This window comes from Ovis aries, chromosome 1 (assembly GCF_016772045.2).
Source record: "Ovis aries strain OAR_USU_Benz2616 breed Rambouillet chromosome 1, ARS-UI_Ramb_v3.0, whole genome shotgun sequence".
In the NCBI taxonomy this organism is placed as follows: Eukaryota; Metazoa; Chordata; class Mammalia; order Artiodactyla; family Bovidae; genus Ovis; species Ovis aries.
The window spans coordinates 215,639,499-215,754,877 of NC_056054.1; the positions used below are offsets into that span (position 1 = coordinate 215,639,499).

The following is a 115,379-nucleotide window of genomic DNA, read 5'->3' on the forward strand; positions in this document are numbered from 1 at the left end:
TATGAGGAATAACCTCCCACATTTTCTACAGACAATGGGAGAAGAGAAAAACTTCTGGGAAAGCAACTAAGACCAGGAATCCATCCAGTTGTTTAAAACTGCTGATCAAATCTGAACTGACAAACACTTTATTAATAGAAACCATTTTGATGTTAAAATATATTAAATGGAATCATAGACTAAAGATGTTCTGGGGAGAAATTCAAATGAGAAAAATTACTATTACCAAGTTGTTCTTTTTCCTAATACCCTTCCACAATGTTGCTGTCCCTAATCTCTGAGGCCAAAGCCGACCTAGTCTTCATTCATTCCTTTCTTTTATTTTCCTTCATTTTATAGGTGGTTAATATATAAGATTATATTCAGTAAGCTTGGAAATGATTTTAATCCCACCAATAACCCTTGTCTTTGATCAGTGGAGAAACAAGTTGATTAGCTCAGTTATAAATACACTTTCCAACAAAAACAAACGTGTCCCATTGCTTCTTTAGCAGGATTTTTTTGTTGTTGTTTCATAAAACATGTAGTTTCATAACATCCAACTTTTCAAAGTTTTACTGAGAAATAATTGACACACCTCATTGTATAAATTTAAGGCATACATGTGATGGTTTGATTTATATATACTATAAAATCATTATTATAATATGTTCTGTTAACAGAGACCTTATCATATAGATACCAAAAAAAGAAAGGGTTTAAAAAAAAAAGGAATCTCCACACTGTTCTCCATATGGAGAATAGTGTGGAAATTCCTTAAAAAATTGCAAATAGAACTGCCTTATGACCCAGCAATCCCACTGCTGGGCATACACACTAAGGAAACCAGAATTGAAAGAGACACATTACCCCAGTGTTCATTGCAGCACTGTTTATAATAGCCAGGACATGGAAACAACCTAGATGTCCATCAGCAGATGAATGGATAAGAAAGCTGTGGTACATATACACAATGGAGTATTACTTGGCCATTAAAAAGAATACATTTGAATCAGTTCTAATGAGGTGGATGAAACTGGAGCCTATTATACAGAGTGAAGTAATCCAGAAAGAAAAACACCAATACAGTATACTAACACATATATATGGAATTTAGAAAGATGGTAATGATAACCTTGTATGCGAGACAGCAAAAGAGACATAGATGTTTAGAATGGACTTTTGGACTCTGGGAGAGGGAGACGGTGGGATGATTTGGGAGAATGGCATTGAAACATGTATACTATCATGTAAGAAATGAATTGCCAGTGTATGTTCGATACAGGATACAGGATGCTTGGGGCTGGTGCACGGGGATGATCCAGAGAGACAATATGAGGTGGGAGGTGGGAGGGGGTTCAGGATGGGGAACTCATGTACATCCGTGGCTGATTCAAACAAACAAAAAAAAGGAACAAAAATCTTTCTCTGTAATGAGTGAGAACTCTTAGGATTCACTCTTTTAACTACTTTCCTATATGTCATACAGCAGAGTTAGCTCTAGTCATCAAGTTACACAACTTATATGCAGAGTACATCATGAGAAACGCTGGACTGGAAGAAACATAAGCTGAAATCAAGATTGCCGGGAGAAACATCAAGAACCTCAGATATGCAGATGACACCACCCTTAGGGAAGAAAGTGAAGAGGAGCTAAAAAGCCTCCTGATGAAAGTGAAAGTGGAGAGTGAAAAAGTTGGCCTAAAGCTCAACATTCAGAAAACGAAGATCATGGCATCCGGTCCCATCACTTCATGGGAAATAGATGGGGAAACAATGGATACAGTGTCAGACTTTATTTTTTTGGCCTCCAAAATCACTGCAGATGGTGACTACAGCTATAAAATTAAAAGACGCTTAGTCCTTGGAAGAAAAGTTATGACCAACCTAGATACTATATTCAAAAGCAGAGACATTACTTTGCCAACTAAGGTCCGTCTAGTCAAGGCTATGGTTTTCCTGTGGTCATGTATGGATGTGAGAGTTGGACTGTGAAGAAGGCTGAGCACCGAAGAATCGATGCTTTTGAAGTGTGGTGTTGGAGAAGACTCTTGAGAGTCCCTTGGACTGCAAGGAGATCCAACCAGTCCATTCTGAAGATCAGCCCTGGAATTTCTTTGGAAGGAATGATGCTAAAGCTGAAACTCCAGTACTTTGGCCACCTCATGCGAAGAGTTGACTCATTGGAAAAGACTCTGATGCTGGGAGGGATTGGGGGCAGGAGGAGAAGGGGACAACTGAGGATGAGATGGCTGGATGGCATCACTGACTGGATGGATGTGAGTCTGAGTGAACTCTGGGAGTTGGTGATGGACAGGGAGGCCTGGCGTGCTGCAATTCATGAGATCACACAAAATCGGACACGACTGAGCGACTGAACTGACTGAACTGACTGACTGACTGACTTATTTATAACTGCAAGTTAATGTTTTTTAACCACCTTCTCCCAATTCCCCCTCGCTATATCGTCCTCTTCTGGTAACCACAAATTTCATCTCATTCTCTATGAGCTTTTATTTATTTTTTTAAGATTCCACATATAAGTGAGTCATAGAGTACTTTTCTTTCTGTATATGACAATCAGTTTTAATTAAAATAGAAATTTACTAAAGTAGAGTAAATATAATGTGGATAAAATATAGATGTTTTATGTTGTTTTTAAAAGAAATGACATTTATGTGTTCATAAGGTCCTATCGCTTCATGGCAAATAGATGGGGAAACAGTGGAAACAGTGGCTGACTTTATTTTTCTGGGCTCCAAAATCACTGCAGATGATGATTGCAGCCATAAAATTAAAAGACACTTACTTCTTGGAAGGAAAGTTATGACCAACCTAGACAGCGTATTAAAAAGTAGAGACGTTACTTTACCAACAAAGGTCCGTCTAGTCAAGGACATTTGGACTATAAAGAGGGCTGAGCACAGAAGAATTGATGCTTTTGAACTGTGGTGTTGGAGAAGACTCTTGAGAGTTCCTTGGACTGCAAGGAGATCCAACCAGTCCATCCTAAAAGAGATCAGTCCTGGGTGTTCATTGGAAGGACTGATGTTGAAGCTGAAACTCCAACACTTTGGCCCTGATGCAAAGAGCTGACTCATTTGAAAAGACCCTGATGCTGGGAAAGATTGAGGGCAGGAGGAGAAGGGGATGACAGAGGTTGAGATGGTTGGATGATATCACTGACTTGATGGACATGGGTTTGGGTGAACTCCAGGAGTTGGTGATGGACAGCGAGGCCTGGTGTGCTGCAGCTCATGCGTTGCAAAGAGTCAGACATGACTGGGCGACTGAACTGAACTGAACTGAACTGAAACAAAATATAGTAATATCTGGTGTGTTTTACTCCTTGATACAATTTGTATAGAACATGATTTTCTTCTCCTGAGGATGTAGGGTAAGCATGACCATTTCTGTCTGCACCAAGGTGAGAATATTAATCTCCTCTGAACCGAGAAGGGACTTTGAGACTGAAAAATGAACAGGCCACTGCATAAGTGCAATTTTGGAGTTTATTATGAGTAACTTAGATGCAGGCAGGATGGAGCAGAAAACAATCCAGAGGTATTCACAGCTGCATCCATGTCTGTGAAAGAGATACATGGGTATTCCAAGGGACTGAAACTAAAGATAGACTCTGACGACCAGTGAGAGTCAGAAGCACCCCCGCCTCCAGCAGGGTGTCTCATAACCATTAATCATCTGCATCAGTTAAAGGTATTTTTCCAGATTTCATATCAAATGAAAGCAAGGGTAAAAGCTGATAGGCCACATCTCCAGCTGGGGAGATTCCCTGCAACTAGTCTAAAGCTCAGGCATGAAAAGAAAGAGGGAGAGGCAGGACATTGGGCCTCATGTGGGGCTAACAAAATGAGGTTGTCACTCATACATATCCCGGGAGCTAAAAAAGTGAAGTGAAAGTGAAAGTTACTCAGTCATGTCTGACTCATTACTCCATGGAATTCTCTAAGCCAGAATCCTAGAGTGGGTAGCCATTCCCGTCTCCAGGGGATCTTCCCAACCCAGGGATCGAACCCAGGTCTCCCGCATTGCAGGCAGATTCTTTACCAGCTGAGCCACAAGGAAAGCCCAGAAGTATTGGGGTGGGTAGCCTATCCCTTCTCCAAGGGATCTTCCTGACCCAGGAATCGAACCAGGATGTCCTGCATTGTAGGTGGATTCTTTACCAACTGAGCTATCAGGGAAGCCCCAGGGAGCTGAAAGGTCTATTTTAACCTATTCCTAGGTGTTCCAAAACACCTGATGTTTGTCAAAGATGTTTATCAATTACACTTCAGGGGAAACTTGACAGTCAACTTGCCCTGAATGGATCCAGTGTAACTGCAAGAGCAGTTCCTGTGCAGAGAAAACCTAGGTGTCTCCTCAAAGCCCCTTTGCTTTATTATCATGCTAAGAAATCTGATCAAAGTGCTTGTACTTTTCTAGGCACATTGAGTGCCTTGTGCAAGGGAGCCTGAGGGACCGTGATACCCTGGCTACTCATGGAAACCTCTGCCCTTTCCCTCAGCTTCTGATGATACACCTGCCTTTCACTGCTTAGAAACCACCACCCTCCTCTCCCACCCCCCACCCCCCACCCCCTACCCTACCCCCACCCCCCGCTTTCCTCCCTTCAGGGAGAAGATAGCTATAGAGCATGAGCTTTCCCTTCTTCATCCTTTATCAGTGAATAAAGTTTCTGCTCTGCATTGCTGAATCTAGTCTCATGTAACTGGTGGTAGCTACACCAGGGAAGGGAAGGGCCCAGCTGGGGTCTGCTTACTTGATCCAGGAGGATCAGGGACAGTCAGTACGATACAGTCACACACAGTCATTCCAGACAATGCATTCTTCAGTGATGGCGCAGTCTTGATGTTATCAAAAGAAATGTTTATTTCCCCCCATCTTTAGAGCTATTTTACTACTAATCCTAGAAACTGTTTGATTTTACAATCACTGTATTGCTTTCACTGAGAGATTAACCAAAACCCACTCTGTAAAGGACTCAGTCACACCTTATCATTTTGTTTACCTCAATTTTGCTGCAAAGGCTCCTGCTACTGTGACAAATAAGATTGCTAATGGCTGGAGTCACATTATGACTTTCCTGGGCCCCAGGTGCTTCTGCTTCCCCAGACTCCTTATTTTATATTAAAAAACATGGTTTATGACCATATTAATAAAAAGACAAATTATAAGCCAAGTGAATTCATTATTATCACATTCATATTTTTCCTTCCAATTCTAAAAGAAATTAAACCATTTTCCCAGGCCCTTCAAACTTGTGTGGTCCTTAGGTACTATGCCTGCTGTGGCTGGTAGCTAAGCCAGCCCTGCTAAAAGCCCTGAGTCCTTGTAAGTGCCAGGCATTGTGTTAACTCAGTTATATGCTTTGTCTTAACCTCCACACAACGCACATGACATAAATATTAGTGCTATTCCCACTTTATAGATGAGAAAACTACAGCCTAAAGAAGTCCCAGAAGGTACTTCCCTGGTGGCACAGTGGATTATTATCCTCCTGCCAATGCAGGGGACATGGTTTTGATCCCCGGTGTGGGAGAATTTCACATGCCATGGGGCAACTAAGCCCGTGTGCCACAACTGCTGGAGCCTGCATGCCTAGAGCCTGTGCTCTACAAGAGAGACATCACTGCAGTGAGAAACCTGAGTGCCACAACAAAGAGCAGCCCCCACTCACTGCAACCAGAGGAAGCCGCACAAAGCAAGGGAGGCTGAAGCCTGCCAAAAATTAACCAGACATTTTTTTTTTAAGTCCTAGAGTAAGTAACCTCAGGGCCCTGAATCAAACCCAGAGTCTCCTGTTTACAAACTCCGCGGTCTTTATCACTACATCTGATGACCATCCAGGATATGAAATTTCAATAGTTTACTAATGCAGGGAGTGACCTGCTTAGATCAACAGTGAGGCACCAAACAAGCAGTTTACTTCACTTCTGAGATCAAACTCTATACCATCTTCTTTACCAGCTATACAACCCTGCAATAACCAAACACAGACTAACTGCCAGTGATGCAGATATTGGATACAATTCATGTGCCATCAACCTGGCTTTTCAGACAGCAGAAGTCTTCCCTGAGAGACAAAACCTAGAGTGGCTGCATTTTATAATAATAATAGAACTGTTAGTATCTTACGAATAAATATGCTTCAGATAATCTAAATTGAATTCACTTTGGAAAACAAAGATGTTTTTAATGTGCAGCCATGGGATTCCAGACATTCCTCTTCCCATCCCCTCATAGAGGTCTTCACATCATTGCTTGCTGAGTGATTCTTGGTCAAGAAGAGGAACTGGTCCCTGTGCAGAGCTACCTGGTAGAAGACATCAGAGTGGAGTCCGTGAAAAAGAGAGGAAAAGAAACCTCCTGCGAAACAATAAATTGGCTGCCATAACCCAAAAGAAATAAGACCGTGATCTACTTCACTCAAGGGGCAAGCAAAATAACAGCCCTAGTCTCCATGGGTACTTCTGACAGACTGATTAACCTTGGTCCCCAACTGGACATAGTGACCTTCATTAGTTAGATAATGGAGGTGCAAACAGATTGAGCATCTTTATTTCCTGGCCAATTACACAGCCCTGTTTTCCTCAGTGTTCAGTAGAAGTGACCTAAAAGCCTTTGAGGCAGAGTCAACAGGTGTCTGGATATAACCATTCAAAATTTATTCTTCTTGCACATTTTGCTGTGGAGAAAATATCCTTCAGCTCAAGGCTACCATTTTACAGACAGGCAAAGATTGTTTACCCAGACTCTTGAATGCAGAGAGGAAGATCATTTTCTCATTGGTGTTTGCAGTAGAATTTCCTCTTTTAGACAATACTGGATGTAGTGGTGGGACTGAATGCCCTGGCCTTAGTGTTTTGAATATTGAGTTTCAAGACAGCTTTTTCGCTCTCCTCTTTCACCTTCATCAAGAGGCTGTTTAGTTCCTCTTTGCTTTCTGCTATAAGTGTACTGTCATCTGCATATCTGAGATTATTGATACTTCTCCCAGCAATCTTGATTCCATCTTGAGCCTCATCCAATCTGGCATTTCACATGATGTACTCTGCGCAGAGTGAATAGAGTGACAATATGATGTACTCCTTCCCCAATTTTGAACTAGTCTGTCGTTCTATGTCCAATTCTAACTGTTGCTTCTTGACCTGCCTACAGGTTTCTCAGGAGGCAGGTAAGGAGGTCTGGTAGTTCCATCTCTTCTAAGAATTTTCCACAGATTGTTGTGATCCACACAGTTAAAGGATTTAGCATATTCAATAAAGCAGAGGTAGATGTTTCTCTGGAACTTTCTTTCTTTTTCAGTGATCCAACAGATGTTGGCAGTTCCATCTCTGCTTCCTCTGCCTTTTCTAAATCCAGCTTGTACATCTGGAAGTTCTTGGTTTATGTATTGTTGAAGCCTAGCTTGAAGGATTTTGAGCATTGCCTTGCTAGCATGTGAAATGAGTGCAGTAGTGTAATAGTTTGAACATTCTTTAGCATTGCCCTTCTTAAACATTTATTTAGTGCCACCTTAATGCTGAGATCAATAGCAAAAGTCTCAGCCCTGAAGCAATCTCCCAGCCTGTCTGGCAGGTGTTCGAGGCTTGATTCTGCCTTCCCATGATAGAACAGAAAAGCGGCAGGAACTAACGTACTGAAAAGTGACACTGGCCCCAAAGCTCCTTTCCTACACTTCTATGCTTATCACCAACTTAGAAAACCTTCCTGGCCTTCGATTCTCCACCAGCTTTTCCTGGGATCCTGCCAGCTGTGGTATCTGGGACCTGGAATAGGCTGAACTGTCACAGGGGATGTGTTGTGGAAATTTCTCACCCTCTTTAGCACTGTTCCCTTTCCCTGACCGAACTTTCAGGCTTGCGCTCCAGGGCCAGGGCTGCCAACAAGGCACACGTCCTCCAGGAAGCCCTCTCAGCATCCACACATGCCCAACTCCCTTGCTGCACCAGTGCCACAGCATGGGGCTTCTGCCAGCCCTTTTGTCTCTTTCCCTTTCTCTCTTCATCCCTTCATATGAACAGGTGTTTCTTACTTACGAAGTGCTAAGAACTCATAGCACTGGAGACCAAAGACACTAGGATGGGTCTCTGACTGTGTAGGAGACAGTCTTGTGAAGGAATCCAACCTGTGATGAGTTTCGAATGCAGTGAAGTGTCACAGATTTCTTGAAAACTAAGAGGCAAAGAATGAAGCAAGGATTCTACATGTATGGGTAGGATAGAAAATTATTCCCATGGTAGTATGTAGGTTCTTTAAAAAAACAAAAAATAGAGCTGCCATATGATCCTGTAATCCTAATTCTGAGCACACCTCTGGAGAAAAACATGGTCCAAAAGGATACAAACACCTCAGTGTTCATTGCAGCACTGTTTACAATAAGCAAGACATGGAAGCAACCTAAATGTCCATCGACAGAGGAATGGATAAAGATGTGGTGTGTATACACATATACACACCACATCTTTATCGATTCCCTTTTCCAGTTCTCAACACAAACACACACACATACACACACACGCGCACACACGCACACAGAATGGCATATTCAGTCAGTCAATCAGTTCAGTCGCTTAGTCGGGTCCAACTTTGCGACCCCTTGAATTGCAGCATGCCAGGCCTCACTGTCCATCACCATCTCCCGGAGTTCACTCAGACTCATGTCCATCGAGTCCGTGATGCCATCCAGCCATCTCATCCTCTGTCGTCGCTTTTGCCTCCTGCCCCCAATCCCTCCCAGCATTGGAGTCTTCTCCAATGAGTCAACTCTTCGCATGAGGTGGCCAAAGTACTGGAGCTTCAGCTTTAGCATCATTCCTTCCAAAGAAATCCCAGGGTTGATCTCCTTCAGAATGGACTGGTTGGATCTCCTTGTAGTCCAAGGGACTCTCAAGAGTCTTCTCCAACACCGCACTTCAAAAGCATCAATTCTTTGGTGCTCAGCCTTCTTCACAGTCCAACTGTCACATCCATACATGACCACAGGAAAAACCATAGCCTTGACTAGACGAACCTTAGTCGGCAAGATAATGTCTCTGCTTTTGAATATAGTATCTAGGTTGGTCATAATTTTTCTTCCGAGGAGTAAGCGTCTTTTAATTTCATGGCAGCAGTCACCATCTGCAGTGATTTTGGAGCCCAAAAAAATAACGTCTGACACTGTTTCCACTGTTTCCCCATCTATTTCCCATGAAGTGATGGGACCAGATGCCATGATCTTCGTTTTCTGAATGTTGAGCTTTAAGCCAACTTTTTCACTCTCCTCTTTCACTTTCATCAAGAGGTTTTTTTAGCTCCTCTTCACTTTCTGCCATAAAGGTGGTGTCATCTGCATATCTGAGGTTATTGATATTTCTCCCAGCAATCTTGATTCCAGCTTGTGTTTCTTCCAGTCCAGTGTTTCTCATGATGCACTCTGCATATAAGTTAAATAAGCAGGGTGACAATATACAGCCTTGACATACTCCTTTTCCTATTTGGAACCAGTCTGTTGTTCCATGTCCAGTTCTAACTGTTGCTTCCTGACCTGCATACAGACTTCTCAAGAGGCAGGTCAGGTGGTCTGGTATTCCCATCTCTTTCAGAATTTTCCACAGTTTATTGTGATCCACACAGTCAAAGGCTTTGGAATAGTCAATAAAGCATAAATAGATGTTTTTCTGGAACTTTCTTGCTTTTTGATGATCCAGCAGATGTTAGCAATTTGATCTCTGGTTCCTCTGCCTTTTCTAAAACCAGCTTGAACATCAGGGAGTTCATGGTTCACGTATTGCTGAAGCCTGGCTTGGAGAATTTTGAGCATTACTTTACTAGCATGTGAGATGAGTGCAATTGTGCGGTAGTTTGAGCATTCTTTGACATTGCCTTTCTTTGGGATTGGAATGAAACCTGACCTTTTCCAGTCCTGTGGCCACTGCTGAGTTTTCCCAATTTGCTGGCATATTGAGTGCAGCACTTTCACGGCATTATCTTTCAGGATTTGAAATAGCTCCAGTGGAATTCCATCACCTCCCCTAGCTTTGTTCATAGTGATGCTTTCTAAGGCCCACTTGACTTCACATTCCAAGATGTCTGGCTCTAGATGAGTGATCACATCATCATGATTATCTGGGTCGTGAAGATATTTTTTGTACAGTTCTTCCGTGTATTCTTGCCACCTCTTCTTGATATCTTCTGCTTCTGTTAGGTCCATACCATTTCTGTCCTTTCTCGAGCCCATCTTTGCGTGAAATGTTCCCTCGGTATCTCTAATTTTCTTGAAGAGATCTCTAGTCTTTCCCATTCCGTTGTTTTCCTCTATTTCTTTGCATTGATCGCTGAAGAAGGCTTTTTTCATCTCTTCTTGCTATTCTTTGGAACTCTGCATTCAGATGCTTATGTCTTTTCTTTTCACCTCTCTTCTTTTCACAGCTATTTGTAAGGCCTCCCCAGACAGCCATTTTGCTTTTCTGCATTTCTTTTCCATGGGGATGGTCTTGATCCCTGTCTCCTGTACAGTGTCACGAACCTCATTCCATAATTCATCAGGCACTCTATCTATCAGATCTAGTCCCTTAAGTCTATTTCTCACTTCCACTGTATAATCATAAGGGATTTGATTTAGGTCATACCTGAATGGTAGTGGTTTTCCCTACTTTCTTCAATTTGAGTCTGAATTTGGTAATAAGGAGTTCATGATCTGAGCCACAGTCAGCTCCCGGTCTTGTTTTTGCTGACTGTATAGAGATTCTCCATCTTTGGCTGCAAAGAATAAAAGCAATCTGATTTTGGTGTTGACCATCTGGTGATGTCCATGTGTAGAGTCTTCTCTTATGTTGTTGGAAGAGAGTGTTTGTTATGACCAGTGCATTTTCTTGGCAAAACTCTATTAGTCTTTGCCCTGCTTCATTCTGCATTCCAAGGCCAAATTTGCCTGTTACTCCAGGTGTTTCTTGACTTCCTACTTTTGCATTCCAGTCCCCTATAATGAAAAGGACATCTTTTGGGGGTGTTAGTTCTAAAAGGTCTTGTAGGTCTTCATAAAACCGTTCAACTGCAGTTTCTTCAGCGTTACTGGTTGGGGCATAGACTTGGATAACTGTGATATTGAATGGTTTGCCTTGGAGATGAACAGAGATCATTCTGTCGTTTTTGAGACTGCATCCAAATACTGCATTTCAGGCTCTTTTGTTGACCATGATGGCTACTCCATTTCTTCTAAGGGATTCTTGCCCGCAGTAGTCGATATGATGGTCATCTGAGTTAAATTCACCCATTTCAGTCCATTTTAGTTCGCTGATTCCTAGAATGTCGACGTTCACCCTTGCCATCTCTTGTTTGACCACTTCCAATTTGCCTTGATTCATGGACCTGACATTCCAGGTTCCTATGCAATATTGCTCTTTACAGCATTGGACCTTGCTTCTATCACCAGTCACATCCACAACTGGGTATTGTTTTTGCTTTGGCTCCATCCCTTCATTCTTTCTGGAGTTATTTCTCCACTGATCTCCAGTAGCATATTGGGCACCTACTGACCTGGGGAGTTCCCCTTTTGGTATCCTATCATTTTGCCTTTTCATACTGTTCATGGGGTTCTCAAGGCAAGAATACTGAAGTGGCTTGCCATTCCCTTCTCCAGTGGACCACATTCTGTCATTCTGGTAAAAAGAATGAAATAATGCCATTTGCAGGGACATGGATGGACCTGGAGATTTTACTGAATGAAGTAAGTCAGACGGAGAAAGATAAATATCATATATTGCTTACATGGGAAATCTTAAAAAAATAGAAATGAACTTATTTACAAAACAGAAACAGACTCACAGACTTTAAGGGAACAAACTTGTGGTTGGTGGGGGAGGGATAGTTAGGGACTTTGGGATTGACATGTATACACTGCTGTATATAAAACAGATAACCAACAAGGACTTACTGTATAGCACAGGGGGCTCTTCTCAATTTTATGTGAAAATCTAAATGGGAAAAGAATTTGAAAAAGAACAGATACATGTATATGTATAACTCAATCACTTTTCTGTACACCTGAAAGCAACACAACATTGTTAATCACCTGTTGTCCAATAGAAAATAAAGAGTTAAAAACTGTTCCCCTGGGAGTTTACACTTGTATTGCCTTCTGCCTCCTCCCATCAAGTAAACTTCCTGGTCCTTGTTTATCACCCTCTTGGGGTTAAACTCACTGAACCTGTCAGTGTTCTGAGCTGCAGGGCTAAAGGCAGAAAGCCTGGAAGAAGGGGAGGAAGACGCTCATATATCTCATTTGCATCCTTGGGCCTACTCTGAATGCCACACAGCTGCTAGAACTAAAGCTTTCCAGAAGAGAAATTTCCATCAGGAAAGTTAACAGGCCTGCCCAGAGTACACACAGCTCCTTCTGAAAGGCATGACCAAACACACTGAGACATGGAGTATTTCCCGCCATATCAGTAGACAAAAGATGTCACAGTCATCAGCAACTGCAGCCACCATGGATGGTGAGGCATTGAGCCCTGAGGAAACTCAAGTAGTGAAAACACAGAATACTTGGCTCTTACAGCTAAGGTGCATACCAAAGGAATGATTTCAATGAGCCTAGACTCTTGCGTCTTCCCATACACAGAAAAGTACTAAATTCCTTAACTTGGGATACCTGGTTTTCTTTAATTAACAATCATCTTTTGATGTTCTAACTACCTACCCTTTGTTGTAAAACTTCTATATAACCTGGCTCCCAGCCCCCCTGCCCCTACTCACCTTCTCGGAGCAGTTTTCTCTGGGTTATTTGAGATGTTGTCTCCCAGGCTTGATGATGATGAAAGTCACTCAGTCATGTCTGACTCTTTGCGACCTCATGGACTATACAGTCTATGGGATTATCCAGGCCAGAATGCTGGAGTAGGTAGCCTTTCCCTTCGCCAGGGGATCTTTCCAACCCAGAGATCGAGCCCAAGTCTCCCACATAGCAGGTGGATTCTTTTCAAGCCAAGCCACAAGGGAAGCACTTCCCAGACTTGAAGTACTAAAAATTCCCACTCAGTAAAACATAACTCTCAACTTTAGGTTGTGAATATTTTTCATGTCCATAATGTCTAAACAGTCTTACAGGACTACTTACCTTCTTTTATCCTTCACGCTTACTGTGCTTGCTGCATGACAGGCCAATGAATCCAAGATGAGGTGTTGAGGCAAGGAATATTTATTCTTTTTTTTTAAAATTTAAATTTATTTATTTTAATTGGAGGCTAATTACTTTACAATATTGTATTGGTTTTGCCATACATCAATGTGAATCTGACACAGGTGTACACGTGTTCCCCATCCTGAACCCCCCTCCCACCTCCCTCCCTGTACCATCCCTCTCCCTCCCTGTACCATCCCTCTAGGTCAGCCCCAAGCATCCTGTATCCTGCATCAAACCTGGACTGCAATTAGTTTCTTATATGATATTACACATGTTTCAATGCCATTCTCCCAAATCATCCCACCCTCTCCCTCTCCCACAGAGTCCAAAAGACTGTTCTATACATCTGTGTCTCTTTTGCTCTCTCACATACAGGGTTATTGTTACCATCTCTCTGAATTCCATATATATGCATTAATGTACTATATCGGTGTTTTTCTTTCTGGATTACTTCACTCTGTATAATAGGTTCCAATTTCACCCACCTCATTAGAACTGATTCAAATGTATTCTTTTTAATGGCTAAGTAATACTCCATTGTGTATATGTACAACAACTTTCTTATCCATTCATCTGCCGATGGACATCTAGGTTGCTTCCATGTCCTGGCTATTATAAACAGTGCTGTGATGAGCATTGGGGTATGCATGTCTCTTTCAATACCGGTTTCCTCGGTGTATATGCCTAGCAGTGGGACTGCTGGGTCATAAGGCAGTTCTATTTCCAGTTTTTTAAGGAATCTTCACACTGTTCTCCATAGTGGCTGTATTAGTTTGCATTCCCACTAACAATGTAAGAGGGTTCCCTTTTCTCCACACCCTCTCTAGCATTTATTGCTTATAGACTTCTGGATAGCAGCCATTCTGACTGGTGAAATGGTACCTCATTGTGGTCTTGATTTGCTTTTCTCTGATAATGAGTGATGCTGAGCATCTTTTCATGTGTTTGTTAGCCATCTGTATGTCTTCTTTGGAGAAATGTCTGTTTAGTTCTTTGGCCCATTTTTTTTATTGGGTCATTTATTTTTCTGGAATTGAGCTGCAGGAGTTGCTTGTATATTTTTGAGATTAATTGTTTGTCAGTTGCTTCATTTGCTATTATTTTCTCCCATTCTGAAGCCTGTCTTTTCACCTTGCTTATAGTTTCCTTTGTTGTGCAGAAACTTTTAATTTTAATTAGGTCCCATTTGTTTATTTTTGCTTTTATTTCCAATATTCTGGGAGGTAGGTCATAGAGGATCCTGCTGTGATTTACATCAGAGAGTGTTTTGCCTATGTTCTCCTCTAGGAGTTTTATAGTTTCTGGTCTTACATTTAGGTCTTTAATCCATTTTGAGTTTATTTTTGTGTATGGTGTTAGAAAGTGTTCTAATTTCATTCTTTTACAAGTGGTTGACCAGTTTTCTCTGCACACTTGTTAAAGAAATTATCTTTTCTCCATTGTATATTCTTGCCTCCTTTGTCAAAGATAAGGTGTCCATAGGTGCGTGGATTTATCTCTGGGCTTTCTATTTTGTTCCATTGATCTATATTTCTGCCTTTGGGCCAGTACCATACTGTCTTGGTGACTGGGGCTTTGTAGTAGAGCCTGAAGTCAGGCAGGTTGATTCCTCCAGTTCCATTCTTCTTTCTCAAGATTGCTTTGGCTATTCGAGGTTTTTGTATTTCCATACAAATTGTGAAATTATTTGTTCTAGCTCTGTGAAAAATACCATTGGTAGCTTGATAGGTATTGCATTGAATCTGTAGATTGCTTTGGGTAGTATACTCATTTTCACTATATTGACTCTTCCAATCCATGAAAATGGTATATTTCTCCATCTATTAGTATCCTGTTTGATTTCTTTCACCAGTGTTTTATAGTTTTCTATATACAGGTCTTTAGTTTCTTTAGGTAGATATATTCCTAAGTATTTTATTCTTTTTGTTGCAATGGTGAATGGAATTGTTTCCTTAATTTCTCTTTCTGTTTTCTCATTTTTAGTGTATAGGAATGCTAGGGATTTCTGTGTGTTGATTTTATATCCTGCAACTTTACTATATTCATTGATTATCTCTAGTAATTTTCTGGTGGAGTCTTTAGGGTTTTCTAGGTAGAGGATCATGTCATCTGCAAACAGTGAGAGTTTTACTTCTTTTCCAATTTGGATTCCTTTTATTTCTTTTTCTGCTCTGATTGCTGTGGCCAAAACTTCCAGAACTATGTTGAATAGTAGTGGTAAAAGTGAGCACCCTTGTCTTGTTCCTGACTTTAGGGGAAATGCTTTCAGGAATAATTATTCTTAATATTAACTTTATTCTAAGAGCTGGCAGATCAAGAAGGCATCTTCCCTGGGTCTTGATGCTAGGTAATTTTATGGATCAGAGAAAGGGGAGGTGAGGAAAGAAAGTAGAAAGGCCATTTAATCTTGCAATATCTCTTAGAATGGCAAGCCTCAGGCAGGGGAATGTGTTGGTCTCTTCTTTCTTACAGTCATTCACAGCAAGCAGGGTCAGATTATCTCCCTGTGAGCTAAACCAAGGCACTTTTAGTTTAAAGGTCAGGCAGGGGGGCAGAATTCTCTGAGGCAGGCCATTGTGTATGATTATAATAACAAAAGTGGCAAAAAACCAAGGGTCAAAGTCAAAGAAACAGAACCAGCATGGAGTCAAAATTGACTCTTGCTTGTTACACAAGTCTGTGGCTCTTCTGCTCTGAAACGGGCAAAGAAGACAGCTGTAGCCTGAGCAGTAGGGGCATGGCAGGGTTCAACTGGCAGGAGTGGGGTCTAGGCTGGGGTCTGTACCTTGTATGGGTGGGGAAGGTGAGACATAGAACCACTTCCTCAGGTCCTGATAGTTTCACTTTCACATTGTTTCTGCTTTTATCCTGTAGGAGGTATTCCCTGGTAGCTCACTTGGTAAAGAATCTGCCTGCAGATCGAACCTGGGTTCAATCCCTGGGTCAGGAAGGTCCCTTGGAGAAAGAAATGGCAACCCACTCCAGTATACTTCCCTGGAAAATCCCATGGACAGAGGAACCTGGCAGAACAGTCTGTGGGGTTGCAAGAGTCAAACATGACTTAGCAACTAAACCACCTACCAAACCACTGCTTTTAACTCTTTAAACATATATTACTATTTAACAAGAACCATGTTTCTTTAAAATTAGTGTGAAGGGCTACTGTACATAAAATAGAAAACCAACTAGGTCCCTACTGTATAGCAGAGGAAAAGAATCTTAAAATATATATATGTAAATATATATACTTACATATATATGTAAGTAAAGTAAAGTCGCTCAGTTGTGTCCGACTCTTTGCGACCCCATGGACTGTAGCCTACCAGGCTCCTTCCTCCGTGGGATTCTCCAGGCAAGAGTACTGGAGTGGGTTGCCATTTAATAAATATAAATACTAACATATATATAAATACATATACTATATATTTATACCTATATATATGCCAACATAAATATATATACTAACATAAATATATATAGCCATTGTTGTTGTTTAGTTGCTCAGTCATGTCTGACTGTTTGTGACCCCATGGACTGCAGTATGCCAGGCTTCCCTGTCCTGTCATCATTTCCCAGAGCTTGCTCAAACTCATGTCTGTTGAGTCAGTGATGCCATCCAACCATCTCATCCTCTGTTGTCCCCTTCTCCTTCTGCCTCAATCTTTCTCAGGGTCTTTTCCAATGAGTTGGCTCTTTGCATCAGATGGCCAAAGTATTGGAGCTTCAGCTTCAGCATCAGTCCTTTCAATGAATAATGAATATTCAGAATTACTTTCCTTTAGGATTGATTGGTTTGATCTCCTTTTCTTCCAAGGGACTCTCAAGAGTCTTCTCCAACACCACAGTTCAAAAGCATAAATTTTTTGCTGCTCAGCCTTCTTTATGGTCCAACTCTCACATCCATACATGGCTACTGACTAGCTTTGACTGTATTGTCCTTTGTTGGCAAAGTGATGTCTCTGCTTTTTAATATGCTATCTAGGTTGGTCATAGCTTTTCTTGTAAGGAGCAAACATCAGTTATACATACAAGTATGAATAACTGAATCATTTTGTTGTATACCTGAAACTAACAACATTGTAAATCAATTGTTTAGTAAAAAGAAAATAAATATATTAAAAAATTAGTATGCAGAACCCACTCACCTTTCCAGAGACCCTTATGGATACATATTACCTTTTAGTGTCTCATGGGGACATTCCCGTGTGGTCCTTCCATGTCCTACATAGTCTGCTTATCCATTATCCACATGGGTGTTCTCTGTGTTCTACTAATATCTGCTGTGAACAATTCCATGTGCCTCTTCAGTGTCCAGTTGGACTGGTGTTTTCCTTTTGTCTCATCCAATTTTTGTAGCCATCCATTATCCCATGTGGATGTTCCCATGATCCTTCTAGTGTTGCATGTGGACGTATGAATACTCCTTCAGTAATGCAGAGTGCACTAGTGGACCCCAACATGAAAGCTGCAGGTCCTGGAGGGTTACAGAGTAGCAAGGGGTCCCTGGGTGCATATATGTACAGGGGAAAATTTGTGAATGGTTAAAAATGGCTCCTCTCTTTTAAAAAACTTTTTATTTTGTTTTGGGTTATGACCAATTATCAATGTTGTGATAGTTGCCGGTGAACAGTGAAAGGACTCAGTCATATGTATACATGCATCCATTCTCCCTCAGACTCCCCTCACGCCCATGCTGTTCCATAACTTTGAGCAAAGTTTCATGTGCCATACAGTAGGACTTTGTTGGTTATCCATTTTAAATAAAGCAGTGTGTACATTTTGATCCCCAATTCCCTAACTATCCCTTCCCCACATACTTCTCTCAGCAACCATAACTTCATTCTTTAAGTTTGCGACTCTGTTTCTGTTTTATAAGTAAGTTTATGTGTATCATGTCTTTTTAGATTCTACCTATAAGGGATGTCATATGATATTTGTCCTTCTCTGTCTTACTTCACTCAGTATGCCAATCTCTAGGTCTTTCCATGTTGCTGCAAATAGTATTATTTCATTCTTTTTAACGGTTGAATAATAGTTCATTATATATGTACCACATCTTTATCCATTCCTCTGTCAATGGACATTTAGGTGGCTTCCATGTGTTGACTATTGTAAACAGTGGTGGGATGAATATTGGGGTGCATCAGATCATCTTTTTCTCCAGATATATGCCCAGGAGTGGGATTACAGGGTCATATTATAGCTCTATTTTTAGTTTTTTAAGGAACCTCCATACTGTTCTCCTGGTGACTGTACCAATTTACATTCACTAATGTACATTCACTAATTTATACTCACTACACATGTACCAAAATTGTAGGAGGGTTCCCTTCTCTCCGCACCCTCTCTAGCATTTACTGTTTGTGGATTTTGTTGATGATAGCCATTAAAAATGACTCATCTTATTTAAAAAGCTTCTACCTCAGAGCTACCTAGTAAATCTGTGTTTTTTGTTTTTTGTTTTTACTTGGATTCCTAGAATTCTTTCTAAACCTACTGAATCTGAATTACTAGAAATGAACCCAGGAATTTTCAGTTTAAACATGTTCTCTGGTGCTATGGTCTGCATGTTTGTATGCCTCCCAAGTTCATATGTTGAAGTTTAGTACCTAATGCATTGGTACTAGCAGGTGGGCCTATGGGAGGCTATTAGGCAGAGTCCTCATGAATAAAATTAGCATTTTTATAAAAGAGGCTCAGATGAACTCTTTCCCAAAGAGGGGGCCACTTAGAGAGCCTCGTGTTAGGGCAATACTCAGCAATCATGGAGCTGGGGTCAGCCCTATGGCCCCAAACAGGCTGAGCCACCAGGTCTGCAACAGGAGCTTCAGGCACAGCCCCAGGCACAGAGCCCATGGGGCAGGACCACCCACAGCCACGAGATCCAGGCCACCCAGAGCCGTGGCAGTCTAAGCTCTGCCCTGGTGGAGCCAGAGAGTACTGGATTTTAATTGGTGTCTTAAAAAGGATGCTTTTGATGTAGAGTTTGAGTTGAGAACCACCAGTTGGCCCTACTGTCTTCTACTATCTCTCTTCACTATGAAATATCTTCTTTTCCTTCCTCACAAAATTCTGATCTTGTTCGTTTATCTATCCTTATTCTGCATGCTCTATGCAGTTCCTTTCCTCAGAGGAAGCTAATCCCACTCTTGACTGCAGGAGTTATATCTTATTGTTAATTAATGTTTATTGTTATAAGAACAATTTCAGACTCTTCCCTAACTGAAGAATTTCAGTTCATCCCTAAGAAGAACATGTGGCCAAAATAATGAACAACGCACACACACAAAGGTCAACATAAAAAGATGTTAAACATCATTAGTCATTAGGGAAGTGCAAAAGAAAACCATAATGGGACCTACTTCACATCCACTTGAGCAGCTAGAGTTGTAAAAATTGTTGATATCAAATGTAGGTGAGGATATGAAGTGACTAAAACTCGTACATTGCTTCTTAGAGTGAGAAATGCCTCAGCTAACTTGGACAGCTGCTGGCTGTTTCTTAAAAACTTAAATACATATGCTGTGATTAAAAATTATATTCTTAAGAACTTATCCGAGGAAAAGCTCTTGTGCAAAAAGTCTTATCTGAAAACATGCAAGGAAATCAGTCCTGGGTGTTCATTGGAAGGACTGATGTTGAAGCTGAAACTCCAATACTTTGGCCACCTGATGTGAAGAGCTGACTCATTTGAAAAGACCCTGATGTTGGGAAAGATTGAAGGCAGGAGGAGAAGGAGATGACAGAGGATGAGATGGTTAGATGGTATCACTGACTCGATGGACATGAGTTTGGGTAAACTCTGGGAGTTGGTGATGGACAGGGAGGCCTGGCATGCTGCAGTTCATGGGGTCACAGAGTCGGGCACAACTGAGCAACTGAACTGAATGAAAACATGAAAAGCACCTTTGTTCATAATTACACAAAACTGAAAACAATCCTAATGACCAACAACAAGAGAAAGGATAAGCAAATTATGGAAGACTACTCATCAACAAATGGGAACTACTAATATAGAAAAAACAGGATAAATCTTAAAAACTTTATATTAAGCGGAAAAAAAAAAAAAAACAAGCAAGAAAGAAATTTGCTTGGGTGAATGGGTGGAATTTAACTGGAAAGCTGTATAAAGGCACTTTCTGGAGCAATGAAAATATTCCATTGTTTTCAGTAGAGTTTATACAGATGTATGCAAGTCTTTCAAAACTTACCTAACTGAACATCTGGATCTGTGCATTTAATGCTAATTATACCGTACACACAAATACACACACACATAACACCTTCTGTTCGTTTTGCTGTCTCAAACAAGCCAGACAAAACGCATACTGTATGATTCAATTTATATTAAATACTAAGCTGAATATTAATGTGTGGTGATAGAATTCAGAAATATCTGCTATGGAGGTGGGGTAAAGAGTGACTGGAAAAGCATACAGAATCATTTTCTGGTCATGCTGATTGGAGTGATAGTTACAGTTTTATATGTCCAACTCATTGTCCTTTTTGTGTCAACCTGGCTGGGCTATAGTGCCCAGATATTTGGTCAAGCATTATTTTAGATGTTTCTGTCAAGGTGTTTGGGGGATTAAATTAACATTTAAATTGATGGATTTTGAGTAAAGCAGATGCCATCCATAATGTAGGTGGGCCTCATCCAATCAGTTGAAATAACTAATAGGGCAAAGACTGACCTCCCTAAGCAAGAAGGAGTTCTGCCAATTAATGGCCTTCAGATTCAAACCGCAACAACAGCTCTTTCCTGGGTCTCCAGCCTCCCAGCCTACCCTGCAGACTTTGGACTTCCAGATTCCCTCCATAATCACATGACCCAATTCCTTAAAAGAAATCTCTCAAAATGCACATTCTATTGGTTCTGTTTCTCGAGAGAATCCTGACTAAGAAAACTCTTATACTAAAAATCTGTACATTTTATTATATGTTAAATTTATTGTAATTGAAAAAAGATCAAAGAAGATACAGAGTGTGCAGGAAAAGATGGCATATAGCCTGCTGGCAAATTGAAAGTATAACAGAGTCATCAAAGTTCAGGTATATAAAAATGAAGTCTGGTGGCCATTGAGGATCTGGTCTCAGAGCTCTGCATCACTGAAACTTGAAATTTCTTTGAGCTGTACTAGACTCAAGAATGCCACCAGTCATCTTCAGAAAACCTGCCATCTACAACCTTCTGGTTTCAAGGTCTCCCCTTGTAACTGTTCAACCACTTCAAACTCCAACCAATCCTTACTTGAAAAGCACCCTTCTTGTCAGCTCCAATTATAATTCTTCTTTTGGGGTGCTGGGGGGACATGTGCATGGTGCTTTATTTATTTACTTCTGGCTCCACTGGGCCTTTGTTGCTACATGTAGCCTTTCTCTAGTTGTAGGGAGCTACTTTCTAGTTGCAGCGCACAGACTTCTCATTGTGATGACTTCTCTTGTTGTGGAATATAGGCTCTAGGCGCACAGGCTTCAGTAATTGGGACTTGCTGGCTCTAGGGCGCATTGCTGGCTCTACAGGATTCAGTAGCTGCAGCTCGCAGGTTTTAGAGCCCAGGATCAGTAGTTGTGGTGCACGGGCTTTGTTGCCCTGAAATGTGTGGAATCTTCCCTGACCAAGTGTTGAACCCGTGTTCCCTGCATTGACAGGCTGATTCTTATCCACTGTGACTACCAGGGAAGTCTTCCAATTATAATTCTTGATAAATAACATGTAATTAACTGCAACCTTACAGTTTTTGCCTTAATAAGCCTCCCCCACTTTTTAGTCCAATGGAACACTACTCAAGTTCTTCCTGAATCTGTGTCTCCCAGGCTGCAGGCCTAACAAGTCTCAAAGAAACTCTTTTTCGTTTCAATCAGTTCTCTGTGTCTGAAATTTTGATAAACAAGCCCAATCTCTTTGTTGTTCATTATATAACTATCTTTGTTCGTTTGAACTGCTATAGCAAAATGCCACACACTGGGTAGCTTATCAACAGCAGAAATTAACTGGTCACAGTTCTGGAGGTTGGGAAGTCCAAAATCAAGGCACCAACATGGTCACATTTGGTAAAGACCCTCTTCCTGACCCAGAGCTGGGAGCTTCTCTTCATGTCTTCACTTGGTAAAAAAGGGGCAAGGGAGCTATGTGGGGACTTCTTTGTTGTTGTTGTTTTGCCACTAAATCATGTCTGACTCTTTCAGACCCCATGGACTGTGGGATGCCAGGCTCCTCTGTCCATGTGATTTCCCAGGCAAGAATACTTGGGCGGGTTGTCATCTTCTGCTCCAGGGGATCTTCTGACCCAGGGATCGAACCTGCATCTCCTGCATTGGCAGGTGGATTCTTTACCACTGAGCCATCTGGGAAGCCTGGGGCCTTCTTTAGAAGAGCACTGATCCCATTCTTGAGGGCTCCATCTTCATGACCTGATCACCTCCCAACAACCCTATCTTCAAATAACATCATCCTTGGGGACTAGAATTTCAACATATAAAGTGGAAGGGAGAAAACATTCAAACCAAAGAACGAATTTCGAGGGGAGCCACCTTAGGATAAAACCAGACTGTTGAGGATGTGAGACGAGGACCTGAGTCTGAATGACGCTGTGGATTTCCAGGGCCAAGCGCTGGGGAAAACTGCCCTACGTCTAGACGTAGTGTTAGATTAGCTAGTAACTTCCATTGTTTGAAGTTAGGGTTTTTCTTTGCTTTGGCTTTCCAGCATGTCATCTCTTTCCTGTGTGAGAAATTCTCCGCTTTATGAGTAGCCCACTTCTCATCAGAGAAGCTGATGATGTCAGATATGCAATCACCTTCTCATTCTCCCTTGAGGTTAGGGTACAATATGAACCGCAGAGATGTACAAACTCACACATGAATCAGAATCAACTGGTGAATCATGGAGTTAAAGCAGAGGCTGGACATTTCTGTTCTGAGGGTTTTGGTCAGTGGCCACTGTGTTCAATTTCTTGTAACAGCAGTATCATTAGCATCTAGTGTGGGTGACGTCTGTGGTGTATGTATCCTGTGATGATAGCAGTTATAGTGCAACCAGAAAGACTGGCTAGATTTTGGTAATCCTGAGTCTGACATCTCCAAATCTGAGTTTTCAGCAAGCCCTGCTCCCACCAAGATTCTAGATATCTAATAGCCTTTTAATAAATTGCCTTTTCTGTTTCAATTTGTCTGGTTTGGTTTCAGTCACTTGACACTAAAGTGAAAGTCGCTCAGTCGTGTCTGACTCTTTGTGACCCTGCGGACTACACAGTCCATGGAATCCTCCAGGCCAGGATACTGGAGTGGGTAGCCTTTCCCTTCTCCAGGGGATCTTCCCAACCCAGGGATTGAACCCAGGTCTCCTGCATTGCAGGTGGATTCTTTACCAACTGAGCTATCAGGGCAGCCCCTTGCCACTAAAACCCTAACTGAAATTTTGTTGATGCTCTCTTAAGTGACATTCTCGATTAATTGAAGTTAAAAGTATTCTAAATGATGCCCAGTCCTATATTCTATTAGTTATCTATTGCTATGATGTGCTATGGCCAACAACTCAGTGGATTAAAGCAACATTTATTCTTGCTCATTTGTCTGTGGGTTGCCCAAGAGTCAACTGATTAGGCTGTGTTCATCTGACCTTAATTCTAAAAATGTAAATTGAGTCTAGCTCAGCTCCATACATCTCTCATTCTCCTTGGACTACCCAGGGCTTGTCATCTTATGGAAATGACAGTGGTCAAGATGGCAAGACCAACTGTGCAATTCTAATTCAAGCCATCCCATGTTAGGTCTACTAATATCCCAATGGTCCACAACCAAGCCCAACATCAATAAAGCAGAGAAATATAGTCTCTGCTGCTGCTAAGTCGCTTCAGTCTTGTCCAACTCTCTGCGACCCCATAGATGGCAACCCACCAGGCTCCCCCATCCCTGGGATTCTCCAGGCAAGAACATTGGAGTGGGTTGCCATTTCCTTCTCCAATTCATGAAAGGAAAAGTGAAAGTGAAGTCACTCAGTCATGTCTGACTCTTAGCGACCCCATGGACTGCAGCCTACAAGGCTCCTCCATCCATGGAATTTTCCAGGCAAGAGTACTGGTAGTCTCTACTGAACTGCAAAGCACATGGCAAAGGGTGTGACTAGAGACTGGAATAAAGAATTGGAAACAATAACAAAATCTACACCAACCTGCACCCCATTCTTATCCCTCAGTCAAATCAAAGTGTTAGCTAATGGCTGTGTGTGTGTGTGTGTGTGTGTGTATGTGCATACTAAGTCATTGCAGTCGTGTCCGACTCCTTGCGACCCTATGGACTGTTGCCCTCCAGACTCCTCTGCTAGCTAGTGATGGTGTAATAGTTTTTGGATTATAGCTATTGAAGTCTTGTCAGAAGAGATCTTAGAAATACTGTTTTCAGGTAAAGAAGTGAATCTCTATTATGTCTCCGTGATGAGGCAATGATAGAATCATAAAATGATCAGGTTGTTATGGATGTTAAAGGCCCCTGTTGACATATTTAAGATCATTTAGAAATCAAAGCAGAGTAACTATTGTTTGTGCATCTAAAATGGAGCTGGGTATTGTGGTGGATGTGGTTTCAGACACATGTCTGCATCACTGAGAATTTGAATTTTCTGAACAGTATCAAAGTCAAGGATACCACCAGCTATTTTAAAATAATATCTGCTAGCAGCTGCTCACCACCACACAGGACCCTCCCTCTGCTGCTTTTTAATCATTTGGAAAGCAAACCAGTCCTTGCTTAACAAGCACCTTACTTCTTGCCAGCTCTAATCATAACTTGGCAATTCATGTAATTGTGGGTTTTTACCTTTACAAACCTACTCCATTTTGTGGTCCAGCTGAACACAGTTCAAGTGCTTTCTGGGATTTGTGTTTCCAGGGCTGCTGATCTAACAATTCCCAAGTAAACACTTTAAATTTTGTGGTTTTTTTTTTTTTTTGCTTTTTGCCTCAACCAGTTCTCTTGGAATCCTTGATTAACACCCTTTAGTAAATCCTATTGCTTGATTGATAAGGAAACTAAAGCATTACAATATGAATGCCTTGGTCAAGGCTACATATCTTGAAAATAGCAGAACAATGAATATAATTGGCATATTATGGATGTATTTCAATACATCAATATAGCAATAGAATGCACATTGGTTGACTCCCAGATACATGCCTCTGCCCCTTGTCTATTTTACTAACATTATATTGGGGCAGAAAGTTTTCTATATTCCTCAAATCATTTCTTCCTTCCTCCATATCATGCCAGATAGAAGACTGGATATGTGTTTTGGACACCTCTGTCCAACTGCCCACACTCTACCACTCAAAGTCCTGCTGATCCAGGTTAGAAATCTTCTAGGATTCAAGATAGCTGAGGACCCCAACTGATATGGCAAAGTTCTGCCTAGCAAATCCTCTTCAGGAGCACAAGTGTTTGTGCTGTATTTACAAATGTGTTTGCAATTACAGCCCTTATAATAAAATCCTATGTGAGAGAGACATTTTTTGAAATCTTTACAGATCTTCACAGGACACTCCCAGTAACAACAGCTTCTGTTTTCCCTTTCTAATTAAAGGTGAATAGAGTCAACCCATTGCAAAATTTAGTGTGGGAAACAATTGACCTTTTAAGGAAATTCCCTGGATGGGCAGATAAGAAGTGAAAGTCACTCGGTCGTGTCCAACTCTTTGAGACCCCATGGACTATACAGTCCAGGGAATTCTCCAGGCCAGAATACAGGAGTGGGTAGCATTTCCTTTCTCCAGGGGATCTTCTCACATTGCAGGTGAGTTCTTTACCAGCTGAGCCACAAGGGAAGCCCAAGAATACTGGAGCGGGTAGCTATCCCTTCTTCAGTGTGTTTGAGGACAAGGGGAAGATTTTGCTGAGTTTAATCAGGGGAGGGTTACGATCTGATTCACATCCACTTCAGGGCTTGTCCAGTTCTTCCTGACATAGAAGAACAGGATTCCTCCTTCCCAGACCTATGAGGGTCCAGAGAGCTGTTGGCCTTGAACTTCACATTCACAGAGACACTCCAGTGGACAGTTCAATGTTCGTATAAACTTAGACATACAATCCATCAATTTTCAATCAATATTCTTCCATGTTAAAAGCATTAATTTACTAACACCATTTAAAATATACCATAATTTGTGAAACCCTATTTAGACTTTTCTTCATGTTTGAATACATTCAGAGCTTCAAAAGACAGAGAGGACTGAACCTTCCCTGACTCTTGCAACCCCTCTAAACATCCTACCCCTTACCTTCTCTCCTGATCTGACTGTACTTGACCTCTCATCCTTATTTTTCTCTTGTCCCCGGTATAGATGCTGACTTCCAGCACATTTAATATCACCCTGTTGGTATTTCCTGCCTTTAACATGTGTCATAACCATAATTCTTCTTCTGGTTTCTAGCAATGTTAAGACAGTTTCTCTTTGAAGTCTCACCTCTTTTCTTTGCTATCTCTTATCTCTTCTCACTTCTCTGCCTGGCTATGTCCTGAGCACTCTAGTTATCCCACTCATCTTTATTCTGTTTCAAAAAACTCATTCACTCTAGGACCTAAAGTTTGTAAGTATGTTTAAAAAGTATCAGATTCACATAACGTCTAAAACTTTTAGGTGGAAAAAATGCTACCTTGGCAATTCACCTGTGTCCAAAAGGAGCCTACATTTTAAAATCTGGTGTTTTGACAGGGGAAAAATTAAGATTTGAAAAATATTCTTTTAAATGTAGATAGTTGATTCATCCACAGCTAGAAGGCCAGGGTAGGAAGTGATGATTTGGGGGTGACTGAACTCAGGGCAGTGGCTGAGGTTCACCCTAGAGCAGGCATCCTAAACTCTAGGTTCCAAGGGGTCTATGCTTGCTGAAAATGCAGATTCCTAAGCCCACTGCCAGAAATGTTAATTCAGTGGATCTAGAATAGTCAGGAAATGCTGGACAAGATATAGGGACCCTATATATAGCCAGGTAATTGTATAACTCCTAATAGCCTGGATCATGGGCTAGATCCTGATTCTGAGTGTAATGGACTGTATGTCCTCGGGCAAGGCAGATGAACTTCCCTGTCCCCAGTTTCCTAGTCTGTAAAAGAAGCCTACTAGCCATGAGACACAGAATGTGAGGGGGATAATATTTTGGAAAATATCTGGTTTTCTCTTCTGCATTTCTGAGAATGTCAATTACTCCCTACCTCTCTGGATTGACCCAAGTGTGCTTGTCTATATCTACAATGTATCTATATTTATAAATCTAAAATCTCTGGTAAATCTAAAATTTCTGTTTATGTCAAAGCTCCTTTGTTGGAGGTGGAATGGGGGTGGGGATGGGGTGGTAGGGGAGGAGATTATTATTTGTTCCAGAAAGTGAATAAAACAAAGGAATTTATATTTAGACTCTGACATTTAAAATAAGATTATGTGGCAAGACAATAGCTCTGAGAGAGTATTTCTACTTTATCCACTCTCACCCTACTCTCTCCCCACACCTCACAGGGACATAAGAAAAATCAAGGATGGAAGTTTCAGTTATCAAAAGTTATATCGTTTAGAAACTAGCCCTTCTGCCTACAGCAGCTGGACCATGAAGCTTGGCGCCCTAAGGTAGAATGAGGCTATATGACAGGGGAAGTTAAAATCCCCCTTCTTTGGCTGAGGGGATGATAGAATGATAGAAAGAGGAGAGAGAACAAGAAGGACCTGGATGAGTGAGGAGATGGGACTGCATAAATGCTGAGGGCAGAGGAGGAGGTCTTCTCTTGTGTCCCCCTCAATACCTAATAACCTACTCCCCACAATTCCCAGTAATGGAGACAATAGATGAGGACCTGATTAATTAATCAATGTTGCCCAGGTAGCAATACTTTTCAACAGACTTCTTGATGATTTTAATGTGCATTTGGTCAAGAACCACTGGACTAAGAATTAAACAGAATGAACATGTATGTTCCCCCACCCTGCTTCTTCATAGGAAGCCCTCATGAGAATAAACTGATCAAACAGAGATAAAATAAAGAAGTTAGTTCTCAGAACACCTGAGCACAGTGCAGATTCATTTGTCACACAAACATACAAGTGGAAATACTCTATGATTATAAAGAACTCTCTTCTGGAAATTATTATTTTTTAAATTTTGTTTATTTAATTGAAGGATAATTGCTTTACAGAATTGTGTTGGTTTCTGCCACACATCAACATGAATCAGTGATAGATATACGTATGTCTCTTCCCTCTTGTAGCCAAGTTAAAGCCCAGAGTAGAAAAGTTCAGTTCAGTTCAGTTTAGTCACTTAGTCATGTCCGACTCTTTGCAACCCCATGAATCCACAGCACGCCAGGCCTCCCTGTCCATCACCATCTCCCGGAGTTCACTCAGACTCACATTCATCGAGTCAGTGATGCCATCCAGCCATCTCATCCTCTGTCGTCCGCTTCTCCTCCTGCCCCCAATCCCTCCCAGCATCAGAGTCTTTTCCAATGAGTCAACTCTTTGCATGAGGTGGCCAAAGTACTGGAATTTCAGCTTTAGCATCATTCCTTCCAAAGATAGCACTGTAGTTAAGACACTGATGCTCTAGACAGCATCACCTACTCGGTGAGTTTGAGCAAACCACTGGAGATAGTGGAGGACAGAGGAGCGTGGCGGTGTGCTACAGTCCATGGGGTCACAAAGAGTACGACACAGCTTAGTGAGTGAACAACAATAACAACAGTTAAGACTCCAGGAACCTGGGAAAGGAAACTAGATGAAGGTTTTAGCTAAAATGACTACAGAAGAGTTGCGTGTTCTCTCTCTAGTAGAATAAAGTGAATTTTCCCCCTAAATTAAAGTGAGATGAGCCAGTTCAACAAAAGCACTTTCTTTTTAACATTTTTTATTTATTTTAAAAGCCAAAAACATTTTGTATTGGGGTGTACATGGCAAATACTGTGCTACTCCAGTATTCCTGCCTGCCTGGAAAAATCCCATGGGCAGAGGAGCCTTGTGGGCCACAATCCATGAGTCGCAAGAGTTGGACACGACTTAGCGACTAAACAACCACATAGCCGATTAGCAATGTTGTGATAGTTTCTGGTGAACAGTGAAGGGACTCAGCCATACATATACACGTATCCATTCTCCCCCAAAACTCCTCCTATCCAAGCTGGCACATAACGTTGAGCAGACTTTCATGTGAAAATCACTTTCTTAAGTAGCTGATTTCTCTGGAGTCAGAATGAATGAGGTTAGAATCCTGGGTCCGCCCTTAGTGTGTGATGTTGGAAATTGTACCTAATTCCTCTCAAGTTCAGCATTTTAGTGATTAAAACAGGCCTTATTATGTGGTCTCCCTTCACAGGGTTGTGTGTTTAGGGCTAGGGTAGGAATTATTAATTATTCCTATAAATAATTATGAATTATTATTATTAGGGTAGGACTGTTATGAATCCCTTTAGCTAATAATTCTTAAAAGCAGAGCGACCTCAGCCATATGGTTTGCTGCTGCTTCTCCCGCTGCTAAGTCGCTTCAGTCGGGTCTGACGAATGCCCAGAGGTATATTTTAAAAAGCCACAGAGGGGATTCCTGTGCACATAGAAGATTGTTCTGGAGCAGGGGATCTCAGATTTCAGCGTGCATCAGCATTACCCAGAGGGCTTGCTGGGCCTGCTCCCAGAGTTTCTGGTTCAGGACGGCTGGGGTGGGGGGCCTGAGAACGTGCATTTCTGACAAACTCCCAGGTAGCTCCAATCCTGCTGGGGACCACACTTTGAGAGCTTAGTCAGCCAACTAGGCTGCTTAGAAGTTAGCCTAGTTAGACTATTGTGTCTAAGACTGAAGTGTTGTGTTTCTTCAAATCTTGCTCTTATTCTATTGGTAAATTTACACATTTTTAGAGTGAGTAGCTAATAGCTGGCTCTGAAACGCTAATAAAAGTTATATAAGATTAGTATTGATTATACCATCTACTCCATTTTACTTTCTGTTCCTAATATTAGCTTAACTATCTATTAAGATGTCAACAATTTATTCAGAGGGCCTCATAACAGAATAGTGGGTCACCTGGGGGAACTTTTTAAAAAATGCCTGGGTCTTACCTCTGGAACTTCTGATTCAAAGGATGTGGGGAGGGACCTAGGTACTGAGGTTTTTAAAACCTTCCAGATAAGAATCATAGAGTGTGTAGTAGTTGAAACGATTTGCTGATCCTGTTAGGCTGGGGCTTCCCAGGTGGCTCAGTGGTAAAGAATTTGCCTGCCAAGCAGGAGATGCAGGTTTGATACCTGGGTGGAGAAAATCCCGTGGAGGAGGAAATGGCAACCCATTCCAGTATTCTTGCCTGGAAAATCCCATGGATGGATGAGCTTGGCAGGCTATAGTCCATAGGGTGGCAAAGAATCAGACACAATTGAGTGACCTGTCACTCTGACTATGAATTGACACCCTCCCATGGCCTCTGGCAGTCTTGTTAGCAAGCTTGCCCACCAGGGCTGGAGCTGCCACCCAGTCTCTTATCCATGCCACATCCACAGCACAGGCTCTGCTCTTCACATAATGAAGGCTAGAGGTTGATTTTCACTGGGACAAGTAATGATTTGTCAATGGTGAATGTTAGAAATGGTATCTCTTTATTGGAATGAGTTGAAATTAAGTTACGTAAATGGGGTAACCTATTTTAGAAGTAGTCACCTTGCTCCACAAAGAAAGTATAAGAATATAGTGAAGCAACTAGGCTAGAGGTTAATATTCTTTCTTTAAAGTTCTGGATAATAAATCTTTTTGTGGACCAAAAGCAAATCAGTCTGCACCTCGGAGATGTGTTGTGTGTGGAGCAGCAGGAAGAAGTCATGAAAGCACCATGTACTGTCTCATCCAAACTACTCCATCCCTTCGTTTCTGTGTGATGCTCACTCCCACAATGCAGAACTGCCCTAAGCAATACACAAACAAATGAGCAAAGCTACTCAGGTTTTTATCATTCTCATGTTCACAAAAGTATATTCATCTTTTGATTTCTTTTCAACCATTAAAAAATGTAAAAGTTGGGCTTCCCTGACAGTCCAGTGGTTACGATTCCATGCTACCACTGCAAGGGGCACAGGTTCAATCCCTGGTCAGGGAACTAAGAGCCTACATGCCACAGATAAATAAATAAATAAAGTCAGGAAAAGAGCCCCCCATCCTGCCCCAAAATGTAAAGGTTAACAAGAAAAAAATTAAAATCATTCTAAACTTGGGGTCATACAGAAAGAAACAGTAGATCAGATTTGACCTGGAAGCAGTAGTTTGCCAGCCAATGCTCTAGACTAAAACCTTACAAACCCCATCTCCTGCATTGCAGGCAGATTCTTTACCGGCTGAAGCACCAGGGGAGCCGTTAAGGACATCTTAGGCTAAATTCCTGACTCTATCATCTATGTCTAGCTGTGAATTAAGATTCTGATTGCCTGGTGCCAACTAAAAAGATAACAGAATCCAGCCAATGAAATATAGTCACTGCTGCCTTCAACAAACCTTTCATGCAGGGTGAAAGTCTGTGAATCTGTAACTTTTAGAGGTCAGTTGTTCTCAACTTTGGTTGTCTGCTGGAATCATCAGAGGAGATTAAAACCCCCCATGCCTGAATCAATTACATCAGGACCCAGAAATCAGTATTTACATCTCCTCAGGTAGAGCTCACTTGGACAGCTCACTTGGGCAGTCCCCAGGTATTTCAGTGGCTGGACAAGCCTGAGAGCACTTTTATCAAGAGAGGGAAAGGACTGGGCTTCCTCAAACTGCAGAATAGGCAATATGGTTATTTCTGTTTGCTAATAAAGGTTTGTTTAGTAGTATCTTCATATGTAGGAGAAATTGGTCTGAGCCTTACTTTCATTATAAAAGGATGACGAGGTTTCTAGGGGAGTAGCTAACATGCACATACACCTGAAGTATAGCAAACAAAGCCATCAAAAGATGAAGAGGAGATGACCAACAGACTGGGAGAAAACATCCGCAAATGATGTGATCGAAAATGCAATGCTGTATTGTATATTTGAAAGCTGCCTGGAGTGTAGATCTCAAAAGTTCTATATGTGTGGTATGGATGTTAACTAGACTTATTGCAGTGATCATTTTGCAGTATTTCAAAAATTTCAACAAATATCGAATTGTCATGTTATATACCTAAAACAATTACCGTATCAATTATACCTGTATTAAAAAAATAAAATGAGCCAGATATTGCAGGTATGGAAACTTATGCATAAAAAAGGTTACGCATTTCCAGGAGAGGAGCTGGAAACCTAAGTTTACCTGATGGGACCACAGGCTGTTTACTCACTAGGGTCTGCCTTGTCAAGAATGGGGACTCAAGTCTAACACTCCTGCTTACCACACTGCCTAACTTTATGAAAGTATTGCAAGAGGCCCTAGCAACAAATCTGTTCCAATATTCTTTATTTATGAGCAGAAATACATCCAGAGAGGTAAAATGACTTTTCTAAAATGACCAAGAGAGTTTGTGTTAGAAAGGCCATGTGTTAGAAATGATACCTAGTGTCTTCAGACAGAACCTAGGCAAAGGGCCATTCATAGCCTGGATTTTCCAAGGTTCACGAAAAGAAAGAAAAATGTAGCAATCAAATTTTTTTTCCTTGGAACCAAAACATGGGGATTGAGGGGAAAGAAGAACTCCTTTTTAAAAATTTGTATATATGATATTTCAAGTTGGTGTTGGACAGGGAGGCGTGGTGTGCTGCGATTCATGGGGTCGCAAAGAGTCAGACACGACAGAGCAACTGAACTGAACTGAAGTATGTCTAAATGCATTAAAGGTGAGGTGGTGTTTTATACCCCCTACCATTTTTCCAGGGGACCCCAACTGATGGTCCACAGGCCGAACTCCTGGCAACAACTGTCCAGAGTTGAGAGGGAAGGACCCCTTTTTAGTTGATACATGCATGCTCAGTTCACCACAGCCCCTAGTGGTCCCCCATTTTTGTGTAACTCAACTTTAATTATCTGTGTGACCTTGGCAAAATCTTTTCCTCTCCCTATAGGCCAGAATCTTCATCCTTTGAACTGGGATGCAGGTATTGGTTATATTGTATTTTGTTGGTCACCTGCCTCCTCTCCCTAGAAGGTAAGCTCTAGGAGGGCAGGGATTGTAGTCTGCTGTTCAGTGATGTCTACCACAGCACCCATGCCTGCACTGTAATGGGTGTTAAACAAACATTTAAGGAGAGAATAAATAATCCTAAAAAAAAGAACTTAGGCAAAGGGGATAGAAAAACCTTATTTTTTTTTAATTAGAGTATTGTTGCTTTTCAATGTTGTATTCGTTTCTGCTGTACAGCAAAGTGGATCAGCTGTATGTGTATATATATATATATATATATATGTGTGTGTGTGTGTGTGTGTGTATATATATATATATATATCCCTCTTTTTGTATTTCCTTTCCATTTAGGTCACCACAGAGCATGGAGTAGAGTTCCCTGAGCTATGCAGTAGTTTCTTATTAGTTATCTAATTTATGTGAAAAGTGAAAGTGTTAGTTGCTCAGTCATGTCCAACTCTTTGCCACCCCATGAATTATAGCCTGCCAAGTTCCTCTGTCCATGGAATTTTCCAGGCAAGAATACTGGAGTGTGTTACCATTTCCTTCTCCAGGGGACCTTCCCCACCCAGGGACTGAACCTGGATCTCCTGCATTGCAGGCAGATTCTCTACCATCTAAGTCACCAGGGTATCTAGTTTATACATAGTATCAATAGTATATATATGTCAACCCCAATCTCTCAATTCATCCCACTCCCGTTCCCCACTTGGTGTCCATGTATTTGTTCTCTGTGCCTGTGTCTCTATTTCTTCTTTGCAAATAAGTTCACCTGTACCATTTTTCTAGATTCCACATATGTGTGTTAATGTATGATACTTGCTTTTCTCTTTCTGACTTACTTCACTCTAGATGACCATCTCCAGGTCCATCCACATCTCTGCAAATGGCACGATTTCATTCCCTTTTATGGCTGAGCCGTATTCCATTGTATATATGCACCACCTCTCCTTTATCCAGAAATGGAAAAACTAAGGCAAAGTAGCCATTCTATATCATGATGGTGATGGCTACATATGGTGTATAATTACCAAAAGTAATCAAACTGTTCACTTAAAGTTGATAAGTTTTTATATACGTAAGTGATAACCTAACTAAAGAAGATGAAGCTAATATACATTCATAATTCAAATTAATTTTGCCAACTTCCTGATAGTTTTTCCTGACCTTAGCAATTATCGCCTTGTACTGGGGGTTATACATGTCAGGGGTGTGCTGAATGGTCTATATTTCTTATCTCATTAATTCATGGGTGTGAGTGTGAAAGAAAGTGAAAGTGAAGTCGCTCAGTCGTGCCCGACTCTTTGTGACCTCATGGACTGTAGCCTACCAGGTTCCACCGTCCATGGGATTTTTCCAGGCAAGAATACTGGAGTGGGTTGCTTGTCTAAACCACTCAGGTGCATTTCCTTCATCTTTATATCACTGTCAATAAAATTTTACTTAGGACTAATTAGGGTTTAATTTTTAAGTGCATGAGCAGGCTGTGGCTTCACCTTCTTGCCTAGAAAGGTTACAGGATGTATTTATTAATTGCACCTAGGAAGCCAGTCATGAATAATTTATTTCATCCTCCCAACGACTTTTGAGGAGGTTCTGTCATCATTCTCACTTCCCAGATGCTGAAGCTCGAATCAAGCCCTGGTGTGTCACCAGCCAGACTGACACGTGGGAGGCAACAGGGCAAAGATGTGATCCCAAGCAGTGTGAGCCCCTGGGGTTGTTTGCTTAATCCCCACACCAGACGGCCTCTCAACCAGTGACACAGTCAGACTGCTGAGCTGGTGTGTGTGAACCAGGGTGTGACCCTTGCAGAGATGACAAAAGATGATTTTCCTGATGCAGTGGGCATCTCCAGACCAGGTGGCTTCAGAAAGTGGTCAGAGCTGTGGTCTGTTCCTTGCCATGTTATCCCAGTCTGTTGTGGCAGCTGGGGTGAGATGCAACATGGGAACCTAGGAATTGGCACCGTCACTGGGCAAAAGCCCATCTGCAGGACCCCAAAGCACCTGAGGATTGAGAAAGGGGCTGTTTGACATAAGCCTCAGCTATCCTTTTCAATACTGAACAATTTTTTCCAGGTGTGTTTACCTCCTTGGTCCTTAACATTGCTGTAGAGTGGAGAGAACCTTCAGGAATTTCACTGGTACTCCTCGGGCCAATCCAGCATGCTGTTTCTCTCTTTTTTTAATTTTACTGTAGAGCATCCCGCTCTTCCCTCCCAAAGAACAATTAGTCGATGACACTTTTAAACTCTTGAGTGTCAGGGCCTGATTGAGATGCAGGCCTATCCCTCTGCAAGAAACAAACACAAGCTCCCATATCTTAACTCCTTATGAAGGTAATTGGGGCAAATTAAACCTGTAATGACTTTCTCAAGATAACTTGAGATTTCTGCACCCTTTGCAATTACCAGAAATAATACCATAGTAATTCTCTCTTCTGGAAATGCAAAATGCACAGCTGTGGAAGAAATTGCATGTAAATGATATTATCAGCACAGGAGGGCCACCATGTACAAGCATACAGAGACTCAAGTATACATTATTTGGCTTACTAGTTTAGACAGATCAGGAAATATTATCCCAGATCAAATAAGCTGAATTTAATAGAGACATTCCTGGGTTCACAGAGTATATCAACTCTGGATCAAACTAAAACAATCTCATTTGGCACAATGTAAAAAATTAGGACTGATGGTGAAGCTGAAACGCCAATACTTTGGCCACCTGATGTGAAGAGCTGACTCATTGGAAAAGACCCTGATGCTGAGAGGTTGAGGGCAGGAGGAGAAGGGGATGACAGAGGATGAGATGGTTGGATGGTATCACCGACTCAATGGACATGGGTTTGGGTGGACTCCGGGAGTTGGTGATGGACAGAGAGGCCTGGTGTGCTGTGGTTCATGGGGTTGCAAAGGGTCGGACAGAACTGAGCAACTGAACTGAACTGAAAAAATTAATAGAAGACAAAGAGGACAAATGACTGATTAGTCTGGAAACTATTGTTGCCAAACCAAACTTGGGTCTACTTGCCCCACGATCGGTAAAAACAATCTACTGACTCTGAATTTGGGGTGAAGGAAAGTGCAGCGTTTATTGCAGGGCACTAAGCAAAGAATTCAGGGCAGCTTGTGCTTAAATCATGGATCAGGGATTTTGTAGAAACTAAATCTTGTGGCCAGCAATTTTTATTTTGGCTGACCAAAAGTTTTGTTATTTCACTAACAATTTGCAGATTATTACTTTCAGTAGTTACATCTGACACATCCATAATGTCTGTTCTGGCACCCTGAGTTTCATCTTCACTTTTTGTATCAGAATCAATCACTAAGGTTTTTTTTGTCTTTTTGTTGGTCTAATATTCACATCACCTGAATCAGAAATGTATTCTGAAGAACTATCTCCTGAGGCATTAATATATATGTTGCTCAGACAATCAAAGAAAGTATCTGCATAAAATTCACCAAAAAATTCTTGACTCAAAATTTCTCAATGTCTCATTTTCAAAAATTCAATGGTAATAAACTTGCATTTATAATATGTAACACAAGGTTGGAACAAAAACCTGGTGGAATGAAACATGAATGATAACAATCATAAATTGCATAATGAACCCTTGATCAATTTTAAGCTCCACCAACCTCACTTAGTGATGTTCATTGTATCAGTCTCTAAAAATGTATTGATGTGTCTTTAGTCAATAATGTGTTTTAGAAGCCTGAACTTCCCTCCCCCCTGCCCACACACACACAAGGCTTTCAGGGAAAAGTTTTTAAAGCCAGTTCGAGGGAGGGAGGGAGGGTTGTGGGGTGTCTGGTCAGCTCGTGGACATTCTTCCAATTGGTTGGTGGTGAGGTAATTGGGAGTCAACATCATCAACCTAGTTCTGACTCGTCTTGGGTCTACACAGTTGTGGGCAGCATACAGTTAACTTCTTCTACCTGGTGGAGGTTTCAGTATCTGCAAAACAGCTCAAAAGATATGGCTCAGAATATTATCTACAACCCTTGAAAAGAAGTGGAAGGTCCTTGACTCTGTTTAATGGCTAAAGTATTACTAATTTATCGTGGTTCACTGTTTTCCTTTCTGCATTTTCTCACTTTGTTAATCTTTGACCAAAGTTCTAAAGACAAAGGGCAGGTAAAGGGCATATAGGGGGAGTGGTCTGTTCCGGGAAGGCCCCCAAAGGGTCCTGCTTTGTTACCCTATGGCTTATTTTTCTCTGAAGGGAAGATACATACCTTTTAGTTACCATGTATGCTTTTCTTTTGTGGCATTTAATTAAAACATTAAGTCAGTATTTACTGAGCACTAACTATGTACTCAGATACAAGCCAGTCAACTGCAAACTAAAGAGACAAAAACATGTGTCTTCATAGAACTTAAATTCTAGTTGGTAAAGACAAGCAATCTATGGGTAAAATAAATAGAATGCCAGAAAATGTAAAGTGCTGTGAGGAAAAATAAAGCATCGGAGCAAGCTTGGGGCCAGGACAGGAAACAACAGATTGCAGTTACACATGGGATGGCAAAGAAAGGGCTTGATGAAGAGAATAAAAATATGGCAATTAGAGCATCATTTGTGAGAAAGATAAATATTGGCAGCGACCTAAATATCTATCTATAGGAGACTGGTTCAATATTTTCTAATATTAAAAAATATTTTTAAATATTATTTTTGAAATATCTGGCTTATTTTTGGCTGTGCTGGATCTTTATTGGTGCACACAGGCTTTGGCAGCTTCTCTCTAGTTGTGGTGCATGAGCTTCTCTTTGCAGTGGCTTCTTTTATTTTGGAGCAGGGACTCTAGGGTGTTCAGGCTTCAGTAGTTGTGGTATCTGGGCTCAGTAGTTTCCCAGGCACTAGAGCACAGGCTCAATAGTTGTGGTGCCCGGGCTTAGTCGCTCCTTGGCATGTGAAAAATTCCTGGATCAGGGATCAAACCCATTCTCCTGCATTGGCAAGCAGATTCTTTCCCACTGAGCTACCAGGGAAGCCCAGTTAAATATTTTTTAATGCATCTATATAGTAGAGTATTGTATAGCAAAAAAAAAAAAAAAAAAATCCTACAAATACAGAATGAATTCCCAAGATATATGAAGTGATAAAAACAAGGTTCAGAATGATGTATAGAGTAAGCTACCATTTAAGTCTATCATATACATTATATATATATATATATATATAAAATATATTTATAAGTGCATGAAATCTTATTGGAAAGATACATAAAAATGGTTAATAATGGTTGTCTTCGGGGTGGAGAACAGGACAATTCATGGCCAGGTAGGGTGAAATACTTTGTATCCCATTACTGTGTATAAGGACTACTAGATGGTCATCCTTCAAGATGGTTGTTCTCTTGTTCTCTGTTCATCCATTGCTCTACCAGACCCTGCTTCATTCATGTGACGATTCACTCCTGTTAGTGAAGTCTCTCAGTCATGTCCGTCTCTTTGTGACCCCATAGACTGTAGCCTTCCAGGCTCCTCTGTCCATGGGATTTTCCAGGCAATAGTACTGGAGTGGGTTGCCACTTCCATCTCCAGGGGATCTTCCCAACCCAAGGCTCGAACCTGGGTCTCCTGCATTGCAGACAGACACTTTACCCTCTGAGCCACCAGGGAAGTCCTCGCTCCTCTTAATATAGGGCTTAATCCCAGGTAGCTGATGAGCCCAACTGATATCAAACCCCTATAAATCATACCCTCATCCTCCCCCTAAATAGCAGAAACTATTGTCACCACCTGCCTGTTGCCGGCTGCACAAAGTGGGGATGTCGCTATAGAGTTTTTGCCTCAGACATGTAAGATCCTCCTTCCAATAAACTGTTGATGTCTCTGTCCTGTCTCTGGGCTGTTTCTTCGATCGCAAGACTTTCAGGCCTGCAGCTCAACAACTGATGAGTCAGCCAGAAGGCCAAAGAAACTCTTGTGAGTGCAGAGATGCAGGGAAACAAGGCCAGGAACAGAGAGTTGGAGGAATGATTGTGCAGGCCATCAACTAGCATGTAGGGCCCTGTGGCAGTTGTCTTCCATCATAATGACAATATCCTATAAACCCCAGAGTCTCTTTCCACTTTAAAAGTAGCAACCCCACACTCGTGGCTCATCTGACTTGCACAGGCATGTCTGGGGAATGCAAACAGAAGACAAGGACCTGGATCATCTTCAAGATACCAACATAGCTCCCCCCAGTGCACCAACCCTAAGCAACTAGGAAGATTGTTTAGGCTTTAGGCTTTAGGGATGGTAATTTAGGGACAAACTTGTGAATTGGACATGGCCTGTTACCCAGAAAGGCTTGGTTGGGGCCAATGAGTGCCCTTGGGCTTCCGGTCCCAGTTGTGGAAGGCGGCAGAGCAATGAGGCAGTGTGATGGAGCAGCAGGCATGCGTGTCTACAGGGTGTCACAGCAGGGGCACGACATTACAGAAGGCCTACCTGAGTCGTGGAGAGATGCAAAGTCCTCAGTTCAGGATCCAGAAGAGCTGTGTGTGACGCACGGGACCCCCAAGGACATCAGTATTGACCAAGGAACCCACATTACTGGCCTTGAAGTTCAGGAAAGGGCTGCTGGAAATGACCAGCCCTAGTGCTGCTAGGCTAACCCAGAGGATGAGTGGGGTCACATCAGCAACAAGTGAGATAGGAACCCTACTCTCAACATGTGGACACACCCCAGGAGCAATGGTCCCAGTGCCCACGCACTGGTGGGGCACACTGTCTCAGGATAGTGCTTGTATGTTGGTTAATGATCATAATTTTCCCTGTCTTGTGCCTGGTAAGCATACTTAGTCTGGGTGGAGGCAATCTGTTTGCAGACTGGGCACAGTGGTGGCCTCGCTGGGAAACGAGCCTGCTTGCTGGGTCTATAGCAGGATGCCATTGTCGTCCTCCTCTGGACTTTCATGAAAACTTGAACCCAAACCCAAAGGCTACTTGAAGGTCACACCATTGAAGTTCGAGGCACACTGCCATTAGGACTACCCATTAGGACAAAGCTTGCTTTTGTCCAGGCCACAGGCTCTAACCCCAGGAGAACACATTATAAGCCAGCCCTGGGACTGGCATGTGAGTCCCTGGTGGTTTGGGTTTGCCAACTCATGGGGAATAGGATAGAAAGGGATTTATAGATCTCACCTGTCTGTTAACTGCTCCACCAAAGACCAATAAGGTAATTAATCCAGGCCCCAGCTGGAGGAAGGCACCATCATGTTAACCCTGAGGGTGTCTCTAGGACTCAGTACAGGCTCTGGGGACTGCAGGTGAATAGATGGGATGGTACTGCCCCCCAGGACAGAAACCTCAGGCAGGGGTGGCACTATCTCAGGATATTGCTTGTGTGTTGGTTAATGGTCATAATTTTCCCTGTCTTGTGCCTGGTAAGCATACTTAGTCTGGGTGGAGGCAATCTGTTTGCAGACTGGGCACAGTGGTGGCCTCGCTGGGAAACGAGCCTGCTTGCTGGGTCTATAGCAGGATGCCATTGTCGTCCTCCTCTGGATTTTCATGAAAACTTGAACCTGTAACCAGCTGGCTCGAATGTTTGCCCACCTCTTAGGCTCCTGATACTCTTTAGCTGCTGTTGTCTGTATTGTGTTTGTGGTGTCTGGTTGCAGTGCCCCTGTACATACCTGAGCCCAGGGATATCACAGAAGAAGGGTGGACCAAGATTGTAAGGGTCGTGCAAGGGTGAAGGGGTGGAGAGTACTGTCAAACCATTCAGGATGGCTGTTCTCTTGCTCTCTGTTCGTCCCCTGTTTGACCAGGCCCTGCTTCAATCACATGACTATCCAGTCCTCCTAATTACAGGGCTTCATCAGTAACTGCCTGTAAGCTTGCCCCCACCCCATCTCCTGGTTTCCTTGGTAACTGATGAGCCCACCTAAAATCAATTTCCGCCCTGTCCCTCCCACCCATACATGGTAGCCTCCTTCTCCCCCAAGGAGCAAAGACTGCTGCCATGTCCTGCCTGCCATGGTGAGATGTCACTCCAGGACATTTTGCTTCAAACATGTAAGATCTCCTGTCCACCAAACTATTGATGTCCCCATCACTGTATCCAGCCTCTTTCTTTGGTCTGGAGGCTGGGCAACCACAAGCTTTCAGGCTGGTGGGGTGTGGCCCAATAACTACCTAATCAAAATAAATAAAATGTAAAGTAAGAACATGAAGAATGTTTATACAATTAGAAAATGATGGAAAGACGCATACTTATAAAACCTGGCGACCTGGATAGACTCTAGCCTAAACAGTGAATGAATGGATTGTTCACAGAAACATGGACTTGCTGCTGGTGCCCGTGTTGACAACGACCTTTTCAAAACAAGCCCCAGATTTTGTTTTAATTAATGGATTGAAGTTATTATGATTGTAACGCTTACAACTTTTTTCACTTTTCTAATCCAGTGGAAGCTATATTCACTTCCCAAGCCTGCCACAATGAAGTAGCACAAACAGAATTTTGTTGTCTTGCAGTTCTGGGGGTTAGAAATCCAATACCAGAGACAGAGAGCCCTGTGCCCCTGAAAACTGTAGTGGACCTGCCTTGCTTCCCCCTAGTTTCTAGTCGTTTAGGATTAGTAGGCTTGCAACTGTTTTTTCTCCTCTTTACAAGTTTCAGTTTCAGTTTGACTTGCCGCTTTTCACTAAGTAAAACTTAAAAATTTGCTCCACCCCCGCAGTCCTAATCTGCTGCTTGACTGTAGTGGACCTGCCTTGCTTCCCCCTAGCTTCCAGTCGTTTAAGATTAGTAGACTTGCAACTGTTTTTTCTCCTCTTTACAAGTTTCAGTTTCGGTTTGACTTGCTGCTTTTCACTAAGTAAAACTTACAAATCTGCTCCACCCCACCGCAGTCCTAATCTGCAGCTTGACTCACTCTGCAGGAGTCCCATCCTACAGCGATCATGACCCTGATGCATACTCCGGGCTCCAGACTTGGACAGTTCTGCGTGCTGATCCTCATCTTCACAGTGCTGCTGCAGGCTTTTGGTATGGGCGTGTTCTACATGTATCTCAGCAAGGAGCTGAAGCAGGTCAGTACAATGCAAACGCTCCCTGACAGACTGCCTCTGTTGGCTCCTCTGTGAAGACTTTACAGAGGAAGAGAAGCCTCTCTTTCTCTGTCCTGCCCTAACTGCTAATGCCTATCATTACTGAGAACTTTGCAAAAGTGAATTGAAAGGATTACGTGCACAAAGTATAGTTACAGAATTGGCTCGACCAGATTCTAGCAGATGCGGGAAGTGAAACTGCTGAGGTAGTTTTGTATTCAACAGTATGTTATAATATTAACTGCTGCCATTCCTTGAGTTCTTTCTGCTTAACGTTTTAGAGTTCTTGACTCAAATTCTCGGGCAAGAGAGGAGCTGCCTCAGAGGAGGACTGTGTCTGCTTTTGCTTTCTGCGACACCTCTAAAAACTAGCACAGAGCTCCCACACTTGTTGAGTGAGTAACCAACCTTCACAAATGTGGTTCTACTGGGACATAGGGTACAGTCAAGGCTTAACCCAAAGACGAGCTCTAAGTCACCTGTAATAATGCTGTGGTGTGTTCCAAATGTTGCTAGTTCCAGTGGATTTTGAAAGCAAAATTACTGAAAATAAGCCAACTTCAGCTTTTGGCTTTCTATATAGTCCCTGGTACCTCAGCTGGTAAAGAATCCACCTGCAATGCAGAAGACCCTGGTTCAATTCCTGGGTCAGGAAGATCCTCTGGAGAAGGGATAGGCTATCATCTCCAATATTCGTGGGCTTCCCTGGTGGCTCAGATGGTAAACCATCTGCCTGCAATGTGGAAGACCTGGGTTCAATCCCTGGGTTGGGAAGATCCCCTGGAGGAGGACATGGCAACCTACTCCAGTATTCTTGCCTGGAGAATCTCCATGGGCAGAGAAGCCTGGCAAGTTACAGTCCATGGGGTCACAGACAGTCAAACACGACTGAGTGACTAAACACAGCACACACATACACATATATATTTAATGTATTTTTTATTGGCATGTAGTTGATTTACAATGTCAGTTTCTGCTGTATAGCAAAGTGAGTCTGTTATACATAGCCACTCTTTTTTCAGATTCTTTTCCCCTATAAGTGACTACAGAGTATTGAATAAAGTTCCCTGTGCTATACAATAGGTTCTTATTTTTCATCTATTTTATATATACTATATATTTTTACACATTTTTGTTGCTGTTCAGTCACTCAGTCATGTCTGACTCTTTGCCCCACGGACTGCAGCATGCCAGGCCTCCCTGTCCCTTACCATCTCCTGGAGTTTGCCCAAACTCATGTTCATTGCATTGGTGATGTCATCCAAACATCTCATCCTCTGTTGCCCTCTTCTCCTTCTGCCTTCAATCTTTCCCAGCATCAGGGTCTTTTCCAATGAGTCGGCTGTTCACATCAGATGACCAAAGTATTGGAGCTTCAGTTTCAGTCTTTCCAATTGTGTATGTCAGTCCCAATGTCCCAGTTTATCCCTCCCCTAGGTAACCATAAGTTTGTTTTCTGTATCTGTGACTCAACTTCTACTTTTAAAATAGGTTTATTTCTACCATTTCTTTACATCCCATATATAAGTGATATCATGTGATATTTGTTTTTCTCTATCTGGTTTAACTTCACTCAATATAACAATCTCTAGGTTTATTGCTACAAATGGCATTATTTTGTTCTTTTTCGTGATTGAGTGATATTCCACTGTATATATGTACCACATCTTTCTCCATTCCTCTGTTGATGGACATTATGTTGCTTCCATGTCCTGACTATTGTAGATAGTGCTGCAGTGAACACTGGGGTGCATATATCCTTTGGAATTATGATTTTCTCTGGATATGTGTCCAGGAGTGAGAATGCTAGATTATATGTTAGCTCTATTTTTAGTTTTTTTAAGGAATCTCCATACTGCCCTCCATAATGGCTGCACCAATTTACATTCCCACTAACAGTGTAGGATTTTCTGTGTACATTTTGGCTATTTGTGTATTATATAGTCGAGAACTTTGAGCTGAAAGAAATTTGAGATACCTCCATTTTATAGATGAGGCTTGAGACTGCCAGAGAAATGACTTCTCTGAGCTCAGGCAGAAATTTGGAAGCAGAACTGGACCCAGGTCTTCTGCTCAGCTCATAGGTAATGCTCCTCCCATCACAGCAGGGAGTCAGTAGGGTTAGCCTATCTCCTCCTTATGCTCAGCACTGCACCCTCATGCATGGTGGCAAGGCAACATCAAATCTGTCAGCTGGCTAGGAAATGCAAGGCTAAGGGTCTTAGGCAAATATAAATTGTGCCAAAACAGTGTTTATCTGTTAAGGAAATAAATGTCGTTTGCATATCCTGTGGAGTATAAACTTGGATCTCACTTGGCTGGGACTTGCATTTGGAAATTAAGCAAATAAATGAGTCTACAATTAATTATGAAAATGATCACTACTGTTAGATGACCAGTAAAGTCGAGTTTGTTATAGGGCAATTTCAAAAAGTTTGTATTAGTAAGGAAAAAAATCAACATAACTCTAATCATGGTTTTTAGTTCTATGTCTGCACAAGAGACTGGAATACTACTGCTATGTTCTCCAGTTTGGAGGCAGTATGTCCTAAGTTTTATTTACTTCACAGTATAAATAGTGAATTTGTGTCTCCGTATACAAAAAGTTCCCTCAATTTGCTCATATTAAAAGTTGGCCTCCTTTTAAGACTGAACCAACTGGTTCTCTACTGATCTAAGTCACAATTATCTGTGTATGTGGTCAACTTTTTTTTTTTTAATTCTAAAAAACAGAAGCTTCAAAGCTTAACATCTTCCCACCTGCACACATTCTTTCTGATTACATGTTTATATACTTGCAATGGCACTCAACTGGTAAAGAATCCGCCTGCAATGTAGGAGACCCCAGTTTGACTCCTGGGTCAGAAAGATCCCCTGGAGAAGGGATAGGCTACCCACTCCAGTATTCTTGGGCTTCCCTGGTGGCTCAGACAGTAAAGAATCTGCCTGCAATGTGGGAGACCTGGGTTCAATCCCCGGGTTGGGAAGATCTCCTGGAGGAGGGCATGGCAACCTACTCCAGTATTCTTGCCTGGAGAATCCCCACAGACAGAGGAGCCTGGCGGGCTATGGCCCAAGGGATCACAAAGAGTCAGGCACGACTAAACAACTAACACAGAAATGTTTATATGTTTGTACACTTCTGTATACAGGCACAGAAGAATTTATTAAGAGTATCAAAAACAGGAGAATTGAGATATTGAGTAAATACTATGTTTCAGAAACTTTCAAAATATTGTTTTATTTCATCCTCATAACAATTCTATAAAGTAAATATAATTATCCCATTTTATAGATGAGCAAACTAAGGCTCAGGGAATTTAGATAAAAGGTAAAATCCAATTTTGAACCAAGGCATTAAATAGGTGCTCAGTAAGTTGTAATTAGCATGGAGCAGTCTCTTGAAGCTGTCACCCTCTTCATCAGAAATTTTTGCAAGGGAAAATGAATTTGAATCTCTTTGAATGACTGTGTAGAGTTCTGAAAAGCATATTCAACCCAAGTATTAATTTCCTAAATCAGATCACAGGTTCTACTCTGGCAAGGGAAAATTTGCAGAAGATACAGTGGGTGAGGATTATAGGGAGTGTGGGTTGAGTAAGGCTGAGGGATGATGGATTGAACCCTCACAATGAAGCCTCAAGACCAGTAAGCACAAACAATAAACATGGGCTTAGCCTCTGAAGTCTATGTCTCTGAGAAAGTTTGACAAGGGGATTACCTGTTGCTGTGTCATCATAGATGGCGAAGAAAAAGGAGGAGGAGCCCCTTATCCACTGGGCTCCATAAATGATCCTTTATGCTATTTGGGATTTGCAGAAACTGATTGTCAGAGACTAATGGCTGGGCAGCAGAGAGGGTCAGGACTGCCACTTTGAGGTCTCTGAGCCAGCCAGCCAGCAAAGGAGTCCACACCCCTGACCTCAAGCCCTGCCAAGGACTGGTTGTACCTGGCCTGGACAACCACAGTGTTTGCAATGGCACCACCAGCAGTTGAGTGGAATCCACTTCTCAGAACCAAGGGCTCCTAGAACAGGAGCGCAGGCATCCAGTGCCATAGCTGTCTCTCCTCCTAGAAGTGTCCAAATTTAAAAAAAATCACACTTGTCCCCTTGCCCCCAATATCCAGATGTGGTTAGCAAGAGAACAGTCCCAGCCACCGAAGTACTATAGAAAATTCCTTCTCAAAGTGTGAATGGGTGTGGAAAGGAAGTGGGGAGAGAGATTAAGCATCATTAATCATTCCTAGAATAGCCACAGCACCCCCTTACCCATGTGTCATTCACCTGTATTGGCCCAGGTGTGTGAAGGAAACTACCAGATAGGAAGCTTGGGGAAGGGGTGCAGGGTGGCTGTGGCTTTCTGTTGTTCAGAAATCAATACATAAGCATAAAAATATCTAGGAGGAAAAATAAGTTGTGATCTCTAGATGGCAGGATTATGGGTGCCTCTTTTTCCTTTTTATTTTTCTATATTTTATCAATTTTCTACAATGAATGTTGTAAAACTATCCATGCCATCCATATGACTGTCATACAGATCTAAAGAAAATGACATTTTTATATAGTCTTAAAAGTAAAGTAAAAATAAGTAAAGTGAATCACTCAGTTGTGTTCCACTCTTTGCAACCCCATGGCCTGTATAGTCCATGGAATTCTCCAGACCAGAATACTGGAGTGGGTAGCCTTTCCCTTCTGCAAGAGATCTTCCCAACCCAAGGATCAAACTCAAGTCTCCCGAGTTGCAGGTGGATTCTCTACCAGCTGAGCCACAAGGGAAGCCCAAACCATATGCAAAATTGTCCACACCCAGTCTGATCTTAACCCTATAAAAAAAAGATCCTCCAAAGGTAAACTGGGAAGTAGAATGAGGGTGGATCAAGGAGGATTTTACTTGTTTTACTTTTAGAAAAGTATTCTGTAATTTTCTGTTTTCCAGGGTGTCTTTGTATCCTCTACATCTTCAGGTTTCATTAAATCTGGGTTAACAGTGGAGTCACACTAGCTTGTCAGACTCCCTCCCATGTCTCCTTAGGACCTTAGTTTTCAAGGCAATCCTTCCCCACCTCCTGAAAATGTTTCTGGAAAATTTCCAGAGGATCTCCAGAGGCCAGCAGTTGGTCCTGATCTGGGCTGGCCTCTGGTCTCTTCCACCCTCTCAAACTCCAATTGACTTCACAGGGGCTGTCAGCTACCCTGACTGCCTGATCCCAGCACCTCTCAACTCTGCCCTGTCCCAACCCTGACCCCACGTCCTGGGCACTTTCCAACTGCTATGATGTAAGAAGGTGAGTTGCTCTCTCCGTTCTGTGTCAGGCACATTGTTTTGTCCCAACAGGTTATGAAAGTTAGTTAAGCCTTTTTTAAAAAAAAAAAATCTTTTGGCTGCACCGCACAGCATGTGGGATCTCAGTTCCCCAACCAGGGGTCAAACCTGTACCCCTTCATTGGCAGCTGAGAGTCTTAACCACAGGACCACCAGGGAAATCCCAGTTAAGCTTATTTATTCAGTTTCATCAAATTAGTACCTGACCAAGGAATACCTAGTCTTGTTGGGCTGGACAATGTCTAATAAAACTATTCTTCTGGAACTTTCCTAAAGCCTTGCTGCTAAATCCAGCTCTTTTCTCTGATCCTCCCTGCAATTTGCTAAACATGCTCTTTTATTTCTAAATTGAGTTCTTTCCTTGGAAAGGCTTTTTAAGCTCCCACATAAATTGCAGATTACAGTTGAAGAACATGGAGGTGGGTAGGAACAAAGGAATGGTGCCTAATTTCATCTCCAGTCATAATTTAGGCGGCCCCCACCTGTCACCCCCACTGCATCTCCTAGGCAAATGTTTTACTCCTGTAATCTTAAAAAGGAAGAAAGAAAATAAGCGTTTACTTAAAAGTAAATGAATGTTCTATGCCAGTGGGGAAGGAATTAAGTCAGGTTTGTCACTTCTATGCTTGAGAGACCTGAGCAAATGTCCAAGGAGTATGTGGCTGACAGTACAGACCCACATGACTCTCACCAAAAATTCTCATCAGTATTTAAGTCATTTTGATTTGGAATGAGGTTGTCTTTCTATAGAAGGAAGCAGATCATTCTTACATTTGATCTTTCCTTTAAGCTTTGAAGTCCCCTTTATTCAGATAACAGATAAAATGACTATTTTGCCACTTATTTCTCCAGAGAAAGGCATTTCAGTGGATTTGTATATAGAAATAATATCTGAATCCCAGCTGTTAAAAATAAAAAACAGGAAAAAAGACCCATCTGAACTTGCATGAACATCCTGTTTTTCTTCATGAGGTTAATCAGTTGTCATCCTGGAGTGTTCCAGATGGATTGGAGTGTATGTGTGTAAGCTGTGCACGTGTTTGTGTGTGTGTGTGTTTGCATAACATCAAGTGCAAACTTTGCAGAAAATGATCTAGTCATTGTAAACATTTACCCCCAACCAGAATAAGGGAGCCTTCAAGTGGTATTTCAAGTCTCTGCAGGTAAATCCCTAACTGGTGTAAACTTTTAATGAGGCAAGATTCAAATATCTAATAGCAATGTAGTCCTCATTCTGTTATCCAGAGGAGCAGACATCACAACAATAGCTAGAATCTACTAAGACAGTTGGACTATAAAGAAGGCTGAGCACCAACAAATTGATGCTTTCAAACCGTGGTGCTGGAGAAGACTGTTGAGAGTCCCTTGGGCAGCAAGGAGATCAAACCAGTCAATCCTAAAGGATGTCAGCCCTGAATATTCATTGGAAGGGCTGATGCTGAAGCTCCAATACTTTGACCACCTGATGTGAAAAGCTGATTCACTGGAAAAGATCCTGATGCTGGGAAGAGGGCAAGAGAAGAAGGGGGCGACAGAGGATAAGATGTTTGGATGGCATCATGGACTCAATGGACGTGAGTGTGACCAAACTCAGGGAGAGAGTGAAAGACAGGGAAGCCTGGCATGCTGCAGTTCATGGGGTTTGCAGGAGGGTGATACAACTTGGTGACTGAGCAACAAAAACACCAAGACAGTCAGAGCTAAGATCAAGAAATGGAACATTGCCTTTGCCCTAAAGGGCTTAATTTGGTGGGGGGATCCTAGAATGTAAACAGACTCCACTGCCTACTTTGTACCTGCGTGGGTTTCCAACTGTAGAGTGGGAGTCATACCATGTCAGAGCTGGAAGGGACCTCAGAGATCACCGCAGGGAACCAGCTCGAAATGCGAATGAAGAAGAGATTTTGAAGTGAAGGGGCAACTTGTTGAGTGACACACAGCTATCCAAAGGCAGGGGCCACGAAGGCATTGTGACCCCAGATGCCTGGCCCACACCTGTTTCCTCTCTCCCACATCCAACTGCTTACCTTTATTCACAGGATGGAAGACCCCATGCTTACTTTTACTTCAGACAATGCTCTTATGCAAGATAATAAGAGTTCTCTGAACATGTCATCAGTTTCTGTTATTTTAACTTGTTCAGTTCAGTCCAGTTCAGTCGCTCAGTCGTGTCCGACTCTTTGCGACCCCATGAATTGCAGCATGCCAGGCCTCCCTGTCCATCACCAACTCCCGGAGTTCACTCAGATTCATGTCCACTGAGTCAGTGATGCCATCCAGCCATCTCATCCTCTGTCGTCCCCTTCTCCTCCTGCCCCCAATCCCTCCCAGCATCAGAGTCTTTTCCAATGAGTCAGCTGTTCACATGAGGTGGCCAAAGTACTGGAGCTTCAGCTTCAGCATCATTCCTTCCAAAGAAATCCCAGGGCTGATCTCCTTCAGAATGGACTGGTTGGATCTCCTTGCAGTCCAAGGGACTCTCAAGAGTCTTCTCCAACACCACACTTCAAAAGCATCAATTCTTCGACACTCAGCCTTCTTCACAGTCCAACTCTCACATCCATACATGACTACTGGAAAAACCATAGCCTTGACTAGATGGACCTTAGTTGGCAAAGTAATGTCTCTGCTTTTCAATATGCTGTCTAGGTTGCTCATAACTTTTCTTCCAAGGAGTAAGCGTCTTTTAATTTCATGGCTGCAGTCACCATCTGTGGTGATTTTGGAGCCCAAGGAATAAAGTCTGACACTGTTTCCACTGTTTCCCCATCTATTTGCCATGAAGTAATGGGACCAGATGCCATGATCTTCGTTTTCTGAATGTTGAGCTTTAAGCCAACTTTTTCACTCTCCTCTTTCACTTTCATCAAGAGGCTTTTTAGTTCCTCAAATGAGCGAAAAGAAAAAGCACTTGTGTGTAATACTGTGTTATATCCATCTCAACTCAGATGCAGGACAAATACTTTAAAAATGGCTTGGGTTGCTTCTTGGAGGAAGATGACCGTTCCTGGGACTCCAGAGATGAAGAGAGTATGATCAATCCCTGCTGGGAACTAAAGTCACAACTCCATCTGTTTGTTAAAAAGGTAAGTGAACCATGGTGTCACTTTACCAGTGGGCATAGGAGGTTCAGAGGAGAAAGAATATTTTAGATCATGAAGTCTAGAGTCCTCATTTTGTAAAGGAGAAAGTTGGAACCCGGAGTGTTTAAGTGATTGTCCTCAAATTCACAGAAGTAGGAAAAGGTGGGATCCACCCCGCAGAGGGTCCTGACCAAAGCCTGCTCTAGAGTTTATTCCTCTCTTCCAGAGAGCGTCCTCATCTAGTCTAAATATTTTATCTCACCTTGTGGAAATGAGGCACAGACAGAACAAAATGTCCAAGGTCACACACTAATAAAGGATGTGCGTGGGGTTTCTTTGTTATTCAGAAGACAAAAGAAACCAAATAATGATATTTTATATTTTTCCCACATTGTTGGTCTCTGGAATTCAGTCTTTTATTTTTGTACACATATAGAGCTGAAGAAAGAGGGAAAAGGGAAAAGGGAAAAAAGATACACTTTGAGAAACTGAAGGTGATGGCATCTCAATTCACAGTAAATTACACATTACAAAATATTATTTTCTGCTTGTGAAAACTGCTTACATAGGCTCTCTAGCAGAAACATTATGGTAGCTAACAGTTTATTTCACTAGATGTGATCATGTAATTATACTCCGAGTGACATGACAGGTCAAACAGAGTTTCTTTTCTCAGGCTGCTTTCTTATTTGTAAGATGGCGTTAGTAACGTTTACCTTCTGCCTATCTGGAAAGGTCCGCCGAGAATACAGATACGAAAATACCCTGTAAACTAGGATACACAATCATTCTTAAACAATTACTGGGGACACTCCCAGAGTAGGAGGATGTGTTTAAAGAAATGATTATTAGTCTGTCTGGTGCTCAGTGTGCCTTTCTATAGGCTCCAATTTATAGCCCTAAGCAGCCCTCACAGTAAAGCCCAGATATCCCCTGTGATGCTATTTCTATGACAAGTAAAATCAGACCGCCACCTGGTTGTCTGAGAAACCCATCTGCTCCATGCTGCCCTGGAAACACAGGTGCGGCGCTCGCTGCACACAGGCAGTCCTGAAGCGGCTGGAACGCCATCGCCCCAAGCGACAAGGACCAGGAAAGACCCCGGATTGGGAAAGGGTCCTGAGGAAGCTGAGGAGTGAGACCCCACGGCCCCGGGGATCAGAGAGGGTGGCAAACCACTGGTGGCAGAGGAGCGAAACTCAGAAGCAGAGCAGAAATCTGGAGACAGAGGAGGGGCTGGACTTGGGGGCAGGAAGTGGGGAGGTGAGAGAGCAGTGTGGCTGGGGTTTCCTGCTCCTCCCCTCTGCCCCCATTCTCACATCCTGCCACTAACTAGAGAAGGGAGGGCACCCAGGGCAGGGAAAAGTGTAGCACAGGAGCGGGGAAGGCTTCCCCATACTTCCAGGTACCATATAAACGAACAGATCGTTTTCCATAAATGTCCTTTATGGACATTCCACATGTTATTAATATCTCCCCTAATGCTCAAACAGCTGTGAGGAAGGAATCCTTATTATCTTCTTTTTTCTTAAAAAAAAAAGATAAAGAAATTAAAATAGTCCATATCAGTTAAGTAACTTGAGAAAAGTTTCCAGGGCTGATAATGAACAAATTTTAATCCAGTTCATCTGCTTATATTCTAACCATTCTGTTTTTTTGTTGTGTGCTTTTGTTTTTGGCTGTGCCATGTGGCATCTTATTTCTTGGGCATCTTTTTTACCCTGTTCAGGGACTGAACCGGTGCCCCATGCTGTGGGAGGGCAGAGTCTTAACCACTGGACAACCAGGGAAGTCTCATAATGGTTCTTTTTTTCTGCCTACCACACTGTAACGGAGAAGGCAATGGCACCCCACTCCAGTACTCTTGCCTGGAAAATCCCATGGACAGAGGAGCCTGGTAGGCTGCAGTTCATGGGGTCGCTACTAGTCGGACACGACTGAGCAACTTCACTTTCACTTTTCACTTTCATGCATCGGAGAAGGAAATGGCAACCCACTCCAGTGTTCTTGCCTGGAGAATCCCAGGGACAGGGGAGCCTGGTGGGCCGCCGTCTATGGGGTCGCACAGAGTTGGGCACGACTGAAGCGACTTAGCAGTACCACACTGTAAGAATTAGCCTTTTCCTTCTCCTGCTCCTCCTTTTTCCTTTCTGGCTCAGAAGGCCAGTGACAGAGATAATGTGCTGAGGCCCTTGCTTCCCCTCCCACACACCAGTGTCCTTTATCTGTTATCTGTGGTCAGGGCTTTTGACAAAGGAAAACGTAGATATGGGGCTGGAGTACAGAGGAAGTTTCTGACAGTTATGTGATAAACAACAACGGTGAATGGAAAGGTGGGCAGGGGCGGGGGACAGGACTGAATAGAGAGGAGTTTAAAGCCGTGGGTGAGTCATGTCAGGGTGGGCTCACTGAACAGAAGGGCTCAAATTCATTCTTTCTTAGTGGTTTTCCCCACTGTAGCAAGTGGGGAAAGAAAATGATATGAGGTGAGAATGTCTCAGCCACATTCTCAGAAATGAGAGAGTGACATGGTGCTAGCAGGTCACCACTGGATGGGCTGTGCGTGTCTATGGGTGTCATGAGAGAAAGGGAGTGTGCCCTGCACCTTCAGTCTTGGGTATGTCCAATAATTTCAAGCCCCTGGAATCTAACACACGCATACATTCAGAGACACACAGTGCACTTGTACACATGCTTGCCTGCAGACACACACAGACAATGCACTTATATACATGCTTGTATGCAGACACACCTCCCAGAAAGTGAGGTGACATGGCCATCACGTCTATTAGCCACAAGGAAGTCTCGGCACATTAGGCTGACCTAACGTGGAGAAAAATGACTCCTCCTTTCTGTGGTGCTCCAGGTATGGCATTTCAAAGCCTTCATCCAGAAACAGAAGTCTCTCAGACAGAAGACCATCCTTTCATCAATAGTAGGGACAGCTGCCTCTGTATTTACCCCAGCTCCCACCCAAACCTACATGCTCTTTGCTTGAACAACTTAAAGCTGCCTAAGTTGATATCTTAAGTGCAGAAATTTCCTGTTAGACATCAGCAAGAAGAGCAATAGACATTCAATAATCAGTTTAAATGCTTAGGGAAATTAACAAGCTTTATTCAATACTATTTGCAGATGACTTTGAGAACCTTTGAGGAAATGATTCCTACAAATCCAGGTATTATTTTTTGTTGTTGTTTTAATTTTTCTAGTGTTAACCTCCTGATAAGGTGAGTAATTCTCCATCCTCTTGCTCTCTACTCCTACCCAAACATCCTACCTCTGACTGATGCTCAGTAACTCAAGATGCTTGATTCTGTTTCCCTTTTGGCATTGGCGTTTGAACCAAATCTGAGGCCCACCTCACGTATGAACTTTATTTCATGGGAATTTTATTCTTCCAATGTGGATTTACCTTTCATCTCAACTTCTTCCATTCTTTGTTTTTACCTTCTAATGTGGGTAGCTTTCTGGAGCACAGCTGGGAAAAAATAAGGGGTCCAAAGTTACCCATCTTCTCTGCTTCTGACCATGCCTAGGCTCTAAGCCTTTCTTTATGCAAAAATTTTGCTCCATCATCTCTCTCCCAGCAATCCTTCTCCCCACCCAAAATCCTCGTTCTGCATCCCACACCTTTGCCATCTCCACTGACGGTCGGCCAACGGCTCTTAACCCACATCCCCTTTCAGTGGGTCTTTCAGAGAAGACCAAACCAGCTTCTCTGGTCCTCTGTCTGGCTTCTCCCATTCTTGGATTTTCACATCTCCTTCTCATCCTCCATCCCCATCACCTCTTCAGAGAGAACTTCTCTGATCAGCTTTCTAAGAAAGTTTCCCCACATCCTGTTTTTCTGTCATACTTATTTTGTTAATTTCCTTCGATAAGTACATGTGTATAAATCAAAGAAAAAAAAATATATTCTCTGTGTTCTGATTCCTTACTACATAAAAGATCTACAAAGATTGAAAACATGCCTGTTTCTCTCACCTCTCTGTACCTAGACTTACCTCTATATCTCAAGCCTAGCAGATCCTCTTTTATCCCCCTGGGCCTTACCTGCACCACCTTTGGCGTGCCTGTGCACGTGTGTGTGTGTGTGCCTGCATGTTTTGACTGAGGTGAAATTCACATAACATACAATTAACCATCTTGAAGCATATGATTTGGTGACAATTCGTGCCTTCACAGTGTTGTCCCACCACCATCTCTGTCTACATACAAATTCTTAATGCAGATTTTGTTAATCAAGTAACTGATGAATTAAATTTGCTGCTTCTTCACATTTAGCTCACCACAACCCCATTTTCCCCTACTAACAGTCATACAGGCCTCCATACATGTACCACAGACTTAAAGTCTTGGAGTACACCATCTTGGCAGAGAAGAAACAGTTTTTAAAATAGATATTTGGTTAATGATGTATTCCCACTTTTCAGCTATCCTTTCCCATTATAATCTTCCTCATCCCTTGATAACTCCCACCATCCTTTATTAAATATGAAGGCAAGACCTGGTCCCAAGTTCTAAGCATTCTTTCTGGTCATTTCCCCAAAGCCAAAGGTGGTAGCGGGAACGATGAACATGCCATCTCTTCTTTCTTTAAAATATTTGTTTATTTGGCTTCCTCGTATCTTAGTCGTGGCACACGGGATCTTCGCCGCATCATGTGGAAGCTTTCTTTGCAGCACATGGACACTCTAGTTGTGGTGCTCAGACTCAGTAGTTGTGACACATGGCCTTAGTTGCTCCATGGCGTGTAGACCCTAGTTCCCCAACCAGGGATCGAACTGCATCCCCAGCATGGCAAAGCAGATCCTCAACCACTGGACCTCCAGGGAAGTCCCTCCAACTCTTCTAATGAGGAACACCAGATCCATGGTTTACAGAAGGCGCATGTACTATTTTCAGTTCTGGGAGAAAAATATTCTTTTTTATATTCATCCCAGTGGGGTGCAGAAATCACATACTTCTCAGTATACCAAAATGTATCCATGACACCAAAATATACATATTCATAGGCTTCTTGTCCGGGAGTTGTTTGCTATGGTCTGTAGGAAATTTCCTCTCTTCAAATTTTGCTCTTATATCTAGGCTTTCCTATATCCTTGCATTGACCTCAAATGCAAGATATTTGTAACTGGATTCAATTACCAAATGTTTTAAAGCAAAGTGTTAAAGTCTCAGAGCAGTCAAGACATTATGAATTATTTATTGCCGGAGATTCAAAGTAAATGAACACATCAACTTTGAAAGCTGAGTATTCTGAGAGTAACATGTCATTGACCGTACATCCCCAAGCTGTGTTGGTCTTCAATGTAGTACAAATACCCACTATCCTGAATAAGTAACAATAGCAGATAAAGTCTTCTTCCTATTTCTTTCTCCCCTATGGAATTTTGTCCCCTCATTTCAGTTTCCTCTACTGCTAGTCTAGATGGAGGCTTCCTATTCTCAGACCTCGATCAATTACAACTGTCTACTAACTCACCAATCTCTAGCCCTCTCGGTTTCTAGCATCAGACCTTACTATGAGTTAGTTTAGCCTAAAGCACAACACATATCTTTCTGCTTCCCTGATTAAAAACTGTTTAAAGTCTTCTCATGTCTGTAAAATCCAAATCTCTTAGCCTAACATTCAAATCCTCTATAGTTTAACTCCTCATTCAAGCCCGAAACTGAACTCCTCTGACGCCTGTGTCCCAGGAATGCTGTGTGCATCTTGTCTTGCGGACACTGTTCTAGATCCCTGCGAACACCCTTCTCCCATTGTTGTGAACTTTAACCCTCTCCACCCTCCCTCATTTCAGATAATTGTCCTGCACCTCAAGTGCTTTCTTGCTTTCATTTGTTTATAGTTATTTGTCTGTGTTCCTAGAAGAGTGCCTGGCATAGATGTAATGGGCACTTTGGTTTGCTGGAGTAAGCGAATGAAGGGACCTTAGTCCAAAAGTTCCCCTGACTCAGCTTTCCAACAAATAGGAATCTTTCATCACCCTTCCTTTATGTTTCACATGGGTCAATTTTCACTTTCTAATTTGTATCTTCCCTAAACACTGTAAGTCCCTTGAAGGCTCAGATTATACTATCAGTGATTAATCTTTGAATCCCCCATGGAAGCACTGCCTTGTCCGTGGACATGTTTGGTGAAACCATACAATTGATCTTAACAACCAATGTAAGCCTCCTGAGAAGTTTTAGCTGATCTTTAAAAGAGTAATTTGTTGAATTTGTAGTCATTTAGTCTGCTCTAGAGTACTTCAGATGGTGGTCAGTAAATGTGATTTGTTTATTGTGATCTAGTGAATCAATGATTTATATGTTCATACACTGATTATCATGACCATTATGTCGTTCCATATACCTTTTGGGAGGTGAGAGAAGTAACTGCTGGATACCAGTTTGTGGCATCTATGGACATGTAAACCATGGAATCCTGTGGCCATGAAGAAAGTTGAGCCATAAACCCCGTCTGAGATAGTGAATGATGTTTTGTAATTGCTGTTCCTTTAGAGTAGATAAGAGGAAAAAATAATTGAAATGATTAGAATTGGTATCAGTCTTTTTCTACATACAGCTCAAAGTGGAAAGTTGCCAGTACCTGGTTATTTGTGCACTTTTAATGCCTCAGCAGGAGTATTATATGTCCACAGTTTAGTTACTATTATTGTTTAGTAAAAGTGTCAGGATCTTCACTTTGTTATGTTCTAGTAGAACCTTACCCCTGAGATGCCAATAAATTATAGCTAAAGATACTGCCTATTCCTCCTATCTAAAGTATTTTGTGAATTAAACATAGGCTGAAGTAGACTACTCATAATACTAAAATGTAGGTTGGTTTTATGGAAACCCATATAATCAACTTTGGGAGTCCAGTGTGTTTACTATGCTTGATTGACAAGGGCTGTGAACAGCAATGTATTTGCTAAGTAGCTTGACAAGTGCTGATGATTCTTTGTTACTTCTCTTTTAGAAAAGCAATATAATCCTTACCTAGACAGAGAAAAGGGTCCTAAGAGGGTAGCTGCTCATATAACTGGAAGCAATCGGAAAAGAAGTACGTTGCCAGTTCTAGGTAAGATAAATTATTAATATATGGTTTAAAGGAAGGGAAGGGAAGAATTTGTTCTAAATAATTTATTTTTGTATCTGAAATGTTTATATGGCTATCTACAAAGTGGTCAGTAGCAATCAAGTCTCAGATTGACTCTTTTCAGAAGCAAGATTACAAGATGAGTAGCTTAGTTACTGCCCGGCAAAACTGACCTCAAGAAAATTCTGAAACGAGAGAACTTAGAGTTTCCCATGCCCCCATTTTTGCTTTTCTTATTTTTAAAAGTAATTTCTCACTCTTTCATCAAATCTTTCTCCTTTGCAAAGGTTCTAAATCAGTCACCTATTTTCTAGTGAGTCACCACCCCCCCCCCCCCCCCCCCCCGCCCCGTGACATTTGCGTTAGATTGAACCACAAAAAGAAAAAATGGCCAATATTTGACCACTTTGCACTTATGGAAATGTCAGTTTCACATAGTTTAACCAAATAGGTTAATCTATTTTCAAATAGTTAACTATTTTCAAATAGTTAACCAAATAGGTCAAGCCTAATTTTATCTGGAGAACAGGTGTTCATATATTGCTGAAGTTAGTGTGTGAGTCTTGTAATCGAAACACCCACATGGGAATCCCAGCTCCTCCTTACCAAGTTCTTCATTTTGAGGAAATTGCTTAACTCAATCAAGCTTCATTTTCTTTCTCTTTTTTTTTTTAAAAAGATTTTTTTGATGTGGACCATTCTTAATGTCTTTAATGAATTTGTTACAATATCACTTCTGTTTTATGTTGCGGTTTTTTGGCCAAGAGGCATATGGGATCTTAGCTCTCCAACCAGGGGTGGAATCCAAACACCCTGACTTGGAAGGCAAAGTCTTAACCACTGGACAACCAGGGAAGTCCCAAGCTTCATTTTCTTCACATAAAAAGTAGAGAGAACGTTTAACTCACAAAATAGTGAAGATGAATGCAAAATGCTAGTGCATTGTAAGTACTCAGTAAGTAGTGCTTTTATTATTGTGAGAGATTTTGTCCTAGGTTAAAGGTATTTCAGGCATCAGTTATTGAATGAAAAGTTTGTCGGGTTTTTTGGTTGGCTGGTTGGCTTTTGTCTGGTTTTACTCTGAGCAGTTGCCTTCATGGTATTCCTGAACTGGTATTTTTGGAGGTAATTTATGTGTTCTGCCTATTTGTGAGATTATTATTTCACTATTCCTATTTACAATTCTTCAGATAATATGGTGGTTGTTTTAAACTCTTGAAAAACTAAATTTTGCGCCAATCATAGAGACGAGCCCAAAGTTTAAAGGAATATCCTATCTCAGTAAGGCCCATCTTCATTCACAATCTTCAGGACTTAAAAATCCAAAGATCTGAAGATCTTTAAATCTGGGCATTTTTGCCAAACCCTATACTTTGCCTTATTGGACTCGAGATGCCTGCTGCTTGGAAGGTGCTTTTGACACTGGTTTACTGAGAAAGACCAAGGAGGAATCCAAAAAGACCTAAAAGAGTAGCAGGAATTTATGAGCTCTAGGCTTGAGGAACAGATATGTTTCTTTTGATTTCCTTCTACATTGTCAATCTGAGCTCACCAGCACAGGAAAGGAGGCAGGGGTTCTGGACAGAAATTCTTCCCAGGAGTAGATTGCTGCCCTAATGAACCATTCCCATGGTACCATTCAGAGCTGAGTGTGACAGTCGAGATACAGCAAAATAGGGGACTTCAAACAGGTCACAGTGGCACGGGCGCCTCCAGATTTCTATATGATTAAAATTTAGACTCCTTGGAAGATTGAGGGAGCGTGAAGTTTTAAATTGACTTCTCTGGTGGCTCAGATGGTAAAGCGTCTGCCTACAATGTGGTATAGTTCCAATCAAAGCGTTGTCTAGCCACAGCTATCGGAAAACTCCTTGCTTTACTACAAGTTAATTTTATTTTTCTCCAAACTTCATCCCAGGCTCCAAGAATGAAAAAGCTGTGGGCCATAAAATAGATTCCTGGGAGTCGTCAAGAAAAGGACATTCGTTCTTGAATAATTTGCACTTAAGGAAAGGAGAGCTGGTTATCCATCAAACAGGATTTTATTACATCTATTCCCAAACATACTTTCGATTTCAGGAACCTGAGGAAGTTTTGGGAACTGTTTCAACAGAAGAGACCAGGAAAAAAAGCAAACAAATGGTACAATATATTTACAAATACACAAGCTATCCTGACCCTATACTGCTGATGAAAAGTGCAAGAAATAGTTGTTGGTCTAAAGATGCAGAATATGGACTCTATTCCATCTATCAAGGAGGAATATTTGAGCTTAAGGAAAATGATCGAATTTTTGTCTCTGTAACTAATGAACGATTGGTTGACCTGGACCAAGAAGCCAGTTTTTTCGGAGCCTTTTTAATCGGCTAAATGATCTATTAAGAAAAAACAGTGCCCCCAGAATGACCTTTCACTTTTCAGAGCAACGTACTTCAAACACGTGGTGGAAGTAAGGCAGCCTGAGCAGAATGACTTCAACCTAAAGATCAACATCACAAGCGTTTTTGGTGTCCTGGATCCTTTACCACTTAGCTCCCTGGGAAGCCCTCCCCACCTTACCACCAGAAATCTAGGAGGTTCTCAACTGAGAAATAATTGTGTAGCAATCAACATCTCTGCTTCTTTACCATCTACTCCTGTGAAGATACCAGAGACTGAAGGGCCATGGACATTGCATGCAGCACGCGAACGGAGTGGCACAGTGCAGGGCCGCATGGTGGCTGTCCCGGACTCTCAACTTGGAAACAAGAGAATTCCATTGTAACTTCTCCTTCTTTATTTCTGATTTTATTTAGATTTGAGTCTTATTTACATTTTATTTGATTTGAGTCTTCTCCCTTTTTCTCTTGATGAGTCTAAGTGATGGCTTGTCAATTTTGTTTATCTTCCCCAAAACCAGCTTTTAGTTTTAGTGACTTTGCTATTGTTTCCTTCATTTCTTTTCTATTTCTTCTCTGATCTTTATGATTTATTTCCTTCTACTAACTCTGGGTGTTTATTTGTTCTTCTTTTTCTAGTTGCTTTAGGTATAAGATTAGGTTGTTCACTTGATGTTTGTCTCATTTGTTTTTTATAGGTTTTTTTTCTGATATCTAATTTTTTTCCTAATATCTATTTTTAAATTGATATCTTATATAATATCTTATATTATATATAATATATAATATCTTATATAATCTTATATAAGCATCTCACACAGCTCAATATCAGGAAAAAAACAACCCAATAAAAAATTAGGCCGAGGACCTAGACAGACATTTCTCCAAAGAAGACACAAAGATAGCCAATAAACACAAGAAAAGATGTTCACCATAGTTCATTATTAGAGAAATGCAAATCAAAACTATCATGAGGTACCACCTCACTCCAATCAGAATAGCCATCATCAAAAAATCTGCAAACAGTAAATGCTACAGAGGATGTGGAGAAAAGGGAACCCTCCTACACTGCTGGTGGGAATGTAAATTGATAAAGCCATTATGGAGGACATTATGGAGGTTCCTTTGAAAACTAGGAATAAATCTACCATATGACCCAGCAATCCTGCTACTGGGAATATACCCTGAGAAAACCACAATTGACATCTACCCCAATGTTCATTACAGCACTAATTTACAATATCCAGGACATGGAAGCAACCTCGATGTCCTTTGACAGATGAATGGATGAAGAAGATGTATACAGATATACAATGGAATATTACTCAGCCATAAAAAGGAACTAGTCTGAGTCAATGGTAGTGAGGTGGATGAACGTGGACTCTGTTATACAGAGAGAAGTAAGTCAGAAAGACAAAAACAACTATATGTTAGCGCATATATATGGAATCTAACCTGGAAGAAAAAAATGACAACCCATTCCAGTATTCTTGCCTGAAAAATGCTATGGACAGAGGAGCCTGGCAGGCCACAGTCCCTGAGATTATAAAGAGCTGGATCTGACTGAGTGATTGAACAGCATGGAATCTAGAATAGTACTAATGAGCCCATTTACAGAGAAGAAATGGAGACGTAGATGCAGAGAATGGACTTGAGCCACAGTAGGGGAAGGAGATAGGAGGACAAATTGAGAAAGGGGCATTACCATTTATATAAGGTCCGTCTAGTCCAGGCTATGGTTTTTCCAGTGGTCATGTATGGATGTGAGAGTTGGACTGTGAAGAAGGCTGAGTGCTGAAGAATTGGTGCTTCTGAACTGTGGTGTTGGAGGAGACTCTTGAGAGTCTCTTGGACTGCAAGGAGATCCAACCAGTCCATTCTAAAGGAGATCAGCCCTGGGATTTCTTTGGAAAGAATGATGCTAAAGCTGAAAATCCAGTACTTAGGCCACCTCATGCGAAGAGTTGACTCATTGGAAAAGACTCTGATGCTAGGAGGGATTGGGGGCAGGAGGAGAAGGGGACGACAGAGGATGAGATGGCTGGATGGCATCACGGACTCAATGGACGTGAGTCCGAGTGAACTCCGGGAGTTGACAATGGGCAGGGAGGCCTGGCGTGCTGCGATTCATGGGGTTGCAAAGAGTCGGACATGACTGAGCGACTGAACTGAACTAAACTGAACTGATTATCATATGTAAAATAGGTAACTAGTGAGAAGCTGCTATGCAACACAAGGGGCCTAGCCTGGCACTCTGTGATGACCAGTAACAGTGGGGTTGGGGGAAGAGGGAGGGGGTACATATGTAATTATGACGGATGACTATTGTACAGCAGAGACAACACAGCATTGTGAAGTAACTACCTTCCAATAAAAAGGTAATAAAATAAAAATATGTGTTACTTTTTCAATAAAAATGACTAAAATATGTAGTTTTGTGTATTTTGTACTTAACATTTTATAGTAACAAGATTAGTAACAATGGGGAAAAGAACTTCTAATGTCTTTTTCATGGTATATTTTATTTAATATGTCTTACAGAAGAAAGAAAGAAACTGCTCACTTTTGTACAATGTAATTAAAATATTATTAGTCCTTTCCTTTATGGTTAATGCTTTTGTTACAGATTAAATTGTGTCCCAACAAAGGATAATGTCTATGTCCTTCTCCCCAGTACTTCAGAAATGTGATCTTATTTGGAAATAAGTTCGTTGCAGATATAATTAGTAAAGATGAGGTCATAGTGGAATAGGTTGGGTCCTTCACAGAATATGACTGGTGGCCTCATTATTTAAAGAAGGAGATTTAGTAACAGAAAGACCCACAGGAAGAAGTCCTCGTGCCAGCAGAGGCAGAGATTGAAGTGGTGAAGCTGCAAGCAAGGAACCCCAAGGACTGACAGTCCTCATCAGAAGCTCGAGAAACAAGAGAAGATTCCACTCAGAGCCTCAGAAATCTACTGACATCTTGATTTTAGACTCCTGGCCTCCAGAATTGTAAGAGAACAATTTTCTGATGTTGAAAACCATCTGGTCTGCGGGACTTTGGTTCAGCAGGCCTAGGAAGTTTATACAGATTTCCATACCGTGTTGAAGAAATCTTTTTTTACTGATGTCACGCAGATGTTAGCATTAATATTTTTTTCTGAAAATTTGAAGTTTAGTCTTTCATAGTTTGATAGTAGGATTCAACAATAGTTTAATTCATGAATGATGAAGGGATATAATTTTATCTTTTACTATATCAGTGACCCGTTCAGTGGCTAGCCCACTCTTTCCCCATTGATTTTAATGTCTAACATCATGCACCAAACTCCCAGGGGGTCTGTTTCTGTGTTCACTTCCCACCCTCCCCCTAACCCTGCATTGGATTGGTTGTCGGTTCTTGCACCCATTCCAGCCATTTTCTAAAAATTGTGGTAAAATATAGGTAACTTAAAATTTACCATTTAACCATTTTTGAGCATAGAGTTCAGTAGCATTAAGTACATTCACATTATTGTGCGATCTTTGGCACTATTCATGTCCAGAACATTTCATTATCCCAAGCTAAAACTTTGTAACCATTAAGCAATAATTCTTCATTTCCCTTCCTCCAGGCCCTGGTAATCACCATACTACTTTCTTTATGAATTTGACTGTCTTAGGTAGCTCATGTAAGTAGAATCATGCGGTATTTGTTCTTTTATGTTTGACTTATTTGATTTAGCATAATGTCTTCAAGGTTTAATCCATGTTAAAGCATGTGTCAGAATTTCTTTAAAAAATATAAGTATAGTTGATTTTCAATGTTGTATTAATCTTTGCTGTTCATTTCTTTTTAAGACTGAATGATATTGCAGCATTGGAAAATAGATACTACGTTTTGTTTATTCGTGTATCTGTTGATCATACGCTCTGGCTTTAATGGTTACTATTCGCTTTTCTATAAATCTTAACGTTCTCCTCCTTTAGTCCTTTGTTCCCAAACAACCCAGGCATTTGGGTGTTTAATTCACAAACTTTGTGCGACATAAGTACCTTTCATTGCGACATTTTAAGGCAAAATTTAGAAGGGAAAAGTTACATTTGCATGTGCAGAATTCAGTTGACAGTTTAAATAAACATCCTGGGAAGTCTCAAATTTCATTCCAAGTACAAATGATACAGTATCAGAACTATATGTAAATTTTTGAACAGTGTGAATAATGACTGCTGCTGCTGCTAAGTCACTTCAGTCGTGTCCAACTCTGTGTGACCCCATAGACGGCAGCCCACCAGGCTCCCCCGTTCCTGGGATTCTCCAGGCAAGAACACTGGAGTGGGTTGCCATTTCCTTCTCCAATGCATGAAAGTGAAAAGTGAAAGTGAAGTCACTCAGTCATGTCCGACTCTCAGCGACCCCATGGACTGCAGCCCACCAGCTTCCTCCATCCATGGGATTTTCCAGGCAAGAGTACTGGAGTGGGGTGCCATTGCCTATAGCCACCCAAAAGGAAAACAGCCCATTTGACCTGAAGCAGAAGGAGATAGGAAGGAATGAAAGAAAGTAGTCAGACTTCTTAAACTTTATAGAAGAGGCACATAGAGCTATTGAGCTATGGATATGTGGTATTCCTCAAAACAAGGGAAGAAGGACCCCAAAGACAATTTAGAGATCGTTAAGGCTTCCTCTTTGGTATCAAAAGTTGGGAATATATTACTTGGATTTTGACAGACCAGACAACCCTTGACCGTGAACGTGGGGGTGGTGCCACATTCACCATGGGAGCAATGCTACCAAAGCTGTGGAGGTCAAGCCCCTGCCCAGCAGAACCCTCAGAGATGTCTGCCTCTGCCTAGATATCAAGGAATGGAGCCATCTAGAGATGTGGGCACTCAACCCAGGCAGAAGACCACAGAGAGGATGAGGTTACTGCAGAGAATCCCTGCCAGGAAAATGCCCAGTGGAGCCATGTGGATATGGCTTCTCCCATGATCCCAAGTCAGCAGAGCCCCTGGTGTGCAGTTCCAGACAGAGATGGCTACAAGCATGCAAGTTAAGCCAGTGAGGATTGCCATGTGGGTTGCCTACAGCAAAGCCATGGGGGCAGGTATACCCCAGGGTGCATAGAAAGTTATTTCCATATCCCAGTGGGCCTAGCAGGGAGAGTATCTGATGAAAGATTATTCTCAGGCCTTGAGATTCGATGTTTGCCTTGTTGGGTTTGGACTTGCTTGGGACCTGCCACCCTCTTCTTTCCTATTTCTCTAGGCTGGGAGAGTTTGCCCTACTGCCTGTCCCACATTCCATTTTGGAAGCACATAATTTTTTTTTTATTTCACAGATTCATATCTGGAGAGCAATTTATCTCAGAATCAATTATACCTTGAGTCTCATGCACATCTGATTCAGGTGATATTTATATGAGACTTTAAACTTAGAGTTTTTTTAGTTGATGCTAGATGAAATTAAGACTTTGGAAGCTGTTGAGATGGAATGATCATATTTTGCATGCAAAATGGACATGAATGTTGGGGGGCCAGAGATATAAATGCTATGATTTGAATATTTATTTCCCTCCAAAATTTCACGTGTAATTTTCAAAATTCATTGAAATCCTAATACCTTATGTGATGGTATTAGAGCCAGGGTCTTTTGGGGTTGACTAGGTCATGATGGGTCCACTCATGAATGAGATTAATGTCTTTATCAAAAGTTTCGAGATAGGTCCCTTACCTGTTCAGTCATGTGGGGATACAATGAGAAGTTTGTGACCCAGAAGAGGGTCTCTATACGACCATGCTGGCACCCTGATCTTAACTTCGAGCCTCCAGAACTGTGAAAAATTAATTTATTTATAAACCACCCAATTTGTGACATTCCCTAATCAGAAGACAAAGAGTGGTTGAATGAATTAAAAAATAAAATCTAGCAATATGCTGTCTAGAAGGGATTCACTTTATTTTCTATGGCCATTTCTTTTCAAAAAATTTATATTTATTTTAATTTTTTTGGCTGTGCTGGGTCTTTGTTGAGGTGTGCAGGGCTTTCTCTAGCTGTGGTGCCCAGGCTCCTCATTGTGGTGGCTTCTCTTGCTGTACAGCACAGGCTCTAGAGCATGAGAGAACAGTTGTGGCTCTTGGGTGTAGCTGCTCCAAGGCACGTGGGATCTCCCTGGCCCAGGGATTGAACCAGAGTCCCTTGCATTGCAAGGTGAATTCTTAACCTCTAGACTGCCAAGGAAGCCCAACAAAGATGACCAAAAACAGCACGGGGCTATGCTTGCATCAGGCAAAATAGACTTTAAGTCAAAAATTGTCTCAGATGCCGGGAGCCAGCATGAGGAATCCCACCCGTGACAAGGTCATGTGGCAGAGGCCTGATGGGCAAGGCGAGTCAAGCCTCAGGTTTTCCCCCTGGTATTTCCTGAGCATGTACCCCCAAAATAAGAATCTGCCTGCCTTGTACTTTTCCACTCTTCTGACACACTCTGGAAAAAGTCAGCTCAGGGCTTTAGTCTTCTGCATTTGAAAGGGTGTTTCAATCCCCAAACCCCTCTGATGGCTTTCCAGCCTGCCTGTAGGACTCGTACAGCTGCACATGTGATTGTTGTCCATGGGATTTCTTCCCAAGCAAGAATACTGGAGTAGGTTGCCATTTCCTCCTAAAGGGGATCTTCCCAATCCAGGGATCAAAGCTGCATCTCCTGAATTGGCAGGTCGACTCTTCCATTGCACCACCAGGGAAGCCCTAAAAGGATCACAGATCTAAACATAAGATCAAAGACTATAAAATTCTTAGAAAACATAGAGGCAAGTCTTCTCTTTTATTTGTACTTGACAATGGATTTTAGATATGACACCAAAAGTATGAGCAACAGAAGAAAAAATAGGCAAAGTGGATTTCATGTTAATTTACACTTTTGTACATAAAAAGACACTATCAAGAAAGTGAAAAGCCAACCTATAGAATGTGAGAAAATATTTGAAAATCACATGTCTGATAAAGGACTTATAGTGGACAACATAAACAACTCTTTCAACAACAAAAAGAGGAGGCATGTATTCTCAGTCATGTCAGACTCTTTGCGACCACATGGACTGTAGCCCGTCAGGCTCCTCTATCCATGGAATTTTCCAGGCAAGAATACTGGAGTGGGTTGCCATTTCCTCCTCCAGGGGATCTTCCGGACCCAGGGATCAAACCCACGTCTCTTGTGTCTCCTGAATTGGCAGGCAGATACTTTACCAGCTGAGCCTCCAGGGAAACCCTAACAAAAAGACAGATGACATAATAAAAAATTGGACAAAAGTTAAAACCACAATGAAACCCATTAGGGTATGTATACCCATTAGGATGTATACCCATTAGGATGACTACCATTAAACAACAGGAAATAACAAGTGTTGGTGAGGATGTGGGTGTATTGGCACCATCACACTTTGCTGTTGGGAATTTAAAATGGTGCAGCTGATGTGAAAAAATTAGTGATTTCTCTGAAAATTAAACATAAAATTACCATATTACCCAGAAATTCCACTCATAAGTGTACTTTCAGGAGAACTGAAAACAGATACTTTTAAATGAATACTTGGACATAAAGTATTTCATACTTTTTCATATTTCATAGCAGCACTATTTACCACAGAGCAAAGGAAGAAGAAATTCAAATGTACATTTTTATTTAGATGATCGAATAAACAAAATGTGATATATATATATACAATGAAATATTATTCAGCCAGATATATAGTCTAAGGTGAACGTGCATGAATCACCATAAAGGTAATCACCAGTATGAGGAAGACAACTCCAGAGTCAAGGAGGGGAGGGAGTACTGAGGCTCTCAAGGGAGCATCAGAGGTAATAGTCATGTGCTATTTCTTAATCTGGACATGGGTTCACAGTGGTGGTTCTCTATAGCATAATTTTTCATACTATATACATATATTACTAGTATTTTATAATTTAAATTTTATCTGAATGGTAATGGTAATCATGCCAAACCAGAAATTTGGAGGAAGAATATACTACTCTTTGATCCACCAGTGTGTTTTTAAAAAGTAATTTATTGGACTTCCCTGGTGCCAATGCTTGAGACTCCATGCTTCTGTTGCAGAGGGCATGGGTTCAATATCTGGTTAGAGATTTAAGATACCACACACCACTCGGCATGGCCAATAAGAACAAACACAAAAACACTTTATTGGGTCTTTTGGATTACAAAAAAAAAAATTCACATTGGTTGTGATGAGTGAAATGTGGAAATGTATACAGAAGTTAAAAATCCTCACACTCCTCCCACCATGAAGATTTCAGTGATAAAATTATGTGTTCCATCTTTCTACTAACACAAGTACATGTAGTCAATATTCCAGCTTTATTAATTTTTTCCTTTATAAATGGGAATATATGTATATATATATATGCACACGTGTATGTGTGTGTGTATATAAAACTCAGCAACTCATTTATTTAACAGTATTTGTGGGCTTCCCAGGTGGTGCAGTGGTAAAGAATCCACCTGCCAATAAAGGAGTCACAGGAGATGTGGGTTCAACCCCTGGGTCGGGAAGATCTCCTGGAAGAGGAAATGGCAACCCACTCCAGTATTCTTGCCTGGAAAATGCCATGGACAGAGGAGCTGGTGGGCTATAGTCCAGGGGATCACAGAGAGTCAGATTCAGCTGAGTGCACGTGCGCGCGTGCACACACACACACACACACACACTGTGTAAAAAACATTCAAGCCTAATTGATTCTTAAATACTGCATAATACCTCACTAGATCCTAATTTAGTCCACCATCAGTTCATTCCCAGTTGTTTGTCATTACAAGTAATGCTATTAATACAATGAACTTCTTTGCCCTTGGTCCTAAATTGGGATTATAAGCTGATTTAACATTTTAGATGCTAAAAATAACTGATTACTTTTTAAATCTTTTACTGCAGTTTACAGACTGGGCAATGGAACCAACAGCGCTGTGTTCCTCATGGCATCATTAGAAAGGGATATGGACTACTACTCTTCTGGTTTGCCAAGCTGGTGAGCGAAAACTATCTGATTTGTGTGTAAAGCACCAGCACTCTTTATTATGGTCAGTGAAAGTGAACTCATTGCTCCTCAGGACCTTCTGGGGAACATTTAGAAATGCTGATGCCTGGGCTTCACCACAGACCTACTGAATCAGCATTTTTGGAGAAGGGCCCAGGATAGCACAGTGTCTGTGTTTTAATTTCCCCAAGTGACTCTGATACAGCTAGTTGAGCACAGGCCCATCAACAGACAATTAGAAATATGAATAGAGCCTCTATCTAGAATTGAGAAAACTGAATTTCAAGAGCTGTGAGTTAGTAGTTAAGTGTTGAAGAAAACAATGTACCCAGATAATGATTATGGTAAGAAATTCCAAAATTCAATTTATATGCAACATTTTAATTCCATGAATTGTTTGAAATAAGGGATACCTACATGTATCTTTTGCAGCTTTATAGGTAAAACCCAAGATAGGAGGCAGCTATGAAGTGAATATTTTAGAATGACAGTTTTCTGGCCAACTGTGAATCTCTTCTTAAAGAAAGTGTGAATACTGAATATCTGATCTATTTGAAAATGAAATAAAATCAGGGGTGTTCTGGCCCAGCATTGCTGGACTCTGTCCCATGAAACTTCCTCACTTGAAGAATAGAGAAAAAACTACTACTTCAGTTTCTATTAGAAAGTATCTGGGCAGAACAAGGCAAGTGGTTCTTAAAGACAATCACCCTAGAAGAGAGGCCAGCTCGGGTGTGTGAGAGGTGCCTAAAAAGATTGGAGCGGTAAGGCAGAGCCCTTCTTTCCTCTTCTTGAGACCAAAGAGATTCATGTTGATGTATGGCAAAACCAATACAATACTGTAAAGTAATTAGCCTCCAATTAAAATAAATAAATTTATATTAAAAAAAGAGAGAGAGAAATCAGAGGGGCCCCTTTATTGTCACATATCAGGAGCAGCCACCAGGTGGCGAGATTCTCCCATTTTCCTCAAAGATCAAAATGTTTAAAAGTGGCAAAGATTAAATGACTTCAAATGACTTCAAATTCTCTACCTGGATAAAACTCAAAGTGAAGGGGGCAAGAAGGCCCTCGGTGTCTCAGATAAGAGCACCCACCTTGCATGGGGAGTTGTGAGGAAATGTTTAATATATGTGAAGCCCTGAGACCCTGCCTAGCTTGTTCTAAGGACTCAGCAAGCTCCTTTTAAAATATGTTAATTAAAAATAAGAAAACCTCTAGGATTATAAATTCATGATAATTGTTTTTGTGCTGAATTCCAGTGTAAGTTTCTGTTTATTCTTCAAATCCTCTACAAAGTCATATCTATGTCAAAATTAAAATGACCTAGATAAAATAGATATGTAAGTGTTATAGAAAACAGGGTTTAAATACTTCCTCCTTTGAGTGAAAATCAATCAGTATACAAAAGCCCAAGTTTATGTACCAGATAAAATCAAGAGATGGCCAAAGAGTCTTAATTTTAAAAAGAGATTCGTCACAGTCTTCCTTAAAAGCTAAGTTTTCTTTCTCCCTTAAGAAGTTGATTCCATTTGTTGAATTTGATTCCATTTGTTGAATTTGCTTCTGGCTGCTCTGTAAAATGAACTGAAGGTATCCTCAGAATACATTGTGAGGTTGATGATTTGGTTTCTGCATCCTTTGCTTCCCCTGTTGTAGGTTTTCCCCTTTCCTCTAAGCTTCCCAAGCTTCTGTCTTCAGACACTCTCCAGGAGGGGTACAGAAAGTGGATGGAGATTGAGAGGCAATACAGCACAAAAGCCCTTCAACCTCAGGACAGGAAAGTGAAGTGTGAGTCGGATGTGGTGCTGTTTGTACTTGGGCAGCCTTTCCATTGGGGCCAGCTTTCACTCTAGGGAGATAATAAAAAAGGGAAAACGGGACCATTTATTGAGCACTTTCTCTATGAGGGGTACTCTTGTTTGTATGCTCACTTATTTCCTATAGAAACCTTGTGATGGAAGGATGGGGATAATCATCTATTTACATATGAAGAAACAGATCACAGAGCTAAACAGCAAGGTTGGGACCTTAGGTTGGTCTGATTCCACAGCTCAAGTGTTGAACTGCCGTGGGGTTGGTTTATGTTAGAACAGAAGGAGTTAGGTGAAGATGAGCCTTTCTATGTAATTCTGGGAAACAAACAAACAAAAATAGTGTTAGCAAAGTTCCACCAGCTCAACTACGAACATAACCTCCTTCTGTGACACTTGCCCCCAAACATAAACAGAGTCCCTTGATACTACCTCATCTAAAATAGTCTGTTTTGTGCAATGTACTAGCAAATATACATTGGTGTCAGATCTGATTTTCCATATTTTTATGCTAACAAGACAATTATTTTATTATTTTTTGTGACAATGCAACATGAAGTCATAGTCACCACATTTGGGGACTCAAAAATATGTCCAAACTAAAAAGAATTAAAGCACTTATTTGACATACACAGCATAGAGAAGAGGCTTGGTAACAAACTGAAAATATTTCCTGCTAGTAAAGCTGGGATAATAAGAACAAAACTGCTCTACCAAAAACTGCTTGTCATATTTTGCTTTGACAGTAAGGAATGCTGAATTAAGTAACAACAAGTCACCTGAAAATGTGAGTGAAACAATGATAAAAAATCATCTCATAAAATTTTTCTATATTTATTAAGAGATTTCATTATTTTAATAAAATCTCTGGTGCAAATTTTAAAGTGATTGACTTACCAGCCTGCATGTACTCTAAAATATGGGCTTCCCTGGTGGTTCAGTGGTACAGAATCCACCTGCCAGAGCAGAAGATGTGGGTTCAGTCCCTGGGTTGGGAAGATTCCCTAGAGAAGGAAATGGCAACCCACTCCAGTATTCTTGCCTGGGAAATCCTATGGACAGAAAAGCCTGGCAGGCCACAGTCCATGGGGTTGCAAAAGTGTTGGACACCACTAAGTGACTGCACCCAAGCATTGTAAAGTATATATAAATTTAGACTTGTCCTAGAAGTATAAAACATTCTGACTTATTCATTAGGTTGGCCTAGGTGGCCAAGAGGAGTTACCCCACACCTGACGTCAGGGGAGGTGGCCGAGAGGAGCAACCCCACGTCCAAGGAGCGGCGGCTGCACAGGCACAGGAGGGCCAAGAGGAGCTACTCCATGTTCAAGGTCAGGAGGGGCGGCTGTGAGGAAATATCCCTCGTCCAAGGTAAGGAGCAGCGGCTGCACTTTGCTGGAGCAGCCGTGAAGAGATACCCACGATCAAGGTAAGAGAAACCCAAGTAAGACAGTAGATGTTGCGAGAGGGCATCAGAGGGCAGACACACTGAAACTATAATCACAGAAAACTAGTCAATCAGATCACACAGACCTCAGGCTTTCCTAACTCAATGAAACTAAGCCATGCCATGTGGGGCCACCCAAGACGGCCTGGTCATGATGGAGAGGTCTGACAGAATGTGGTCCACTGGAGAAAGGAATGGCAAAACACTCCAGTATTCGTGCCTTGAGAACCCCATGAACAGCATGAAAAAGCAAAATGATAGGATACTGAAAGAGGAACTCCCCAGGTAGGTAAGTGCCCAATATGCTACTGGAGATCAGTGGAGAAATAACTCCAGAAAGAATGAAGGGATGGAGACAAAGCAAAAACAATACCCAGCTCTTGGTGTGACTGGTGATAGAAGCAAGGTCTGATACTGTAAAGAGCAATATTGCATAGGAACCTGGAATGTCAGGTCCATGAATCAAGGCAAATTGGAAGTGGTCAAACAGGAGATGGCAAGAGTGAATGTAGACATTCTAGGAATCAGTGAACTAAATTGGACTGGAATGGGTGAATTTAACTCAGATGACCATTATATCTACTTACTGTGGGCAGGAATCCCTTAGGAGAAATGGAGTAGCCATCATGGTCAACAAAAGAGTACGAAATGCAGTACTTGGATGCAATCTCAAAAAGGACAGAATGAACTCTGTTCAATTCCAAAGCAAACCATTCAGTATCACGGTAATCCAAGCCTATGCCCCAACCAGTAATGCTGAAGAAGCTGAAGTTGAATGGTTCTATGAAGACCTACAACCTCTTAGAACTAACACCCCAAAAAGATGTCCTTTTCATTATAGGGGACTGGAATGCAAAAGTAGAAAGTCAAGAAACACCTGGAGTAACAGGCAAATTAGGCCTTGGAATATGGAATGAAGCAGGACAAAGACTAATAGAGTTTTGCCAAGAAAATGCACTGGTCATAGAAAACACCCTCTTCCAACAACACAAGAGAAGACTCTACACATGGACATCACCAGATGGTCAACACCGAAATCAGATTGATTATATACTTTGCAGCCAAAGATGAAGAAGCTCTATACAGTCAGCAAAAACAAGACTAGGAGCTGACTGTGGCTCAGATCATGAACTCCTTATTGCCAAATTTGGACTTAAATTGAAGAAAGTAGGGAAAACCCCTAGACCATTTAGGTATGACTTAAATCAAATCCCTTATGATTATACAGTGGAAGTGAGAAATAGATTTAAGGGCCTAGATCTGATAGATAGAGCGCCTGATGAACTATGAACAGAGGTTCGTGACATTGTACAGGAGTCAGGGATCAAGACCATCGCCATGGAAAAGAAATGTAAAAAAGAAAAATGGCTGTCTGGGGAGGACTTACAAACAGCGGTGAAAAGAAGAGAGGTGAAAAGCAAAGGAGAAAAGGAAAGATAGAAGCATCTGAATGCAGAGTTCCAAAGAATAGCAAGAAGAGATAAGAAAGCCTTCCTCAGTGATCAATGCAAAGACATAGAGGGAAACAGCAGAATGGTAAAGACTAGAGATCTCTTCAAGAAAATTAGAGATACCAAGGGAACATTTCATGCAAAGATGGGCTTGATAAATGACAGAAATGGTATGGACCTAACAGAAGCAGAAGATATTAAGAAGAGGTGGCAAGAATACACAGAAGAACTGTACAAAACAGATCTTCATGACCCAGATAATCACAATGGTGTGATCACTCACCTAGAGCCAGACATCCTAGAAAGTGAAGTCAAGTGGGGCTATGCACAAAGCTAGTGGAGGTGATAGAATTCCAGTGGAGCTATTTCAAATCCTGAAAGATGATGCTGTGAAAGGCCTGCCCTCAATATGCCAGCAAGTGGAAAACTCAGCAGTGGCCACAGGACTGGGAAAGGTCAGTTTTCATTCCAATCCCAAAGAAAGGCAATGCAAAAGAATGCTCAAACTACCGCACAATTGCACTCATCTCACATGCTAGTAAAGTAATGCTCAAAATTCTCCAAGCCAGGCTTCAGCAATACATGAAACATGAACTTCCAGATGTTCAAGCTGGTTTTAGAAAAGGCAGAGAAACCAGAGATCAAATTGCCAACATCCACTGGATCATGGAAAAAGCAAGAGAGTTCCAGAAAAACATCTATTTCTGCTTTATTGACTATGCCAAAGCCTTTGACTGTGTGGATCACAACAAACTGTGGAAAATTCTTCAAGAGATGGGAATACAGACCACCTGACCTGCCTCTTGAGAAACCTATATGCAGGTCAGGAAGCAACAGTTAGAACTGAACATGGAACAACAGACTGGTTCCAAATAGGAAAAGGAGTATGTCAAGGTTGTATATTGTCACCCTGCTTATTTAACTTCTATGCAGAGTACATCATGAGAAACGCTGGGCTGAAAGAAGCACAAGCTGGAATCAAGATTGCCAGGAGAAATATCAATAACCTCAGATATGCAGATGACACCGCCCTTATGGCAGAAGGTGAAGAGGAACTGAAAAGCCTCTTGATGAAAGTGAAAGAGGAGAGTGAAAAAGTTGGCTTAGAGCTCAACATTCAGAAAACGGAAGATCATGGCATCCAGTCCCATCACTTCATGGGAAATAGATAGGGAAACAGTGGAAACAGTGTCAGACTTTATTTTTTGGGCTCCAAAATCACTGCAGATGGTGATTGCAGCCATGAAATTAAAAGATGCTTACTCCTTGGAAGGAAAGTTATGACCAACATAGATAGCATATTCAAAAACAGAGACATTAATTTGCCAAAAAGGTCCATCTAGTCAAGGCTATGGTTTTTCCAGTAGTCATGTCTGGATGTGAGAGGTGGACTTGAAGAAAGCTGAGTGCTGAAGAATTGATGCTTTTGAATTATGGTGTTGGAGAAGACTGTTGAGCGTCCCTTGGACTGCAAGGAGATCCAACCAGTCCATTCTGAAGGAGATCAGTCCTGGGTGTTCACTGGAAGGGCTGATGCTGAAGCTGAAACTCCAGTACTTTGGCCACCTCATGCGAAGAGTTGACTCATTGGAAAAGACTCTGATGCTGGGAGGGATTGGGGGCAGGAGGAGAAGGGGACGACAGAGGATGAGATGGCTGGATGGCATCACCAACTCAATGGACATGAGTTTGGGTAAACTCCAGGAGTTGGTGATGAACAGGGAGGCCTGGCGTGCTGCGATTCATTGGGTCGCAAAGAGTCGGACACAACTGAGAGACTGAACAGAACTGAACTGAATGTTTTAAAATAAGAGTTCAGTTCAGTCACTCAGTCGTGTCCGACTCTTTGCGACCTCATGAATCGCAGCACACCAGGCCTCCCTGTCCATCACCAACTCCCTAGGTTCCCTGAAATCACTTGCCAGGGCATCTCTGAGAGAGAGAGATCAATATAAAAGAAATATCATGCTCTTCCTTCTTAACCTGTTTAGACAAGTGGAGGAAACGAAATGAAATCAGCCCAAAGCAACTTATTAGTGAGCACTTCAGTCAGTGTGGTTTCACAAGCTTTTAACAAATGATCCCCCTCAATTGGCAGCAATAACATAAAAGCTTGGGGTAAAGTGATTCCGGGCTTGGTTAAGTCAGTGGCTCATCGTCATCACTGAAAAGCCAGGTCTCTCTGTTCTTCTGCTGCACTCTGCTCATAATATTGGCTTTTGACTGGTAGCTTGCCGGATGACAGCAGCAGACTCAGGGCCTTCACAACACTAAAAGCTACCTTGCATCCCCTTTTAAGACTGAGCAAAATTCTCCAACACTCACTGTTCAGATTTATCCAAGTCCTTTGTGGGTTTCCCAAATTGAAGTCCCCTATTCTACATCAGTTCAGTTCAGTTCAGTTGCTCAGTCATGTCTGACTCTTTACAGCCCCATGAACCGCAGCACGCCAGGCCTCCCTGTCCATCACCAACTCCCGGAGTCCACCCAAACCCATGTCCATTGTGTAGGTGATGCCATCCAACCATCTCATCATCTGTCGTGCCCTTCTCCTCCTGCCTTCAATCTTTCCCAGCATCAGGGTCTTTTCAAATGAGTCAACTCTCCGCATCAGGTGGCAAAGTATTGGAGTTTCAGCTTCAATAACAGTCCCTCCAATGATACCTACATAAAGTCAAATCATTGACACTCCCAACCATTTCATGCTGCTTATACAGGGCCCATCCAGTCGTGTGCTGGATCCAGTTTGTACTCTCTTGTAAGAGCCATTTGCTCGCTTGGCTTTCAAACTCTGCCTGCAGTGGCCTTAATAGTGAAATTGACCATGGTGGGGAGTAGAAATCAGGAAACATTTAAATTGAGATTGTTGGTTGTTTTCGTTTTGTTTTGTTTTTCCCGAAGATCTAGTTGTCAAATATTTACCAGCACACTGTGGCTCCAGCAGTGACTACTACATTTCACATACGTATCTCTGTTTTATAACCACATAACAGAATCCCAGTAGTAATCAGGGCATTACCAATACATTATCAGTTTGAAATGAATTTGTCATCTGAAATAGTTAAATCCCCCTTGTAATGAAGTAATGTAGCCTGTGTTTTGTGTTTTAAATTTTAAGCTTATGATTTACACAGGATTTTTTCTAAATAAATATTTTCCTTAGATAGAACTTACAGATGAAATAAATGGAAGCAAAATACCTTCCCCTAAACTATCTGAAACTACAAGCATATTTACATTTTATAATTTATGTAAACTACTCACTTGTGAATAAAGCAGAACATAGCTATCGATATACAAGGATCAAGTGATCTAAATTCTCACTTTGTTCTGGAATGAGTATGCACTAGAAAGTCCTAGGTTTAGAGAGCACTGCCTAAATAAAAAGTGCCCTCATTCATTTAAAGAAGCATTTATTAAGAATCTAGTAAGTCCCAGGCGACAATGACTTACAAAAGACCTGGGCCCTGCTCACATAAGCCTTACAATCCAAGAGGGAGAGAAATGTTAAATAAATACATAAATGTGTACAAATTTAACAGTGGAACGGTAGGAAAGAAGTAGAAATCTTTTTAAGCTTGGGGAACTAATCCAACTGGGTTGCCGAGAGTAAGAGGGAAAGAGCCCCAAGTTAGAATCTATATTCTGGGGAAATCTGTTTTCCAACAGATCCTGGGAAAACTTGCCAGCCATTGTGGCCTCAAAAATAATGGGGAACCATTTGAAGGGTTTTAAGCACAGGAGTGTCAGGATTAGATTTGTATTTTCAAAAGATTGCTAGCTGAAGGGGCAAAGTGATCTTGGCATGGGAAGAATAAACAGAGAGAACAGTCCTTTGGCTACAGTAGCAATTTTAGTGGGGTTGAGGCGCTCAGACCAGGGCATTAATGGAGGATATGATAAGAAGTGGCTGAAACACATCTGAGCTGACAGGGCTGCCCATGAATCACTTTAGTTGCCTTCAAGGAGCTTATAATATAATTGAAGAGGCAAGTCACGGATGTAAAATCACAGAAACAGTGTATAATTAGGAAATAAACTAGAAAGTTCAAATTCTGAGGAACACAGGAACTGAGAGCAAGAACAGGGTCAGGACTCCATGGTTTGGATTTGCAGAGAGAAGCCAGAGGTGAGCGGTGGCAAGAGGTAGGGCAGTGAGGGGAGGGACAGGGCTGGCACAGTGGAATGAAGAACGAATCTTATTAGATATGTAGGGTAAGGCCAAATGATGAGCTCTTGAGAAGGTCAGAGTTTTAAGGACTTGATGTAAGATGAAAATGAGTCACTAAAAATGTTTTACATAGGAAGGATACCAAATGAAAGTAAGCTTTAAAGAAGTTTAGTTTTACCAAATTCTTGTAGTTAATTAGGCTGAGAACTTGCCGCCTACATGGTTGTTGAGTGGGGAACTGGACTTAGATGTTGATGATTAAGATTGGAGGTGAGGCCTAGGAAATAACATAAGCAGAACACTCTTCAACATAAATTGCAGCAACATTTTTTTGGATCTATCTCCTATAGCAAAGGGAAAAAAAGCAAATACAAACAAATGAGACCTCATTAAACTTAAGTCTTTTGCACAGCAAAGGAAACCATTGACAAAATGAAAAGACAGCCTACTGAATGAGAGAAAGTATTTGCAAATGATATGTCAGATAAGGGATTAATATCCAACATATATAAACAGCTCATGCACCTCAACCCCAAAAAAACAAACTCAGTTGAGAAATCGGTAGACAATCCAAATAGACATTTTTCCACAGAGGAAATGCAGATGGCCATTAGGTACATGAAAAGATGCTCAACGTTGCTAATTGTCAGGGAAGTGAAAATCAAAACTATAATGAGGCGTCGATTCACACCTGTCAGAACAAATGTTGGCAAGGATGTGGAATAAAGGTAATCTTTGTACACTGGTGGTGAAAGTGTAAGGTGGTGTAGCCACTGTTGTGGAAATCAGTATGGAGGTTTCTCAAAAAGCTAAAAACAGAGCTACCATGTGACTCAGCAACTCCACTCCTGGCTATATCTCTGAAAAAAAAAACCACTAACTCAAAAAGATACAGGCACCCCAATGTTTATAGCAGCTTTATTTATAATTTGCAAGATATGGAAGAAACTAGTGGCCATCAACAGATGAATAAATAAAGATTCAGTGTGTGTGTGTGTGTGTATACATATATATATGTAATGGAATACTACTCAGACATTAAAAAAACACAAAATTTTCCCATTTGCAGCAACATGGATGGACTTGGAGGACATTACGTTAAGTGAAATAAATCAGACAGAGAGAGACAAATACTGTATGATATGACTTATATGTAGAATCTAAAAAATACAACAAACTACAGCAAATACAGTACATATAAGGAAACAGAAGCAGACTGCAGATATAGAGAACAAACTATGGGCAATGTAGGGGTGAGGGAATGGGAGTTACAAACTATTGGATATAATTATAAAAATTATCGAGGATGTATTTTACCACCCAGGGAATATAGCCAATATTTTGTAATAACTGTAAATGGAAAGTAACCTTTACAAGTTATATAAAAAAATTTTTTAATGGAGATGAGGTGTGGATATTAGGAACACTCAGTGGGTTGGAGATGATGAATTTGCTTTAGACATAAAATGAGCTTGACGTGGTGATGAGCTCTCCAGTTATAAATGTCCAGCAGGCAATACAGACTGAGTGGTTTTTATTTGTGTTCTGCACTGCTTACACTTCCAGGTTGTCTTTCCTCATTAGCGTTCTCAAAAGTAATGTTCCGTGATTTGTACAAAGGAAACATTCTGCTTTCTAAAGCACCTGGCAAGACTTTACATAATGAAATAACTTGATACATTATCTTAATAGCATATTAAATAATATCTTGACATAATAACATCTAATTACTCAAATGGTCATAAATTTTTTTTTGGTATTCTTTACTAGTCTTAATAAGTAATTATGGATTTTTAGAAAATTAGGACTAGATGTAGACTCCTATTTTAGTGATCTTGGTGAGATCATTTATAGTTCAGTTGAGTTCAGTTCAGTCACTCAGTCGTGTCCGACTCTTTGCAATCGCATGAATTGCAGCACGCCAGGCCTCCCTGTCCATCACCAACTCCCAGAGTTCACCCAAACTCATGTCCATCGAGTTGGTGATGCCATCCAGCCATCTCATCCTCTGTCGTCCCCTTCTCCTCCTGCCCCCAGTCCCTCCCAGCATCAGAGTCTTTTCCAATGAGTCAACTCTTCGCATGAGGTGGCCAAAGTACTGGAGTTTCAGCTTCAGCATCAGTCCTTCCAATGAACACCCAGGACTGATATCCTTTAGAATGGACTGGATGGATCTCCTTGCAGTCCAAGGGACTCTCAAGTCTTCTCCAACACCACAGTTCAAAAGCATCAATTCTTTGGCACTCAGCATATAGTATTTAGCTTTCATTAAAATGAATATATATTGCAATCTATAGCAAACAGTTTCAAGATATACTGTTTATTTCTATAAAGAAACTCATATATTCATGTTTCACAAATCTTGTCTAGTTTATTAACAATCTACCTTTTTGTCAGAGATTAATGTCTTCTTTATCCCTCCATCCTCCTACCCCTCAACACTCTTAAAATAAACTGCCCCCCAATCAATAGATTATTTTGTAGAAAGTCTAGAATTTCAAAGATCCAAACACTACAAATAACAAACACCGAAAAAAAAGTATTTGCTTCAGAGATTAGCTTCAGAGAAGACAACAATTATTGAAGGCAGCTGCTAAGAGGATTTTTAATTTAATGGAATTTGTTGTAACTCAATCAGTATAGCACAATTGCTGTGCACCATCTGTTGAAGCTTTGAAACTGCCTTGGATGTTACAGTCATATCCATTAAAATGGAATACTACTTTTTACAAACTTTCCTTCCTTCCATTTATTTTCCAGTGCTTTCAGAATCATTAGAAGATGAATTGACAAGGAAGAAAATCTCAAGAGTCAAAAGGACAACTCAACAGGAAAAGAAAAACCAAATAACCTGATTTTCAAATGGGCAGAGGACTTGAATAGACATTTCTCCAAAGAATATATACAAATATCCAATAAGTATGTGAAAAGGCGCTCAGCATCACTAATTACTGCTGCTGCTGCTGCTGCTAAGGCACTTCAGTCGTGTCCGACTCTGCAACCCCATAGTCAGCAGCCCACCAGGCTCCTCTGTCCCTGGGATTCTCCAAGCAAGAACACTGGAGTGGGTTGCCATTTCCTTCTCCGATGCATGAAAGTGAAAAGTGAAAGCAAAGTCACTCAGTCGTGTCCGACTCTTCACGACCCCATGGACTGCAGCCTACCAGGCTCCTCCACCCATGGGATTTTCCAGGCAAGAGTACTGGAGTGGGGTGCCATTGCCTTCTCCTAGGGACATGTAAATCATAACCATGATGATATACCACTTCATACTCATTAGGATGACTTTATAAGACAGAAAAATAAATAACAGGAAAAAAAACAGGGGATACATATTGTCAAGGATGTAAAGAAATTGGAATCCCTGGGCACCGCTGGTGGGAATGTAAATACGGCCACTGCTGTGGAAAAGCATATGGCAGTTCCTCAAAAAATTAAATATACAATTACCATATGACCCAGCGATTCCAATTCTGGGTATATACCTGAAAGAATTGAAAGCAGGGAAGCAAACAGATGTTTGTATATCAATGTTCATAGTAGCATTATTCACAAGAGCCAAAAGGTGGAAGTAATTCAAGTGTCTATTGGTGGATGGACAGATAAGCAAAATGTGGTCTATATACAGAGTGAAACATTACTCAGGAAAGAAGATTCTGGCACAAGCTACAACATAGACAAACCATGAGGACACTATGCGAAATAAAATAAACCAGTCATGAAAGAACAAACACTGGCAAGGGGTAACTAGAGTAGTCAAATTCAGAGACAGAAAACAGATTGTGGCTGCTTGCCAGGCTGGGAGGAGAACATTCTTCTTTTTATTCAACTGTCATTTCATCTTTATGTTATTCCGTACTGTACCTGTCAACATCTAAAATGCAACATTATTTATAATAGTAAAAGATTATTAAAAATATACAAGTAAAAACAATAAAATGTTGGTTGAATAACACTAAGGTACATCTTCATAGTGGAAACTATGTAATTTTCTCAAGATGGAGTACTACAAAAACATCCAAGAAAAGAATATTGGTATTAGAGAACTCCAGGATACTGTGTTACATTAAAAATGAAGAGTGGACAGTGTATATAGTATATTACCCTTTATGTAAGCTATGTACACACACATACATATTTATAGAAACACACAGGATAGGTAAACCAGAGGCTAAATTCCTTTTAATGATGTGAGTTGAGGAGTATGAAGAAGATATAATACGTTGCTGAATATTCTTTGGTTTATCATTTTAAATTTAAGACCATGCTTTGTTTTAAAATTTTAATTGTCAAATCACATGTCAAATGTTAAATAATTCCTAAAATTAAAAGTAACTAAAACAAATCTGTGTCAAATTTGTCACTTAACCACACATGAAAAAGCATTATTTCAATTAATCTTAGGACATATAATTGTACACATTTGTAGACTCGTGCATATGTGCTCAGTTTTGTCCAACTCTTTGCAACCCTATGGACTATAGCCTGCCAGCCCCCTCTGTCCTTGGAATTTTTCATGAAAGAATACTGGAGTGGGTTGCCATGCCCTTCTTCAGGGATCAGACCCACAATTCTTTGTCTCCTACATTGGCAGGCAGGTTCTTTACCACTAGTTCCACCTGGGAAGCCCTGTACGCACGTAGTGGGGTATATTCTAAGGACAAAGAGAACTGCAAGACAATCTCAAGCTTTATTTGCCAAGTTTACTATTAACAGTACTGCCAATGTTATTAGTTTGAAATCATTTAATGCATATTACAACATAAATAATCATGCTTATGTTGTTAGAAGCCAGGATATTCAGAAGGAATATAAAACCAAGTACATTAAGTAAATAATCAGAAGTTGAATTGAAATATCTCTAAAACTAATGACTTCTTAATATTTTGTATGGGAATAATTTCGAACAAAGAAAAGTTGCAAGAATAATACAAAGAAATCATTCTACCCCTTCCCTGGATTCATTTATTATTCATATGTTTCCCCATTTGCTTTACCATTGGAGAAGGCAATGGCAACCCACTCCAGTACTCTTGCCTGGAAAATCCCATGGGTGGAGGAGGCTGGTAGGCTACAGTCCATGGGGTCGTGAAGAGTTGGACACGACTGAGCAACTTCACTTTCACTTTTCACTTTCATGCATTGGAGAAGGAAATGGCAACCCACTCCAGTGTTCTTGCCTGGAGAATCCCAGGGACAGAGGAGCCTGGTGGGCTGCCGTCTCTGGGGTCACACAGTCAGACACAACTGACGTGACTTAGTAGCAGCAGCAGCTTTATCATTGCCTCTGTTTATCTGCTGCTGCTGTTTAGTTGCTAAGTTGCATTTGACTCTTTGCAACCCCTTGGACTGCAGCCCAACAGGCTCCACTGTCCATGAGATTTCCCAAGCAAGAATACTGGAGTGGATTGCCATTTCCTCCTCCAGGGGATCTTCTCAACCCAGGGATCAAATCCATGTCTTCCGCTTGGCAGATGGATTCTTTACCACTGAGCCACTTAGGAAATTCTCTGTTTATCTACACACATGTAATTATTCTAAAACAGAAGCATAGATCATGGTTAAGTATATATTTTTAAGAATATTTTCTTTTACATAGTTATCAGTTCCAGTAAACTTAACATTGATTCAATACTTCTATCTAATCTATCATCCATATTCTAAGTTTGTCACTTAACCCAATATTGACCTTTATAGAAGTTTTTATCCTCTAGTTTAGGATCCAGTCTAGGATAGAAATTACAGTTAGCTGTTACATCTCTTTGGTTTTCTTTTGTCTGGAACATTTTCCCAGTCTTTCTTTGTCATATATAACATTGACAGTTTGGGAAAGAATTTTAAAAATAGAATATTCCTCATTTTGAGTCTATCTGATGTTTCCTTGTGATTAGTTAGAGATTGTGCATTCCTAGCTGGAATACCATGTAAGGGACTTTGTGTCTTTTACAGAGCATCACACTGGTGCTGTTAATTATGATCTCTTGCTAAGAGTGTGTTTGATTTATCTACTGTATTATCATCATCTCATGACACTTTCAAAAAACATTTATCCTAGCTCTGTTGATAGACAGAGTCTAGGCCATAATATTATAGGAGCAATAACCATCCCTACTGCCTAAACTTAAGTTTCTAAATGCCATTCCCCTCTATAAGTAGCAGGAATTCTTGGAGAAATAGCTGCTCCCAGGTCTAGAGTAGGGAACTTACACAGTAAGTTACTTACAAGCGGTGTTTTACTGTGCCACACATTTTGGCAAGGAAATGTGGCAAGACTTTTTCAAAGTCTAAGCAAGTCATGTCAGAGGCCCTTGAGCCAGCTTGAAAGGGATCTCATTAGCCAAAGATAGGATAATTTAAGCATCAAAAAGAAAAGAAAATACTGTAATTTGGACTGCTCCTCACTGAATATATGAAAATCTATGAATCCATAATAATACTCCTCAAAGGAAAAGGTATGCTGGGTTTTTATGCTCCAGTGTGGTTTTGTTCCTATCTGAACAGTTTAGCATACTCTGCTTCACCTATTGGAACTCAACTTTGAAGATCCAGCTCAGGTGGTACTTCCTCTGAGAAGTCTTCCCTAAAACCTCTGTGCAGTTCATTGTTTCTCCATATTTCAACAGAGCTCATTGTACATTCCTCTTTAAATGCACATATCAAACTGTACCGGAATTGCTTGTTTAACTGTACTTTTCTCTCCATAATGTAAGTTTATAAATACAGGACCTTTCTGACTTCTTCTTCTTCTTCTTCTTATTCTTTTTTTTTTTTTTTTTTGCTCATTCCCAGTACCTGACACCTACTAATAGAAAGTTTTATATATTTTTACAATATTATGTGTTGTAAATGAATGAATCAATTTCAATAGTATCCCCTGGTTTTTTTTTTCATCATCACACAATACAGATTTGTCTTTATTTTAGAAAATAATTAAATGCAGTTAAAATCTGGCTATTTTGGCCAACATGCCAAATTTTTGTTATAACGATTTTTAAGAAGAATTTCACCTATTTATTAGCTATTGCTTTTACACTCAGTAGATTAGAAATATGTCCCCACAATCTTTTCCTTATTCTTATTCTTAGGCTACAGCCTCCTGTGGTATTTTTATTTATCCCACTGTTTTCTCCCCCTAGAGATCTGTCTGCACACAGAAGACCACTGATAATGCAGAGTGCATGCTAAGTCAGTTCAGTAATGTCCAACTCTTTGTGACCTCATGGACTGTAGCCCGCCAGGCTCCTCTGTCCATGAGGTTCTCCAGGCAAGGATACTCAAGTGGGCAGCCATGCTTTCCTGCAGGAGATCTTCATGACCCAGGGATGGAACCCACATCTCTTAACCTGCTGCATTGGCAGATGGGTTCTTTACCACTAGTGCTATATGGAAAACCCAATAATGTAGGGTAGGACGTGTTAAAGTCAAATCTAGTTGCTATGTGAGGGCTTCTCAATTTGATGGCTTCTCTTGTTGCAGAGCATGGGCTATTGAGGGCAGGGACTTCAGTAGCTGCCCCCTGGCATGTGGGATCCTAGTTTCCAGATGAGGGATTGAACCCGAATCCCCTGCATTGGCAAGCAGATTCTTAACCACTGGGACCATCAGGCAGTCCCTCATCTTTTTCTAAAATAACGATTGTAATAGATCTTTGCTCCAACATCTGTAACATAGCAGTAGTAACCTATGTAGCATTTTCCAGTAAGTTGTCTGTACTAAACTTCCAGTCTCTCTCTGTGTGTGGACTCTTTCATGCACATATGCATACATCCAGCCTTAAATTTTTGTGGACTTTAAAGCATTAACGATTTAGTCAGTAGAGGTAATATAAACCATCTGTCAAAGGCATATGCAAAGGCACTAAAACGCTTCGGGAAAGCTGTCTCTCATACAAAGTCAATTTAGGCCACGGGTAGATGAGTGTGAATAGGCGCGGTCAGCGAAGCCACTTAATATGAGTCTGTATTTGGGAGGAATCTCCCGGCTCCCTTGCGGAGCTGGGCTGAGGCCCTGAGGCCAGAAGTGAAAAAGATGAGAGCCAGAGGCGGACCTCAGCGGGGTGAGCAGTGCCGCGAGGTAGGAGGAGCCGGTCGCTGGCCGCGGTGCTGAACACGCTTGTGAGCTGCCGCCAGGTTGGCTCGCTGGAAGAGGCCCGGCGGGTTAGTGAGTTAGAGGGCAGCCTCCAGCTTCGCTCCTTAGTTTGCGGATTCCTGGCTCTGAGCAGAGGACACTGTGACTGCGTCCAGAGAGAGTCACCTAGAGAGCGTAGAGGCAGCCTCCGACCCATACCCACGAAGCGCAGCTCCTGCCCCTCAATGGCAGTAACAGTAACGCTGCTGCCTATATTTATGTATTAAGCTACAACTTTTGATATCTATTTTCAGTAGTTTTCACAACATCCTCGAAATGTGAAGCAAAAAGGTTGATGATTTACCCAAAGGCTAATCTTTCTTATCCATGCCTCAGAAAATGTTTACTGATCACCCTCAACGTACCAGCCTTACAGCCTCTGCTACGCCCCCTTTACCAGCTCCCCCCACCTCTGCCACGCTAGCATGCCCCTTAGCTTTTCCTCCTCCTCCGAGGTTTGCTGCAGCAAAAGTAATCTCCTACACAGTATATGCCCTACCACCGCCCAGTTGGGAGCCTGCACAAAGGTCTGGAATTCACAATAACTTATTCACACATCTTGCTCCTTCGTTCTCAGAAGTCCACCAGATGGGATATTCAAATCTAGTACCTGAGTCCCCTGCTCGCTGTGTGACCTTGGACAAGTGGCCGCACCTCTCTAAGCCTGCTTCTCCTCGCGAAGACGATGGTAGGTTCCAGGACCGTGTGAGGCTCTTCCCAGGTGCCCAAGGTCTCCTCTCCCGTCAAAACATTCCCTACCTCCTTTCCCCAAGCTCAGTTGTGCACTCTCAGTTTTCGACACCAGGTTTGTAGCCAACTCTAACCCTTGTTGAGGCAAGTCCCGAGAACTGAAGGTGTTCTCCCCATATCCCCGCCCCCATCCTCGGGTGTGATCTGCCTTTGGGGCCACACTGGGCACGCAGCGCCCAAGGCTAGCGAGGGAGCGCTCCCGCGCGCTGCAGCATCGCAGTGCCGGGTCTCCGCTTCACAGCGCTTTGGGAAATGCGAGATGCAGCTGGAGACTGAACGCAAAAGGGAAGCAGTTGGTGAAGCTACTCCAGGGACAGGTACCTGTGTGGAGGCCGGCTGGAGGCTGGGTTGGGAGAGAGGGTCTTTGGGGGAGAGAAAGGGGTAAACGAGAGGTGCCAGAGCTGTGGGTCACTCTGTCCATCTCACCACCAGTGTGTGCGTGTGCGTGTGCGTGTGTGTACGTGCGTGTGTGTGTGTGTGTTTGTGTGTGTCTTCCTGCCTCCATCTCTCTCCCTCCTCCCCGCCTCAGGCTCTCAATCTCACCTTCTCGCTCAGCTAACTGCCCCTCCTCTCTCTCTTTTCCAAGCATTCTCCCTGAGAGCGAGCGCACGCTCCTCCCTCGCACTCTTTTGAGCCTAAAGAGACCTTCTCCCGGACTAGCCGGATCCAGCCGCTCAGTGCAGTCGCGTCCCTGAACCAGTTAAGCAGAACCGGCAGCATGTGGAATGCAACGCGGAGCGAGGAGCTGGGGCCCAACCTCACGCTGCCGGACCTGGACTGGGACGCTGCCCCAGACAACGACTCGCTGACCGACGAGCTGCCACCCCTCTTCCCCGCGCCGCTGCTGGCGGGAGTCACAGCCACCTGCGTGGCGCTCTTCGTGGTAGGCATCGCGGGCAACCTGCTCACCATGCTGGTAGTGTCGCGTTTCCGCGAGCTGCGTACCACCACTAACCTCTACCTGTCCAGCATGGCCTTCTCCGACTTACTCATCTTCCTCTGCATGCCCCTCGACCTCGTACGCCTCTGGCATTACCGGCCCTGGAACTTGGGCGACCTGCTCTGCAAACTCTTCCAGTTTGTCAGCGAGAGCTGCACCTACGCCTCGGTGCTCACCATCACCGCGCTGAGCGTCGAGCGCTACTTCGCCATCTGCTTCCCGCTGCGGGCCAAGGTGGTGATCACCAAGGGCCGGGTGAAGCTCGTCGTCCTGGCCATCTGGGCCGTGGCTTTCTGCAGCGCCTGGCCCATCTTCATGCTGGTCGGAGTGGAGCATGAGAATGGTACCGACCCTCGGGACACTAACGAGTGCCGCGCCACCGAGTTCGCCGTGCGCTCCGGGCTGCTCACCATCATGGTGTGGGTGTCCAGCATCTTCTTCTTCCTGCCTGTTTTCTGCCTCACTGTGCTCTACAGCCTCATCGGCAGGAAGCTATGGAGGAGAAGACGCAGCGAGGTGGTGGTGGGCGCCTCGCTCAGAGACCAGAACCACAAACAAACCGTGAAGATGCTGGGTGGGTCTCAGCGCGCCTTCGAGCTCTCCTCTCCCCGTGCCTTCCCCTTCTCCCTGAGTCTCCCTCTCTCTCCTGTTTCTTGAAGTCTATGTTGCCCTATAAATCTCTCAATTATTCGCTCCAGTTTTGGTCTTCAGCCCTCTCTTTGGTCTCTAGTTTCTCTGTCGTGTGTCTACTTTTTTGTTTTCCATTTTTTTCTGTCTATATATCTCTGTTTTCCTCTCTCCTTTCTCCTTCCCTCCTCTCGCCACTTGACTTTCTCCTTTGGTCTCTTTCTCTGTTTTCGTGGTGTCTCGTTCCTGGTTTTTCCTTCTCTCTTTCCTCTACAATGTAGTGCGTATTTGCCTAGAAACTTCCTGTCAAAACTGATATCTTTCATTAAAGAATCTATTGTGGTCTTGAAGCATTAAAGTTGATGTTAAGCTTCCTGCCTCAATATGGAGATAACTAAGTTGCATTAAGAAAAGCAGGTACTGGGAGTGAAAAAATCAGGTATTGACTCTAGAAAGCATTCATTGGTAAATTTAACCAAAGATGTGATCATTTGGATAATTCTATCAGAGAAGATTAATTTTTCTTTCAACATTGTGATTTGCTTTCTGACTTGTATTTTTTTCGGATAATTGCCTCAATTCTGTTTATCCTGATGCTGTTTATACAGCTTTGGAAGGAAGTACTGGGATCTCTGTTTTCGTACTTACCTTTCTCTCCAAGTAGGAAAGGCTAGATAAACTAGGATAGGCAGGCTTCCAGCATAAGAAAAGGAGAAGGGGTGGAAGCTGGTAGGACTTACTATCTCTCCCCAAGTGAGCCTTCAGAAAACATCCGGATGCAATGCCACACTGGAGTGTGTATGGAATAGTTATTCCATAAATTCAGCTTCTGTAACTATATGTGTTTGGTACAAGTAATAGAAAGTGTGTTCACATCCAAGTGAAATTGTAATTCTACTTGCTTTTTTTCAAAACCAGGATCTTTACATTTTATTATTTGGACATTGTAGTCAACATTTTGTACTGATTTGCATATTTAGTGCTTCTTAGCAGTCATTCCAGGATGATTTTGCATTGTAATTTTACAATTCCTGAAATCCTATATATTAAAGTGATAGAGTTTGTTCAAAGAATGCTAGTTTTTTTTTTTTTTTTATTTAAGACCAGTGATTCTCTTAATATGACTAATAGACCAAAATTTGCTGGTGCTCCTCAAGGGACTTTAAATTCATGTTGCTGCTGGGACAGTCAGTTGCTACTATGCAACTTAGTTTTGAGAGTACATTTAATAATTTCCTCTAATTTATTTTTAAACTGTTAATTATCCTCACTGGTGTCTCAATAGCAATGTTAATTTTGTTTTGCCTTGACAACTGGAAGGGAATCAGTCACTTGAGTGATTCCCTAAAGTGGCAAAAGGACCAGAATATTTTTTTCTGTTATTTTTCCTCTGATTTCTGAATTTTAAAAACTTAACCTAGAAACACAAAGGTCTTGAAAAAAAAAAAAAGCTACCTTGAAGGGGCAAAATTAAAACTTGGATGGATGATCATTAATGTTAGTTGGTTTTATGGCCTTTTATTCCTTACTTATGTCTATTTTAGGTGGAAAAGTCTCATTCATCTCTATGGTTCTCAATCCTGACTGCATATTCAGTCTTTTATGAAACTTTAAAAAGAAAAATAGAGAACAGGTGTCCTGGTCTCCTTTCTAGAGAGTTTAATTTAGTTAGTTTGTATTATATCCAAGGAATTTGTGCCCCAGGAAACTCTGATACATAACTGTGGCTGATTACAACCACATTATCTCATATGGATTTGATCTAACACATATAAAATGGTGGACGATTGAGACTAAATTATCAGGTTGCTAGAGTCAATATGTCAACTCAAGCACAAAATTACTAAAGTAGTTGTTAAATAGAAATGATTGGAAAGCTTAGTGAAAATGGTTGAACTGTTGGTCCAAACAGAGTCAATCTTGGTTAAAATATAGGAATGGGGAAGAGCAAAACATGATATTTTTCTGAAGTCAATTGTCATGCCACGCATAATCAAAACAAGTCCATGTCTTCAAAAGAGACTGTGGTTTGCTATGACATATCTTGAACTGACGTTCTCTTTCTCATTGTCTTTTCAGCTGTAGTGGTTTTTGCTTTCGTCCTCTGCTGGCTGCCCTTCCATGTAGGACGATATTTATTCTCCAAATCGTTCGAGCCTGGCTCTGTGGAGATCGCTCAGATCAGCCAATACTGCAACCTCGTCTCTTTCGTCCTCTTCTACTTCAGTGCTGCTATCAACCCTATTCTCTACAACATCATGTCCAAGAAGTACCGAGTGGCAGTGTTCAAACTTCTGGGATTTGAACCCTTCTCCCAGAGGAAGCTCTCCACTCTAAAGGATGAAAGTTCTCGGGCCTGGACAGAATCTAGTATTAATACATGATCAGCAATTAATTAATACATTGCCCAGTAAAGTCATCACTCATTATTCTACACCAGAAGCCATAGCACAGCAGAACTTGGGAGGAAGTTTGGAGGTTAATTTTGGAATTAGGGACACATAGGTCTGAAGACAATTGGGAACAAGAAAACAGAGACTTTGTAGTGTGTGAGCAGTTTGATTTGATTGCACACTCATCAGTGCTGTCATACATGATTTCTGCATATTTCACTGCCTATCATTTTTGCATTCTGCTGTTGGTGCTAGCAAGGGCTCTGTAGTTCAGAGAAGGGAGGTAGTGTAGAGAAGGCAATTAGATCACTTTTTACTAGACAAATTCTAACTCTAATTTCTTTTTCATAATGATAATTTTTATTAAAATAATAAAAAATGTAAAATATGACACTCAGAAGCTAGAAAATTTCATAGAGTCCCAGATCAGTGCTGTCCAAGAGAAATATGATGCAAAGCACTTAAGAAACCAATATAAAATTGTTAATGAGAATTTTATGTTTTTTATGTTAAAGTCTTTAAAATCTGGTTTGTTTTTTAAATTTTAAATTCACCTTAATTTGGACATTGGGTGTTCATCAGTAATACTTGATTTATTGCAATTTCATAAATTTTGCAGAAGAAAAAGTAGATTCATTAACCTAAGTTGTCTAAACATACTTAAAATTTCTCTAATAACTAAAACAACTATAAGTTCTTAACTTTAAAATTAATTGAAATTAGAAACTTAGTTCTTCAAGTTGCAATAGCCACATTTCAAGTGTTTCAATAGCCAAATGTGGCTAATGGCTACCATATTGGACAATGCAGCTCTAGAGTATATGGAAAATTATTGTTAATCTCATAGAAATGCTAAAAATAAATACTCATTTCCTGAAATGTTTTTATAGTGAAATTAGCATAGGAGAGTGTTAGAGTGATAAATTCTAAGGATTATACCTGAATGCCCTGTAATTTCTGCTTGGGAGAAAATGGATATGAACTATAATATGCATGCATTTTTAATCAAGTTGGGTTGCAAGTGTTAGTAATCAGGAAATGAGACTTTTTAAAAACTGTAGAAAATCACAAATTACCTTTTTTGGCTTAACAAAAATACTTGAGCCAATCATAAGCCTTTGATTTGTGAATAAAGAATAATTTACAACTTACTCTGGAAAGTTTACAGAAACTTAATAAACATAGTAAGTTTTCAAATGGTGAAAAATTCACAGCCCCTTCAATGCTACTGTTGATTGATATTCAACACTTCAAAAAACCCTTATGATCATTTATTTCAAAATGCCTATGCATGCCCTGTCTCCAGATTAGTTGTGCTCTTTACATCCCACTGCTTATCTGATAGAAATGTTTACTTAGATTTCCAGTATTCCTCTTCATCATAATTATGAATGATTAGACACTGTAAATATTATACATATTGGTTATAAATCTAAAACTTTCATTTATATTCCTATTATTCCTCTTATAATCAACTCTTTTATATTAAATATAATATTCCAAAAAATGATTTTTTCATAGTCCTCTGTAATACTAAGTTATATAAGCAATTCCTTCATAAAGTTATTGGTTCAGTATGGAACTGATTGAACTAATTAGGTAAATTATTGCCATGACTGGTTTTCCCCACCCAAAGTATAGATTATTATGCCAAAATAATCAATTGACTATTTTTTTAATGAAAACATTAATAATTAGAATAATTTCTCCAGAGAAATATTTCTAAAGTTCATCCTGACACTAAAACTATATTATCTATATAGTCTAAATGCAGAACTTCAGCAAATTGATTACTCAGTTAATTCTTTGGAGTGTATCTTTTTTTTTTAAATACTGAATCATTTAAGCCCATTGAATACTAATTAGGTCTTTCAACATTATTGTTCTAAATAGGTCCCAGTAAATCTCAAAGAGGTAATTCAATTTCCTGAAACCTTATTGTTTCTTTCTACAGATATATCCTATTTGAGAGGAAACAAGCAAAAAAAAGGCTTGACTTGATCACATAGTTGATTGCTTTGGAGAAAAACAACCCAACTTTTAATTATTCAGTGCACCCCACTCTCCACCCCCCACTTTCTTGTAGGTTCATGTCCATAGTCTCAGTACAACTCACAGGGAATAGTTTCCATAGCAGGGGCCACTATTGTCCTTCATTAGAACTCAGAGAATAGTTTTAGAGAAAGGAATTGTTAATCATGCTCTTATATGATTGCCTTTTTATTTTCGTAACTTCTTTGTTTCATCATGGTCCATAAATTATTTCAGACTCAGCGAAAAGAGGAACTTATATGAGGAAAAATGTTCCTAAAGGTCCTTCAGTTCACGTTTAGTATTTGCCTGGTATGTTCTAAGCGCTAGAGATTCATGAGTTAAGTATTTTTATCCCTAATGAATTCATGACCACTTGTGTGTTATGTTATAGCAGATAACTAATATATTTAAACTATAAAGTAAACATCTTCAGTTGACACTGTGCTGTGTACCTCCCTCTATTGTATATTTGCCTCAAAATATTCAGAATAGGCTGCTAGTACACGAACTAGTCAAATTTGTAGATGTAGTTATTGTCTGCCAGTGCATTCTTTTTCAATGTAAAAAAAATAAATAAATTGGTTTCGGTTATAATCTGTGTTTCTATTTTTCTGGTTACCTAGAATCAAGGTTTCTATTACCACACCTTACACTGTGTCACAAAATCAAGGGTTGGATTTTTTTCATTTTTGGAAATGACTGTTGTATGAGAACGAACTTTTGAATAATTGCTTTTAGGAAAATACTCATTGCCACAAACTATTTAAAATTGTAAGTGTTGCGGCAATGAGAATGAGAAGCACTTCTAATGTCCGGCCAGACCTTGAAAACCATTTCTTTATGGTCAGTTTTTTATTGCAATGAAGTTTCTTGTGATGGGATTTGACTTGAAATTCCACCTTGTCCACTCCAATGCTTTTACTAAGAACCTGAAATCATTATAATTTATAATTGTTAGCTCAACATTGACAATTTTAGCTGTGATTATATTGCTGTTTTTCATTTATTGCCTTACTGGAATTTAACTTTTTTTTAAAACTCTGAGACTTTTTTGCAAGATTGGTGCCTGAAAAATACTCCCCTGTCTTTTAAAAAAGTGTGTTTTTAAAAAGTGTGTGCATCTGTAAAATGTGACATATATACATACATATATCGAAATTTCTTGTCACAGTGTCTAAGTTAATAGAATAGAGCATTCTGCTTTCAGAAACACTGTCTTCAGTGTAAATAATGCCCTTAAAAGATAAAGAGAGTGTCACTCATGGTTCATAATCTAATGATCCTTCTATGATTTATTTGCAATTTAAATTACACATTGTCATTTAAAAACTGTAAATTAAATTTCAGTTTAAATTATCCAGGCCTGGATATATATAATTGGAACCTAATTAGATGATTAGTGACTGATGTTAACTCACTGAATTGATAACATGTTTCATCCAGAGAATGATCTCAATGTCCAAGGCAGCAGAAAGCAATGTGCTGCTGGTGGTAAATGCTCGCTGTCAGTTCATGTCACTTATTTATTCATATTAAATGAATTCAGCCATGTCGATGCTTGACAATAATCTCTTTGAAGCAGGTGATGGGAAGGTTTGGGCGAGGCCTGTTTTGGGTTTTTCCTTTTGAATGCAAACTTTGGCAGGGTGTTGGAGTTTAGCTATTTTGGTTGAGAGAATTATCATCACCCTTTGGAAAAAGGAAAAAAAGCTGCCGTGTCTGTGTCCCTCCCAATTGCTTGGATATTTGCTGGAATTCCAATGAATCATTTATGTTGTGACACATACCCTCAAAGGACTGCTGACTACCCTTAAAACTGACAAACAATTATGGCCTTCTGAAAGCATGTCTCATGTCAACACTCAGAAAATTCTCCCAGAATGTTTATAGATTTTCTTTCCAGAACTATTCTGCCTCCCAGCCCCAGAGAAAGTGTTTGGGAAGAATAGTTTCAAAGATTTTCTGTGATTTAAGCATCTCAAATCTAAAGATTTCTCTGGCTCAAACAACAAAAATATTTATATTTTTCAATTTTAACTTGGTAAGTTTAGGATACTAAAGAGCTCTTGCTCATATAAATATGTTCATACAGCATAATCTCCCAGTTCACTTATACCTGCTGTACTCTATGTCTGGGTAGAATTTACAACTTGGTTGATTTGTGTTGTCCCAGTATAACCTAAATGTGACTAATGATATTTTGTTTTGTGATTCTTTTTATTTAAGGTTTTTGTGGATATTAAAGAGTTTACTTTAGCTCTCCAAGTACTTGTATTATGAAATTAGGCATTGGTTTCCCTTTCTTTGGGTGTCCTTAACCAAATAAATGCTTAATAAAAAAAGCCTAAAGCTAATTTCTTCCACTTACAAGGATAAATCTTGGTGTCTGGGTTATTTAACCTCTACTTTTGTCCTAGCTTTAGTCTAATTTTGTCCTTTTAATTTCTGAAATATGTATTGTGCAACTCTGAGGAAGTGTTTGTTGTAGCGAATTTTATTTCCCCAGAGACTCCAATGAGGTATACCATTCCTGTTAAGTATTAAGACTTGGGGACCCTGTGATATACTATGATTCCCATGTTCCCCCAGCTTTCTGACACTTACAGCCTGTCATCCCCAGAGACAATGGTGTTGCAGCTTCATGGTATTATACTAATGTGTGACCCAGAGATTTCTGTTCTTCTTGCACACAGCATCCACTCACTGAATGTTGGTTTGACAAATGAAAGTTTCAAGACTAGCTTATGTGTCACTTGGACATTAGCTTCCAGATATATGGATTCCAGGTACCGATAAAATTTAAGACTAAAATTAGAAGATCAATAAAAGTGGCCAACTTTTATATGCCAATTAAAAGACTTTAAAATACCCTACCACCATTACCATTATTTCAATTTTAAAAGAACTTTAAAAAGAAAAAAAGCAGCAAGGACATAATCTCAGAATAAAGGATCAGCACAGTGTAAAAATGCAACATATTCAACATCCCACAAAATTCTATACGTCTGCTGTTAATATGAGTTAATTACAATTTGGAAATAGTGTCTAAAAATGAATAAGTAGTACTTGGCAGTAGTTAATAACACTAATCCAAAGAAGAAAATCATGGGATCTGTTTTCATTGATCTGATATGGCTTTTGCCACTGTCTTCTGATCTCTGCTGTCTAACCTCTCCCTCAGTCTAAGGCCACTCAGTGCCCATCACATTCTCCCAGGTTCCCTCCTATGACAGACCCTGGACCTGATTCAAGGTAGAAGAAGAGAGGCCAGCAGGCCTGCCCAGGATTTGGTAGGTATTATGTGCTTCTTGCATCCCTACTTATAACTAATTCATCATTGGTTCCTGATTTCATAGCCACCTCTTCCAAGGGGCCATAAAATTAACTATAAATCAACACACATCTCTTCAATAGTTCGACAATGTGTATCAAATGCATGTAAACTCTGCATCCCTTTTGATCCAGTAATTTCACGTCAAGACATAATTATGGAGGACCACAAAGATCTATATGTAATAGTGTTCCTTACCTCTGATTTGTGATAGTGAAAACCTGAAAAACTCGAATGTTGGAGAATAGGAAATCGGTAAGTTTCAGAAATGATAATAGTTTGCATGTATGCAGCACTGTGGTAAGGGCTTTCAATTCCATTTCTCATATGATTGTCCCAACATACCTAAGAGGAGGGTCTGTTATTCTCTTCATTGGGTGGAGGGGTTTTGTCATATGGTCAGGAAAGGGCAGAGCTGGAATTTGACCCCAGGCCAGTTAGGCAGTTGGTGCTCTCATTCCTGCTCTTCTGGAGCACTGTGTAGGCATTAAACATGTTATTGTTTAATTTAGAACTTAATAAAATGTGGGGAAATGTTTACATAGTATTAGTAAGTGAAAAAGCATATTATCCCATCTTGTAAAAAAAAAATTCATGTTCAAAACTTGAAGGTACTACATTCTAAAGTCCTAAGAGCATTTCTCTGATTCACAGAAATATTTTCTTCTTTCTATTTTTTATGGTTTTCAATCTTTCTCCAAAGAATATGGAGAATATTATATTCATATAATATTCTATTCTTATATATAATATATATGTTATATTATATATAATATTCTTATAATATTATATTCTTATAATAATAGCAAGTAGTAAACTGAGTTACTGCAGTTCAGAGACTGTCTATCTTTCTAACCCTGCCATCTCCCCAAGGGACTTGCCCTCTACTCTCTGCCTCTATCTTGCCTCTATTTGCAAGTTTCTTCTCCCTCCCAAGTTAAATACCAGAAGCTGGTAGATGCTCACTAAGTGGTCATGAGTATCACTGGTTACTTGGCAAAGCGTGAGACAGCCCCATTTTGAGTCCTCCTCTCAGGGGCTCTGTAGTCTAGAACCCTTCTCCTGTCTTCTCTGTCTGCCCTGACCCCAGCCAGGCAGAGGTCCCTCAGCAGCTTCATGGATCATTTACAGGAATTAGAGAGCCTGGTAAAACAGATGCAATGCTGGTGACATACTTTGGAGTGATCCGTTGGACCCTCTCTCCCAGGGGACATATGCACCTCTATTTATGGAAGGAAAAATGATTTCGGCTTCAGTCAACAGGAAGCAAAAGAGACAAGGCAAGCACTTCTAGTTTCCTGAAAGGATAGCTCTAGGCATGGCCACATGTTCACTATCTAAGCCTGTTTAACAGCATCAGAATCTTTATTGAGCAGCTTTTCTCTTTCAAAATTTATCTTCCAGAAACAAAGTATAAGACATGGTGTATGAAAGACTTTGGAAGCAAAAAGTTACAGGATTTACTCCTGGCTTCACCACTAACCAGCCATGTGACGGTGGACAAATACTTAGCATTAACCTCTCTGAATCCTGCTGTCTTGATACTGACAGCAGCCACTTTTCAGGAAAAGTCCTTCTCTGCTTCACACTGGATGCTGAGCGACGTGGAGAAACATCTCACAGCAGAAGCACTTGGAGCCTCCAAACATTCAAGGTGAGCAAACTCTCCTGATCCATCAAAACTCCATGGTGGTGTGTGGGGAGTCAGCTCCATTATCCTCTACAGAATCAATTTCAGGGGACTTCCCTGGTGGTCCAGTGGCTAAGATGCCAAGCTCCCAGGGCAGGAGGCCCAGGTTCAATTCCTGGTCAGGGAACTAGGTCCCACATGTTGCAACTAAGAGTTCATGTGCCACAACTAAGTCTTGGCACAGCCAAATAAATAAATAAAAATGGTGTTTGTTTGTTTTTTTTTTAAAGCTGCTGTTGTTTCTTAAAAAGAAAAAGAATCTATTTCAAACATTCTCGGTGATCTGCAGACCCTGCCAGCCCCTCTGCAGACACCTTTGCATGTTGCTTCAAAAAGGAAATGAGAAGCCATCACTCAGGAACTCTCTTAGCTCATTGCCACTACTTGGAAGAGATCGCGTGGAGCTGTCCATGCTCTTGGCCCCTCTTCTGTGTCACAGTGGGAGCATGCCCTCCTAAACAGAGCCCTTTTCTCCTATGCCCTCTTCTCTCCTAGAGCTTCACCCTTCTCCTCTCTGCTAGCATCTACCATCAGCACTTAAGCCAGATCTGAACTCTTTGCCATAAAGCCTTCGCTTAACTGCTGCTATGAACTGAATTGTGTTCCTTTCAAATTTGTATGTTGAATCTCTAATGCCTAACACAATGGTTAGAGATGAAGTCCTGACGATGGTTGTAAGTGCCCATACAAGAAGAGATACCTGAGAGCTTGTTCTCTCTCTCCCCACCAGTGAGGACACAGAAAGAAGGTGGGCACTGACAAGGCAGAAAGGAGGGAGCTCTCACCAGAAACTGACCATGCTGGCTCCCTGACTTTGGACTTCCAGCTTCCAGAACTGTGAGAAGCAGTCTCTGTGGTTTGAGCCCCTCAGCCTATGGTACCCTGCTACCCAGTGAAGCAGACTACAGCAACCCCACTGTGTCCTTCACCCTAGCTCTCTCCTCCCCTTTACAGCCCAACCTGCTGAAAAGTGCATCCTCCACTTTCTCTTATTCCACACATTTTATTAATCCACAGACATCTCAGGGTGATAATAGTACTGAAGAAAGAAAGTTTAAGTAAGGTCATACAGGCCAACACTGTGCCGGGACTGACTGGGTCTGTCCAATGGGGAAAACAAGTATGGAGCAAATAACTGCCTGATAATTGCTTAACCCTAACTGAGTTGCGTGCTCTGGTGGGGAAGTGCTGGGGTAGGTGTTGCTGTGTGAGCCCCTTTCATTCACCCAGCCTGGTGTGGGGCATGAGACTAAGGAGGGTATCCTGGGGTAATGATGTTTACACCATAATATGAAGGGTAAGTGGGAGCTAGATAGATTGCTAGATAGATTCCTAGTATAAAAATAGTATGTTGATATGGCAGAAACCAACATGATACTGTAAAGCAGTTATCCTGGAATTAAAAGTAATTTTAAAAATAGTACAGAAGAGATCTGAGTTGGGAAGGAATGTGCTACCTCTGAGGAGGTGAAAGACAGTCACGGGGCTGGAACATGGCAGGTAAGGGAAAGAGCGGCATAGAGTGGGCACTGCCAGAGAGACAAGGCCTCGGCAGCCATGCCAGGGAACTGACTGTTATCCTAAAAGCAGTTTAGAGCCAGTGAAGGGTTTGGAGTGGGAGAGTGATGGGTCACGTTTGCACTTAAAGAAGATCACTCTGTCTGCTGATGGAATGAGGTTGAAGCAGGAAGGAGTGAAGATCAAGAAACTTCTCTCAAAGGAAGAGGTCTTTGAGACAATGTGCAGTATTTTTTCCACACATGTTGAGATCAAAGGGTTGGTCCATGAAACCAATTCAGTGGCCTCTTTCAAGAAGCTTCCTCTTTCTGAGAATCTGCGAGTCCATCTTGCTTTAGCATCGATGAATCGCTGGTTTCCCAGGTCATCCATATTCTGTCCCGACCGAGGCAGCCACCCTGGGAATCAGCACAGCAGATGGTGGTGCGCAGATTGGAATGGGGAAATGGAAAACGTTTTCACTTTGTTTTCAAGGCCGCCGTCAGCCATCAAGTGAATGTCAAGCCCCAGAGCCTTGGCTGGCTTGAAATTCCCCATCAATTAGGAGCCCAAAAGAAGATGCTAGAATATCTTATTTATTCACAGAGAATATTTTCTTTTCCTTCCTTCCTTTCTTCTTTATCTCTTTCTTTAATATTTTTCTCTTTCTCTCCTTCCCTTCCTTCCTTCCCCCCTCCCTCCTGTCTTTCTTTACTTGTCTGCTTTGGGTCTTAGCTGTGGCATGTGAGTTCTTTGTCGCAGCTCACTGGTTTAGTTGCTCCACAGTATGTGACATCTTAGCTCCATGATCAGGGATCAAACCTGCATCTTCTGCTTAGAAGGCAGATTTTAAACCACTGGACCACCAGGGAAGTCCCAAGATTGTCATTCTTAATATCTGTGTAGTATTTTATTAATTGTATTGACTGTAATTTACTTAACCTTCTCTAACAGCCTTTAGGTTATTTTCCTTCCTTCTCTATTCTTCCAACCTGAAACACTCTTTCATTTATTAACAGATATGCACATGACTTGGATATCTCAGTTGCTTCAGCCATCTGCCAAATATCAGCAAATCTTCCCCAGGCAGCCTCTGTAAGGGAGCACCTCTCCCTGTCCCTGTTTTGTTTTCCTTCAAAGCACAGACCTGCAGGAACAGAGGGTCCCAGCCATGTGACTGTTTGTTAATGGATGAAAAGGCATTTCAGACTGGAAAAATACAAATGAAAATGACTTTCCGTCTCCAGCAGGATGATGTCTGAGGTCCTTGACAGTGTATTCTCCTAGTGCCTGAAGACCCCTGAATCAATTCTCGTGCTCATTCTCTCCACTCCAGCCTCCTGTTTGGCATCTTCAAAATGGAATGCTGGTAATTCCTCTGTGAAATATCTCTCTCTTTCCTCATTCCCTTGCTAGGCTCTGCCTCCCAGGGACTTTAATACCAAGGACAATGGATTAGCACCATTCATCCATTCAGTGTTTACTGAATGTCAACTTATTCTTCAAGACACATCTCAGGTATTACTCCCCAATACCCATCACTAATATCACCTCTCCAACAGCAATGAGGGGCAATTTTCAAGGTCACTAGAGCACAACTATCCTTGATCACTCCTCTCTGTATTTATCACACAGAGGTAATTGTCTGTTCATAAGTCTGGCTCCACCACTAGAATGTAAATCCACACAATCAGTTTTCCTTCCTAATGTTTCCACTCTACTTAAAACAGCAAGCAAGTTTGCTTGACACAAGCGAACTTCTCCATGTGCATTTGTGGAACCATTGAGGGGATATATACTAAAGAAACCAGAATTTTTAAATTGTGCAGTAATGCTAGAAATCTCTTTGTTGTGGTCTGTGCAACACAATCTAACACAAGATTGACTGACTTGTGATGGCTTGTCTTGACTATTATACTCCAAATCTCATAGAGAAATGAGTCTCTAAGTTGCATCTCCTAGTTAAAACAACTGAGCATTCCTGCCTATGCCATCCTTTTCACAGGGCTTTCATACTCCCCCTCTCTTCTGTCCCATAATGACCCTGCCAACTAGGATTCCTCCTGAGAGTGAGTGTGAAGCTCCTCACAGTTCTACAAGGTGACGTGACTTGCTGAGGGTGGTGTAGGTTGGTTACACAGGAATCAGAATGAGATTGCCACCTGATTGCTGGGAAAGATGCTCATCATCTAGGCATCATTTTTATTGACTTTGAAGGCTAAGCAGGATACTCAGGAAAAAAAAGATCTAGGTTCTACCCCGCATGGGTAAAATCCAAGATGAAAAGAGCCAGAGGCAAGGAGAGAGTCGATGTCACTCTGACATTCCATTCGCTTCTCTTGATTCCCTATAACCCCTCTTCTGCCCACCAGAAAGGGACTGTTGCTTAACTGCTGTCACGTCCGACTCTTTGTGACCCCAAGGACTGTCGCATGCCAAGCTTCCCTGTCCTTCACTGGAGTTGGTGATGCTATCCAACTGTCTCATCCTGTCATCCTAGAAAGAAATAGAAAGATGCTTCAATCATGCAGTGATGTTTCAATTCAAATGCCCTTAAATTCATCAATGTTCATGAATACTTCAGTCCAAAACCCTAGTTAGGTGCTGCAGGAAGCCAAAATATGAAGGAAGCACCCTCTACCATAGTGGATGATTTTATGAACAAAAAGAATTCCTATGTAAGCAATATTCATACATTCATATATAAGCTTATTCAACCAATATTTACTAAATGCCCACTGTGTTCCAGGAAATGTGCTAGGCGTTAGGGATACAGTGTTTGAAAGACAAAGTTTATGTTCTTGTGGTGTGCTGTGTCACCCAGTCGTGTCCAACTCTCTGCGACCCCATGAACTGTAGCCTGCCAGGCTCCTCTGTCCATGAAATTCTCCAGGCAAGAATAGTGGAGTGGGTTGCCACTTCCTTCTCCAAGTTCTTGTGCTACTTCCATTTTATTGAAGAAGAATCAGGATAAACATTTACCTGCCTTAGGGAATTTGCCCAAATAACAACCAGTGATGGAAGTGTGCGCATCCTAGAGCAGGATTCAAGCTTCAGCAGTCTGACTCTAGATCCCTGCTCTTAGCCACCATCCTATTCTACCTAAAACTCCAAATTTCTGAGATAAAATAGACCTGGTGTGCGGTCAGGCCATTCAAGATGGCTGTTTCCCAAACTTATGCTTACCAGAGGGGAAGGGTTTGGAGGAGGGACAGTTAGGGAGTTGAGCATCAGACCTGTACACACTACTATATTTGAAACTTCCCTGGTGGTCTAGTGGTTAAATGTCTGCCTTGCAATGCAAGGGTCACCAGTTCAGTCCTTGATCTGTGAAGATCCAACATGCCAAGGAGTAACTAAGCCCTTGTGTCACGACTACTGAGCCCAGACTCTCGAGTCCATGCGCCACAGCTACTGAGGCTATGTGCCCAAGGGCCCGTGCTCCAAACAGGATGGAATAGAGTGCCTTGCAGTGCAGACCTTGGCGCGCAGCTAGTTGCTATGGGCCCTTCACCCCTCCAGGACTGAGAACTGAACTGACTAACCCCTCCCAGCCCCCACCCCCACCCTGTTACCAGGGGACCATTAGTCATCCTTCTCAGCCATTGGTCAGCAGTAGTGAGTGTCTCCCTCAAGCAATCAACTATCAATGAGGGACTATTTGTGGTCCTGCTCAGTCATTCATTGGTTGGTGCCACAGTGGGCCCTGCCCACAAGCAAGCATCAGTGAGACCCTTAGGGAGGTCATTCACCCAACAATCAGTGGAGTATTTGCCCTCAGGTGCAGAGTGAGGTAAGAGGCTGATCTTAGCTTTCTCCCTGGGGCCTCCAGCTCACCCTGCCTTGGGCCAGGGAACAGGCTGGGGTAGGGGGGGAGTATATGTCCTGCATGGCTCCAGAGCCCTCACCAAGACCACTTAGTAGTTGTGGCACAAAGACCTTTCTCTGTTTCAGACTCAGGCATTTTGATATTGTCTGGCCTCACTGTGTGTTGGTCACATGGACCTCCCTTTAGATACTAGCAGGACTTCCCTGGCGGTCCAGTGGCTAAGACTCTACACTCCTAATGCAGGGACCCCAGAGTTTGACCCCTGTCAGGGAACTATGATCTCACATGCTGCAACTAAAGATCCCGCCTGCCCCACCAAGACCCAGCACAGCCAGATAGATAAATACTAATATTTAAAAATGTTTAAAAAAGGATAACAAACAAGGACCTATTGTATAGCAAAGGGGACTCTGCTCAATATTATGTAACAATGTAAGTGGGAAAAGAATTTGAAAGAGTAGATACATATGTATATAACCTGAGTCACTTTGCAGCAGACCTGAAATATTGTTTAAAAAAGATGGCTGTTCCCTTGTTTTCTGTATATCCTCTGCTCAACAAGGCCCTGCTTCACTCAGTGACTATCCAATCCTCTTAATTACAGGACTTCATCAGTAACTGCCTGCCGATGCTTGCCCCCTGGCCCAGCTGCTGGTTTCCCTGGTAACTGATGAGACAACGTGACATAACTTGCCCCTATAAATGGTAGCCTCCTTCTCTCCTGAGTAGCCAAGACTGCTGCCATGTCCTGCCTGCCATCTGCCACACATGGTGGAGCTGTCGTTCCAGGACCCTTTGCTTCAGACGTCTAAGATCCCTTGTCCACTAAACCACTGATGTCTCTGTCGCTGTACCTGGGGTCTTACTCAGGTCTCAAGGCTAAGCAACTACAAGGCTTGTAGGCCTGCAGGGTGCAGCCCAATAATTGATGAGCGGTCAAGAAACCAAGGAAACTCCTGTGAGTATTGAACTGTTGGGAAATGAGGTCAGGGAACGGGAAGTTATGGGGGTGATCCTGGGGTGATGGTCGTCTCAATGAGGGCTGTCTTTCTCTTCCATTATGTTGATATTTTGTTAACCTCAGGTCTCTTTCCATCTTAAAAGGAGCAGTCCCACATTCATGGCTCACCTAAATGCATGGGGCTGGCTGCTGAACACAGGAAAAATGCAAGGACCTGGATTAGATACAGAATATCAGCATACCCCTAAACCATCAACCCTAAACAACTATAGAAGTGGGCTTTAGAGATGTTAACTCAGGGACAGATTTGTGAATTGGATATGGCCAGTCACCTGGAAGGGTTTGGTTGGAACCTGTGGCAACAGCAAAATAATATTGCCATTTGTGGCCTTGTGGGGAATAGGATTAGAAAGGGATTTATAGATCTCACCTGTCTGCTACCTGTCCCACCTAAGACCAATAAGGTAATTAATCCAGCCCTGACTGGAAGAAGGCACAACCATATTAACCCTGTGGGCCTCTCCAGGATTCAGCATGGGTTCTGGGGACTGAGGATGAAGAGGTGGTATGTTTCTGCCCCCTAGGACAGAAACCTCAGGCAGGGGTAGCACTATCTCAAGATGCTGTTACTGATTCTATGTTGGATAATGGTCATAATCTTCCCTGTACAGCGCCTCTTAACAAATTTAGTCTGAGCAAAGGCAATCTGTTTGCAGACTGGGCACAGTGGAGGCATCGCTGTGAAATGAGTCTGCTTGCTGGGTCTATAGCAAGACGCCATTGTCATTGTCCTCTGGACTTTCATGAAAACTGGAACCTGTAACTGGCTGGCTTGAATGTTTGACCCTCTTGGACTCTTTATACTCTTTAGCTGCTATTGTCTGTATTGCCTTTGTGGTGTCTGGTTGCAGTGCCCCCGTACATATCTGAGCCCAGGGATAGCACAGAAGAGGGATGGACCAAGATTGTAAGGGTTGTGCAAAATGTGCAGGGGTGAACTTTATGGTCAGGCCATTCAGGATAGCTGTTTTTCTTTTGTCTTCCTTTGTGTCCATCCCCTGCTCAACAAGGCCCTGTTTCATTCATATGACTATCTAATCCTCCTAATTATAAGGTTTCATCAGTAACTGCCTACGTGCTTGCCTCCTGCCCCAGGCCCTGGTTTCCCTGGTAACTGAGGGGCCCACCTGACATCAATTACCCTTATCAGTTCAGCCACACAGCTGTGTCCAACTCTTTGTGACCTCATGGACTGCAGCAGGCCAGGCCACCCTGTCCATCACCAACTCCCAGAGATTACTCAGACTTACATCCATTAAGTTAGCAAAGCCATCCAACTGTCTCATCCTCTGTTATCCCCTTCTCCTTCCACCTTCAATCTTTCCCAGCATCAGAGTCTTTTCCAATGGGCCAAAATATTGGAGTATCAGCCTCAGCATCAGTCTTTCCAATGAATATTCAGGACTGATTTCTTTTAGGATGGACTCCTTGGATCTCCTTGCTGTCCAAGGGACTCTTAAGAGTCTTCTCCAGCACCACAGTTCAAAAGCATCAGTTCTTCAGCGCTCAACTTTCTTTACAGTACAACTCTTACATCCATACATGACTACTGGTAAAACTATACCTTTGACTAGATGGACCTTTGTTGACAAAGTAATGTCTGCTTTTTAATATGCTGTCTAGGTTGGTCATAACTTTTCTTCCAAGGGGCAAGCGTCTTTTCATTTCATGGCTGCAGTCACTATCTGCAGTGATTTGGGAGCCCAAATAAATAAAGTCTGTCACTATTTATATTGTTTCCCCATCTATTTGCCTTGAAGTGATGGGACCAGATGCCATGATCTTAGTTTTCTGAATGCTGAGCTTTAAGCCAACTTTTTTACTCTCCTCTTTCAGTTTCGTCAAGAGGCTCTTTAGTTCTTCACTTTCTGCCATAAGGGTGGTGTTATCTGCATGTCTGAGGTTATTGATATTTCTCCCAGCAATCTTGATTCCAGCTTATGTTTCATCCAGCCCAGCGTTTTGCATGATGTACTCTGCATATCTTTCTGGTGTAGTAGAAGGATGTGCATTGGTCTTCTCCTGTGAGAACTCCAAAAGTACAACTCCCTGCTGAACAACCATTGACAGGAGGATGTTGGATCCCATGAAAAAAAGATATCCCATGTCCAAGGGCAAAGGAGAAGCCCCCAAAATATGGTAGAAGGGGTGGTATCCCCTGTAGTATCAAACCCCATACCTACCAGAGATGCTCGGGGGGCCCAAACAAAACCTTTGTGCACACCAGGAGACCCCATAGAGACTGAGTCAGGCCTGCTTTTGAGTGTCTCCTGCGGAGGTATAGGTCAACAGTGGTCAGTCAGAGGGGCAGGGGCTCTGGGTGCAGCAGACCTGGGTATGGCATAAGCCCTCTTAGAAGAGGTCACCATTAACTCCACCATAGAGCCACCAGAACTTACACAGTACTGGGGAAACAGACTCTTAGAGGGCACAGACAAAGCCTTGTGCACACCAGGACCCAGGAGAAAGTAGCACTGGCCTGACAAGAGACTGACCCAGACTTGCCCGTGAGCATCCAGGAGTCTCCAGCGGAGGTGTGGGTCGGCAGTGGCCTGCTGCAGTGTCAGGGGCACTGAGTGTGGCAGTGCATGCGCGGGAACTTTTGAAGGTCACCATTATCTTCATTACCTCCACCATAGTTTGGCCTCAGGTCGAAAAACAGGGAGGGAACATAGCCCCACCCATCAACAGAAATTGCCCCTATGAATGGAGTCTAATCCCCTGAGTAGCAGAGACTGCTGCCATGCCTTATCTGCTGTCTGTCATGCATAGTGGGATGTCATTCTAGGACCTTTGTCTTTAGACATGTAAGATCCCCTGTCCAAAAGCCCACTGATGTTCCTGTTGCTATATCTGGGTTCTTTCTTCAGTCTCAAGGTTGGGCAACTACCAGTCTTGCAGACCTCTATGGAGCATGGCCCAACACCTGGTGTCCAGGAGCCAGAGACATTTTTTCAGAATTGGAAGCAAAACAAGACTGACTTTGTCATATTCAGATTAGATAAAATGGAACCTCCATATTCACACTGCTTGTGATAGTCTGTTCCCAAATCTCCAGCTGGCAATGTAATAAACATCAACTAATAAAACCTGGGCTTTGGAATGATGTGTGACTCTTCTAAGACCTAGTCTGCTTATGATTATAAAGTGATGTATGTTTGTTATTTCACGATATCTTACCACTCTTCCTAGCATGTTTATAAGTCTGCTCTTATCTTAGCAGGTACAGGGGACAAACAGAAGAACAAATTGGGAATGTGAAGAGGAAGAGCTAGACGATACTGCTGACACAGTAAAGCCATCACCCTGGTCTTAGGTGGCTCACGTGGGCTCCAGACCCTTGACCCTTCCAGAGTAGTTAACGCACAAAGGAGAACACAGCATCACTCCTCAGGTGAGGCTCCCACTGAAGGTGACCAGCCTTGGTTGATGAGAAGGGCATCTTCTAGGAAGCGTGTGCCGGTGGCTCCTGTCAACTTTAGGGACATAGCTCTGGAATACGAGAAGAGAAATCTAGTGATGGAGCCATAATGAAGCAGTGAAGACAGTGAAGTATTTGAGCAAAAGATTCTGTTCCCTTTCGATACAAAGATAAGCTTCCCATTTAGACCCTAGTGACAAGGGAGTAACATTATAAACAAAGGAAGGTACTGAACAAATGATATTTAAAGAGGCACTGTTGACTCAAGGAAAGCCTTGTTTCGAAGTTCAGTAATAACAACTCAGCCCTTTAAAATTCAAGAGGAAAACAATGCATCCACAGATCTCATGATTTTGGTGTGGCTTAGATTTCAGTTCAGGCAGGGTTTGTGACTTCACTGGCTGGTGCTAAAGAAACACAGGGCACGTTGACTCATTTCTGCTTGACATTTAACTGGCTGCATGATTTCTAGCATGTTCTATCTGACACAGGTATTTTCAGGATGGACAGATCATTCAAAATGATGCCTTATTTTTTCTTTTAAAGAGGTGGTAATACTAAAAAGGGAAATAGAAAAAGATCTAAGTGTTATACAAGTTTAAACTTCCAACCCTGTTTAATTCATGATTCTTTCAATCATAACAGATCATTATGAACCCAATGCCTACTTTGTCTTTGGCCTCAAGTTGAATATGCATGGCAGAAATCCAGAGGGGGAGCATGAATTCTCGGGTACTATATAATGTCTGGTTAATATGTATGAAAGACAGACATTGTCATTTTAAAGCCTAAAAAATGGAAAGTTTTTTGACTTGCCAAAGCATTAAAATAATATATAATTGATTGAATTGAAGATTTGTTTAGCAATAATGTGGTAAAGGTTTTGATAACCATTGCTATGTTTTAAAAGTGGTGGACAATGACACATTATATCCATTATGTCATGTAAACTTGCTATGAAGTGGAGGAGAAACAGAGGTAAGGCATCTGTCTAGGAAGTAGGTCAAACATTTGTCCACTATGTGGTCTGAGGAAGAACCTGTGCTAGAGACAAGAATAGGAAAGAATATTCAAAAGGAAGCCAGGAACAGCTGGTCTCCAGAGCCAGGCAGGCAGGCTTGCAGGGAAATCCTAGCTCTGTTCTCTGTGATGTTGTGAGGCTATTTTGATTGTTGTTGCTGTGTAATGAATTACCCTAGAACTTGTTGTAAAGAGACGACATTTTTGTTTTGCTCCTCACCTTGAGGGACACAACTTCAGGAAGGGTTGCGCTGGGTAGATCTTGTTTGGGGTCTCCTAAGGTTGCACTGAGATGTTGGCCTGACCTGCCATCATCTGAAAGAATGAGTTTGGACCAGATATGAGAGCCAGATGGAAGCTGTTGCCTGGGAGCTTGGCCATGTTCAGGGGATGCTCCAGCATAGTGGCCCTCGGGATGGGAAACTTTTCAGCTGGCGGTCGTCCTTTGCTAGAGCAAGTGTTCCAGTGCAGGCCGGTGGTAGATGCATGGCATTTATAATGAAACTTTGAAAGTTGGTCATTTCAGTCATTGCTCTATTGGTAAAAGCAGTCACAACCCCAGGGGTAGGGGAATTAGACTCTGCCCTTTGACTGAAGGGGCTTCCCTGGAGGCTCAGCTGGTAAAGAACCTGCATACCATGCAGAAGACACAAGAGATACGGGTTCAATCCCTGGGTTGGGAAGATCCCTCAGAGAAGGAAATGGCAACCATTTCTTTACAACCAATTGCTCCGGTATCCTTGACTGGAAAATTCCATGGGCAGAGTTGCCTGGTGGGCTAGAGTTCACAGGGTCGCAAAGAGTCAGACAGGATTGAGCAAGCACACACTGTGACTGAAGTGGCAAGGCCACATAGGGGAGGATGGGAGGTGTGGTTGCAGCCGTCTTTCTAAATAAAACCTGCCACCATGGCCTTGAGAAAAATAACTTGTAAAGTTTAGTTCCCCTATGTGTAAAATGGAAATAACAATATTCTAGAAAAGATTATGATACCTGAAAGAAAATGTGCTTATAGAGGCTTAACCTGGTGCTGGAAGCCCAGTGACTGTTTAATCAATGTTTGCTATTAACAGTCCTGGCACTTGGGGTGCTGACTCTAGCTCCCACTTTTACCAGAGCAGGATATGAAGCCATGTCACATCTCTTTGTGATACTCAAATTATCAGAGCCTCTGACTCCCCTCCTACCTATCCATAAGGAGATTCTTCTCTCTCCCCTAGGATCTGACCTCCTGTGACATTATCAAAACATTCATAAAGTGTCATTCACTTTCTTGATACTGCCCCTTGGGTTTCATCTTTGCCAGAGACATTCACTGACTGTGGTAGGCATCGCCACAAAGGCTGCTCAGGCTCTCCTGTTCTGAACCCTGTCTTCTCTTGTCAAGCTCCAAACTATCCCTCCAGGCCTTTCACTCCTTGAAGAGAATTCCTTATTTCACTAAGAGTAGAGATCCCTGCAAGTGGGAATTCTCTCATCGCTGTCTCCTCCATTTCCACACTTAGTGCCACCTGCACCCATTATCATTTTCTCACCTTATGTCTCAGAATGAAGACATATATCCTCTGGTTTCTAAGCCTGGGTCCCTCAGTCCTGAACTCTGCTTCATCCTTTCTCTCTCCTCTGGAACATCGCTACACTGATGACGCCTTCTCTTGTATCTTCAGCTGCTTCCTCTAGAGCGGCACCTTCCCTTGAGTCTATCAAATGCTGAAGCCCTCCTAGTTTACTATGAATAAATCAAAACTGATCAACTATACCCTTTCTGCAGTCTTGTTCCCCTGGCAAGCTGCTGTACTCACCTATTCTTCACACCAACCTCACTACCTACAAGTCTTTGTCACTATTCATTCTTCATTCCCCATAGTATCTCCTGCTCTGTCTTTCTAGAAACTGTCCCTGCAGAGGACTCTTGGGGCGTCTTGATTTAAATTGCTGTTTTGAGGTGGCTTGTTAGACAGTAGAAGTTAAATACCATAGTGATCAAGCCAAGATCTTAACCCATGTGATGACTGCAAAGTCTTCTTCCATTCTATGTCAGCATGTCCTAGAGAGTAAGGCTGATGTATTCTTGTGGGGACTTTGACTTCCAAGTGAAGGAGTTAGAATATCTCAAATTTGGTTGTTTGTCTCTTTTTAATCTGAAAGGTTCACACTAAGGAATATTGTGTGTAACGGGAATAGGGGGGCAGAGTTTTAAAAGAATCGCTTGGGAAGGTTTTGCAAAACCTACATGCTTCTCTTCTACTCTCTCACAGCTCTTTTGTAATTTGCTCCCTCACATAAAGGTAGTTGGGGATGTTTGGAGTCTGCTTCTGCAGCCTTGTTGATCAAACCAACATTTTTCACCTGCAAAGAAACTAGGGCCTAGAGGGGCCAATTACTCGCTTAAAGTGTCAAACCTGCAAAAATGCCAGGATTCTGTACTCAGTTTTAACATATCTATGCATCCATATTTTTACTTGTTTCTCTAAATGTCTGGTTATCTGTCCACAGCAAGGCAAGCAATACAGAGGTTTATAAAAAAAAAAAAAAATTCAGTCTCTTTTTTCTACTTTACCATTGAGGTTATTAATTACAACAGTTTTGATAACCTTTCCTACTTCTTTATGCTAACATTTATTTTATCTTATCAGTGATATATTTTGAGGTAAGTAAAAATGGTCTACTTTTTCCTCATTTTTAAACTGATGGTTGACATAAAATGTACCTCTTTAAAGTATAGAGTTCAGTCATTTTTAATAAACAAGGTCATGCAACCATTATCACGCTTCATACACTTTCATTAGCCCCAAAAGGAGGCTTACCCATTAGCAGTCACTTCAATTGTGATAACTATTAGTCTTTGTCTTCACAGCTTGCCCACTCTAGACGTTGCATATAAATAGAATTATACAATATGTAGCCTTCTGTGTCTGAATTTCTTCCCTCAGCATAGTGTTTTCAAGGTTCCTCTTCGACGCAGCATGTGTCAGTACATTCTTTATGGTCAAATAACTTCATTGTAAAGATAGCCTACATTTGCTTAGCTCTTCATCAGTTGGATATCTAGCGAGTACAGGTTTTGTGTAGTCTTAAGTGTTATTTCTCTTGGACATGTACCTAGGAGTAGAATTGCTGCGTCATACAGTAATTTCATGTTTAACTTTCTGAAGAATTGCCAAACTGTGTTCCAAAGCAGCTACACCATTTTACACTGCCATCATGAATGGGAGTTCCAATTTCTCCAAATCCATGACCATATTTGTTGTTATCATCTTGATTATGGTGGTTCCTGTGTGTAATGTGATATTTCATTATGGTTTTGATTTACGAGTAGTCATGTCTAGCATCTTACGTGTTTATTGGTCACTTGCATATTTTCTTTGGATAAATGTCTATTCAAATCGTTTTTTAATCTGATTTTTTTTGAACTGTAGTATAGTAGTTCTTTATATATTCTGCAAACAAGTCCCTGACTGAATATATAATTGGCAAGTGTTTTCTCCCCTTGGTTTTACATTCTTGTTCTTGATGCACAGGAGGTTCAAAATTTTAATTAATTTATCATGTGTATTGTCATATCTAAAAAACTGTTGCCTAATCCAAGGTTATGAAACTTTATGTTCTAGACATTTTGTAGCATTAGTTCTTACACTTAGGTCATTCCATTTTGAGATTATTTTTTCTATATGGTATGAAGTAAGGGTACAGATTTATTCTTTTGCATATGGATTTTCATTTATCCCAGTTTTTGGCAAAAGACAGTCCTTTCTCCATTAAATTGTCTTAATGCCTTTGCTGAAACTCAATTGATCAGTTACATGGGTTCATTTCTGAACTCTCAGTTCTATCACAGGTATCTGTGTTTATCCTTATTCCATTACCAGACTGTCTTGATTATTGTAGCTCTTCTGTATTTCTGAAATTGGGAAGTGTGAGACCATCAAATTTCGTTTTTTTTTTTTTGCAATATTGTTTTGGCTAATCAGAGTCCTCAAACTTCAACATAGATTTTAAAACTGGAGTGTCAATTTCCTTAAAGTATCTGGAGTTTTGATGAAGATTACAGTGAATCTGTAGGTCAATTTGAAAACTTCTGACATCTTGATTTTGAGACTTTCAATCTGTGAACAAGAGATATTCTTCTATTTAAGTCATTCTTTTCATGATTTCTGGTTTCTGGTATACAAGTCTAATACTTTTCATTAAACTTATTCCTAAGAATTCTTGGTACTGTCATACTTAGAATTACTTTATAATTTTACTTCTTTTCATGGCTCCTTGCTAGTATATAGACACACAATTGACTGTTACCATATTCTGCAGTCTTGCTGAATTGGTTTCCTAGCAATTTTTTGGTTAGGATTTCAATATAAGATCATGTCAACTACAAATAGAGTTTTATTTTTTTGCAGTCTTTACTTTTACTTTTTTCTTAATAATTATAGTTAAAACCTTGAGTACAACATTGAAAAGATGTAACAAGAGTGAACATCCCTGATTTGTTCCTGATCTTTAGAGGACAGCTTTCAGTTTACCGTAGGTTTTCCGTAGATCCTCTCTGTCAGGTTGAAGAGGTTCCTATCTATTACTGTTTTGAGTCTTTCTATGATGAAAGACTAGGTTTTTTCTAATACTTCATGTATATATTGAGATGATCACCATTTCAGTTCAGTTCAGTCGCTCAGTGGTATCTGACTCTTTGCGACCCCATGAATTGCAGCATGCCAGGCCTCCCTGTCCATCACCATCTCCCAGAGTTCACTCAGTCCATCAAGTCCGTGATGCCATCCAGCCATCTCATCCTTGGTCGTCCCCTTCTCCTCCTGCCCCCAACCCCTCCCAGCATCAGAGTCTTTTCCAGTGAGTCAACTCTTCAAATGAGGTGGCCAAAGTACTGGGGCTTCAGCTTTAGCATCATTACTTCCAAAGATATCCCAGGGCTGATCTCCTTCAGAATGGACTGGTTGGATCTCCTTGCTGTCCAAGGGACTCTCAAGAGTCTTCTCCAACACCACAGTTCAAAAGCACCAGTTCTTCAGCACTCAGCCTTCTTCACAGTCCAACTCTCACATCCATACATGACCACAGGAAAAACCATAGCCTTGACTAGACGGACCTTAGTCGGCAAAGTAATGTCTCTGCTTTTCAACATGCTATCTAGGTTGGTCATAACTTTTCTTCCAAGGAGTAAGCGTCTTTTGATTTCATGGCTGCAGTCACCATCTGCAGTGATTTTGGAGCCCCCCCAAATTAAGTCTGACACTGTTTCCACTGTTTCCCATCTATTTCCCATGAAGTGATGGGACCAGATGCCATGATCTTCATTTTCTGAATGTTGAGCTTTAAGCCAACTTTTTCACTCTCCTCTTTCACTTTCATCAAGAGGCTTTTGAGTTTCTCTTCACTTTCTGCCATAAGGATGGTGTCATCTGCATATCTGAGGTTCTTGATATTTCTCCCGGCAATCTTGATTCCAGTTTGTGCTTCTTTCAGCCCAGCGTTTCTCTTGATGTACTCTGCATATAAGTTAAATAAGCAGGGTGACAATAATATGGCCTTGACATATTCCTTTTCCTGTTTGGAACCAGTCTGTTGTTCCATGTCCAGTTCTAACTGTTGCTTCCTGACCTGCATATAAGTTTCTCAAGAGGCAGGTCAGGTGGTCTGTATTCCCATCTCTTTCAGAATTTTCCACAGTTTATTGTGATCCACATAATCAAAGGCTTTGGCATAGTCAATAAAGCAGAAATAGATGTTTTTATGGAACTCTCTTGCTTTTTCCATGATCCAGCAGGTGTTGGCAATTTGATCTCTGGTTCCCCTGCCTTTTCTAAAACCAGCTTGAACATCTGGAAGTTCATGGTTCACGTATTGCTGAAGCCTGGCTTGGAGAATTCTGAGCACGACTTTACTAGCGTGTGAGATGAGTGCAGTTGTGCAGTAGTTTGAGCATTCTTTGGCATTGCCTTTCTCTGGGATTGGAATGAAAACTGACCTTTTCTGGTCCTGTGGCCACTGCTGAGTTTTCTAAATTTGCTGACATATTGAGTGCAGCGCTTTCACAACATCATATTTCAGGATTTGAAATAGCTCAACTGGAATTCTATCACCTCCACTAGCTTTGTTCGTAGTGATGCTTTCTAAGGCCCACTTGACTTCACTTTCCAGGATGTCTGTCTCTAGGTGAGTAATCACACCATCGTGATTATCTGGGTCATTAAGATCTTTTTTGTACAGTTCTTCTGTGTATTCTTGCCACCTCTTCTTAATATCTTCTGCTTCTGTTAGGTCCATACCATTTCTGTTCTTTATTGAGCCCATCTTTGCATGAAATGTTCCCTTGGTATCCTGAAAGGGCCTAAAAAGGGAAGGGACCATGTTAACTTTGGGAGGGCCTTCTTAACTGTTGACCAGAAATGGGAGGCAATATTACCCCTGCCAAAGTAAGGAAACCACTTGGCCTGGGCGTATATTTCCTTAATATTAACTTTTACCCATCCTAATACATTGATCCAAGTGCAGCAGGGAATATTAGTTATTACACAAACTCTGCTTTTTTCTGCCAGAAGGCAACCAGGGCCAGAAAGTTATCAAGAACCATCTCAGCCAGGGCAACAAGAGAGG

General features: G+C 41.5%; 2 protein-coding genes and 1 long non-coding RNA gene across 11 annotated transcripts; all 3 read left to right on the plus strand.

Moving 5' to 3' along the window:
- The first annotated feature begins 42,111 nt into the window (after window positions 1-42,111).
- Window positions 42,112-82,435, plus strand: TNFSF10 (TNF superfamily member 10). 9 transcript variants are annotated; one of them, XR_009598128.1, is made up of 9 exons: window positions 42,112-42,295; window positions 50,587-50,724; window positions 53,857-53,899; window positions 57,692-57,793; window positions 63,788-63,844; window positions 69,105-69,198; window positions 70,867-70,998; window positions 71,768-71,808; window positions 72,219-72,304. XR_009598128.1 is itself a non-coding variant. In XM_012099165.5 (7 exons), exons 1-7 carry the CDS (start codon window positions 42,167-42,169, stop codon window positions 70,883-70,885), a joined length of 582 nt encoding a protein of 193 aa, XP_011954555.2. In that variant the 5' UTR covers window positions 42,112-42,166; the 3' UTR covers window positions 70,886-82,435. The 9 variants fall into 9 exon arrangements, 6 of the variants coding, with proteins under 6 accessions (XP_011954555.2, XP_042090322.1, XP_060261128.1 ...); XR_006056639.2 differs by lacking the exon at window positions 71,768-71,808 and having other exon boundaries at window positions 72,219-72,331; XR_009598129.1 differs by lacking the exons at window positions 63,788-63,844; window positions 72,219-72,304 and having other exon boundaries at window positions 71,768-71,789.
- Window positions 82,436-87,620: 5,185 nt separating this feature from the next.
- On the plus strand, window positions 87,621-91,545 carry GHSR (growth hormone secretagogue receptor). Its single transcript, NM_001009760.1, is given in 2 exon segments — window positions 87,621-88,481; window positions 90,614-91,545. Coding segments are annotated over 2 exon segments (1,101 nt in total). The 5' UTR covers window positions 87,621-87,685; the 3' UTR covers window positions 90,919-91,545.
- Window positions 91,546-104,035: 12,490 nt separating this feature from the next.
- LOC121816926 (uncharacterized) lies at window positions 104,036-108,547 on the plus strand. Its single transcript, XR_006056642.2, has 3 exons — window positions 104,036-104,266; window positions 107,550-107,723; window positions 108,396-108,547. It is a non-coding gene; the product is annotated as an uncharacterized LOC121816926 (long non-coding RNA).
- The last annotated feature ends 6,832 nt before the right edge of the window (window positions 108,548-115,379 follow it).

What these genes read in the sequence shown, in the direction of transcription:
- TNFSF10 (XM_004003150.6), top strand. Translation starts at nt 42,167, where the DNA reads ATGACCCTGATGCATACTCCGGGCTCCAGACTTGGACAGTTCTGCGTG. An exon ending in TCAGCAAGGAGCTGAAGCAG is followed by an intron (nt 42,296 to 50,586) that starts GTCAGTACAATG and finishes ATCTCAACTCAG; the next exon opens with ATGCAGGACAAATACTTTAA. An exon ending in TCCATCTGTTTGTTAAAAAG is followed by an intron (nt 50,725 to 53,856) that starts GTAAGTGAACCA and finishes TACTATTTGCAG; the next exon opens with ATGACTTTGAGAACCTTTGA.